At 39.7% G+C, this 123,992-nt stretch overlaps 6 protein-coding genes across 7 annotated transcripts; 2 read left to right on the plus strand and 4 right to left on the minus strand.

Annotated features, from left to right (window-relative positions):
• Positions 1-1,472: 1,472 nt before the first annotated feature.
• On the minus strand, positions 1,473-9,935 carry slc35g1 (solute carrier family 35 member G1). The gene is made up of 5 exons (XM_086303650.1): positions 9,490-9,935; positions 7,922-8,102; positions 6,432-6,566; positions 6,071-6,267; positions 1,473-4,668 (listed from the first exon to the last, which is right to left on the minus strand). The coding sequence occupies exons 1-5, from the start codon at positions 9,803-9,805 to the stop codon at positions 4,256-4,258; spliced, it is 1,242 nt and encodes a 413-aa protein (XP_086159776.1). The 5' UTR covers positions 9,806-9,935; the 3' UTR covers positions 1,473-4,255.
• A 705-nt stretch (positions 9,936-10,640) lies between these two features.
• On the minus strand, positions 10,641-26,554 carry lgi1b (leucine-rich, glioma inactivated 1b). Its single transcript, XM_086303649.1, has 10 exons — positions 25,804-26,554; positions 25,640-25,711; positions 23,226-23,297; positions 22,644-22,715; positions 17,322-17,393; positions 15,731-15,900; positions 15,478-15,642; positions 14,617-14,837; positions 13,360-13,606; positions 10,641-12,369 (listed from the first exon to the last, which is right to left on the minus strand). The coding sequence occupies exons 1-10, from the start codon at positions 26,052-26,054 to the stop codon at positions 12,020-12,022; spliced, it is 1,692 nt and encodes a 563-aa protein (XP_086159775.1). The 5' UTR covers positions 26,055-26,554; the 3' UTR covers positions 10,641-12,019.
• Positions 26,555-27,646: 1,092 nt separating this feature from the next.
• On the plus strand, positions 27,647-47,708 carry fra10ac1 (FRA10A associated CGG repeat 1). 2 transcript variants are annotated; one of them, XM_086303651.1, is made up of 14 exons: positions 27,647-27,783; positions 29,788-29,946; positions 30,066-30,158; positions 30,387-30,432; positions 30,603-30,679; positions 30,869-30,952; positions 31,099-31,183; positions 33,434-33,479; positions 41,849-41,962; positions 44,251-44,293; positions 44,713-44,846; positions 45,443-45,493; positions 46,440-46,524; positions 47,148-47,708. In XM_086303651.1, exons 2-14 carry the CDS (start codon positions 29,807-29,809, stop codon positions 47,188-47,190), a joined length of 1,041 nt encoding a protein of 346 aa, XP_086159777.1. In that variant the 5' UTR covers positions 27,647-27,783; positions 29,788-29,806; the 3' UTR covers positions 47,191-47,708. The 2 variants fall into 2 exon arrangements, with proteins under 2 accessions (XP_086159777.1, XP_086159778.1); XM_086303652.1 differs by having other exon boundaries at positions 29,788-29,867; positions 47,148-47,707.
• A 994-nt stretch (positions 47,709-48,702) lies between these two features.
• pde6c (phosphodiesterase 6C, cGMP-specific, cone, alpha prime) lies at positions 48,703-59,842 on the minus strand. Its single transcript, XM_086303653.1, has 22 exons — positions 59,145-59,842; positions 58,403-58,555; positions 57,461-57,550; positions 57,180-57,320; positions 57,011-57,085; positions 56,829-56,893; positions 55,888-55,954; positions 55,612-55,659; positions 55,370-55,519; positions 54,970-55,113; positions 54,585-54,650; positions 54,310-54,465; positions 53,701-53,808; positions 53,495-53,604; positions 53,326-53,413; positions 53,134-53,234; positions 52,893-53,000; positions 52,668-52,731; positions 52,284-52,358; positions 52,075-52,158; positions 50,859-51,012; positions 48,703-50,769 (listed from the first exon to the last, which is right to left on the minus strand). The coding sequence occupies exons 1-22, from the start codon at positions 59,610-59,612 to the stop codon at positions 50,726-50,728; spliced, it is 2,559 nt and encodes an 852-aa protein (XP_086159779.1). The 5' UTR covers positions 59,613-59,842; the 3' UTR covers positions 48,703-50,725.
• A 6,170-nt stretch (positions 59,843-66,012) lies between these two features.
• Positions 66,013-68,603, plus strand: rbp4 (retinol binding protein 4, plasma). The gene is made up of 6 exons (XM_086303656.1): positions 66,013-66,152; positions 66,435-66,537; positions 66,648-66,784; positions 66,896-67,002; positions 67,557-67,769; positions 68,022-68,603. The coding sequence occupies exons 2-6, from the start codon at positions 66,436-66,438 to the stop codon at positions 68,057-68,059; spliced, it is 597 nt and encodes a 198-aa protein (XP_086159782.1). The 5' UTR covers positions 66,013-66,152; position 66,435; the 3' UTR covers positions 68,060-68,603.
• Positions 68,604-68,853: 250 nt separating this feature from the next.
• On the minus strand, positions 68,854-79,545 carry cep55l (centrosomal protein 55 like). The gene is made up of 12 exons (XM_086303655.1): positions 79,414-79,545; positions 78,673-78,892; positions 78,444-78,551; positions 77,454-77,609; positions 73,897-73,950; positions 73,598-73,742; positions 73,084-73,229; positions 72,574-72,767; positions 72,165-72,288; positions 71,770-71,841; positions 71,325-71,450; positions 68,854-71,180 (listed from the first exon to the last, which is right to left on the minus strand). Exons 2-12 carry the CDS (start codon positions 78,859-78,861, stop codon positions 70,968-70,970), a joined length of 1,527 nt encoding a protein of 508 aa, XP_086159781.1. The 5' UTR covers positions 78,862-78,892; positions 79,414-79,545; the 3' UTR covers positions 68,854-70,967.
• Positions 79,546-123,992: the final 44,447 nt, after the last annotated feature.

The raw sequence follows: 123,992 nt of genomic DNA on the forward strand, positions 1-123,992 counted from the left end.
GAAGCAGATAAAGGAAAGACGCACCACTCTTTTCATATTTACATATGTTTCAGATATCTTAAAAAAAGAAAAGAAAAAGAAAACAGTTTTTATGCTTAACTGAAGCGACAGTCAGTACATACACATATCCCAGAGGGCACAGTCTCACTTTGCTGTGGAAAAGTCCTCCCATTTCTCACGGAGTTATCCAGGAAACCTTAGCACGTGGGCAAAAAAGCCTCTAGGCCTCGACAAACTCAGGCATGCTTTGAGTGTCATGACTGCCCGGAACAAACAGCGACAATTTTTATTTTTTTTTAAGCACTGTTTTTCCTGGATTCTGTTGCAGGCGCAGGGCTGCTCCATTCTTCCACAGGTGCTGGAACTTTGTAGATACATCTCATCTGCAGTGCTGGACCAGGTGTTTCGTGGAAGATGACTTTTGAAACATAGGTCTGAAGATACCATGTAGGGAGGAATGGATTATGTTACTGACTTGATGCCTGTGAGACACTAGAAAACACAAGTGAAATCGTACTCCACAACCATTGCTTTTCTTTTTAATCACTCTCTCACAATGTGAAGCCCGTACTATGCGCCTGTGGCACTTTTACTTTAACTGTTGTTTATTCACTGTAGAGTGGACTACTTTTATTCCTCATCCTCGTCTACCAATCCACAGTTTTAAAGTGGCACTACTGATGCGTTCAAGGGCACGTCCTTATTTTTGTGGATCCTGCCCTCTGCCGTCAGAACATAACCGTTACATATGCATGACCGTCTTGCTGTCCCGGTGATGTCATAATGAAGAGACTGATTGTAGCTGAAGCACAAACGCAACTAATAGAGTGGAAACGGAGCCATCTGCTGCTGTGATGAAACATATTTATCCAGATGCTGGATCTCTCCAGATATCTTGCTGGATGACACTGCCTCTTTGGGGCGTTTTTTGCCTTTAATTTGCCAATTTATTCTTTACCTCAAAAACAAAGAGCTACTCTGTTTTAGTTCAGCCTTTTCACACTTCACCTAGCTCGGTGCCTGGCTGAAGAATTACCCTGCAACTGTGCCTAAACCCAAGGCACAAGTCTTTGCTTTTTGCAAGATATGAATTCTACTGTGGTACCAATGCAACTCTGTTATTATGCATGGAAAAACACAGCCCTCACAACTGTGTGTTGTGTGATAAACAAAAGCCACAGTATGAACACACAAGTGTTCACTCAGCCAGGTGCTATTCTGAGCAGTACAGCTACCTGACTCAGTGGTTTGTTGAAAGCTTCTTTGCCCGTGGCCTGGTTTGTACCATTGTCGCCTATTGAGCCGTTAGTGGAGCATCATGGCTAACACCACGGGTGTTTGGACAATAGTTTAAGTAGAAACAAAACCTCTACACAGTTTGGGTGCATTCCGCAAACTTCTGTCATATTTAAATCATTTAATAAGAAGTGATGATCAAGTGCTTTATGAGAGAAAAGACAGGAGGCAGAGGGTAAGACTTATAAATTTAAATAAGATTTATTTTCAAGTTATAATATACTAAAAAGTTATTCATCACTGTGTGGAAATACATACATCTGAGCTTCTGTAAAACATTGCAGAAATAATAATAATAATAATAATAATAATAATAATAATAATAGTATAAAAACAGCTTCAGTAGGTTTTTAAGGCTTGTAGGTCCTGAGACTGTTCACCTTACCAGCTCATGAAAAACAACACATTGTGCTCACACTACCAGCATTCATGCCATTTAAACTAATAATAATAATAATAATAATAAATTCAATGTAAAACCAAAACACACTTAAGAAAATTAACTTGTGGACATTTGATGTGACCGTCACATGCATGAACAACTGACAAATGTCACAGTGCCTTTATTTTCTACTAGTTCCTTAAAAAAAAAACAAAAAAAAAACAGAGTGAGACAGCTAATATGTTTTTTTGAATCAGTAATTAATTTTGGCAATAAAACTGAGTTCTTCTTCTTTACATAATATCTCAGAGCACGGCTGGGATTTACTTCAACCACAGCAAATTCTGTAGATAAAATGCATTTTTATATTGCACACAAAGTTTGTTGCTTTAGTCTTCTACAGCTCACTGTGTCATGTCCTACAGGACCAACATGAGCCAGCTGGACTTCTTATACAACACAAGGAAATAGTTGTCGCATTGCATAGAAGCAACAGTGTGCACACTAACATTTACTGCATAAGTGGAATAATTATAGCAGGAACGGGTGTTGACTGTGCAAGTTGTGCTGCAGACACAGTTCTCCACAAGTTGAAAAAAAAAAAAATCCAGAAAGAGGAGAGTGTGAAAAACAGCAAAGACAGCACCGCAGGATATAGCGTAGCAGTCTAGCACCACTAATTGCTTTCCCTTTCCAGCTGTATTGGACCCAATTAAATTGTGTCAAATACGGGACTGCAGTTGCGAAAATGACCTCACTGGTCGTGCCACTGGGAAACTTGTTGTTAAATGTTAGAAATACCAAAATAATTTCTACCAGATACAAAACATAGAGACAGCTGTGCTGGAGAGCCAGATTTCTAGACATAAATCATACATCAGAGGCAGAAAAAACACTCTTTAAGCGTGAAAGAAAAAAACAAACTACTGCTTTTAGCAGAGAAGCTTTTATATTTGTGCTTTAAAATATTTAAAGTCTCTAGAACTTTTGCTGGAATTTTATAAATCAACTAAAAATCCCAAAACTGCTTTACCAGCTGAACGCCTCTGGACTGAAGATACAATGGATCCACTTATAATCACAGGGCGAGTGCAAACGTCCAGAATCTTAGATGCTAGTATTGAGTTGCTAAGGCTATCATTAAAATAAAACAAAGAAACGAAAAAGAAAAAACCCTACTAGGCCAAAACCAGAACATGTGCCTTTATATAGAAGACTGAGTCTAACTGTTTGCAGATATTCACCTGAGTAATGAGGGGTTGAGCACGGTTATATTAACAAAACTGCACTTCATTGTGCTGTTTTACCTCTCATTATTTAGCTTTACCTCCTTGAAATAAATGAGCAAGATTTCATTGTAAGACACTTGAAGCGATCTTTGTGCGCAGTTGTTTACCAGCTGATTTGCTGAATTATTGTGACAGCTTACTCACACTTGCTCTGCCCTCTGGCAGAGACAAAGCGCAAATGACATCCCACTTCGAGCATCACAGAAAATATATTTTTGAACTGATTATGCACTAATTGCCTGCTAAAATGGCACAAGGTGATGACAGGATCTGACTCTCGTGTTGATAAAGAAATCAGTGCAGCCTATCGCAGGGGTGGGGCTTAGTGTTTTAGCTACAAAATTCTCTTAGCACCCTAATTCTTATTCATTTTCATGTGTATTTGCACAGTTATCTGAGAGTATCTTAGGACATGCTACTGGTTACTGAGCCGCTCTATTAAGGAAAGCTTTCCTACATAAGGCACTTTAAATATTGCACAGTGCACAGCTAGAGGTTGGGCTGCAAAGTTGAAGACAGGGAACCTGGAGAAAAATGCACAGGGAGGACATACAAGTGGTCCACTGACTAGCACTAGGAGTGCTAACCAACATCACACCCTGCTGAGAAATCCCTGAGAAAATAGTACAGCATGACAGTGTTGGAATTTATTGTATTGTTTGTAGTGACTAACTGCATTAAAGTGCTTTTCTTGAGTTTGTGGTTTTTTTGTTGTCATTGTCGATGGCAGAGCGATCATAGTCGTAGTCTTAGCATGAACAGATTCAAACATTTTTCTTTTTTTTGAGTAAAATCATAATAAAAATCTAAATTTGCACACTTTTTAGTACAATATGGTTATGCCATCCTCTCTTTGGCTATTTTATTCAGGTTAAAGTAAAAGGGGAGTAAATGGGATGTCCTTCATTGTATTTATACTGTGTACATATACACACAAGTTCCAGGGATCAGCGTACAGTTTTTAGGAGAAGTCTTTTTTCTCGTTTCTTTAAAAAAACCTAAACCTGTTGATTAATTTAAAAAAAAGATACAAGCATTAAATTGCACAGGTTGACTCTTAGAATCAATGTGTATAGATGCACTGACTTCATTTCTGAATACATCACAAGCCAAAACAGCCCCATATTAGATTGGGTCTGATCTATTTCTGCTTCTAACTCTATAAAGAGCTTAAACTTCCACTCAGGTTTGCATATAAATAACAAGTAAAATAAGAAGTAAATTAAGACCATATGATGGTAAAGAGAAAAAAAAAAATCAATACTTAAACTGACGATACGTCTGCTCATCAGTTCCTACGGGAACTATTATACCACTTCCTTATTGCTACTCCACTGGTGCTCACCGCTATGCACAGCGCTCCGCCGAGGCTCCACCATGTTGGTGCGCGGCTAAAGAAAATGAACTGGTAGATGAACGCCAGCACCACCTCCACAGTTTTCATCAGGGCTACGGGTCCGGCCTTCTCAACCTGCAGAGCCTTTATGAGGAAGGTCTGGCCTGCGATACCCAGGATGGCGATCAACATCAGCAACCAGCGGTCGCGGCCACAGAATGGGATTTTCCATTCACCCAGGACGGATATGGTGATGATGCACTCGATTAACCCGATGACAGCATAGTACCACACGGAGACGTAGTAGTGGACACTCTTGCCCAGCTTGCGAAGAATAACAAATGTACACGCAGCTCCAATTGCTCCTATACATAAATTAACCATTGAGAGAGACACAGAATGAATCAATTAATCTGCAGGATAATAAGAATGAACAAATCCATAAGAACCACTTTAGACTTGAAGGACAGCTAAAGGGTATGTTCGGCTCTATTGCTTCAGAGCTACAAAGCTATTATTAAACTGATAGAATTACTTGAATTAATGAGGTTAAATGTTGTCCTAAACCCGTATGTTTCAGGTTCATCGTGTGACATTTTGGATCACATTATTACTTATTGTTATGTAGTATTAACATCTATGCATTTCTAATCATTCCTGCTGATTCAAAGATTTAAATTTCGAAATGAATGAGTCCATAAAAAGTTTGCCAAACTGTTAGTCAGTGAGAATCCAATATGGGTATCATGCTTTGAAACCTAATGGACCTCTTTTACAGAAACTAATAAGCTGCTACAAAAGAAAGGAGACAGCTTTGAGCCCAGCCACAATTGACTGGAAACAATTTATCACCCATGTTTAGCATTCAGTCGAGCAGCAACGTGCTGGCTCTTAAAAAACATACCATATAAAGCCAACATGGAAGTGCCAAAAATGGCAGTTCCTTGAGTGGCCACTTGAGGCGGACTCTAATAAAAGTCCATCCACACAGACCCCAGTGTAACTTCACTGGTATGAAAACAAACAATTTTCATCAACATGGCCAATTTTTCCCTTCACTTTCATGTTTAAATCACTTCAGGGTTTCTTTTCATGCATTATGCCACTAGAGCATAGGTGTCAAACTCTGGCCCGCGGGCCAAATTTGGCCCGCAGCCTAATTACATTTGGCCCGCGAAGCCATACCAAATTACTATTAGAGCTGGCCTACTGGTATTATACAGCTAATATATATATATATATATCGTTTAGTGTTAGGCTTTGCTTGTTCCATATTCAGTTTTTCAGCAAAACTTGTTCGAGTCCATAACAAAAGATTCATTCTTATATCTGGAGGAAGATTTTTCAATAAATATTAATGTTAGCCCGTGACTTTGTTCCAGTTTTGAATTTTGGCCCACTGTGTATTTGAGTTTGACACCCCTGCACTAGAGAGTGGCATAGGAGGCTCTTGTGTAATTTGGAAAACCTTTTCACTCTGCAACTGAGTGTCAGTAAACAGTAGATGGATAATCCTAAGGTCCAGATACATCTCTTAGGTCTTATGTCAAGTCTTTGCCAAAATGTTTCCTGTTTCATTAGGACGTGACTTTCAGATACTGTTCATCTTATCTACCACATATCCATTTGTCCTCCATTCATTTTGCACTCCACCCTCTCATCCAAATGTGGTTCAGTTCCCCTGGTTGCCATGGTCAACTTGACCATGAGAGCAAACAAAATCCTCAGCAAAATACTCAGTGTAAATGTTTGGATAAATCATATCACCTCCAAATGCAGCAAAAGTCCCCTTGATGTGGTTCGTGTAGTCGCCCTCAATGCCATGAACATTCTCGCCGAAGAGAAATGGCGGTCGGGCAATGAGGATGACTCCGGTGAGGGTAAAAACAGTGAAAACACAGTCCCAGATTGTACATTTCTCCTTCAGGAAGATCCAAGCCAAGAGGGAGGTAAAGACTGGATTACTGGAGGCAGGGTTCAATGAGAGAAAGAGTTAAAAAGGAAAAAAAAAAAAAAGCATGGAAAAAGTGTAAATGTAGCTGATGAATTCAAGGAGGATGCAATGCATCTGTAGTGTTAACATAATCTGAAGTGATCTGTAATAAATGAGCTTTGAAGCAGCTCTCACCTGAATGTGATAACGGTGGCATCTGCCAGCGGCATCAGCTGAACTGCATAGAAGAGCAGGATCATGGCATTGGAACCAAGGAAACCCCGAAGCATCAAAACTAAACGTTTATCTCTGGGACCAAGAAAACCTGTCCTGGAGGAGCACAGATATGAGGATGATGGATGAAGGGATGGCTGAATGGAAGGATGACTACAATGACTGATAGAGGAAGTAATAAACTGAAATTTCAGGGAGGGACAGATGGAGAAAATGCAAGTACCGTAGGGAGTTAAGGGATGACAAATTAGTGGATGGCTAAGGAAAATGATACATTTAGGTAATGTGGGAATGACAGTGATGGATGCATGAGTGGATGCTGCTGAAAACAGGGAAGAGAGACAGATCTGTAAATGATAAATCAAAGTTAAAATGTATGTGGAGGATGAACAGAAGGATGGGTGAGAAGGTTCAATGCCTTTTTTAAGTTATATTTCTCAGTATTAAAGGAATCAAGCCAAGCTAGTGGAATAAATTGACAGGGGGAAAAAAAGAATTCAATTTTATTTATACGCCTCCAAATAACAACAACAGTTGCCTCAAGGCACTATATATTGTAAGGTACCCTACAATAATACATACAGAGAAAAACCCAACAATCATATGACTCCCTATGAGCAAGCACTGTTCCTGTTAAAACTCCCTTTTAACAGGAAGAAACCTACGGCAGGACCAGGCAGTCATCTGCCGTGACTGGTTGGGGTGAGAGGAGGAAGACAGGACAAAAGATATGCTGTGGAAGAGAGCCAGAGATTAATAACAAGTATGGGCACAAGCTAGATTTACTCTTTCCCCAAAGGGAGGGAGCATTTAATCGTTTCTGTTTGTCTGTCTGTCTATTAGTAGTCTAGGGTCCACAGTTTTTAAGATATCAGTTTCAAATTTTCTCTGATGACAGACACCAATAACTGCTTGAGATTAATTCCCTTTGGCCAAAAATCGGGCCAAGGTTAAGGTAACACCAAATGTGAAAAAAATCTGTTTGATTATATTTTGTTTGCCTGTTGGCATATTAGTCTATGTATGTGTAAAAATTACACCTCAAGTGGTTTGTTTAATATACTTGACTATACTTAAGCTCTGATTATGAAATGGGGAGTTAATTTTAGGTGGCTATATAACTTGATGTGGGAGTATTATTCAAAACCCTTTCCCACACTGAATTTAAATGCACATTTTTCCATCAACAACAGTGAGGGGAATAAAACAAATCTCTAACAATATTTTGTAAACCTCATGTTTGGACCGTGAAGTCAGTAAATCTGGTTAAAGGCGATAAAATGACAGATAAATTACAGGTGAGGATATGCGCCATCTCTTTGACTGTATCCTATTATAATCTGCTCAAACCAAAAAGATTGTTGGTTTGAAAATGTACAAACAAATACTGGTCTTAATTATTTCATATAGTATACAGCGTGTGTAAATCTTAAACCAGCTATTGTGCTTACTTGTGATAGATGATTACTGGTGCGACAAACAGCATCTGAAAGAAGCATCGTATGGCACTGATCTCTATAGCATGAATTCCCTCTATAGTTTTCACCAAGAGGTTGATGATGGAGAAGAAAACTGTGGACAGGAAAGCATAGAACAAGCCAAGACCTGGGCATCTATTTGGTTTCTCTGGGCCTGTGGAAAAAGAGAAAAGAAGGCATTAGTTTAAGTAAGTCTTAAGACAAAAGAATGTAAGAGAAGGGCCATGAGAGGAAAATCACTTACATTTTTAATTATAAAAATGTATTATGTTGTTCTTAATACAGCACTCCATATTGGATGGCGAAGCGAGGAGCAGAATATGTTATTGAACCCCATGTGGCCTGGGTAATTCAGCTGCAAAGATCACAAACAAAAGATATGCCAAATTGTGGGCTGTGGTGTTTGCAAACCCTGACTGTGAAACAACTGATACGTGTGCAGGGATAGACTTTCAGCCCGAGGTTAAACAAGTATTTTTATTTGTACTCACCAGTCTGTTTGCTTTCCAAACTTTGTACCAATCCACAGGCGAGGAAGAAGATTGACAATGTTTAGTCACAGTAAAGCAGTACTGTAAGACTTGTTGTCATAGAATCATTTTATGTTAGGAATTTTCTTTGATTTTAACTACATAATAGTTTAATTACATACTTTAAGTCAACCTCTGTAGAAACTTAAGTGTACAGCTGGACCAGATGGGAGTTCAATTTTATACCCTGTGCTGTTCTACCCTAGCAATTATGCATCAAATACAAAAGTAACCAAAAAGTAATAAACTAAAACTGGTATGTAAAGGTCCTGAGGAAATGTCTTACTTCCTTGTCAATTTCTAATATAAACCCCCTTCTTCCTTGTACAGGATTATACCAGAGGGAAGACAGGACCAAGCCCTATACAAGTTAAACTAGTTTTAGAAAATTGACATCAGCAGCCATATGTATAAACCACCTCCTGTTTAAAAATAGGCACGTTTTTGGTTAGTTTTTTTTCTTTTGGAAAAGTGCACAGTCATGCATCCGTTTTATAGCACGATGGAAAATGTTAAGCTGGCTTATGAAACAACTGAGCCACCAGCTTCACCAGTCAACTAGGTTCACTACTGGGCAGAATCACTGTAAGGGGAACATTTTTCTTAATCATATTTTAAGTATAATTTGGTGTACAACTTTATTTAACATTACCGTTTTATTCTGAAATAAATAACATACAATGAAAATGGGCTGTTTTAACGGATGTTTTATTATCAAATACCCCCCCCCCCTCCCAAAAAAAAGATGTTATAAGTTTATATAAAAATTGCGCGTAATCCAATTTGACTGTATTACAGTGTATAGGCCAATAGCATACACGTGATATCGCCGCTATCACCGATACGTGACGTTGAACGATTGTATAACGTGGTGCTACGCAGGAAGTCACTGTTTGTGTATTAGTATATTATTTATTCACACGACGAAGTTTATCTGCAGGAGAAAGTCGTAAAAACGGGGGATGCTGACTACTTTATGCTAACTGTAAGTGCATGCGCGTGCGCTTCTACCTTCTGGGGATGGGGACTTGTTTCTGACGCAAAACGCCGGTGGGCACGACGTTTTCTCCTCGCCGCTGCTTTCCAGTGAATTTCCTCTTGCGCCCTCCAGTTGCTCATCATCATCATCTTCTTCTTCATCATACTCGCACGAAGCTCGGCCCTTGCTCCGCAGATGAATCCTCTCTGGTGCCCGGTCGTTTGTGCCGGGCTCTTGTCGGTCGTAGGCGCTGTTTTTGTCATGGCTGTCATCTTTGTAAAACGCCACCGTAACGTCGTCCTCTACGGATAAAGCCCGCTCGTGCGTGCAGTGGTTACAGTCTGCCATGCTAAGATGCGACGGCTGAGCGGTAGCATGCCTCAGTGAGAGTACCGCGCGACTTCCCCGGTGTCCTGAGTGACTGAGAAGACGAGGTTAATGAGTAATCTTATCTCAGGGGGCAGGTTGCTAACGACTGTGCGGTGTTCAGTTTAGCCACAGGGGGGCAGAAGTGGACTCAAACCAAGTCTCCTACCTAGGCAACTAAAATGTTCCTAAAAGTCCATGCCCATTTCATACACTTACATTTTTGATTAAAGAAGTTCTGCATACTGGTGAACTAACCATTACAGAAATATAGATTTTGTCATTTCCGATACTGTTATTGTAATGGCAGCTGTGGCATAAACCGTGCAATGGTTGGCGATCTCTCTCTCCACACAAGCAAAAGTTTACAAGTTCTATTTGTTTGTATGTCTGTATTTATTTTATTACTTGCATCCTCGAACAGAAAAATGAGTTTTAGTGTTTGTCATTCATTTCTGAATGTGAGCCTAGTTCACAATAATAATGAGATTTCAGGATTTTATTTATTTAGCTTGAATTAATTTTGACAATTTTTTTTTTTTTTTTTATCAAGAAACACATTTTACTCAGTAATAGATTGGTATCCTTGTGAAAACAGTAATGTTAAATCCTTTATTCCCACCACCATGTGGTGCCCCAATACAGTTTTCACCTCAGGACTGGATGCCACTGTGGTTAAAAAAAAAAAAAAAAAAAAAAAAAGGAACACTTTTTTATTATCAAGTGAAGAGAATCAGCTGAATACAAATCAAATCATAAAGACTAAATTCATTCAGTTTGTAAGTATAATTGAACAAAAAACAATACGAGAAGTTGCTTGCTGATTTAGTATTTTATTACCACTGTACATAAAATAAAATGCGAAAAGAAGGCAAAGGGACATGTAATATCCTCTATCCTTACTCAACTAGATAAAAGTGACACAAGTCTACAGCAGAAGTATCACGTTACACCAAATCTTATCACTATATCTACACCAAAAAAAGAAGCATCGAGTGTGGTCCCCTCTACATACAAAAGTAACATAATTTACACAATATTGTAAAAACGTAAACATTATTTTTTTGGCAAATTGTTCTCAGTGAAGTTTTTAATTGTCATCAAACTTCTTTTGTGTCAGAATAAGAGGCGCACATGAAAGCATAGGTAGTATGTGCGGCACAGTGGTTGGCTTTTCGTTGCAGAGTAAAGACAACAATGGCTTTGTCAACGGGGGAGAAAAGGGGTAAGGTTGCAGTGAAAGAGAAAGGGCTGGGTGACACAGTGGGATGCTTCTAGCGAGGCATTCATCAGAAATCAACGCCATGAGTGTGTTGCGCACACAGTCTTGTTCAACTGAGAGCAGAGAGGAAGCAGTTCTTTTTTTTTTAAACTCAGTTTCTCACAGTGTTTAGCAGATTTGTCGTTCCATTTATTGAAGTGAAATAATTACAAGCTGCCAACTAGCTGCCATGGAAAAGACACGGTTCTTAGCAAGTAGTCCAATTTTTACCTGCATTTGGTTGAAAGTAGTATTATTATGAAGCTCAGGTGTCAAATACTGACAAAATGCTTTATTGCTAAGTACAGCACTACATCTATAATCATAGATTTAAAGGTGAAAAGGGGGTTTTGTACATTTGTCAGATTGTCTGTTTTCTGTAAGGTATCTGTCAAGCCTGTCAGTTGAATGGCTCATGTGACAGGATGAATGAGACTAACCTACACAAGCAAATAAATCAAGTACTTAAACACAACACACCTATTAGTATTGTAGGTTAATGTCCCATAGTCTATAATGTATTTTCCATTATAGACCCCATTTCCAAAAACAAAAACAACAACAACAAAACATGAATGGTAATCAGCACTATCAAAATCCTATAGGAGAAACAAAACTGTATGTAGATTAATAGCAAACTCATGTGTGAATGTCTTCTGCCTTTGGAGTTGAATAATAGACAAAGAAGATCACTGACTTCACAACTTTAAATGGAAAATAAGGCATTTCCAAATATTAAGGGATTGAGATATAAATACAGGACTTGCAGACCACTGCAGCTGATCACAAAATATTTATAAGTTTAGCTACAAACTAATCTACCAGGATTTTGACAAATCTCTCTTTTTGTTTGAGCAAAGGTGGAAATTGTTGATTGATTAAAATGGGACTGACGAGAGCGACAATCTCGGGGAAAAGGCATTTAGACGATGGGCCTAATTGCTCAGATCGATCATGAGGTGCTCGTATATCTGAGTTTTTCCCTTGAAGCTGGATGCCAGTAGGAACACCCGGTCGTCAATGGAAACCAGAGAAAATCCCCGAGGCGCCTGGATATTCAGCTCCTGAGATGGGACAAACTGGCCCCTCTTGGTGTCCCATTGGTAGACCTGCGTCAGTGAGTAATCGCTGCCCAAGATGGCATACTGCCAGTTGCCGGTGGAGACGGGCTGGAACACCATAGAGCCACGGGAAGGAAATGTCTGGACCTCTTTGAACATGGCACCGTCCCAGCGCATCACCTTGGAGTCCCCGATGAATCTTGTCAAGCATATAAACAGATCACCTTTGAAAAGGACAAAGATTTCAAGAGGCCGTTTAGTTTAGACATTCAGCCACTAAATGCGGATCTGACACAGGAAAGCTCACAAAAAAAACAGATTATGTAATCCCAAATATAATTCATTGTTTGCTACAAATATTTATTCAGCTGTGGGAGACATTTCGAGCTACATTATTCATGCACATTCACTCATTTTATATTCACACATTGTGTGCTGTGATCTTGAGTCGTGTCTTCCCTGTCTGCTCACATAGCAGAGTTGGGCTGATCTCAGCCTTATGCACTGTTTTGGGAGAAAGAAGAAGTGGATGCAGATGTTACTCTGGGAATGGTGCTATTTGTTTTTGATGACAGATAAAGCTTTCTCTCAGTTTTTCTTTCAGCCCTAACTAGGCTAGCTGTTATGGCAAACCCATAATATTCTCATAATATTATGTATACACCCCAGATTGCCTGTTTAGAGAAGGCTGAGAGTGTCTCCTGGTAGGCAGAGCGCCTGGTGTACCACATTTCTCTCTGCTGGGAGGTCTAAGGTGAGGGAGAAACCATAAAGTTGGAATTGCAAATTAATTCCCTGTCATTTGTCTTTGGAGACCTGTGTCCAGTACGCATACGGAAGCTGTTGTAAACCTCGAAAGAAAACTGCTTTCCTTGAACTAACTTTTCCCTGACATCAGCTAATAGCCACTAATAGGTAACCTGTTAATATGAGAGAGAAACCCCCACCCCACACTATCATAATGTTTTACAGTCTGATTTGTGTGCAGGTTTTATGGCAGTGACATTGCCTCTTATCGCCTTCAAAATAAATGCCGACGATATGCAGCGGGAAAATAAAGAGTAATAAATCAAGTCTAAGAAAGTAGGTCATAAATGTTTTTATTAACCACACTTAAAAAAAAAGTTGAGTCCAATATTAAGCATGTGGTGCACTAAACTTAATGGATGCAACTAGAAGTTTGCACAGTGTCCTTTTGCTTGCATGGATCTCACCTTGAACTCGGAAGTGTTTGATGGAGAAGACGTCCTCCATGTCCGGTATGTCAGTCCTGCGGTCAAACTTTTTCTGGCTCCTGTTCCACTGGTACACGACAGGCCTCTGGGAGCTACTTGACAAAATCAGGTGGGGTTTGTTGGAGATCTCTAGATATTCTACATCTGTATCCCTGTACCAAGGGTGGAGTGACTGGTGGGAATAAAATCCATTGCCGTTCCATTTGTACACCGTTGTGGAGCCCGCCTACAGGAAGAACATGTACAAAACATCAGCTCAAGCCAACTACATTCAAAACCTGAACAAGCATTTTAATTAAGTACTCAATAGTGATTTACAGTTGAAAACAATTATAGCTCAACATGAAAAAAAATTAGGCAACAAACTTCAAATTTTGCATGAAGCCAAACACCAGAGTGTGGTGGTGTGTCTGTGCTTGTGTGCCTGAGTTGTCCCCAAGCATATGTGAGAGCATATGTGAACATTTGGCAATACAAGCTAATCAGCAGGAGCAGACACAGACCGACATGCTGCAGAGAAGGACGCCCGGGGAAGGACTGGCTGACGTGGTGGGAAGAGTAGATTAGATGATATTTATTCATACAGGGGCTGGATGCAGTAATAAGGACATGTCTACAGTATTGTTGTTGTTTTTAAGTCAAGTCAAAATTGATATCTGTTTGCACATTTTAACAACCCCAGCTGACCAAAGTACTGTACAAGTTATATAGAATATACAGTATATACAATGATGGCTAAATCAACAATAACTATGCACTAAAAATCAAATAAAAGAAGTAAATAACACTGTGTTTGCACACTAAAAGCCAGGATACTCTGCTCAACTAGATTTGAAAGCAAGCGAGAACAAATAGATTTTAAAAGGTGTTTTAAAATGATTGAGGGACGTGGCAGTTCTTAAGTAAAAAGGTAAGTTGTTCCAAAGATTAGGAGCCACCACTGAAAAGGCCCTAACGCCTCTGCTTTGAAGCCTGATTCTAGGAGAGTTCAAGAGCCGCTGGTTCAAAGCCCTCTGTGCTCCAGTAGGACTGTAGGGTTTCAAAAGTTCTGTTAAGTAAGGGAGTGCTAACCCACTGAGACTTTAAAAATCAAGTAATGCAATTTTAAATTGAACCCTGAAATAGATTCATTTAAAAAATAAACCGTCACTAGCGAAATGCAAATTTATGCCACCTGCCATGAAATACTTTGTTGATTTTGAGTGACAGTGAAAGAAAACAGAAAACAGGCCCAACCTTAGAGCTGTCAGCGATGACAAAGAAAGACTCTCCGTCGATCATGAAGGTCTCGATGTCGTTGGGTTTGCGAATTTTTAGGATGTCAATGTCCTGGATCTTGATGAACTTGCTGGCGGAGGTGTCATGCTTGTAAATGTGTGAGCCCCCAAACAACTGGGCCACAATGACAAAGAGGTGGTTCTCAATTAGCATGGGCTTGCAGACGACAGTTGAGGTGCCTAAAGAGTAAAAGAGAGAACAAAATACACATTCAGTACATGCACAGAACCCAAGCAACTGTTTGTACTAGAATGTAAGAACAATTAGGCTCACTAACCTTTTTTTCATCCAATAAAGAGTGTCTAACTACAAATACTACATGAAACCCGTAGTTCCTTTTTTCAAGTACATCTATCTAAACCTTATCAAAACCATTTAATGATGTAATGTGGTAACTCTGAGGTTAAAGTAAATCTCTGTGACTGATAAAAATATTAAGTGCATCACTGTTGGCAAAGATCTGACTGACACAAAGTAGTGCTAGGATCTGATATCTTTCTACATCCAGGCACTCCATTTATGCCTGGATGCAGAGGAAATTTTCTGCATTAGCGGGTATGCTGTGTCAAACATCTCTTATTATACTGCTGGCTTAAACGGGTAATTATTTTGAATGGGAACTAGTAATTACATCAATCAGATATATACTCAACTGCAGTCACCTGAAAAAAATGTATTGTGAAGTTCTACAGGGAAGCCAACTCTGACTGAGACCAATATAATCCATACAGGGTTTCTTATACATTTACATACTACACATTGAGGTCATTCCAGGTGAGAATATTTACACATTCTCGTACTGACTTGAGAAAAACTCACTTTCAATGGTGTCATATGTTCTGAAGGTCATCTCCACGTGATCCCATTCTAAGAAGCTGCATGTCCCAGCAAAAGGCTGGGCAAACACGACATACTGTTCATTACCAAGAGTGAAGGCATCCACCGAAATGGACTCAAACTTCAGTGACTGATAGGTGGCAAACTCTGAAAGGTGGGACATAACAATTAAATAGACATGAAAGAAAGATGCTGTAGATGCTGTGATACAAGGAGATGTGCAAGAGGAAGGTACCTGCTGCGATGCAGTCAAAAGAGTGAGGCAGCAGGTCGTTGATCTTCTTCCCCTGGTGAATGGGTGGGCCACTGCAGTAGATTTGGTCTAGAGTGGCATTGGTGTGGTGCATCCACTCCACCAACCACTTGAGCTTGCAGTCACAGATCAAATTGTTGCCTCGCAGATCCCTACATGAATGGATCACAAGTAAAATACAGTTCAATTTTCTTTATACAGTTTCCTCAAGGTGCTTTACATTGTAAGGTTAAGACCCTCCAATAACACAAACAAAACCCCAACAACCAGATGGGCTCAATCAGCAATCAGTGGGAAGGAAAACTCCACAGAACCAGAACCTGCCATGACAATCAAGTAAAACACTAACGTTACAACATGAAATCGTTAATATTTATTCTTTATTTCTTGCTTTCTTTATAAAACTTACAGGCCTCTTATTTCCAAGAACTGTTCAGTTTGCTAAACCACAGCACGTGTCCCATCTCCTGGGTAGTCTCTGCTTATCACACACTCTCAGTTTGAATAGCTATTAAGCTTGAATGTGGAGTCTAGTGAATCTAGAGACACAGGAATTAATCTAGCTGATTGTGTCAGTGTGACCTAAGCCAGTATCTAGTTCTTTTGTTGTGTAATTGACTTGCTGACCATTTACCCTGACATTGTAGCATCTTAACCCAGCCTTTCCTTTCTCTAGATTTCTCAACCGCAGTATGTAATAGCTTCCTCTATAATGATTTACTTTCTCAGACTATTCTCTCATTTTCCTTCTTGCACAGTTATTGTTTCTTTCTTTGAAAAGGAGGAGAAATACTAATATTGTTAGGTGACGGCTGTGTGCAGACAGGAATAGGACCCAAGGTGCAGACTCCGGAGACAGAACGTAAACCAAAACAGCTGTAATGCTGAACGCAAACATAACATAACTGGAACAAAACTCAAAATAAACTAACACCAGTGGATGGGCAAAATAAACGGTAGATCGCAACACGGACACAGAGAAACACAGGGCTTAAATACACAGAGGGAGCAATCAGGGAATGAGTAACAGGAGGGAAACACAGCTGGGGCAAATCAGAACTGACGAGACCAAAGAAGCGTAAACTGAACACACTGAGAAAAGACAGAGACCTTCAAAGTAAAACAGGAAACACATAACACAGACTCACATGCAGGCACTACAGAGGGAACAGAGACGTGGGACCAGGGCAGACACAAACACTGACTGAACACGGGGATATAGGAACTAAGGATACACATAGACGCAAACTAGACAAGGGGATACAGGTGATAGGGGAGACAGAGCAACTAAAGAAGACAGAGACATAAACCATAAGACAGAACTCAAAGAAACCAAAAACTAGAAAGTATAAATAATATAATAAACTCAAAAACCCTGAGTCAACGACCCAGGCATCCTAACAAATATAGATTTAGTAACTACTTATGTTTTTCAAACTGTGTGAAAAGGACTAAACATACAGCATATAAATAGTAATCAAACACAAATACAATGAACCCTTGATGACCATATTAGTAATAACTAAAGTGTATATTTGCATTGTGAGGATGGATTAAGGAAAAACAGACTCACACTTTGGTCAAAGCATCCATGCCCTTAAAAACATCTTTGGGCAGTGTCTCAAGGTTGTTGTAAGCCAGACTCCTAATCAGCAAAAAGGAAAAAAATAATAAACAAAGTGATTACATTAGATGTAGAGTGCAACTCTTCTGACATATCCATTTCCCTTAATGTATTTTTCATTGGTTGGTGGAACAGAATGACTTGAGAAACAGAATAAAACCAAGGACATTACAAACAAATAAACATGTCACAAAACCTGACTACTTCTAGATTCCTCTCATGACATGTAACAGGTGCTTGAAATGGAAGGCAGTAAAAAACACATAAACGAATTAAGATGCAATATGTTTACTTTACTATACTATTTGTCCCAGATGTGGGATTTTTCTTTTGATACAGCAGTTTGTTTGTTTTTTAAATGTAAAAATTTAAATTAAAAAAGAGCAATCACACCGATCTGTCCTTCACATACCTGAATTGTGCATTACTGTTCTGTGTATTTTGTTCTGTTAACACTGGTCACACTTGTGTTCAATTTATTTCAAATCTTCTAAAAATATACAGGAGTTCATTTAGCAAAGAAAAGAAAAAAAGTACTATACAAAATAAAACAAAATACATTTCAATATTGCTTCACCTGTTCTGATTCACTTACATATTAAAAAGGAATGGGAAGAAGTGCACACTTATTTAATCCCGCCTCCTCGCCATAAGTTATCAGTTAATATTTATTTAGCTTCCTTACTGATACAAACCGCAGTAATAACAATGAAAATATTTCTAATATAACGTATATGACACATACAGTACAAATGATCAGAGCATTATGTTTTTGTAGCTCTATAAGCCTCCACACAACAAAGCCAATACTTCCAGTTTTGAAAAGTTAATTATACAAATATAAAATCATATCTTTATAACTATCTTTGAACTGCTTTATGTTTGGCCAACTCCACACTCAAATTGTTCCACAGTTTCACTCCATGCATAGAAAAACAAAAACTTGTTGTTTTTTGTTCCTGGTATTACACAAACTCACAGCTTTCAAGAAGAAATCCATTAAATTACAGTATAGCTTCCTTGTCTCAAAAAACAAAAAGAAAAAACATGTGTTGAATGTCACCTGGTAGTTCTGAACTGCTTTTTTTTTTTTTGAAGAATAAAAAGAGAATCTAATGTACTTTTATAGTCATTGCCCCAGACCTCTGCACAACAGCTTATAGAATATGGAGTGATACAGTCTAATGCCTCCTTTGTCTTGTTCAGTATTGCAATGTTTCTTAATACTTTGGAATGAATATATCTTATCTGTGCTCTCTAATTAAGTATCTCATCTATTATTACCCCAAGAAATCTATTATATTGACTCTTTCAAAATGAACACCATTTATTTGAGTTTTTACATTTATACTTAATCTGCTCTTTCCAAAGAACAGTTTTATTAGGTAGTTTTATTCAAATGTAACAGTAATTTGTTTTTAATCATGCCCAAGCTTTAATTTAATTATTTCATTAGTTACCTCATCAAATAAATGCAGCAGATCCTCACCAGTGCAGAAAATGTTTATATCATCAGGAACAGTACCATTTTAACACTCTGGACACTTCACACATGTCATTGATAAATTAAAGAATCTAGGGCCCAAAACTGACCCCTGGGGTACACCACAGGCAATGTCCATGCATACAGAGCAACAACCATTTAATTTCACAAACTGCTTCCTGTCTCTTAAATAACTCCCAACCCAATTTAAAACTACCCCCCGACACTATAATGATACAGTTTTCTTACTAATATATCCCGATCTATTGTGTCAAATGCTTAAATCTATGAATTATCCAGCCACATATTGCTTTTTGTCTATAGAATTTGTGATGTATTCTATTGAATCTAATAGTGCCAGTGATGTTGATCTGCTTGATCTGAGCCCTCAGGCTCTCGGTGAGCAGTTTATGTTTATCTATATGTTTTTCCAGTCGATTGTTATACAGTTTTTCAAGATTTTCTAAGAATTGACATAGTAAAGAAACAGACCTGTAGTTTTTGAAATGGTGTTTGTTGTCAGATTTGTATAAAGGTTTATCTCTTGCTATTTTCATTCTGTCTGAAAATATACCAGTTTGAAATGATAAATTCCAAATTAAATCTTAAAATAGCCTTAAGAGCTTTCTTAACTACTGACTTATCAATATCATTAAAATCCAAGGATTTCTTATTTTTACATGTTTTAACCATTTCAAAAACAACAGCTACATGGACCATTGAATAATGATTTCTGTCTATCAAGGTATCCAGTTTTTCCTCTGTTATCCCAGGTTCAGTGATGGTGTAGACCTACGTTATACAACGCTGGTCAGTATTTCTCATATTCTTTTAATATTATTTTTATTTACTCATGTTTTCTATTATATTGCATTATTGGACAGTTTGTATTATACAGTAATGTAAATAATCTAAGGAATTCATCATACTTACTTGGCATCTTGTTTTTGATATATTTCACCTGTTTCTGTTTCATGAAATGGTTTTTAAAAGCATTTATTGATTCCTCTGTTCTGAATCGTGTGTACTTTTTTTCTGTCCATATTTTTAATCTTGTAATTCCTATCACAGACTGTAAAAACAGGAAGATGGTCACTGATGTCATTAATCAGAAGTGCGCTTACTGTCTTATTTTCAGTGTCATTTGTAAAAATGTTGTCTATGAGAGTGGCTCAATGTGATGTGATTCTAGTAGATCTGGTTACTTTAGGGACCAGGTTCATGCAGTACATTGTGTTAATAAAGTATATACGTGAATTCATAACCCTTCAGTTCAAAGTCCATTCCTTTATCCATGTTAATACAAGTTTCAGATATGGTAATGACACTGAATTGATGTAAAAACTGGTTTAGATAATCCTTGTTATTAATAAAATTTGTATATAGACTTCTACAGTTAAACTAGATAATTGACCATCTCACCCCAGCCCCCTGGTTGTACTGTTGATTTGTATAGTAGCAGCAGTTGTTATTGATAGAAGAGAAGAAGTTGCCTGGGTCTATTTCATATTCCAAGTTCTGTGTTAACTAAATGTTTTGACTTCAAGTTGATCATGTTCTGCACGTATGTATCTGACTGATGCAGTTGTTTTTTTCCCCCCAGATGTAGCCGAGTTGTTCCTTTCAGAGTATGTCATAAGTGAGTGTGTGGTTGTTTGTTACCTTGTATATAGTCTAGCTTCTCCGGTGCTGTCAAATGCAGGGTATTTTTTTGGCCAACAGTACAAAAAAACCTACAACAAAAACAAACCCTGGAGCTAGAGACTGAACTTCAAAACACACAGAGAGATGTGAATGAAATGAAATGTTGGCGTAATCCATGAACACTGCATTATTTATATGAAAGTTGGTTCTCCAAGGAAGAGAGACCTTTTAACTTTACAGTTTATGCAAGAATGCACTAAGCAAACACATGAGGTTAGAGCAGAGTGGAAAGGATTCCAATATAACTCCTTGCAGATGCCCTTTAATAATGTATTTACTGTGTGTGATGCTCTTAAAGTGTCCTCTGATACTGCATGTGGTATCAGCATTTGTTTACTTTTTTCTAGAAGGGAACCGAAAAAGGGCATCTTCACTGACATGCTATGGCACTTTCTGAGTCATGTTAGCAATATAAAAAAATCTTAGCTGACAGTTTTAGCGCTTCATATTTTATTGCATACATTGTTATTGGAAAATGATTTAATTCTAGAGCAGTGATCCCCTACTGGAGCTTGGATCTGACCTTCCCTTTGCAGTGAATTATCTTGCCTACAGGAAAACTCCATTTGTAAAGTTATAACTTTGACAAAAGCAATTAAACTCGTTACCTAGATAATTATTCTTATATAGACAAGGTTTTATTATGTTGCTTTTATCAGAATATCTGTTGGTCTACAGTACCACACCATGGATTTGTTAACTCTGGCCTGATTCAGGTATTACTGTTTTTGAAGAGGGCTGGTGGACAATGTATCCTCTGTTTGATTGGTTTAAGTTTATTCATGTGTCTGAGTTTCCCAATTGTTATTCCCTGTTGTATTTTTCTATTCATTTTTCTGATGTCTTGTCTTTAGTTTTACTTCCCCTCTTGTCTCACTGTTATTGATTGTCTTTCTTTTTCTTCCCCCAGCTGTTTGCACTCCCCTGATTACCTTCACGTGTATAAATAGTCCTGCCTTTCCACTCAGTCTTTGTTGCAGTATCTGTTTACCTTTCTTGCATGTTTGCTGCCTGTTTTGTAGAAGTTTGGTAAAACTTGATTCTTAATTCTTCATCCATAGCACATTGAAGTGGATTCACTTTCAGTGTAAATCTTTTTAAAAACCATTTGCTTGTGATTTCTTGTAGATCAAACTATTTTCTATACTTTGCTGATGTTGGGATAAATGTTTTAATCTCTCCTATTTGACTTTTATTCCTCTTCATAACAATATATAGTTTAAAAGATGGTGGTGATCATAAGGATGATGAAGGGATGACAAGGAAGACCAATATGCTAAAATCTTGTTTGCCCTGTGCTGCATGATGTTAAAGGGAAAACATGTTGGAGAGTCACAGAGTGATAGGTCACCCGGTTTAAGGTTACAGCACAGTTATATTTAACTTGACCGATAAGTCACTCGCGCTCTCACCTACCTTTAGTTCTGGCAGGCTTTGAGGTGACATTGTCACTGTGTTTAGAAAAAACACTGTTAAGAATGTGTTAGCATATTTCGTATAGTTTTGTTCTACAGGACAGAATAGTGGTTTTATAAATTGTCTAGGCAGATTTTGAGCAGTTGTATCCAATATTCACACTAATAGCTTCTTTTTTTGGTTTTAGAAAAATCAAACTTTGACAAAATCAAGTCTATTTTACTGTCTAAAATATATGAACAGCTTATCTGCAATGAAACATCCAGACCTGCCCTTCTGCAACCTGATCCAGCTGATATCTTCAGTCACCTTGAGAAATGATTACTGGCAGCAGCGCTTTTGCCTACCTTTTCATTCCAGACAGTGACAAAGTGAAACGGGGACAGAAAAGGCAAACTGATGGAGGGTATGTCAGGATACCTCGAAAAATAATGTTCAGTTACTTTTTACCTCAGATTACTCGAAAAGTGAAACAGACGTGTGAAAGGGACAATGCAGATGTTAATGTGAAGAAAGGAAAAAGCCACAAGTTCTAAGAAAATAGAAAGGAACAAACGAGAGATGGGACTATTCCCTGGACAGGGATTAAGGAGAAGATAAGTAAAGACTGGAGGAAGAAAGAGGATAACAAGAACTGAGTTAAAGTTTTTTCAAACCAAAATACTTACAGATGTACTAGAGCTTTCAGGCCCCGGAAAGCATATGGGGATATTTCAGCAATTTTGTTGTTTTCAATAAATCTGTGAATGAGAAGCAGAATGAATGAGAGTAAGTCATGAAATCCTACACACAATTAATACTGACATCTATTGTGGTCCTGTAAGAAGATGAGATGTTTACTGCAATCAGGCTATGGAGAGTTTTACATGATCGCTAAGGCTAGTAAAACACTGGGAAAACATGTCAAAGTAAATTATACTGTAAACACATTCAAAATGCAAACAAGTGTTTTCAGCCATTTAACTAGCTGTGGTTGTAGTTGGATGGAGCACCCAAACAGGGAACATTAGTGTAAACATGCTTATGGGTAAAGCCTCATCGTTCAGATAGATTTATATGCCATCATGTAACCAAGCATGCACTACAGTAAGGTTTTGAGTGCAATATTTCCGCACAGGTTCACATAGTGCTGTTATTAATCAGCATGTGCCTCATATTTGTTTAATACAAAAAATATGCAATTATGATACAGTGTTTCATACAACAGCACACAAATGTTTTCTGCACATGAATTAAAAACAGTTACTTACAGGTATTCAAGATGTGGTAAACCTTGAAATGCATCCTCATCAATCAGGTCAAATGAGTTTGCTGTGAACAATCTGTGAAGGAAAAACAAACCAAAAAAGACATAGATAGATAGATAGATAGATAGATAGATAGATAGATAGATAGATAGATAGATAGATAGATAGATAGATAGATAGATAGATAGATAGCTCTCATAAGAATAACATCAAAATTTGATATCACTTTTCTGCGTTCATACTTCAATAGATTTTTGACAACACCGCTGGCTGAAATGCAATAATATGACATTATATGAGATAATATTTCTCATAAAAAATGGCAAATATGACAGTCTTTTACAGACAGTTTCAAACACTCACTGTTGCACCTCTCTCCTGACCTCCTCCATACATGAATAGAGATGAATGAAACATTTCAAATTTAGATTCATCACTCTGTAACACAGATCGCTGCGGTTTTTCAGTTCATTTCTTGTGTAATTTGGCATACCTGAATCTTTTTCTGTTTCCCTATGAAATGCTCTTGACAGCCACCCTTCCATGACATTTCTGATGAGGCTTCAGTGAACAGTAGACGGATCAACTAAAGGGCCAGATGCATTTTTCAGGTTCTGTCAGGTCTTGGCACACTGTGCAGTGTGTCCTTTACAAAGTGTGTCCACAGGAAACAAATTATGCACCTTTGTGGCAGGCTAGTATAACAGTGCCTAAAAATGAAATTTAAAAGTAGCTCAACAACAAAAGAAACATTCCTCTGAAAAGGGTCAGGTAGAATGACTGGAATGAAAATGAGTGAAAAAGCAGCCAATCTCCAACGTAAACTTTTGAAAGGTCTTCGGAAAGCCTGGAAAACTGTTGATGAAGACCACTTTAAAAATTATAAAGATATTATATAGATAAAGTCTGGTTCTTTGGAAGCAAAATATAAAGGATGGAAGCGTTTAGACTAATGCAAATTGCCATATTTAAAGCAACTGTACATAGATTTTTCTTAACAGCTGGTTGTTTGTGTTTCACAACTTAACTGAGATGAACTCCAACAAGATATTGATTTGTGTGGGCTGTGCACAATAAGAAAAGGTCATGGATGTTTACGTAATGTCAATGGCAGTAAGTCTATTGCAAAAAGCAGAGAAATTGGATGGGGGACTGGGATACTGTAATAGACAACACTCATTCACCACTTCTACCCACTGTGTATGTGGTCAATGAATGACTCAGATTAAACAGAGAAACAACCACTCACTCCTACATATTTCTCATAAGAAATGGCAAAGAATCAAGATTCTTACCCCCCCCCCCCCCCCCCCCCCCCCAACTTGTTTTTGAGTCACTTTTTAAATAACTAACATAAGAATCGTGTCCATCGGCAACATATTGTACACCTCATCTCCACCAGATTATTAAAAATCTTAAAGGGTTTTCGTTTATTATTAAGCTGGCATTTGGTTACTGTACAGAGCGGCTCTTTTCTTTTAAATATTGAACAAAAGTACCATCAGTATTATTTATTATTATGTCAAGGTTGAAATATTACAATCCTAAGATGTTAAAGTCTTTAAAATGAGGAAGCCAGTTACCCTGACATTTGGCTAATGCAGACTACAAAACAGTGGCACTGATCAAGCATGCCTTAATGGAGGTTAAGATGCTTCAAGTCACCTTTGCAGGGAAAAATAACAGATGAGGCAGTCCACTTATTCACTCATCTTCAGTTACCTCTCTCCTAACAGTCACGAGCTCGGTCTTCAGATGCGTGATGCTACGTCCTCCTACGTTTGAGGCTCCGTGCACATTTAGCCTCGACTTCACCGTCATCTGAGAGAATGAAGGAACCGGTGCCAGGAAAGCTAAACTGACGCTTGACAGCATGTTATTATGTGCGGCGTAGAGTACAGTTAAGTCTGACCTTGCTGTTAATTTGTGGATTTGCAAGAACGCATTTGCTCAATAGACTCAAGTCCTGTCAAGATACTAAATAATGAAGGCCATTAATCAACAGCACTGTTAGGAGAAGGTGAACACTCATGTGCACGCCTGTTATTTGACTACAGATTAGGGCTGAATTCTTCAGGAGAATAAGAGAACATGCTCATTGTTTATCTCAGCCACCCTGTTTCTAAAGAAGATACGCACACACACACACTGTTCCTCTTGCTGTTAGTTGCTCTAGCCATGTGGTCTATTGCATAATCCAGACACCATTACAGAGAATTCCCCCTTTAAAGCTGAATCTAAGCCTGTGTGCAAGTTGCCTGTTAAGACACAACCTTACTTTTAAATCAAGGAAGCAGTGAGACAGACAGGCAGACATAAATTATAAATAGACAGATAAATAAATAGGCAGACAGATTGACAGATACATAAATTGATAGATACATAGATAAATAGATAGATTAAAAGCTATTACTCACAGCAGGTGTAGGGTAGGTGTGTGCGCAAAGCTTCCTCCAGTAATTTCATTAAATCCAGACTTGACAAAAGATCTGATTAAAAGGAGAAACAAATCAAAGTGGAAATATGACACAGAATGTATTAAGCTTTCTGACACTTCACCACTTCATGCAGCATCACTTACAGTGAAACGACGTCGGATGGGAAAGTGTGGGGCACAGATCGGACACTCTCACATAGGGCATTATCTTTTGTGCAGGTGCATCCGTGGGGGCATCTGGGCTGCCTCACTCTCCGTCCGTCAGCTAAAGCCAAGCTGACAACAACGACCCAAACCAAGAGCGTCCATCCTTTCCGTCTTCTCCATCCCCTCACTTCTCTGCTCGGGTATCCCATTCCTTCTGTCCCGAGCCGAGTACTTCCACTCACGAACATGCAACTTACAAGCAAAATCTGCGACGTGTAAAGCCAATCGGGAAATATTAACTTGACGCTTTCAGATTGTTTTCTCGTTTTGCTTTTAAAAGCCGAGGTCCTCTGTCTTGTTTGCTCTTAATGATAGAGCGCTCTGAGGCTGTCTTCTATGCTTCTAGCGTCTCAATAGGAAGGCACCAGTCCAGTGGATTTGTTCTGCAAGGGGCAGGATTACAAATGCGGGGCAGATGGGACATAATAGCAGAAAACATCTCAGATTTTTGTCGTGCCTAAGTAACAGGCAAGGGTAAAAATCTGGCTTTTTGGAGTTGTCCCGTAGCCTAAATGCTTTGCTAAAAGAAAAAAAAGAAAAAAAGAAGAAGAAGATGACCTTAGAGAGAGAAAGCGAGTGGAAGAAAGAAAGAAAGAGAGATGGAGGGGGGGAGAGGGGGAGAGAGGCCCCAAGGTGCGCTTTTTTTTTTTTTTTTTTTTATCAGCGGTGCCAGCTATTATTTATGCGCGCTTCAGAGCCGTGCATGGCTAATGGGGGAGCAGCTATTCATGAGGCGCTCTGTGCAAATGCACCTGCCCCACTCATTCAAATGCTGCCTCTTTTCTTTCCTTCTCTGGCATAATAATGACATTAAATGTGAAAATATACGGTTAAATATACATCAAAAAGACTACTCAATCAGATATTTGTGCATAAGAAATGGCTGGTAAAGTCTGATCTCCAGACTATCATTACACAGGGGGGAAAAATGTAGAGCAGTATTTTATATTATGTTCATTAAAATGAATGTCGTGGAATAGCATACACGGGGAAACATATCATAGGATTTCATGAATAAAATATTTTCAAATAAAAATTTCCATCCGTTTGGATTGCGTGGTTTTTAAACTCGTTTTAAATCCTTATTAAAACAGACTGTTTGCCTGACATGTATGCAAAAAGCCTTTTGTGTTGTTTATCCAACTGGATGAGTACGCCTATGTGTGTTTAAATAGCTAATAGGACGACATATTTTTTCAGTAATAAATGACGAGAGCTGTGCCGTTTCTTTCCTGGATGAGGTCCTTTGATGGGTTCGGCGGGTTACATGGGAAGTCAGGGAACACTGCATTTTTGTTCCCGGATTGACTCATAACCCCGAGTCCGAATTAAACTCAAAACATTCACACAGTACAATGCCCTCTTTATTTTCCGTCCACAATTCAAATACATCCTCCAGTGTCACTCAGCGGAAGTGAACGATATGAATCAATTGCCGGTTGATCCGTGTAACTGGGCCATTTGTTCTAAAATGAATGTCGATGCTCGATGTTGTACTGCACCCCCTTTCATCCCCAATAGATTATTCATCTCACCTGGTGACGCTGACTTGCCCCCTGATAAATGGCTAATTAGATAAATTGGGTGATGGACAAACTGATAAATTAGAAAAGAATTAGATGCCCGATTAAAGAAACTGTTATCAGCCAATTACACTTACACAGAATTAGACTTTAGAGCCTCGTTATTGACTACAAACCAATGTAAGCTTTAAAATCATAGAAAAAAAGGAAATGATAAATTATTCTTGGACTTATTTCTTGATTTTTCTCAGATTCTTCTAAATATAATTCGTGTAGGTCTGCGTCATCATACCGCGACTTACTTCCTACGTCATCACATGGCGATTACATTTTGTAAACAGTCAGCGGCAGTTCATAGGGAGGAAAAAAAGAAGCCATGGATGATCTTGTGAAGGTAAACTTTTATACATGCGATATAGTCGCGTCTCTTCTTTTGCAAACAAGGCTGTGAGGACGCGTTCGCGTAGTTGTTAGCAGCCAGTTATCCCCCTCACAGATACGTGTGTCGGTGCTGCCTACTAACGCCGTGTTGGTTCCTGACTGCTTCACTGGTCACAGTCAGGGATGAGCGGTGTCTGTGGCGCGTGACAGGTCCAAAGCGGTCAAAGCACGAGCTAAAGCGCGTGCCTGCGTGAAATTCACAGCAGTCAGAGTCGCCGTGCACCTGCTACAGTGTCATAGCTCGTTTCTGATGACGGGACCTCCAAAATATCTCACTTTATTCACTATTTCATCCATCATTGAGCACTTGCTCTGCCACACCGAGTGAGGGAAAGCTATAGTCTCTCGTTGTAACAGTTACTCCATTTGTCTTCTTTTAGCCAGACATTTGGTGACTTTGAGAGATAAATTACACAAAAACAAATTTTTTTACATCATTAAAATGTGATTTCCGATTTCTGGGTGTGTTCTATGGGTAATATCGTTGCTTATATTGATAAATAGGCTTCAGCCAAATAGATTTCTGAAGGGGTTACATATAACATAAAGAAATGACCTGTTTTGAAAGTATTTTTATGACTCTGCATTATTGTACCAACCTTTTGTTCAACATTATTATCAGTACAGACCGTTCTGGCCACTTTAAATGTCTCTATAGAGGTATTTTGTTATATTTGTTGCACTTTTATTGCTACACCCAAGGCAGGATCTTTCTTGACAAAGACATTTTTAATGTCAAGGAAACTTTTCACATGGATAAATAAAGGCTATATAAAATTTACATTTCCAAATATTGATTGCAGCTTCTACTTGTGACAGGAATGTGTTTTCTGGGTAGAAATGACTTTATATCATCGAGCTATGCAGACATGTTTGACAGATTACAGGCCAACCGGATATTATTTTTTTCAGCAGACAATCACTTTTGGGGCGAGACACTGGGTCAAATTCATCCCATATCCATTAAGATGGACTTTTAGATCAACCAGTCTGGGTTAAATAAATGAAGAGATGATTTTATGGAAGCTCGAAACATTCATGAGACATGAGAACTGTCTGTGTTCCCACTAAATTTGGAGGCCGGCACTTGTGGAATAAAATAGAATGGGATCATTCTAGTTTTTATGTTTTCATGTCTTAATTATATCGGACAATTATGTGATAATAGATGCTTTTCTCCAAAAAACAGTGTTGTGAATACCTAAAAACCTAACAATAAAATCTCTCTCCTACTCTCTGTTTATTCATGTCAGACAGGAAACTTGTAGACACTTATTATAAAGGAATGCTTGGCCTGAGACAAAATTGACCTGGATCAAACTATAAAGGCATAGAATATGTTCTAGTTAACTTAAACCTGACCTGTTATGCTTCCTGTTTTCTTTATTTTCTGTTATATTTATACCCTTACAGTATTAAACATGATTAATGTTTGAAAGAATGAGGTGAGACTGCTGCAGCCGAGTTTCTGTTTTATGTTTTTTCCCCCACCTTTGGGTCTCTATGGTGTGAAAGTGAGGAGCCATCTATAATATGGTTAATTTAAGCACATAGGAGCTCAGTCCACCTGCTGTTTGAACCCATTCTTTATCAACAATCAAAAGAAAGTTGACTTAAACTGATGGGGTCTGTTTTGTTTCAGACACAGAAAGCACTGATCAGAGGAAATATGCAAAAATGCCCTCCCTCATTCAGAAATGCATACTTTAATGGTTTTATATATATGTGTGTGTGTATATGTGTGCAGCAGATGTTAATACATAGTGTCATGTTTACTCTAAGATCAGTCATTACCCTATTTGTGTCACAAGTTGCAATACATGTCTCACAGTTAGGATGTACAGTACAAGTGTACGCATGCATTTTTTAACTAATATGCCTAATTTTGCCAGAAAGTGTGTGGATGATTCACAAATCATCAGATATGATTCACAAATCACTTCCTGTGTTTCCTCAGGTTCACGGGGGCGGCGGTTATGACTCTGACTTCAGTGATGAAGATGGACAGGGAGAGTCCTCACAGAGAGGCCTTAAAAGGTCAAATGAAGGCTACAGAATTATTTAGGCTCAATGATACTTTTTCGCTTTATTCACATTTGGCTCAACTGAACTCCTGGTACTGTATCTGTGCTGACCAAATGAGATGGGATTGTACAGATGATAATATGAATAAACACAAGTGTTTTTAATCCATTTTTTTCACAAGCTTTCTGCTATTATGTGTACCTTCTACAGGAAACATGAGGAGGAAATCTTACAGAAGCCGTTTCAGAAAGGTCGCCACTCTAAGGTGGCTCACCGCAGCTTGCACTCAAATGAAGTGGACAGGTATGGTGACTAATAGCAGATCGAAGAAGTGCTAATAGCTTTTAGCTGCTCGCATTTTACCTATGCACACTACAGTTAATGTCAATTCTTATGGGCCAATCTGATTAAATGCTCTCAGTGGATTGTTTTTTCTTTGCAAGCTATCACACATGATCTTGTTTTGTTTTTTTGTCTTTTTTTGATTAAAAATGCATCATTTATATTTATATATATTTTTGTTTTGTTTAGAGAAGAAGCCCGGAACAGACGAGCCCATCTGATATCCATGAACGCCGTATCCTTTCTCAATTTATCATTTCTTTCGGCTGTGAGTAGACGACGAAGAGGCTGATGAAACGTAACTTTTTAAGATATTAAAATGTGATGCGGTGGGAAATTTTAGGCTGTTTACAGTTGCAAAAGTTAACATTGAACAACAGAATGACCTTAAGCAGATGTCTCCAGTTTGAGCGGCACAAGAAGTTTGTCGGTGATTACATACTGTATTACGGGGGACAGATGGTTGACTTCAAGCGCTCAGTGTGAGTAATCTTACTCACAGTCAACTCTGGGGAACAGTCAGCTTCTGTCACTCCAGGCAAAATAATGGCAATATGTCTATACATCACTGCAATCCAGTTAATCATTTCATTAAAATTGATAGCTGCAGAAGTTGTTTTTCGGTTTATGCGCGCTCATAAACGTTGTCATTTTACATTTATTCCCCGTAGAGCCAAGGACAAAACAGATCTAGACGTGCTGCGTGAAAACCATCGTTTCCTCTGGAGGGATGAGGACGAGGAGGACATGACATGGTGATCAACTTAGTGGCATCAGTAATAATGAATTAGTTTTTTACCTGTTCAGTTCTCTTCCGAAAAGTCTATACGTTACATTAGAAGTTAGTTAATGATGTGTGTGCTGATTTTCTTAGTTGCTTGTGGGGTTTTTTCTGTGGCAGGGAGAAAGAATTGGCCAAAAAGTATTATGACAAGCTGTTTAAAGAATACTGCATAGCTGACCTCAGCAGATACAAGGAAAACAAGGTGAGAGGAATGGAAATATAATTGATTTCTTATTAATTTTTAAACAGTAATACAGCTTATGTAAAGCAGTTTCTGTATGATATGATAGCATTTTTGAATATTTGAAAGCATTTAAAAATTGTCATATAAAAAAAGGCAGTTTCACACAAGGTGCAGGAATTAAAACCTTAAATTACAGTTCAAATGAAGGTAGCACTTCATGATACCATGCTTAACCCCTGGGGGGTCTTGGGTCGATTTGTGGCTCTAGGTCCGATAGTGTATGCATTTTTCTAAGACCCCCCAGGGGTTAATAAATTATACATTTATAGTTAAATAAACTTTAGTATAAAGTTGATATAAAGTGAATGCTAATGTTAGCTAATCATGAGTAATATTCATGTTACTTATGTAGTTTTATTTATTGCATTATGTCAACGAATGGATTATAATTACAGTCTGACAACTTAAGCACACATGACATTTACTATACTGTAGTAAACTACATGTGTCAGTTATTACCAAAAGGTAATAACTCAAGTTTAACCCCCTATAGCATGTCTTAGTAACACACTTGGGCCATTGTTTTCCCCAAAATCTAACCAAGCAGCCAGTTAAAATCAAAGTAAACAGAAGGTAAAACAGGGAAAGGATCAGGACACATCTCCAGGTTCACAATGTTGTGACTGCTTGCACAGTTAGGTTCAGAATCTGTTGGAGAGACAGAGGCTTTCCTCTGAACGTCACAGCAGTTGCCTTTAAATCAAACACTCAAGATGTGATGGAAGTGCCGACTTCAGCTTTAATTCGGAGGCTTTTACACAAATGTTTTCATTTATTTTATGCAGAGTCTCTCATATTTGGAGGATCAAAATTAATTGGACAAACTGACATCATTTTAAATATAAATATTGTTTTTAATACTTGGACGAAACTCCTTTAGAGTCCATGACTGCCTGAAGCCTAGAACCCACTGATGTCACCAAATGCTGTTTCTATTCTTGAGATGCTCTCCCAGGATTTTACTGTAGCCTCCACGGTTTGCTGCTTGTTTGTGAGTCTCTCTGCGTTCAGCTTTATCTTCATTAAACTGAAAAACATGCTGCATTGAGTTGAGATCAGATGAAACTCTCAGGGTGCTTTTGCACCATACTTTGGGTCATTATCCATTTGTACTGTGAAGCACTGTCAAAGCCATCTTCTGTGGGTCTTTCAGGCTTTTTAGTGTTGCTGAGCTGTCCACTACTCCTAAACTTTCTACTGTCCCCCTGATAGGTTAATGTTATTTTTTGTCAATTAAAATAAGTCCACAGATCAGTCGCATCTCGATTGTTTGATTTCAAATCCACTCTGGTGGTATACGGAGTCAAAACTACAAAAATTATGAACCAATTTCTAAATCCTAGAAATCGATTTATCACTAACGCACCTACATGCGCTATAAGATAACATTACAGTGCCTGTAGATACCTCAGCAATCAGCGTTACAAGGACCTGCTCCAGTATTCCAAAAAAGATTACACTAATTATCCCTGCAGTGTTGCCATGTGTAAAGGTTAATATTACCTAAGTCTCACTAATCTCCATAATAGCGAGCCCATTTTAGCCTGAAGTTGGGGGTATGATGTGTTCTGGCGCTCTGCTCTGTCTCCAGTGATCGCTGAGCCTTTTTGGAGCGAGGCCAATGTTTAAAACTGATGAAAAGTGGCACACGTGTGGCCCAACTCAGTATCTCCTGCATTTGTGCTGATGAGTTTTCTGTGCACACATCTCTTTTACGCTTACACCTCCGACATGGCGCACAATACACAATACCTGGAATTATCTATGTTTATCGGAGGCACTGTAGGTAAATTGAAACATTTCAATTTAAAAAGTCCAAGCCGCTAAACACTAAAAGGTTGTGCACTTGATTTATTCACTAGTTATTCTAAAACGCCTACGAATAAAAATATAAAGGGCGAGTTGCAATACGTGGGGTCAAAAGGACACCACTTACTATAGATGTGTTTACATTAACAAGTTAATGTGCATGCACAGCATTTAATAATAAGAGTGCATGGGTGAATAAACACAAATATATGCAGTCCTTATATTCTCAGTTGTTTTTCTGATCCAACTGCCTTCGAAAACTAATAAGCATTAAAAGGTGGGAACAACACAGCTATGGCTTGCAAGCTATATGGATGGAAATGGATCTGATGCTTTAGTTGGTTTCGTGTATATGATTTTGCTCATTTATGCTCATTTAAAAAAATCTGTGCCCAACAGTTTGGATTTCGATGGCGGACAGAGAATGAAGTCGTCTCTGGAAAAGGTATGGCATACACCTGTTATATGCTTGCATGGTCCTGCTAATGTTGCTGTGTCGAGCACTTGCATTTGATTCGTAGTGAGAATAAGGAAGAGAATAAGCTGGAAAACAGCCTGGAGAGGTGGAGGTATGCTGCGGGGAGAGGAGGGATGCAAGTCAGTTGAAGCAACACAGAGTAGGTGTGTGTGTGTGTGTGTGTGTGTGTGAAAAGGGGACGGGTGCAACAGTCATGCTGCAAGGAGCAAAAGTAGTGAAGGTAGAATAAAATACCTGGGGTCAACCATCCAAAATAATGCAGAGCTCACAGGGTGGAGTGGGTGGAGACGAGTGTCAGGGGTGATTTGTGACAGAAGGAAGAACAAAAGGTAGAAAGAAGCCAAGCTGGAGATGCTTATATTTTTAAATGGGAGTGATCATGATGGACAAGATTAGAAATTAGGCACTTTATATTGTAAGGTAAAGACCCTACAATAATACAGTAATACGCAATATTAGCCTCCTAAGACCCGAACTCTTCCACGTCATGCATTTTTAATTTCTCTTTGGTATTTGGGCTGATTGGGGCCCGATGAGTGTAAAAACAAAGAATTACCAGATTATTATTTTTTTACCTTATTTTTGTTTTTAAGAAAAATAAGAGCCACATATGAGGATATTCATTTAAAATTTTGATAGAACAGTAGCAGTATAATGTCCTTGTAAGTGGATATCAGGCCCTTGTAGAGCAAAATTGAGTATTTTGGTCTAAATAACCCACATATGTAGGTCCTAGGAGGTTAATAATGAACCCCAGTAATCAGACTACCCCCTTTGAGCAAGGTGACGGTGGGACGGGAAAAACTCCCGCTTAACAGGAAGAAACCTCCAGCAGAACCAGGCTGAGGGAGGGGAAGCCATCTGCCACGACTGGTTGAGTGAGGGGAGGAAGACAGGAAAGGCAGCATGTAGGATATGCAGGGCGGTGGTGGTGATAGGGTGAAGGGAGGAAGATGATCTGCTGTGACGAGCCCTAAGGGGAGAAGTGATCTTAAATTGCAGTAAAAAGCATACTTGTTGAGCAAAGAGATCCGATTTAATCAAGAGGCTGGAACCGAATCCTTATTGCATAATATTCTATGTAATGCTGACATAAAGTCCGGATTCAGGGAGGTGTTGGAGATATTTTAATCACTATTTGTGACGTTTTTGCTTGCAGTGATGCTCTAAATTCACATTTTAGTGAACCTCAGTGAACCATAGTGAAGTGGGATTATAGCTTTCTCACCCACACCTCACATCCTTCTCCACTAGATGGAGACAGAGATAAAGACAATTCACACAGCAGTACATCAGCTATGATTGGTGCTTCCCTTCAGGAGTCTCTCCACATGTCAGGCTCTTTAAAAAAATCTGCCTGCTGCAATTTGGTTTGACTTTATGGCTCTCCAGAATGGCGTCATAAATCTTTAAACGATTTGACCTTTCATCTGAATTTTCTTTCCGTGTTTGCTTGTGGCTTCCCATCTTAAGCAGCCGCGGATTAATCTGTCCATTGATACCCAACACTGTAGCTTTCTGATAGCGCTGGACTAGCTTGATGGTTTGGCAGTGGTTCCATGATTACTGTTGCTATTATTGCTCAGGATTAGTACAACACCTCTCTGTCTACCGCTGCGTTTGTGTGACAGTGGTATTTATAAGTTTACCTGGAAGGACAATAGCTGCTGCTCAGCAAGGGAGCCTGCCTTGACAGCTCATTAATAAAGTGAGCTTCACACACATACACAATCTCATATACACACATACACATATGCAGAGTCATTTAACATTTAAATTATTATTATAATTATGTTTATACCAGTACAACCTCACAAACACACAAACAGCGTGTCTGGGAAAGCTGACTAAACCAATATGTTGTTCCGGATTAAGACAGTGTAATCTTGGACTCTGACAGTTCAAGCCATGTAGCAGTACTCTACAGGAAGTGGGATTAGATTAGGTCAGATGCACTGCACTTTAGCTGCCTCAGCTGTGATTTGTGGACATTAATAATTACTATAGACATGCTCCTTAAGTACTGTTTAGAGCATGGGACTCTAAACCCTCTCCAGTGAGATCAATACTAAATAAATTCTGTAAGTTGGGCCTGACGCCCCCGTTCAGACGTGAAGAATACACTGGTGCAAATCTTTGTCATGGATTGAGTGTAACATGAGTTTGATTTGATTTGTAAGCTGATATAGGGTGTCATCAATCACAGACACTTGAATCTTGGCAACAATCTGTTGGCGAGTCATCAACGTGAATGTTTTTGATTTATTGTTCAATTACCAGCAGTTCCACTTGGACTAAGTGTTGCTAGTCCGAGCTCGTGTAGTACTGCTTCCCGTCAATTAAACTGATCTTGTACCACCTCCGATGGCCACTTTTTACTTTTGCTCTGGCATGAATACCTTTTTTGGAAACCATCCCCTTATCATCGCTGCTTTCTGTGCACCTCAGATCATGCTGGTGGATAATGCTGACTAGTCTCCATCCAATAAGGTTGGATCACGAAGAACACTGACCTTTCTTTTCATTGCTATAGTGTTATATTGGATCAAGGAGTGCACAGTACCAAAAGGTTTCATTCTCTCTTCTTTTTGGGGGGGATCACAGGTTATCCTCCCACTGGAATCTTGCTGCCGATTTTTTTGAAGAATGAGATGTACTTCTAGTCCTTGCTGATAACTTTCTTTCTCTCATCTCAGTGCCTTTATACTTCTGAAAGTTCCACATGAATTCCTGTAGTTGAATATAACAGAAAGCTACAAATGTCTCATATTAACAGATCTTAAAGGTACTTTCTTGGTTTTCTTTTTTTTTTCTAAACAGAAGTTGTCATTTGTGTTTGGGAGAGTAGCATGAAAACTTCTAGAGTTATACTTGGTTGCATACAAGCGAGTATAACTGTGGACTGTGGCTTTCCATGGAGGGTACATGGACATGTATTCACCCTCTGCCTATGAGATAGATATGGATAGCATTGCAATAGTGACATATTCATATAAACAATGAGCAAAGTTTCAGAAAATGAGTCGAGACTGCTATGAACATCTTTTTTTTTTTTCGTGCTCTTGACTGCAAACACACAAGCATGAACCACTTGCTGTTCATTTTTAAATATGCGGGGCAGCCAATCAGAAGACAGTTACTTTAAAGTTCAAGAATAAAAACATAAACAAAATAGCTGAGGCTAGGTTGTTGTAGGTGGGCCTCCTGTCAGGGTACACACTGACACAGCAGGAGTTAGGTTTGACCCAGCTTCTGCTGCCTTGGAATAAATGCCACTGGTAGCCGAAATGTGAAGCCACTTTTAGCATTATACTACTGTCACACTTCAATGAGTGGTTGAAGACTGGCAAAACAAAATTAGGGCCAGGTCTGCGACTGCTTGCAATCACTGGCGTTAAAACCACATTAAGATGTTATTAGTTTGCAATTGATTGCATGCAACTGCTAACTTGACCCCAATCTGTTTATGATAATAGGGCAATGAACTGTGTTGTATTGCAAAAATCTGCTGTTTAGACACAGAAATTGATGTTTCTAACATTCAGAGTTTAGCCAGAAATTCCTCCACAAGTGTTATATAATATCAAATTAAAATTACTGCTGGGATCTGCTAAGTCAAGTCAACTACTGTAAAGCTGTTCTCACTGGCGCACATTGCCAATAATCAGCTGGGGTCAATCTGTGTGCGTTTGTAAATGAGATTATTTGCAAACCTTCACCAATCTGTCACAGAGAGTCACAATCAGTCGCAGTCAGTCTGCAACTGTTTTGAGACAAGTTGCCTCCCAACTGGCAACCTATGCAACTGTTTTGCGTTTGAAAGCTGTCGACCACACGCTGTGGGTGTTGCAGGCTCAAACTGTGGGCGACCAACTGATCACTGCAGCAACTTGCAGTGAAAAAATTCAGTGCAGTTACCAGGCAACCACAGATTGGTTGATTTAATTATTTTACGGTCGCAAAAAGGGTGCCATGACATGCTGGTTTAGTTGATATGATAATCAGTTTCCTTTTTTTGGCTTTTCATTGTTTGGTGTCACATTTTTACTTATTTCATTTTGCTCTGTCCTGGATTTTCTACTGTTTGCTTATCTAAACGTTTGATCCTGCCTCTGCTCCATCTACATTTATTTGTTGTTGTCAGGTTCATATAAAGCAACTACTCCACCCTTAAATGAGCAAATTCAAATAATGTTATATACTATCCTACATCCTGGTGGTTTCCTTTCAATTTAAATAAAACAAAAGTGACAAGCCAATTTAATTTAAGGGGTGAGATCGTTTCTGTTGCTTTAAATGATTCCTTCGGCTCGGCCTGTGTTCTAGGCAGGCTTTGCACGTAGTAAGTATATCCTGCTGGGCTCTCATTTGCCAGACAAAATACATCAGCTCCAGAGAAGTAACTGAGTGTATTTTAAGTGTGAGAAGTGGAAGCTCATTATCCGACAGTGCTCAAAGCTTTCAGAGTTTCCCAGTCTAACAGCGGCCAGTGTCACTGTCTCCATTCCTATTGTTTCAAAGTGTGAGTGTCAGAGTGTACCCTACAAATGTCAAAATTTGAATATTTCTCTGTGTTTTAAAGAGGGACACATAGATGTAACACAGATATTCTTGTGCAGATAGAGTATAGAATGCTTTCATAGTACTTTGTAATGCTATTTAGTCTGAGCAGTGAACTCAAAGTCATTGTGGAAGACAGACCCCATAAAAACAAAAAGCAGGCTAAACCTGATCAAGCATCAGAGGTGGGAGTGGGTGGTCAGAGAAGCATCCATCTGATTCCTAGTTACATTTCCAATATTTGAAAAGTCTGCCTGAGGGAACCATATATTTTCCACAGGCTGCACTTTTATTGAAGGCATTTTACTTTGGGAATAGGCAAGGTTAGAGTCCTGGTGAGTATCAAGATTTAGCTGAAAAACAACAGCGGATGCAGACACTCACAGTGACCACCTGAAGTCTGCATCCTCACAGGCTTTTCAGTCACTAAATGATCTGAAGGGTCATTTTGAGTTATTTAAGAGTACAGTACAGTCCATGTACCTTTGAACAGAGTCAGCTCACTGTGCAGCAGTAGAAGCTGTTGCATGTGACAAGCAGTTTTGTGATGATCGTGATATTAAACAAACAGGTCAGCATTATGGGAAACTTGCGTATTTGCTTTTGCTTACAGCCCTGACCCTAAGAAACAGGAGTTGACGTGTATCATCTCTCTGTCTGTTTGTCTTATGGCAATAAAGTCCGCCTGCCAGCATCTCTTCATCTCTATTCATCAGTCTGTTTGCTGCCTCTTAGGAGTAGCAGTCTAAGCAGCCTCTCTCTCTGTCTCTCTGCTAACATCCTCCAGCTCATCTGGGTGGGGGGGACACAAAGGTGTTCCCAAGCCAGCCGAGAGAGCATGTCCTAGGTGTGCCCTCGCCTAGGAGGCGTCCAAGATGCCAAACGACCTCGACTGGCTCCATTTAATAATGAGAAGTACCGGCTCTACTCCAAACCTTTGCCGAATGACTGAGCTCCTTACCTTATTTCTAAGGGAGAACTCAGCCACCCTTTAAAGCCAATTACTCGATCTCATTCTTTTGGTCACTACCCAGAGCTCGTAGCCATAGGTGAGGGTGTGAACATAGCTCAACCAGTAAATCGACAGCGTCGCTGTTTTCACCACGAGCGACTGCTACAGTGCCCGCATCACTGCTGGCACCACACCAGTCCGTCTGTCAATCTCCCGCTCCACCCTCCCCTCGCTTGGGAACAACTCCTCCGCTTGGGGCACCAATTCGTCCAGACCCAGAGTGGGCACTCCACCTTTATCTGGCGTCACACTTGGAGGTGCTAATTCTCATTCCCACTGTCCTCACAAGTGACCTCGAACCGTTCCGCTGCGAGTTTCACGCCACCTTCTCATGAAGCCAACATAGCCAGATAGTCCACAAAACACAGAGATGAGATCCTGAGCCCACAAACGCAGAGACGCTCCGCAACCTGGCTGCGCCTAGAAATTCTGTCCATAGAAAATCAAAATCCCTTCATCTTACTAATTAAAAAGTAAAAGAAAACAAACTACAAGCATTGGTATTTGTGATTTTAAGAAAAAGTTTTTATGGGATTGATGTGTTAGACTTTTAAGTGTGTTCAGTGACTTCGCTCAGCTGGATGCCTGCCAAGCCCTTATAAGAAGAGAAAAACTGTCCATGTTTGTGCTCGGTTGGTTGTGTCCTGTAAATAGTTTTTCATAATAGTGGTCTTTGGCCAGAGTCCTTTTCTGGCTGCAGGGGATTTTTAATGAATTATTTTTTTTATTTTTTACTGCAGCACCGCTAGTGACCACAGGGAAAAATGAACAGCAAGACTAAGGTGTGGTTCTGTGTGCAGCTCTGCTAATGTGTGTTTCCAGAAGTTCCACATGGTGCTAATCTAAGTTAATTGGCTCCCTTGTTGTAGCTTTACATGAAAGTGGATTGGATCTTTTTTGTCTAACCCAGCCGGTCTGATAGCAATCCCTTTGATAGAAGGGGGGAAAAACCCAGACAAATGTGTCATTTCGCATCATCATTAAGTTAGTGTTAATCGTGCACCCATCTGTCCTGTGGTAATTATCCGTCTTGATCTCGGGTCGCTGGCTGGTGGCATTATTAACCAATGACGTAGGAGGACCGGAGTTTCCTCTCCTAACTGGATTCATCGGCTTTTTTCTTTTTCTCTTTCATGTGGCACGTGAGGCTCACCTGATGTGTAAAAAAAAAATACCTGGCGCCTCTCAACAGTTGAAATCCTTCTTTTCTTTCACCAGAAAATCCGATATAGCTCGCATCCATCCGTCAGTTTTTTTTAAAAGCTTACCGCAGTTGGCTTTGGGTAAAAAGAAGCGGTGTGCCACCCCGGTCAGGCCACCACAGTTTTATCACTGTGTATAAAACTTGTTTTATAAAGCAGCAATTCTCTCTGCATCCCAGTTTTTTGTTTTAAACCAGTTTTCCAAATACAGTACCAGGGACTTGTTGTAAGGTTTCAAGTGTGAAATTTCTGGGCCCAGGGACTGAAAACTATCAGAAATACGTTGACAAACTACTTCCTGGCCTTGATTGTATTTAGTTTTTGACATTTATTTGTCAAAGAAATTGCCTGGAAACAGATTTATATTGGCTCCACTCTCCCAGGGTCACATTTGTGTATAGCTGGAGGGCTCCACACATTCGAACGCTCCATGTTGTAACCTTCGAATAAATCACATTCTTCTCTGTTTTACACTGAGCTGCTTCTCAAAGGGAGCAAGGGGAATCAGAATGATGTTCAAGGGCGCTTCTTTATTTTTAATATGCAAAGCAGAACCTTTTAGAGACTTTCTTTACACATGTTACGTCCGGCTTTAACAACAGATAAGAAAATCATTTTTTTCCATAGGCATCGTGATCGTCATTGAGGTCACAGGAACAGGATATGCTGACATTTTCGAGTAATATAAATACTTTTAGTGACATCCTGACGTTCTCTGTGACATCACCGAGGAGTTGATATTTGTGTTTTGACTGGAAATTGTTGGATTCTTTCACGGGTCTCTTTTGTAAGTACAGTGTCTTCCCCTGACACATAAACTCAAGTAAACCTCATTTGAACCGTAGCCAGAAGTGTCTTCTTCTAAGCTGACGTCACTGGATCTTAATCTCATACAGCACGTGAAGAGAGAGTCCGCCCTACGGCTCAAAGTGGCCCGAGTCCACGAGCCCTGCGTCATCTCACCTGAATGTTTACAGAGTCGCAATCCTTTCCAGGTGAGGGCAGGCATCACTTTCCTTTCACGGAGTTAGGAATTCGTGCCAAGACTGGATGGCTCTGACGCATTCGCTCCCTCTGCTGCAATCTGGAGGAACCCCGGAGACCAGATCAATGCCACCTTAAGCTCCTCTGGGGATAACAGGCAGCCTGTACAGTGGCTGGAGGGAGGCCTGAAGGGATGAGACGAGGGGAAGAAAGGGAGATGAGAAGGAGAAAGGGGATAAGGAGGAAGGGGTGTAGAGATAGACTGCGGTGGGTAAAAGTGAACAGCAGGGTTTGAAGGTTGTCTGACAGAATCTTTTTGGAGATTCTTAGTCTGTCACTACTAAAACACATCCTTCTTATTCTGTTCGCTTTTCTAGTGTAAAGGTTAGAATTTCACACGATAATTCACAAGTTGCCTGCAGTTTGTTCGAGCCCTCACTCAGTAATTATATCAATTAAAAATGCATTTCTTTGCTTCATGAATTGGTGTTAACAAGAGAGCTTACAGAAAAAAGCGGGCATGAGTGTAAACATGTGAAATATTCAGATTTGTACATGTGAGCTTCTTCACGTTCCAGGTCAGTTCCAGTGTGGAAACAAGCACTGCGAGAAGGAGGAAGGCCTCAAAAGCTGGGAGGTGAATTTTGCCTACGTTGAACACGGGGAGAAGAGAAACGCACTGGTCAAACTCAGTAAGGAAAAAAAGAAGAGAATTATCTCTTTATTTTATAGCCTCATTTTTTGGAAAAGGTGTGGCTGTGGCCCAGCAAATGGTCCCTATCTATGACCTTAGTCATAATGATCCCCCTTCAGGTTATTATACTGCTGAAAATAATTACTGTAGTTGGAGGAGTCAGTTAAGCAGGAAATGAAAGACTTTTAACAAGCTGGTCTTACAGGTCACGTCCAAGTTCTTTCTCCTCACAAGAAAAAATAAATCCCACTTTGTGCCAAATTAAAATTCATTCTTTAGACAGTCCCTATTGTTTAAACAGTAATGAAACGTGATTTGGCAACCCCAGTGCCTCAGCTTTACTGGAAAAATATGATCCATAAGGATGATGATGCATTGGTTCATGAGCAGAGTTATTAGGAATCTTTTTTTGTGTTTTGGGAGAAAAACATGAGCTCCACCGGGTTCTTTCGTGCTTTCTTCTCTGTAGTTTATACACAGATGATTCATTTTTATCAACAGCATTCCCTTTGTATTAGAGGTGGGAATCACCATACAACTCGCGATACGATATTATCACAATACTTAACGCATGATATGATATTATTGCGATTTTTTAAAAATATTTTGCGATATTTAAATTCTGCACATAAAGGTAAACTTTATCAATATTCATTTTATCTAATATCAAAGTCTCACACTCAGTCTTTCTCTCATTTCAGTCAGTTTTATTGTTGACAAACTGAACTGTTTGTATTACAGTCTAGTCCAACTTAACTGAATGCAACCATCTGGTACAATTATAGCTATTCTGAACTATGCAATATGAAAACTATGCAGCCCCTTCAGCAACTGAAGAATTTGAAAGTAAATAAAAAAAAAAAATAATTTTACATTAAATAAAAAAGTTTTAAACTTAATTAAAATTAAACATGTCTTAAATTAAAATAAGTAAACTGTCATGTTTATTGCTGCCCAAAAAAAAAGTTAAACACATTTGGACAGTGAAGGAATGTCAGGACTCTTGCTCAGAAAAAGGATCAACATGCTCTGAAGTCAACATGCTCTGACTCCAGAGCATGTTGACTTCAGAGAAAAAATTGTTTGTAACAAAATATCGATTTCTGCTGTCCCTGTATCGATACATTATTAGCAAACAAAATATCACGATACTACACAGTATCGATTTTTTTTCCCCCACCCCTACTTTGTATGTGCGCAATACTGTTATATACTGCTGAGCAAAAATCTTGAGCCACCGCTATTTTCTTTATATGTAGCGAGGAAAATGGGTCCATAGATCTATTAAAAATGTGCAAAAAAGAGAGAGTTTGTACAGTTCTAACAAGCTTGAAAGTCAATATTTGGTGTGACCACCTTTATTCTTCAACACAGCCTGAACTCTCTTATTCGGGCTTTCTTCTCTTTTCTTTAAGTAGTCTTCACGAATAGTTCCCAGGCTTCTTGAAGGACATTCAAGGCTCTTCTTCAGATGTTGGCTGCTTTTGTTCTGTTCTCTGTCCAGATCATCCCTTTCCTTTTGTCCAGTTTGATTGAATTTTTTTTTAAGGACACATTGCAAAACATGCTGGGATATGCCAAGGTTTAAGCTAATAGCTTCCAGCAAAAATATTACTACTTAATGACTCTTAACATTTTTTTATTAGATAGCGATGGTGGAGACAGAGGAGGGAAGACACGCAGCAAAGGGCCACAGGTCAGATTCGAACCCAGGCTCAAGTTACTGCGTCTTGAACGGTGTTAGCTTTGATCAAATTGTGTCATTTTTGCTTTTTTTCATCAATTCGACTAAGGAAATGACAATTAGTTATGTGTTTTTGCGACGGGATACATATTTAACAATTTTAAATCTGTCCTTTGATAAAGCTGTGTGTCATGTATAGGTACTAATATTGGTCCATCGGTTGGGTGAGGTGACTTTTCCCACATGGGAATTATTCAGAGTTCAGTGTTAAATTGCTTGAAAAAAAACAAACGTTCCTCTGGAAATGGAAGCTTCTTGGAAGCCAAATATAAAGAAATGAAGGGTGACTCAAGACTTTTGAAGACTCAGCACTGCATATGAATCAGGTTGAACATTTTCTAAGTGTACACCGGGGTGATGCTGCAGTTACTGTATCTTCTATAGAAGCATCATTTTCAACCACTAGTAGTTACAAAAAGTGTGAGCATTAACACAGAAGCACCCTGACACTGTCACTATAATAACAATCGCAGGAGTAACAGTGGATCTATTTTTAGAGCCGCTACAATAGATGTGAATATGTCGTGTTGTTTCTGTTCTAGGACTTTGCCCTGAATGTTCTTTCAAACTCAACTACCATCACAAGTAAGCCGACTTTCACTTCGCCTTTTTCATGAACATGTAGCTCTGTTTGCCCGTGAAGACTGATTTCTGAGAGTGCGCTCGTCTGCTAAAAGTAGGCCAGGTCACCATGGACAGTCAGCACGTGTTGTTTTGTTGCTTGCAGAGGTTTAGAATTCAAAACATGATTCATATCTCCTGTCTGACCTTACCAGAGTGTCATGATTTTATCACAGTTTTTTGAATCTGGAAGCAGCTGTGTGCATTATAGCGTCGCTTTAGCTGCTGAAGGATGGCTGGAAGTCTTGTATTAGATGTTTTCATTAAAGCCGCAGTTTACTCGTGTTTTGGATGTGCCATTCAACCCACACGAAGGGTTTCACGTAATAGCATTTGAAACAGTGACTTGGCTGACGGTTTGGTCAATTTGTGATTCTGTTCAGGAGGAAGGAGGTGAAAGCAAAAGCAAAGACTGAAATGCTCTTGGATCAGAACCAGAAGCCAGCGAAAGCAAAAGCAAAGAAGAAAAAGAGATCGTCGTCACATTCGAAGAAGCACAAACACAAGAAGCACCGAGGTAAAACTCCTCTGCTCTTCTTTCTGAATAAACGTTCCTTTAGAACAGTAATAGGGTGAAAAAAATACCCTTGGGAGCAACCTTGTTTGCATTATGTTCTTCGAAATTATGTAATACCAACTTTTCTTTTGTGTTTGACATTTAGTTTTTTTTGTTGTTGCCATAATTTCCATTTGATCTCATCTTATTTTATTACAAGAGCTCCAAGCTTTAAAACTGCTATTATTTGTTCTGTTTTTTCCTCTTTCACTAAATTGTTTGTGCAGCAAAAACATTCATAACTAAAAACATACAGTTTATCCTCCCCCACCACATTAAACTGGAAGTACTGCACCCATAGGTGGTGCTGTAGGAGTCAGGTTTATGTTTTTAGCAATTATGCAAAATGTGTTGCCAGCAGGGAAGTTGCATGCAGAGTGCCCTCTGGTGGACAGAATGTGCAATGTTAACGCTCATAACACAGTTGAAGGGTGTCTCTCCACTGTGGGGCCAACAGTGTGGCAAGTCATGCACATAGTATTTTTAAAGTGTTCATTAAGGTCAGCAAAGGCCGGTAGCTGTGACTCTGATCGTTGCCTCTCTGTGTTTCTCTATAGATCGCTCCACCTCTTCCAGCAGCTCAGAGGAATTGCAAAACTCGGATAAAGGTAATGTCACGATGGCCTGATGCACACAGACCCACAAACAGCATGAAGTGAGGTATGACTTTGCCCCCTTGTCCCTGTTCTGTTTGTTCAGCCAAGGTCTGGCTGGATAAATGTGTTGGTAGGTGGAGGTGTACACTCTGAGGTTATGTCACTGAGTTCCACATGCAGGTCCATACACAAAAACTCTTATGCTTTCTTTCTGCATCACACATGCTCAAAGCAATTGTATAAGGTTGGAGAAGATTAAATTTCCGACTCTGGTATTTACTGTAATGTATAAGCAGCACTTTCAAAGAGGGGGGGAGAGATTTTTAATATCAGGGAAGCACTTTGTGCCCTAGAAACTTTATATTAATGCCAGGGAAAATGAATGGAAAAATATGCTGCTTTGGCCCAGTATAGCATCACATAATTAGTGGCTTATGCTGATAACATATTTGTCTACTACAACCTGCCAAAACTTGTTTCTGAATAAATTTGTGAAGGAGGAAATAGGCCACGTTCTTGAAGAAGAACTATTTTGTTTCTGCAGGGTTTAGAGTTTACTTCCTAAACATTCACTGGTTGATCAGAGGCTATATGAGTGACAAATTAAAGGAAAACATCAACTCTTTATATTTATATTAATAAAGGGTTTCAGTGGGTGTGTTATGCGCATGATGGAGGTGATTTGGGTCAAAACACTCCACTCCTCTAACTGAGGTCTTTCTCTATTTAAAGACCTAAAGAGGTGATCGTGGCTCAAGAGTTTGGAGTTCGCCTTGTAATCGGAAGGTTGCCGGTTCGAGCCCCAGCTCAGACAGTCTCGGTCGTTGTGTCCTTGGGCAAGACACTTCACCCGTTGCCTACTGGTGGTCAGAGTGTCCAAAGGTGCAAAGGTTACCGGTTGACCCAGTTTTTCTTTGCTGTGAGTGCGACTGACTGCTCTCTGAAACTCTCCTACTAGACTCTGACGCTGGGGATGAGCCAGAGGACCAATCAGAAGGCGACCACTGGCGAGGACCTGCCCCTGCAGTGGAGGAAAAGTCGAGGTGAGGTTAACAGTTAGTGCTCGTTTTAAGCTTCCCGTTTGTCACAGTTACATGGGTTACTGCTGTCTATATAGCACTATGAGAGCTGCTTGCACACACTGCGTAAAGCTGCTCACAAAATCTTGAACACGTTTATGTCAACTTCCACCGAGCTTTGATAGGATAATGATGGTAATGCTTCTGAGCCATTTCACTGGCAGCAAATGGCTTATTACTCGAAATATTGGCTGTGCTAGTTTGGGTTTTATAATCCGTGTAATGAATATTTTTGATGTTATTATAAAATAACGTCAGGGAGAACATAAAGACCTGCCTCTTACAAATCTGACATTCGTATAGATTGGGTTCTACTTTCAGTCAAGAAAGCGATAGTGAGTAACTTAAGTGCATTTCAGGTCTGTTTGCTTTGTTTAAAAATGTTCAGTCTCTCTTGCTTCTGCCCCTCACTGTGTATTTGTTTGTGTTCTGGATCAGTGTTGTCAACATCATTTTATGCTGTATAGAGAACTGACACTGACCGAGTTATGCTGGGGTCCCCCCATAAGAAGCATCTAACAGTTTGTGTCAGTATCATGCATGACAGGAACTTACATTTCTGTGTTTTGCTTGTTGTGTCTCTTCAGGGAGGAAGAGTTTGATGAGTACTTTGAAGACATGTTTCTTTGAATCCGCTGGAATCAGTGGCTTCCCTGCTGCGACTACACTTCTGTGTCTTCTGAATACTTAAAGGTGTTCTGTTTGAGTCTTGACTGTATGTAGGTTTATTTCACTGCGAGTTCCATTACTGCCAATGAAATAAACATCGTGTTTACATGGCCTGTCCCTGTCACCTTCTCTTTATATCTGTTTTTGTTTTTAATGTTGCAAATTTTACCATTTTAATGTCCCTTTTTACGACCCAGCACATACAGGAAATGCTCTTTTTCTTTCCAGCCGTGGAGCTTGCCCCTTGCTTATGATGCATAACTTAATTAAGTCTTAATTCAATAACCTTGTCCCTAAGTCCCATTTGCAACTAAACCTGCATATATGATTGTTTTGTGAAGTGTTGCATAAGAGTCAAACCTTCTGCTCCTTAAAAAAAAAAAGGATTATCTTTAACTGCAGAGGGGAACTACATGTTGCTGGGGATTAAAGACCTTGGCTTAAATAAAGACAATTACCACATACTGCTCTGTCTGTGTCCTTTTTTACTTTCTGCTTTCTCGGGAGCACTCTTTCACTGTGTGATTCATGGCAATGTAAGCTAACAGGTAGTTAAGTACAGTCCACTGAGCAATAACAGCTTGTTTTGGAGTTTAGGCAGGATGCGATTCAGCCTGCAGCTACACTTGTACACCTTTTCAGCTGATCAATTGTGCTGTCAAAGTCCGTTTTCTTGGATATGTTGCTTATGTTTTTCCCTCGTGATTTAGAAGTTGAAAAGTAGCACCAATTTTTCGCTCTCATTGAAGAACCCAGAAAAAGTCCAGTCTGTATTCAAGTCCAAGTTTCCACAAAATAGATTCTCCTCAAACTAGATATTGGTTACTTGTGTCTTAACATCAGCTGAATCTCAGCCATCCGAGTTATGATAAGACACTAACTTTTTATTCCAGTAGAGGTGGACTGTGAAGAGAGTTGCACTCGCCGACCTCTAAACTCTCCGGGGATCGAAGGGTCGCGTTGGCGCAGAAGCGTGCGGCGAAATGATAAATTACTGCTCTGTGTTTCATGTCACATATTTCACATTGTCAGTGGAGGCCTCAGCAGCATCCTGTCCTCTCTATGCAACGCACACGCTGGATTGCACTGCTGCAGCCGCTTTTAATTGTGTTATTTTCCTACACTTCAATGTGCAATTTCCAGCTTTCTCCAGGCGGAATTTGCACACAGCAGGTCACAGGCACAACACTGAGCAGAAAAGTGAGATGGTACTGAATCGGGCAGGGATCACAACCAATCCACTGATCCTCTTTCCCCAATGGCTCATCCAGCTTTGGAGCCTCTAAGATCCCCCGGTGATATATGGCTTTCCGACGAGCACTGTCGCAGCTAAGCCCAGAGGATCTCAGGTTCACTCTCTGCCTGTGTTTAATTTTAATCGGCATAACTCAACTTGCGAAGAAGAGAGAAAACGTCGCCTCTGCACGTGCTGTCCTATTTTCAAGCCCAAAAAAGCGATGCTCTTTACTCTTTTGCATCCATAATATCCTTTATTTGCTTACACATATTACATCTCATGACTCATACAGAGGTCATTTCATACATCAAATGATAGAGCTCTAATGTCTGAAGTTAAAGTAGTCTGGAGACAGAACTGATGGTGTAAGATTTCATATAAAATGTGTGCAGCAAGATAAGATTATGAAATCACTGAAACATATCTCTCACATTTCGTAAATGTTTGTTTTCTTGCACAGTTTTGGATCCAGGGATTACAACGGCTCCTCGCTTCACCTCAAGCAGCAGACAAGGTAGTTTCCAGGTACTCCCAAAGCCCTTCTGATAGGATCAAGTGCCTCTGATTGATGCCACATTGATTAGAGGAGACATTGCGTAACAGGGAGATGAAAGCCACAGCCGCAGTGCTAACAAGAAAGTGCACTCTGCTTGCACTGTAAACTCTTACGTTTTCAGCCCAGATCGGTTCAATTTGGTTTTACGTGGGTGGCATAGATTTACACTGAGTTGAGCAGTTATTGCCTTATTTGTCTCACGGTTACATCAATGAAGAAAGAAGGAGACGACTTTGGCCTGTACCACCGTACAATCAATGATGCTCTAGCTGCATCTTCACAAAAACAAGTCTCTGCACATATATATGATAAGCCTTTTTTTTTTACCTCCTCAGTAAGACGGTTATTTAAAGCTGTGTGGATCGCAAACACTGGCAGGCAATCAAATCCTCTTACAGAAGAGGTAGATCTACTGCAACGCTCGCCTGCTTACAAGAAGCAAAAGTTGCCTTTACAACCTTCAATAAGTTTATACAATTTACATTTTACAATTCCTATGCCATAAACTATAAACATGTGAAATCATTCACATTTAAAAAGACTTTTAAATGGAATCGATAAGAAATTGTAAGTTCAATCTTAATACCCGTGTAGTAAAATTGTGTCTTTTCCCAGTTCAGCGCAGCTCAGAGGAATTCATCAAAGCTGACGATAAAGTTCAAAACACAGACTCGACGTCTGGATGTGATTCTAGTGATAATTTGTCCTCTTTCAAAGCTCCCCTCCATCCTCCTTCCAAGACAGTCCAAGTACAAAATACTCAAATAATCAAAAAAATATATAAGTATATATAGATATAGTTGCATATTAAAATACAAACACCTTCACACAGCTTCTTAGTGCCTTTTGAGGTAAGAGACATCGGTCTTTATTTCAAGACAGTGCGTTTCTCACTATTACATGCATTCCTTGCTTTTCACCACTAAAGCATTAACAGATCCCTCAGATTGCAGCTTTCCTACTCTTAATGTGAAGGAATTCATTTCACACATTCCCTTTAGCCCCTTTCCTCAGGTCCGTAGCCATGACGTTACATTACCCTCACTTTATCACGTCTGCCACTGTCAAAATAGCAGCAGCTAAGTGCGTTGTGCGACCTACAGTATCAAAATATACTGCGTGTTAACTGACTGCCAACAGGAGCGCTCTCTGAATTGTCTACTGCAGCACTGTACATGCTTTGGCATGTGTACACCCCACACGCTGCACCCTATCTGAACTACACATAACTAGTTTTTCCTTCCTGAATATTTAAGTTTATCCAGCCACACTTTTAAAACATGTCAGAAATATTTTTGGTTAACGCTAAGGAATTTTTGCGACAGTATGATTTTTCTTTAAAAATGTCCACAGCATTGTTCAGCAGGAAGGAGAAACGTATCTTTCAAAGTCGAACAGCTTCTCTTCCAGGTTTCACGGTGAAGTCTCTGACTCTTCCCTCCTTGAAGAAAAGGTTAGGTGGGTCTATTCCAAACTGCAGTGCAGACCAGACCTGGCAGGCTACACAGAACCAGACTAGACCATACAGGGCTGGACCGGACTACATGAATGAAACAGCGAATAACCAGAACTATAGCGGTGTAGGCGAGACCACACCGAGGAAAAAGCTTCGATGAGATGAGCTTTCAGACCAGGAAAGACTAGTGTTGTCTAGATTAGTCCTAAACAGACTGTTTCAGTTCAGATCCAAGCACTGGTGGAACTTAACAGATGGTGCACGTCTTTGATTTCCCTCCTTCGCCGCCACCTAAATATACAAAGAAGAAAAAAAGAAAAAAGAAAGATGAACTCTTCTGTCGAGCCAACAGATTAATGATCGCACAAAGATATTCTTACCTTTCTTGGCTTCCTCTTCTTCTAGTTTCTTCTTCTCATCCTCAATGGCCTTCATCTTCGTGTTGTATACTTCAGCCAGCTCGTTCCAGTGTGCCCTGTTATTGTTCAGGCCGTCAAACATAGGCTGGATCTCTTTGTGGAACCTTGAGAATTCCTGGGAAAAGAAAAACAAATGAAATGTAAGTATGTGTTACTTATGTTATATAATAACTGGAAGAATGCAGTTTTTTCCCCCCTCTTGCACTAATATGTTCTGCCTCTTACAGCACCGGCCTGCAAGGACAGCAGATTCATGGATGTAGCCTATGTGTTTATTCTAGTGTAAATACCATCTGGTGACAAATTAACAGCAACACTAATTACTTATACACGCTTTCCAGTGATGTAGAACTGGTGCCCAAACTTGAACCGAGAAAGAAATGGCTGGGCTTAAAGTCAGAACCAGAAAGCATGCTGGGTATTTGAAGGACGCCTGCTATAAATTTACTGATCAGGTACAGACAGAGTCCTTTGTTTCTTTGTGCCATGATTAGGAAAAATCCCAAAGGTGATCACTCAGAACATGCCTGTGTCTCTTCTCTGTGGACAAACAGACCCAAACCACACCAGCACGGTGTCCCCAAAGGTCCTGTAGTTTCTTTAAATTTCTTCACCTGTCGTGTAGCTGGCCTTCTGGGCTCAACTGGTAATCTCAATACATCCTGTTACACAACCTAAGATGGTTGATGCTGCTGTGCTGCTTTCTGTAAAGCTAATAATGACACTGCGTGTGAAATTGCCAGTTTGCAATCGGCACCAATGTTTTTGCTCCTGCGCTGTGCAGTGACGTTTTGGTGTATCGTTTTGGTGTTCAACTTTATCACCACAGAGTCCTCTCTGTTCTAATTATTATTTATGAAATATGGGAACACTTACACCTGGCTTTTCATCGAGCTGTTCAGGAGGGCTTGAAAATAAATATTATTGCCTTGGAAACACTATAAAGGCTCCGAGTAAAATTAATGACTGTGCTAAGTTATTTTTGTTTGGCTCTGCCTTTCTTAAAGGCCCCTCACAGTAGGATTACACAGTTGCAGTAGTATTAGCGCTTGTTTAAAAATACAGATAAACTACTGCAACATAGACCAGACTTCCTTTCTTGTCTGTTTCACTACCAGCCTCCACTAGTCATCTTTTGGCACGGCGGCACAGTGTAAAAAAAAAAAAAAGTTTTCACCTTGTACACAAATGAGCACACAAAGTCGATGAAACCACACTGCATCTTGGGGAGCTGTTCGGCACAGTTTCTGTCCATCATGGGCTGAGAGAGACAAGAGGAAGAGTTTTCAGGTGAAAGAGGGTCAAACAGTTGCTCTGTAATGCTAAAAAACAAACCAAAATGTGAACGGACAAGAAGAAAGCCACAGGAGGGGGTGCGGCTCTTACAATTGGTTGCTGGTCCAAAACACTTCTCTCCAAATCGCCCTGTTCCCAGAACTCAGCAGCCACCATCAGAGCCACCTGCAGACAAAACAGGGCGACAAACAGAACAAAGCGTGATGATGCAGGGAAATCAAAGGCACGCAGTGGCGGAAGTACAGCATGAGCGCGTCGAGTTATTTTCAGTACTCTTCAAACTACACATGGGATTTCACCGGCTCAGGTCAGGATGTCTTCTAGCAGCTATAAATATGGAACTTTTTTACTGATATCAAATAGAATAACACAAATAGCTTATTTCTTCCCGTATTAGTGAGAGTTTTTATTTTCTTGTGAACTTCACCTGATATTTTGAAATCAGGCCATGTCAGCGCTGCAAAGGTCACCCACCTTGCTCTGTACCTCCCAGGGCTTGGTGATGGCTGACAAGTCACAACCTGTCATCATCATGGCCCTGAAGGTGTGAGACAAACACACAGTCAGAGGGACAAAGAAAAAAAAACAGGACGTGCAACACGCTGATGATTTGCCGTGGCCTGCTGTCTCAGAAATCTCCTCATCTTTCTAAAATCAACTTGACAGACTTTTCTCAGCACTTTAAATCAGTTTACATACATGACGATTTCCTTCCTGATGGGGTTGTTGGAAACAAAAGCCGTGGCCTCTTTTTCGTCTGTCATTGGCTCCGTGGCATTCACGATGTTTTGGAACATGGTTCTCTTTCTGTGTGGAGAGAAACAGGTCACATCAACTGGGCTGCTTTTTTACAGCTTTTGCGATCACGTCTTCGACTAGCCGTTGTTTTACGTCTCGCATTAACTGTGGCTGCAAAACGGCCGATCTGCAGCAAACCTACTTGAAGTAAAGCGCCAGATCTGTGGCGATGATGCAGACGTCGAACAAGTGCTGCACATTCTCAAACTGACGCTTCTGGAGGTTGCAGAAGATGTTCAAGCTCTGCGGGAGATCATAAATAGTGATCAAACGCGTGTGTTTTTCCTTTTTAAATATCACAACTGAAATTACTGGACAAGAAAAAATGTCGTACCTCCTCCCCCATTAGAGTCTTGCTGTACTCCAAATGGTGTCTCTCCATGATGGAGGAGCCATGAAGTCTGGCCAGAGGAGATGAACTCCTACAGGGGGAAAAAAGAGACAGTTTAGACACTGGTCCATATATTGCCAAACACGATCATAAAAGAGTCGGTTTGACTTGCTTTGTCTGGTAGAGGTTGTTGGTTCCTCTGTGGTCGATATCATGGCAGAAAGCAGCGGCCACCATGGCAAAGGCATCGAGATCAGTGTAGTATTTCCTTAGCTTTCCTGTCTGTAGTAGAAGAAAGAGTCAAATAAGAGCTTAGAAAAGTTTAAAAGGCTTGTGCTTAATCTATGTAGCAAGAACTGGATGTTGTGCAGGCCTTACCTGCAGCAGGCAGAACATAGTGTGGCCTACGTTGAAACCGTGCCTCCAGTTGTGGTAGGTAATGGCACGATAACCCTTCCTCACGGTGTACATCCACCTGGTCAGTGTCTGAGGGGGAAAGGGAGGGTTCGGATTTAAAAACAAAGCAAAAAGGAGAGGAAATTGTATAGCTGGTGCACTTTCTTTTCATGCCTAAGGAAAGCAACTCTTGCCCTACAGCACTACAGAGAATCACTCATATTTGTAACTGCAGTACAGCATGGCACGCTTCGACAGTCTAATTAAGGATCGCATCCACTTCTTTGTTCCCAGTGAAACAGAGCCATGGCAGCTTGCCTGTTGCCAAAAAAGATTCACAGATGATGGCACGAACATTCTGTGTCCCCAAGGCTCGTCTCTTCTCTCATTATTAATAAAATAGCAGCAGTTTTAAGTTCCAAAGGATTTGGAACATGATGATCATCTTTATGTTTGCATCAGAACTTTGCTTCGGGAGCATTTAAGGACAAGAACGCCACGTCGAGAAATGATAAAAGAACTGGGAGAGCAGTTCGAGCGCGTCTTGTTTGAACAGGTTTATCAAAGCAAGCGTCTGATTATAGGACTCACTTCTGCGGGAACTTTAAACTTCTCGACGACTCCGAGTTCGAAGAACATGCGAATGCCGGCTTTGATGAGGTCGAACTCGGTCACGGGGAAGTCGCTGAAGGAGAACAGGTACAGATTCTCGCCGTTGACGTTGTCTGCCACCGGGATGTTTGCCCTCTGAACAGAAACACATGACATGCGTGGCTTATTCCCTGAAATGCTTACAGTGTCTTTCTTGTGGACCAACTTTATTTTGGTTCAAACTAAATGAAACGATTGACTGATGAGCAGCTCACCAACAGTTTGTACATCTCTTTCTGGTCGCAGTCTTCAGGATCAGCATCAAACTTCTCCTTGGTGTTCTGGTTGTAAACGAGAGAACAAGCATTTCAGCTGACATTTACATTGCATGTTATGTTATACTTTCAGAGATTTCAGACAAGTACTCCCAGAAGTACCCTTGTAAACTCTTGTCAAATCTTCTCTTGCCAAGTGGATATATCATCCATTAGACCTCCTATCAGTTCCCTAATAGCTGGTAATGTAGGACTGCTACTCAATAAGCTTTTCACAGTGCATTACCTTTTGACTACTTTAAATCCCTGCTTAAATTGCTTCTCGAACAAATGCGGAGAGGTCAGAGGTAAGTTTCGGGAAAGAAAAAGGCAAGGTGACGCTAACCAGAATGGACTGCAGCTCATCCGTGGTACATCTGGTCTGGTACATGAGCATCTCCTGGGCGATATCCTTCCTCCACTCCATACGGTTCAGCTTGTCATAGGTGTCACAGTTCAGCACTGACCAGCCGAGGAACTGTGTCAGGGCCTGGTGCAAACAACGAGATCAAGAAAGCATGAGAAAAAAGAAGCAGGATCTACTGAGCTGTGACCCCGCATAACCCTGATTTACATCAAACTCCTGTAAAAACACTTTCCCTCGTGTAATATATGCGTAGTAATACAGCCAACATGCAAATTCATGCAGTTTTCTGCTACAGAGAAGGAGTGCTAAAGATTTACATACAAACAACAACATGACATTGTGTGTGAGGGTCACAGCGAGGGTGAGAGAGGACGCCAACCTCAGTGATCTGTTCGTCATATTCATCGAACGGTTTGCCGTCTTTCCTGTTGAAGAACGTGGCGATGCCCACGATTTCTTCCTTCTTGTTGACGATGGGCAGCGACAGGACGTTTTTGATGACAAACCCCGTCTCGTCCACAGCCTCTTTCTGAAAGACACGGCGATGTGTTTTATACGTTTTATGTTTTCGTGTAATGTGCATTAACCATCCAAGCACAAAGAGAGGAAAAAGTCCCGCACCTGGAAAGTGAAGTAGTCGTCTGCAGCCACATTCATCATGTTGCAAATCTGCAAGCAGTCACAAAAAAATATTTTCACATGTATCAACAGTTTTAATCAATCTATCTTTGATTGTTGCATGTGGCCTTTAAAGTTTGCAGATTGTATTCCACATAAATGCACCGGTTATATGCACAACTGGTTTTTAATCAGACCGCATCAGTTGTTGTTGGGTACACAGGTTACTTTCATTCTTTGCTCGTTTTGGTAATTCAGCTAAAAAGAAAATGTACTTACAAAGCCATTCTCTGCCACATAGGTTGGTAGGCCGCTAACCAAAGCCCAGTGATCGGCTGGGGGACCACTGCAAAAAGAAGCACACGCAGCAAGGTGAATTTGAGTGAGACACATATTAAACAGTGGGCACTCTTTCAAAGCAGACTTACTCATATACACCTTCTTGTTAGTCTTCAAATAACATTCATCAGACACCCCCCCAGAATTACTTCTTATCTAAATAGAAGATTAATGTTGTGGGCAAGCGTGACTGCTTCATCTATTTTAAAATGTACTGACTACCTGCAATTTTGACCATTTTGTACATGGACTAGCTAGGACTTTTATTTTGAAAAATATAGCCTCTCAAATTTATAATGTTCTCAATTACAAGTCAAGGACACATACTCGCAAAAAAATTATTTGCTCCCATAAACATGAGGTAATAGTTTTGAGTAAAATGCAACTGAAATATAAAAATGAAATGTTTATTTCTTAAAATAATTCATTCTTGTGGTAAACTGACTCAAGTAAGTTTTATTTGACCAGATTCCAGTCGATTTAAAGTTGTAGTTTGCACTTATGTAACACAATTACCAGGACAATTCACATGTAATCAAATTGTTTATTAAAGTAATTGTACTCAATTTAATTAGTAGTTTGACTTGTTGTTAAATTACTAATTAAATTACAAATGAATATCATGATCCTAACGCACTGCTGTGCCAAGACGAGCTCTTTAAACTCTCTATAGGCTCCTCGTTAGTGACTTTATTTTTTTTTATTATTCATTTTGGGTAATGTAGTGATGCCAGAGCTGACAGGCGGGAAGGAGAAGAAGTGATAAAGAGCAGAAAATTACTTACTTAAAGTCAGCGGTTTTGGGAAGTGCACTTTGGCTTTTATGTTGTATATTGAAATGAAATGTTTGAGTGCATTTGTATGTAGCCGGTGTTGCTCACGGTATGACTTTGATTTCTTCTTTGCCTTCCAGGAGGTAGTCAATGATCTTGTAAAAGTTGACTTCCTGTACAAAAAGCAAATGATCTTGATGATGATCTTTGCAAAAAAAAAATGTAATTAGGTAAAAATGCCACATGGAAAAAGAGAGCTGATTTAATGAAGATATAAATGAAAGTCTTACCCTGCCGTCTGGTGTTTTGGGTCCTTTATAAGGTTCCACATCTCCAAGTTTCACCGGCCATTCATCATAAAATTCCTGGAGGAAAATAAAACCCAGGAAATGACTGCATCGGGTTATTTATGTGTGCAGCTACCTAACTGCATAACTGAATCAATTCTGCAAAACCAACCTTCTCTTTGGTCATGTCCAACAGACAGACTGAGTATCTTTCACACTGTAGATAGGTCCTTACGGTGTACAGTGCTTTGTGGAACTGTCTCTCAATGTCTGTCAACTCCTCAAATACTTTACTGGCTGACCAGAGCAGCACCTAAAGTCAGAAGTAAAAACGTGAATGCAGGAAAGCATGTGGGGGAAATGCTTGTTTTTGTTTTTTCTTTAAATACAGATTTTAAAGGAGACAGAATCATCAGTGATTTTAGACTGAACACACGGCACAGTTGGGTTTACCTGACTTCTCCTGGATTCCACATTCCACATGTAGGCTGTGTAGTGCTGCAGGGCGACGACTTGAGCAAAGTTCATGTACTTGTGGAAGAGCTAAGGACCAAATCAGATTAGACAGCAGGTTCAAAGCTGTGACACATGAGAACCTTTACTGCTACAGTGCAACTTCGCAACACGATTTTGCGTATAACGGTAACTGTGTAGGAATAATATGATACAAAGCAGGTGAAATCTCATTTCACTTTGATCCTAAGTGCGTGGGGTTTTTTTTTTCTTAAATGCTGGAAATTACTTTTGTATGGTGCAAGATTTTCATCTTAGGAGTTAAAGGCTTTGCCCTGCACATCATCAACCAATTCTCTCCTTCTGAAAATCATCACTGTTACCAGACACTATCGCCAGACTCCCAAGAGTCTGTAAAAAAACCACAATTTCCTTCTGACCCAGTTTAATCTTCCAGTAATTGTACCTCATTGTGAGCGTATGGCTTCAGAGGCAGTAGTGAATGGTCTCTGATGCAGACTACAGAGATAACAGAATCATATTTAAATCTTTATGCCTTACTTAAACGTTAGTGCTCGAAAGCAATCGCACCGAGTCACTCAGGTCTGATTGGCTCCCACTGACATAATTGAAGTGTTTTGCACCCCACTGGTAAGATGTAATTACGCCAATAACCTTTATTTAGCTGCACAGTTCAAACGGCTTGAGCGCAGTAAAAGAAGTAAAAGAAGAGCAACTATGCATGTGTTTAACACAATTACTGCCAAATAAGATGCAGTTTAGACGTTAAGACAAAGAGGGCGTAATAATCGTTTGATGACACTCTAATAACATTATGTAATGCCACACGCTGAAAGCCATTAGGGATAAACCCATATATATGTATGTATATATATATATATATATATATATATACACACACACTAAAGCTTGTATCCTTACCGCCTCATCTTCTGGAGTGAAATGCTCTGCTCCTATTTTGTTTAGCGCCATGACGACTCCAAGGCACTCTTTTTCAGCCATCAGAGGGAAGGTCATCATGCATTTGGTCTTGTATCCAGTCTGTTTGTCCACGAAGTCAGAGAAGTTTTTATTCTGAGGGGAGAGAAAAAGCAAATAACTTTCAGCACGTCTTATTAAACCAAACTATTTATTTGAAACTACAAAGGCCGTGAAATTTTCACATGTTCATCAACTACCAAAACCTTTCATTTTCAAACAAACAACTACATTACATTTTTATATAATTAGTAACTGTCTTCAGTTAGAAGATGAAAACAATCAGTGCTGCAGGCACATTTTTGCAGTAGATGCAGACACATGACAAATAATTCTGATATTTACCTGGTTTAGAAAAAACATGGCACGATGTGAAAAATATGTGAAAAATATATGTTTCCTCTCTGTTATTAGCTTATTTCGGTATTTACTATAGCAGGACCCTTATTAAATATAAATAATACAGGGAAGATGAATATAAATGTAGGAAATAGATACAAACTATGATATTGCCTCTTTTATATAGTAGCTGATTTCTGTATGAAAGCCTTTATTTAAAAAAAAGAAAAAAATATTTTATTTAGTCATTATTGTTATTATTTATTTATTTTTAACCTAGATTATTACTTTTTCTTTGAGTTTGTTTTGTTTATTTATTTTAGCACAAAACGTCACAACTCCTCACCTTTGACACATCAGGAACATTCTGCGTTTTTTTGGAGGTGGCGGTAAAACCGACAACACCGATCTCCAGAGGAAACACGATTTCGGTCTGCGGATCGACCAGGTTAGCCTCATACTTGGAGGTCGGAGTCACGTCAAAGAGGCTGGTGGCGAGCTCAAGTGTTCCGTTTCTGCCTCGACACATGTAGTAACTGAGCCTGTCAGCCTGTATGATGAGGGCCACTCTCTGCAGCACTTTGTGGATGGCCTGCTCCATGTTCTCCGGCTTCTGCAGCTCCTTGACGAGCTCGAAAATGATGGCGGATTCTAGCACGGCGTTAACATCCTTGAACGAAGCGGTGTCTTTGATGTCCACGTTGGCCGAAAAGGCGGCGGTGAGAGCTTCAGCGCGCAGCTTCTTATCAAAGTACTCTTTTGCAAACTGCGGGTTGTTTTCCAGATATTTTTCCACACTATCCTTGTCTGCCATTTTTTCTTTCTTTTTTATGCCACAGTCCCCCCCTTTTTTGTTTTTGTTTCTTTTAAAAAAGCATCACCTGCAGGGAAAAAAGTGCCAAGCTGGAGGGTAGGAGCTGTGCTGGGGCCTGCAGGGGTGGATGGATCAATAGTGTCCGTTTGAGCCTCTGTGCATCCTCCTCCGCGGTCCCCAAAGGGAGTAACGCATCTCGTGGCAACCGACAGACAGAGCAGGGCAGAGTGCGGCTAAGAGGCTGAAAGGATCAAAGTGGCGCTAATTAACGTGACGTCATGACATTAAACCTCCTGCTTTAAGCGTCCTTAGGCCGCAAATCCCAGCCTGATCATTTTATATTGGGCAATCCTTGCTATGTGAAGCTGGAGGGAGGAGAAACAGATTGTTGTCAGGTCAGATGTCAGACTGGGCATGGTGGAGAGGTAAAGAATAACAAAAGGGAGCTGTCACTGAAGAAACAGGGTGTCAGGCATTTTGGCGAGAAACTAAAGTCCACAGACCTTAGTTACCTTTAGGACAGGAACTAGCAACACAGGTGTTACCAATAATGCTAATTTATCCCCTGCGGTTCAATAGGACAGAAGCTTCATTAACGTCTTAGTAAGATGCTGTTACCTGTATTTATCTGATTCGGTTAAAAATAGCTGCCATGAAATTGGTTGATACTTGCATCCCTGCAGCTGTAGGGGGATTAAATAGCTGGCCAGCACCCCAACTAAAAATTTGCCCCCAAAATAAGTGTTTTTTTGCCCTAATATTCATTTCTAGCTGTATATAAGAGTCACATCAGTGAGGATCCATCGTCTAGTGGTTTACACATTCAGCAAACAGGTGAAAGGTTGCTGGTTTGATTCCAGCCTGAGACACAAATCCCCTGTGGGGTTGTGTCAGGAAGGGCATCCGGCGTCCAACTCTGCCAAAACAAAACATGCAGAGCTGCATGCTGTGGTGACCCCGTGTGACAGCGAGCAGCTGAAAGTAGCTTTCTACGAGATACACAGCAGTATTCTATCACTTCCTCCACCAACCTACAGGCAAGCCATTCCCAAATTCAGTTTTATTTATACGGCACCAAATTACTACAACCGTCTCACCTCAAGGTGCTTTGAGATATAGACCCTATGATGATACAGAGACAACAAAAAACAGTCAGATCAAGTCACATCAAGAGTGCTGTGGCCCACTCAAAAACCACAAACTCTCATGGGGCCCACTCAATCTTAAATCTTCACTCTAATCAAAATACAAGACAAAGTGATGTTTTACCTTGAAAATATTATTTAATAAGCATAAACAACACAGACTGTTGGCTATAAATTACTGGCTAGTGCTACCCAGTAGTAATGTTGATATCAATGCAACACCAAGCAAATGCAGAGCCAGTATTGCTGATATCAATACTGATAGTAAAACCTTTAACTTCAAAAGGCAGCTTGTGTAACTGTGTTATGATCTATTACATGAATCATCAGCAGTTCGCACATTTTGAACACATTTTAAATGACCATCAAATCAATGTGACTTTTACTTTCCACAACAATTAGTTAACACAACAAAACAGCTTTTTCGGTGCTTATTATATTTTGAAACTGTGTTTTTTGGGTTGGGAGTTTTTTGGTTTTGTCTCTTAAGCACTTTGGGTCATTTTTCATAGTGAGTGTTTGAGGTATATTATTGTAATTTCCAAATAAAATAATTAATTCAACACAACTCAGTGGCCTACATCCTGAAATAATAGGATAGAGACTGGTATCCTATTATATTGATTGATACTATTGTGCTAGTATCACTACTACCAATACCTGCATTGGTATTGATACTATCAATATTTAAATAGATCTGCCCAGCTATACTACCCAATGCATGAACCACTCACCACTGGGACACAAACTCCAATAAATCTAGGTCAGAGTAATGAGTAATATCAAAAACGAAACATCTCCAATTACCAGTTTTAATTCACTTTTTATATAAATAAATACATTTATGTAAATATGTAACGGTGCATACTGAGTAAGCAGTTTTGAACTAAATTTATGTTTTTCTGCAGTCCACCAGGAGCCCGGCCCACACTTTGGGAATCCCTGCTACAGGCTAATGTGCAGTCACTGTTAACTGTAGTTATGAATTAAATTGAGGGCTTTCCTAGCGAGCCAACCTTGCTTTAGGTTTGTCACTGTTGTGTTATTGTGGTTGCTGCTACAGTGGAGGAAGTAGTTTACTTAAATAGCATCAGTCTCTGGCAGCGATTGTGTCCCTGGCCATAATCGTCTATTTAAAGCTCACAGTGTGTGGGCAGCCTACCTGCGCTCTAATGAAACCTTCGTGGAGGCATCAGTGCTGGAACTGGAAATTGGTCAATTAGCTGAACTTGGATGGGTACAAAACAACCATGGCTGGCTATTATTAACCGAACGCCACTGTCTGGTTAGCTGCTGGCAGGTCTTTGAGAAAAGGAGTGTCCCATTTTTTTTTCTACTTATTTATTTATTTTTTTGTTTCTGCTGTAAGGATTAAGGAGACAAGCCTATCAAAAGTGAGAACTACAAAAGGTGTGTGTGTGGGCGTGCGGATTTAGCAGGGTTTGTGGAAATAAATTAGACTAGTCAATTTCACAGCGGGAGGAGGTGGTTGGCTTCTAGTGTGTGGAGGAGGAAGGACAGGCAGACAGAAAATCAGCTATCAGATGGGTATTTTCTTGGTTGTGTATTCATATGTGTTTTCTACAAATATATAAAAAAACATTTTTATTATATTTTGTGTGTTTTGAGTACTTTTCAGGATATGACACTATGGACAAAAGGACCAGTTATTTTGATCTCTCTGCAATTCCATTCATTCAGTAGTAGTTCAGTAGCTGAACATTTGATACCAACATAATTCAGGTCCTGTCGGAATGTATTTGCACATTTATTAGACGAAGCACTGTGAGATCAAACATGTCCAAACACAAATTTTCTAACCATTGCACTTTATCTGCCCACCAGCACGGACGGAAAGCAGCTAGCTAGTACAGGCCTCAGGTGCATAAGCATTATTAGGAATTGTTTCTTTCTGGATACAAAGACACCAAATTTGTCAGTCTAATATACTTTTTCTTTCAAATATGCCCTCATTTTATTCATTATCCTTTCTTTTATTTCCTTTTTTGTAAGATTTTTTCACCTTTGATTAATAAGCACACACTACTTAGGTGTTTGTTTGTTACTTTTACATGATCCATGCATACTAGCAAACAGAAGGAGATGTTTTTATGTGCAGTGCATGCTACTGTAACAAATCTTTTTGATCTTTCTGATAGTAGTAGGATATCAATGAGGAGGTAAAGTTGTGTTTAAAGGAGTCATTCTTCGTGACATGGCAGTATGCATTGCCAGCGGATTATCATTTAAGCACATTTTTATCTATTAAAGCCATCCGTCTTTTTAGTCAGTTCAGGTTTGCATCTTGGCTGGAGCCTATCCCAGATGTCATAGGGCGAAAGGTGGTGTACACCTTTGACAAGTTGCCCATCTATCATAAGGGCTAACACAGAGAGACAGAAAAGCACTCACACCTACAGCTAATTTATAATCACCAATTAACCCAACAGCATGTTTTGGACTGTGGGAGGAAGCTGGAGAACCTGGAGAGAACCCACACAGGTACAGAGAGAACACGCAAATGCCAAACAGAAAACCCACCTGGCAGCTCAATGGATTCACATCCAGGATCTTCTCAATGTTCTTCATCCATTGGTGCTAACCATGCCCTCTATTAAACATAAACCTATATTTAGAAAAGGATCGGCCATGGCAAATTATGCACACACCAGGCAGCTCAGCTGTCACACATGAAGTCACACTGTCAAAGTTAAATCAGTTTTGATTAACACCAGGTATCTTCAGGAGTCCTGAATTTGTCACAGCTTTTATTTTATTATTAGCTCATCTAGCCAAAGGACCCATGAGCTTGTGGAATCCATTGTGTGTCAAGAGAACGAAACAGTATTAGTTTGAATTTAATCAAAATTACATACAAGGATCTTATACAGAGTCTTCAGCCAAATTGTGCCCAAAGTCCAGGTCATATTGTTATTTTACAGACACATTTTCACTCCTCAGACTATTGGCTTGTATGTTTATATGTGTCTATGTGCTATCTCCATACAATCTGGGGCATGGTTAACATTAGATTCTTGATGTTAATAAAATGTGGATACCATAACTGCATATCGTGATCATGGAGTGTTTTTACTACCACTTCTAAAGACCCTAATGATATCACACATAGATGATATTCTTAATGTAACACTAACTATTACCTTTTGTTAATGTCCACATATGGTAACATTACCAATAACAAATAAATCATGAACAGAATTTGTAGCAAAATCAGAATGATTTTATAAATAATGCAGACAGCCGATTTGTGTTGATAATTATTCATTCACTGTTTGACATCATTGTGTTTTTGGACCTTAAGCTTCACAGATGTGAACTTGTTTTACCTTGGTTACACAATGTGTCCTCTCCCCCCAACCCCCACGTGCACTATCCTTTATATATCCCAAAAGGTTGATTATGTACATCTGGACGTAGCGTTTTCAGTGGGAGAAATGTTTCGTCACTCATCCGAGTGACTTCTTCAGTCTCTGTGCTCAGTATCCTTTATACGCTTACATAGGTTCAAGCTTCAAGGTTCTTTATTTGTCACATGCATAGTTATACAAGTATAACACACGCTCCTTGACATGTGCAAAAATGGGGGGTGGGGGTGGGGGTGGTAGAGGAAGAACATTATATATATAGTATATACATTAGGTGAATGTGCAGTAGTAGCAGCAAGCAGGTGAATTCTGTACATATGTAGAGGAATAGAATAATAACAGAAAAGACAGCAATTTAAAAAAAGATACTATAAAATAATTATGAATGCCAGTAATTGGAACATAAGAAAGTTGTAAGCATTTTGCTAAATAGGTCGATTAATGATTAAAAACCACTGCACTTAATGGATCCTTGTGAATGATTGATCTGTTTGGATAAGATGAGATGAGATTTGCAAATTGCACTCCTAATCATTTAATCGTGATCAAATCTGTACAATGTATATCCAATACATCTTGACATTGTCAGTCCTACATTTTGGCCCTTAAGGGCACAGGTAGGGGTGGAATTTGATTGGATTATGTTACAAGGGGACATACTACTCTACCCAAATTCAATCGGCGCGTGTTCAGTGCTTTTGCCCTCTTCAAAGCTCCAAAGTTCAGATGGGGACTGTGGATGTAGCCATGAGGTGTTTTACTCAAGTTCCAATTTTATACAGGGATTTTTACTAACTTACTTTTCCATGAGAAAAAAGAAACTCGCTCTTACTTCAAGCACTACATTCCTATTCACCAGCACACAATAAATGTTTAAGGCACAGACAAATCTGGCAGTGCAATGTATATAGCTTCTTGGCCAGCGTTCACAACTGTGAAATGTTACAGCACCTCTGGCCAAATTCCAGGAGCTATTATTTCTACTCAAGAGTGATTGCCCTGTTTTTCAGCTGGCCAGCTCTTTGGTTATGCAATCTGCAGATGTTTGGCTTCACTTTTGCTCTTCTTTATTCAGCTGAGCTCTCAGAAGACCGGTTTTACGATCTTAGTGAAAAACAACAGCATCGATGTATTTAAAAGAAAAAGCCCCAGCAGACGAAAAACAGACCTGTCTTAGAGAGTAGAGTAGGTATTTCTTTTTTATGCTAAAGTGTATTTTAACTGTGCAAACCTTTCAAAAAAACAAAATAATGCAAGCATGAAACATTTGGGAAACATTGTTCATGCCTGATGGCAATCGAGCACGATCCACTTTCTTCAGCACAAGAACCGATCGATAAGCTTCTTTTGTGTTCAGCTATGATCGACAGCATTAAGCGCTCTGGATTTCATTGACATGGATTAATCCCAAAGGTTAAAATACATAAAGATCAGCTTCCATATATGTTGTGCTAACAGTTCCTATCATTATTGACCTCCGTTTGAAACTTCAGACTTTGCTTTTAGAAAAGACGTAATCACCTTTCTTTCGCATTGATTATTTTCTGCCGAGCGTGGACTCTGAGCTCCAGTTACACAAACACGGAGCTGGAAGATGAAAACAACTGATGCAATAACACAGATGCTGGTCAAAGCGTGTTTTATGATTTCTTTGGCAAATACAGAAAGAACCCTCCCCCCTCAAAAAAAGATATACATGTAGATCCGATCTTTCTGGTTCTACCAGTCATTGCATTGATAAAAATAGGAATCCTTTAGCAATAAGTGAAAAAACAGATATTGTGGTGGAGATTGGGAGGGGTGGTCCACCAAATGTGCAGAACACATAAATCAATAGGAGTGGGGTCTGCGGTTATGTAAATGTTTGTCCAATGGAAGGCAAACTCGCTGTGGGGAAAGCAGGGGCGCTCTGGGTCTCCAGAAGTTATTATGTAATACTGGCCAGCTGTATTTAAGGCCAGTCCAGACTGAAAATCAGAGGATTTCTTTGGAGTCTTTGTGGTATCAAGGTACACACTCACATGGATTGTTTTTTGGGGGGTTTTGCTTTTACATTTTCAGTCAAATATTTAAAGATATATCATTTTTTCTGGTATTGGTTTTATTTTTTAAACACTATTGTAGCCCTGTGGAAGTACTTTTTGGAGTTTCATCACATTCTGCTCGTCTTGAGGACTTGCAGTGCAGTGTGCATGTCTGTATTTCTGTTGTTGTTCTCCATTATGCCTCCTTTTTTTCTCTAACTGTCTGTGGTCTGTGCCTTCTTTCTCTTCTTCTTTCCTCGGAGGTAGAATGCTTCGGTACGTTGTAGCCCTCTCTCTCCTGGCACTGTCCTGGGCACAGGACTGCCAGGTAGCCAACATCAACGTCATGCAGAATTTCGACAAAACTAGGGTGAGTTGAAAAATATTAACTACGTTGTTATTTAAAAAAAATGTTTTACATAATTTCTGAGTAGTACTATTCCACCGTGATTTTTCTTTAATGTGTTCTTCTACTCGTAGTATGCAGGGACATGGTATGCTGTAGGGAAGAAGGATCCAGAAGGCCTGTTCTTGCTTGATAACGTCATAGCCCAGATAAATATTGAAGAAGATGGCAAAATGACTGCCACCGCCCAAGGCAGAGTCATCATCCTCAAGTAGGCTCTGTTCTGTGGAGGCTTTTGCTTTGAACGTGTGCAATTTGCAATATGAGATTTTTTTTGTCTCGCATTTTTTGTAATGACTTATTCTCTCTGTTTGACCTCTAGCAACTGGGAGATGTGTGCCCACATGTTTGCCACATTCGAGGAGACTGCTGACCCTGCAAAGTTTAAGATGAAGTATTGGGGAGCTGCATCCTACTTGCAGACAGGAAGTAAGTTATGAAGTGAAAAGCACCTTTAACTTTCATGTTGAATCAAATTTGTCTTTGTTCAGACTTTAAAAAGAAATCCTTTCAACAATGAACGACCAGACACTGTAATTGTTACTTGATAGTCACCACCAAGGGGGTTTTGACCTTAAGCCAACTGATAATATAACATAATTATCAACTGCTGCACTTAATTCGTGACCCCGGACACTGGAAAATGAATAGTGTTTTGTTGAGTTCAATTTTAACGTCAGGGGGTATGACTATGTATTTACTGTGTTATTAAAGAAAAAGGAGGTTAAGTAATAATTTTAGACACGGGATGCAATCACTAAAACATCAGTATCCACCACTGGATCAAACAGCTGTATTATTAATATTACTTTAATGTTTTTTTAAGTGAAAAAATATACATATATATATATATATTTTTTTTCTGTTATTTTGGCTTCATACTTTCTTTGTTGTTTTTTGTTTTTCTCAGTATGTAAGTTGAAAATTTGTAAATGAATGGTTTTGCAAAAGTAACCTCTCCTCCACACTCTCCGTGCTCTTAGATGATGACCACTGGGTTATTGACACTGACTATGACAACTACGCAGTCCACTACTCCTGCAGACTAGTGGACGCTGATGGCACTTGCCTAGATGGGTACTCCTTCATATTCTCTCGTCACTCAACTGGCCTAAGGCCAGAAGACCAGCCAGTTGTCCTCCAGAAGAAGACAGACCTCTGTCTGTTGGGTAAATACAGACGGGTTGCACACACCGGTGAGTTGACTATGCTTTGATTCTTTGATCTGTGGCTTTTATCAGTCCGTCATTCAATAGGGTAAAAGACCAAGTGAATAATTGATTAAATTAAAAGGTGAAAATTCTTGTGGTCAGTGTCTGCCCGGCCTATATTGCCAATATTTTCAGAAATATAGGAAAATAAAATGCTCAGTACTAACGCATGCAGGAGATAAAGATGTTTAAGCTACCATATAGTTAATAATGCTACTTATCTCCCTTGTGTTGCAGGCTTCTGTGAGAGTGGCACATCTCTTGACCCACAGTGACACTTTGCTGATCTTGGATTGAATCCCACTGCTTAGTCACCTCTTCTGTCTCCATCTCTATTATAAAAAAGCAGCACATTCTTCTTTAAAAATGAACCAAAATTGAACTATGAACAGCCACATTTATATAGCTGCAATCTCAAATTAAAAGGAAAGATGGTTGTTATTGTTCTCTTCCTATATTCCCTCATGAGTACCATTAAAACAAACAAACAATCAGAATGACAGAATTATGCAATCAGCCAATCAGCTCTCTCTCAATGTGACAAACAATTATCTGTTAACCTGGATTTTTAGCAGTACTGCAGCTCTGGGTAAGAACCACTATGTTTATTATAAAGAAAACACTGGTTCAGTGTTCTAATGAATGCACAGTATCTTGTAGTCCTCGAGGAGATAGTTTTTTAACTATACATACACAGATACACATTAGCTCATGTGCTATATATTTATAGGGTCATAAAAGAGCAGTTAAGTTGTTTCTTCTTCATATGACGTTTGCTTCTTGATCCAGTTTTTGAAATAAAACATTCATACCACTGTGGCTCACTTCATTCTTTATTGCCCTTTAAATATTTATCTACGTTCCTGGATCACAAATAATGAATTCGTGTCGTTGCTTTTGGATTCTGTCAGACAAAACACATCAAAAGTACAGCCAAGTAGAATTTTTTGCTTTTTTAAATCTTTTATAATTGCGCTACAAGAAAACAAAGCAAAAGGGGAAAAACACAATGGTACAAATTAAGCTTCTAGCTATGGCTTCTTATATGTTTGTTAAGCAACTAGCATGGAAAAGTGGGAAAATATATTTATAATTTACACATACTGCACATTCTGATCAGTGGTGAACATCAGTTTATTTAATATGATTTTTGTGGAAAACAAGAAAATGATGCTACCATCTTTTTTTTTTTTTTTTTTTGTAAATGGGTACGAATTGCTAAATTAGTAAGCATGGGGTGTGAACTTCTTTATGCTTCTGCAAGTGAAGTTGCCATAAAAAGAAATAACACAAGAATCCCTGCTTTAGCCGATAAGCTTTGTGAACACTGTACATGCAAATTAGCAACATGCTAGCTGACATTTGCATAGGTTAAAGTTTGCCTGGAAAACAACTGATCTTGTTGTATAGATTGATATGAACCCCTCCAAAATATCAACAACTAAATAAAAGAAAGAAAAACTAAACAGGGGAAGATGTGCTGGGAAGAGATTTACATCTTTATTGCACATTTTTTGTACAGTACAGTACAGATCATGGCAAAACTACTTTGGTGTACATGATTGAAATAAATCAGGTTTAAAACAAAAAAACAAAAACAAAAAACAGGTAAACTTATTGATAAAAGTTGGACTCTTGGATCTTCTATGAGAGCTAGCCCAAATAAAAACAACCACATATAAGATGCACAGCAGTATTCGTTTCATGTCAACTGGTCACACTGCCAAGGCTGCGAGAATAGACACCTTAACCCCTTTTTCCCCCCTACCGGGAGGACCTTTGGTAATCCCTGCCTTAAATAGTTTAGTACAAGGAATTAACTCATGCAATCTAATTCCAGCTTTAAATGGCCGCAGGCTTGAAAAGTCAAGGTGGAGATGGAAGTGAGCTTCACTTGAACAGGAAAGAATACAGGGACAACCACCCACATGTGACTAGATAAGCTCCCGACTGCTGTACATTTTAAGTCTGGTTCAGTTCAGGCAAATAAAAACTTGGTCATGGTTTGGGATACTTTACACAGCTGTTTACACGTTAAACAGAGAAATGCTTTAGCAATTGCACAAACATCACTGACATAACCGAAAACACATGGCTAATTAGGTAACATAACACTTTCGCATAAAGCCAGGCAAAAAGAAACACGACTACTGCTGCCGATGATGATGGAGGGAAAAGAAGAGGAGTTTAGAAAGTGTGTGTTTAGCCGTTTCATCAGTGGAGTATATTAGACAGGCTTGTAAACTTTTATGCAAAATAACATAAACAATAGTCCCTCGATAGAAAGAAGGCCATTACAAAAGCAAAACATTGTCTGGTGATACACACTGAAGCAAAATAAAACTAAATCACTGAAAAGAGACAGTAGTTCACCAATTAAAAACAAAAACAAGAATAAATACTGTGATATACACACACACACACACACACACACACATTTACACACCAAAACAACACTGATTCACCAAGAGTTTAACAAACAGCAAAATCTAAACAGAGACCCCAGATGTAACTATATGGATGGAGTATTAAAGTTTTGTTTTTTTTTTTTTTTTTTTTAAAAACTGTAAATAAGAAGATGTTTGGTGATTTTCTAATGGCAAAAAGAGCTGAAGTACATGTTCGAGCGATTTGCATGTTAAGAGTATCCTGCAAATCCCTTCTATTTAAAAAAAAAAAAACGTATCTACACAAGCATTCAAGTATCGCACCTGTTTGGATATTGAATGAGAAAAAAAAAAAAAAAACAGTAAAAAAGCCAAAATACTGTTATAAAATAAATTTAAAAATCATTTTTTAATGGACACCGTAGACCCCATCATTCTTGGAAAATAATGCACAATATGTCCCATGATTTCTTACATAAATGAATATTTTATACATTTATGTTAAATGATCATTAAGGCGGTATTTCTAACTTTGCGATAAAAGAACAGGATCGAATGCAAGTGGTCTCCAGTGACTTCAAGAAATATCTTATACTCTGTTATCAGTGCTATGTTTGTAGAGTCAGTGTCTAAAACTGCCTGTTCATTGTTTTATTTTACCTAGATTCAAAAACACAAATTTCCTGAATGAATCAGAAATCTTGTAGAGTGATCTTGTGTTTGTTTTTACCCCTTTGAGTAAGCGGAGGTCCGGACATGCACACTGAGAATCACTCATCTATGCTGATGTGTTAGCTTACGCAAAGCAGTAATCGATGTGAGTCAGCAGCTCCCTGTGACGACTGGTGGGATAAGGGGCCCGACACTTTGGGCACTCCAGGAAACTCTCGTCCAGGAGGTTGGTGACTTTAGATGGGGATGTAGGGCCAAGAGGGTTTTCAATAGTGAGACGCTCAAACTCGAGGCTATTATACGAGCTGGGCTCTGAAAAGCGAGCATTTGGCTGCTTCTGAAACACAAAACATGACAATACATTCATTTAGCAGAAGCCCTGGTGCTTTAATTGGATACAAAAATGGGACTGAAGTCTTGCATGCCAGTGTTCAACAAGAGCCATCACATTTCTTCCCCATTATTAAAGTCTAACACTTACAGCAGATTCCAGCTTTGCAATCTGATCACGGGCCTTGCGAAGTTCCTTCAGCACCTTATGTAACTGGTGCTGCATGCTCTGACGATCAATTTTTTCATTCTCAAAGTCCTTGGCAGAGAGTTGGATCTTAGGAGGGGCAGAAATAAACAGGAAGTAGAGACAAGTGGGAACGGTTTGGATTGCAACTCTTAAAAAACACAGCTCAAAACTGTTACAACTCCACATCACATACTACCCAGAAGGGCCGTGCTGACAGAATTTCCACTCATAAGTGGGTGGTGAACATTAAGGTTGTGCAATCAGTAATTACTGATCTCAGTTTTTTTGACTTCTCACAGTTCCTAGTGATTATATATTTGTTTTAATAAATCCAGCCACTCAATTACAAAACAAAGACTTCTATTAATAGGAACAATTTGGGTAACATATAAACACAGAGTGTTACCTGTTGCTCCAGTGCTGCAATTCTTCTCTGCTCTTCCTTCTGGCTCAGGACGGACTTCTGCAGCATATTTACCTGTGAAGCACATGATCAAGGCAAGGCAAACACACTTGTATAGCACCATTAAAGAGTAACACACATGCTATCATTCAGTTCTTTTCTTTTCAGATAACCCTGGAGCTGTATTTTATTTAAATATGCTGGTACATCTATTGTGCTCTTGCACTTTACTTATTAAATATAATTGCTAATGGATGAGGTCTTTCCATTTTATATGCAACCCTATAAATGCAGACTTTTTTATGCATTACAAATGTTTTGAAAGAAAAACTTTGATAAATAAGTAAATATTACTGAATACTGACTAAAGGATACAAATCACTGAATGGGAATCTCACCTGCAACAGAAGCTCAGCAGATCTCTTCTTCTCCTCCTCCAATCTGATATCCATAGTCTCCAGTTCCACCCTCATTCTGTCTGCACGCTCAGACGACACCTTTCTCTCCTCACAGACTGCATGTCTGGATGAATGGTTTATTTATTCCATAAAAGTATCAACAATATTCATATTTGTAGTACTTAGCAGCAGTTAAAGCCATTAACAGTCACTATGTGTGGATTCTTAAGGGCTCTTCAGTGTCACCCCTCTGTATTCAAGAACCTGGGCTTGTAAAGTACTTTGCATAAGTTGCAAAGCCAGTTGGAATCCATAAATAAACCAACCAACTGTTTATTCAAAGGAAGTGTCCCATTTAACTTTTAGTTTGGCCACATCCGCTTTAGTTAGGTGCTAGGACTTTCTTTACCTGTTGCTAAGTCGCTCTGCCTGAAGATCCATCTTGGCCTCCTCCAGCTCTTTGCACTTGTCTTTGTACTTCCTCAGTAAGGACGACAGCTCGCTGCACTTGTCGTCGTACTTCTTCTGCAGTGCCAACATCTCCTCCTGAACCCTGGTGACCTGCTCCCGCTGAGAGTGCAGCTCAGCCTGAGCTTTCAAGGCCTACCAGGTGCGGACAAGCCAAATTGTAGGATATTTTATATATTTCGCCTTCTTCATTCTTTAAAGGAACGCTTTAGCTCAATTACAAAGACATCTGAATTCAAGAAATGCTTAGTGAAACTAGCCCAGTTGCTTTCTTTTAAATAGATGTGAATTTCAGTGAATTTGCACATTGTTTGATAGAGACTGAAAGTATTATCAGCATGAGCAGCACAAGCCACAACATGGAGAATATATAAAGAAAGGGGAGCAAGCTGGCAAAGTTGTTAATCAAAATGAGTAAATGGTGATTACATGAAATCTGTTTGGCATTTACCTGCTCCCGATGGACACCGAGCTCCTGTCTGGCTCTGGTAACCTGCTCTTTTTGGCTCTCCAGGTCTTTCTGCATCCCAGACACCAAGTGGTCATATTGGCTTTTCAGCTGAGATTCCTTTTCTGGATCTGCCAAGTTGGCAGGAGCTGAGACAAGAAGTGTTAGTAAGCAAATGAAGAAACATTATTTGCAGTGAAAATGTTAGGATTATCTTTGTGAAAGCTGTATGGAAAGCTCAATCCTGACCGCTACTGGATTTGAACACATTTTTATTCTGACATTATTACCCATTAAATCATTTTCTAATTCAAAGCCTGTTGCTGCATTTTATTTAACTTAAAAAACAAAAAGTACATTCATTTTCCTGGCTTGCCCCTTTCACTTTCCATGCCACATGTGTCTCAAAAAAGCTGCTTGTTAGGCCAAAAGAAAGTTTTCCATTTACTGTATGATTGTTGTGAATAATAAAGGAATAGTGAGCAAAGCCAATTCAGTTCCCCCCCACACTTCCTACCCTCTGGACTGGCCTCTTGTTTGGTTTGTTGCTCCTTTGCCTGAGCCAGCTGCTGCTCCAGCTCTAAAGTACGGGCCAGGACAGACTGCACATAGGCCTCTCTCTGCTGGTCGTACACCAGCCACTGCTGGTTCTTCTCCAGAGCCTGGTAGGGAGAGAGGCACAGCCTACAATGACAAACTGCATCCTATACACGATATGTGAACTTTTCAGCTGCTCAAATTCATGAGCACATCATTCGGTAGCAGGATATACATGATACGGTTACAAATAGGTGAACATCATCTTGCTGGACTCACATCTTTCAGTTGATCTTGTATCATTACGAGGTTTGCAGCAGGTGCCTGTCCATTCTGAAAAGAGAAAACGTCTTTAGGTTCACTCGAGTTGGCATCAACACTTACATCTGATCTAGCCATCATAAAAATGTTAATACTTTCATTCAGAAAAGATTGGGTTTCATTTGTATTAGCAAATCCTAATGATAAAAGGTCTATCCAATATGCATCCGAGCTGTGGAGCTGCTGTCTGCACCTGTGCTTTCCTTTTACTATAATTGTTCTGGACATAGCAGAGTCTTAAAGCTGATTTTTTTTTTTAAAAAAGGGGGCTCAATTCAAGGCAGCCAAAGCTCTCGGAAAACAAAGAGACCCTGTCATTCCTCCAGCAATACAAGAACCAAATCACGTGATGATTGTAGCTTGTTTGTCTGTCCATTTGCCAGGAGATCGCACAAAAACCGAAGACAATGAAACTTGGTGGAGAATTGCAGCGTGCAAAGGGAAAACAGAAGGAGGCACTCTCAGAGCATCCTCTGGTTTTATAGTACTGCAGGTCAGCTGAGTTGTATGTGCTGCATTTGTGTTATTCAGTTTATCCAGCTTCAAGGGCAAATACTCACACACTAAAAACTTCAGGTTATACAAGGTTGAGACAACAAAGGTGTAGCGGGTTTAGGTTTTTCCATCTTCTAAATGAGAATGAAAAGAAAAACACTATCGATAGTTATCAGCACAAGCACTGGTTTTAATAGACTATGAGAGACGAGGCTATCAAATCTGGTGCAAATTCTATTCATCGCTAGAGACACAGTCATCTCCCAATTCTGTCACCCTAACTCTGATGCCTACATGGCCGATCCCACCAGCAGATCCTATAAAACCTTCACAGAGATGTTGGAGTTTGCATCTAAATGATCATCTCTGTGCTAAAGCTCTGCGAGGAACGTGATGGATTTGAATGTGCAGCCCATAAACTATGCCCACTAACAACTTTTCCAAATTCAAGAAGAAGAGAAATAGGTGGCGTGGTCAGATTATATGTAGTAATTTAAAACCTGCTAAACGAAGTGGAGAGTATTGCTGTAAAAAAAACAAAAACAAAAACATAACCTTGAAGATATTAAGACATAAGATTTAAAAAAAAAAAATACAAAAAAAACCAAAAAAAAAAACCCCATAAAGCTCTGCATGAAAAGACTACAAAGGCAACAAGTACCAACTACTCCTCCCATATATCAAGTAACTCAAGTATTGCACTGTAATGCTTTCCAGCCTTGGACTCAAGTTAGACTTGAAACAGTATAAAAACAATCTAAGAGCATTTACATTCAACCAGCATTACAACTCTTCTTGCGACCTTCATGAGTAATAAAAAAAGGAAAAAAGAAGAAGAAAGAAATAAGAAATCTCTGGGCTTCTTGTAAAAAAAGAAACAGAAAACTACTTTTGATTTTGAGTAATATTTGACCCACAATGGAGAGCAAGGAGATAAAAAAAATAAATTTTGTGATAGTGCTGTTTTGTACATCACTGAATAATGTTTTCTGTGTGTGTGTGTGTGTGTGTGTGTGTGTGTGTGTGTGTAACGGATTATGATTAAAACGGCAGGAGTTTGATAAAATATACTGCGGGTGAACTCCATTTAAAACACAGGCTGAATTGATTTTTACATTTGTAGTACTATGAGCAGGGCTTCAGCACCCCCATCTCTAGAAAGGTACTTTTGTCCATAAAGGGAGGTATGACATGACTGAGTCTTCCTCAAGTCCCTACTTGTGATTTTTGCCACCAAAGCCTCTTCAGAAGCCAAGAGGAATCCTGATGGGCAGCAGGACCAGCTGCACTCAAAGCATCAAAGGGCTACATTTAAGAGCCTACAGTGACAAGGGAAGTGGCACCTGCAGACCCACTGAAGGCTCTCACACTGCTGAATATGAATCATTTGATGCTTTAGTCAAAGTGCTATTTGAACAAAGATGCTATTTTGTCTTTCATGACACTATTGTAACGGCTGTGATGCTACCAGGGGTGTTAATAGTTGGCAAAGAAGACAAAGGGAAAAACATTTTCATTATAAGCAACGTGTAATGTGAGACTTTCATTAAAACAAATTATTAAATCTGCTGCAGCTAATGTCAGATGATGAAGAATATAATTGGAGGTCACACAGTGCCACCTAATGGACAAATAAACAGCTGCACTTGGATTTTCAAACAAACTTCATCTCATGAAGTAGTTATTGAAGAAAAATAAATAAATAAAAGAAGAGAAAAAGCTCCTGGTGAAATGTGAGGGAAAAAAATGAAAATGAAAGTCTAAGGTGCATCAACCTCAGATCAAAACAAAAGCCTTATCATGAGCAAATATTACACATATTTTACTTTTAGTCAGCCTCCAGTTTTGTAACACAAGTCAAGCAACAGCTAAAGCTGAATTTAATTTGACCAGATTGTTACAAAACAAAAGAAATAGCTCTACTGCATCAGCACTATAGATACAGAAGAAGGGAAAAAAATAAATCAGAGGAGGATATTAGAATGGGAGGCAGAGGACAGAAAGCTGTTGCAGGATTTAATCCGAGACCAGGGGGAAAATTTGCTGTCAGAGGAAGGGATATAACTACTCAAGCAACTCTGTTCCTTTGCGATTTCTGCCAAAAAGAGGGCGCAACTTTTTCCTCAAGTTTTTCTCTTTTTCTTCACACTCAAATAAAATGATTTGTGCTAGCCCAGGCGTACTCATAAATGCAGTCACGGTAAAAAAGAAAGTGCATGTTGGGTTTTACAAATTAAGACAATTAAAAAAAAAAGTCAGGTTCTTTTCAAGTTCTACATTTTTAAAAAGCCTCAGATAAAAAAAAACAAGATGTGATTTACACCGTGTATTTTTTTAACAAAAAGGAAGCCAAACTGTAGAAACACTGTGTGGGAAAAACTGAATAGAACTTGCGATTGAGTAGCTTGTAAAACCACATTTAACAGCAAAAGATTGAAGTAATTGCTTTCTGCATAACTTTATCAGTCTCTTACATCATTGTATCTGAACTTTATGTGATTTCAACACACTGATTCCTTTCTTTCTTAGCTATTCTGTTGCAGATTTGGGACTATTGTTCTTCTGCGTAAGCCAATTTAGGCCAAGCTTTAACTGTCAGACAGATGGTCAATTCGATCACTGCAAAGCGCCCAGATTCTGTGACTACAAAACAAGCCCAAATCATCACTCCTCTATCACCATGCTTGACAGCTGATATGAGGAGTTGGTGCTGATACGTTTGGTTTTCACCAAATGTGGCGCTGTGCATTTGATCTTGTCCCTCCAAAGTCTTGTTATTTGCTCAGATCTAATTTTGCAAAACTAAATTGTGGTTTTTTTTAACAGCTTCTCTGAGCATTGCAAAGACTTACCTTAGGGGACAGTGGTATGCACTTATCAGTGTAATAAAACGAATACCACTGTAGTAATAGATATAAAAAACAACTAGAGTAGAGTACAGATTAGTAAGGCAACTGGCCGTTTGTAAAATGAGACACTGACCCTGGCTAATAAAATCAGAGGTTATAATATCAACCTACCGCCACCTGAGTTTCCAGAGTCTGACATCGGGCAGAAACAGTGACCAGCTTGTTTTTCAGATTCTCCGTCTCTTGTGACAAACTCTGGAACAACGTGTCTCTCTGCTCTGCTTCTTTCCTCCGCTGCTCCAGCTGGGCTTGCAGCGACGCCACCACCTGAAATGCACACAAAACAACACGAAGCAAACAACAACTTGACTAGCCTCCAAAACAACCTGTAGCCAAAACAACACAATTCTCTTCAAGCAGGGATGGTTTGTGTTTTCCAGGCAATTATCCCCTTCACACAACTAACATAGCACAGCTGGCTGATCCACACAGCAGCTCCAATTTCTTTCTTTCTTTTATTGGTGCATTTCTTAATGAAGGTTAACAACCGCAAGGCAAATGTGATTAATGTCTGGGTTACATAAAATATTGATATTCTATTTGTCAGAGTGTGTCATTTCCATGTTTCCAGCTAGCCCAAATTAAACTCCAACAAAACTTCAAAAATAGACAAGAGCAAAGTCTACAGCATAGCAGTAACTTGTTTTGAATGTTAATCCACGCAAAAAGACCCACTGCAGACAGATAGCTTATGAGTCAAGTGAACAGCTCATAACACCATGTGTTAGTATGCCGTTTCTGTTAGTCGTCAAAACTTCACTTTGCTGAGCTGCTGTCAAGATGAGATAGAAGCCATTTCCCCCCAACTGTTTTTGTGGCAGCTTACTGGAATTCTAGTACAGTTTTTTTCCTCTCTCTTTTTGACAGTTGTCTGCTGCTAGCAATACATATGCCACCAATACAATGCCACGAATGCAACATATCTTGAAAAGTCGAGTACTTTCAAAGATACAGCTGCAAGTCTATCTTGTCACTCTGAGCAGAAAAGTGTCCAACTATCTGACCACGTTCACAGAGGACTTCTTGATGGATAGAGCTATAAGAGTCGACTGTATATGTGATTTTTAACTGTGTATTTCTGTAGAGAGGTGTTGTGTGTACCTCTCCTCCTTTAGCTGACAGCTGCTGTCTCAGAGTTTCCAGCTCCTGCTCTTTCACCAGCAACTGCTGGTTGTTCCTCTCTCTCAAGGTCTCAAGGGAAAGAATCCTCTGAAACAACCAATATTATACACACACACACACACACACACACACATATATATATATATAAAAAACAAGGAAGTGCTACAGGTGCTTAATGTTACTGAGAAAGCCAAGATTTCCTTTTTACCTCCAGCAGCTTGCTTTTGTCCGCATCAGGCGGTTTGATGTGCCGTTTGGCCAGGTCATCAATCTTTTTTCTCAGGTGAACATTTTCTTTCTTGACTTTTTCCAGCTCTGCCTCAGCCTTGGAGCCAGAGCTGCTGGATTTGAAACCCAACTTGGCAACTATGGTCTCTTTGGCACTTTTAGATGTCATGGCTGCTTCTGTTGTTACTAAGTGCAGTGCTCTGGGAAGAAAAGTAAAGTGACTGTGCTGGTGTTGAATCCACCAGAAGGTACGCAGTTTAATTTCAATCAAAGAATTTCGTGCAAGCACTCCAAGTGAAGAGCAGCTCAAAACACACCCTCAGCTAAGAACACAGCGAAATGAAAAACAGAGACAGAAGTGGAACTGACTATTAATAATACATTTTACAAAAGCAAGTTGAGTCAAAATCGACACACCCGTCGTGCTTTCAATGAACATCAAAATTTCCTACATTTTTTTTTTCCAAATTTCATTTATTGAAATAGGTTTAATTCCTCACATTTACCTTACATAGTGCCAGGAAAAGAAAATCCTTTCATGCTAATTAAACATGAGAAAAATAAAATAAAAACATGACAGCTCTACCAATTCTCGTGCGCATGTCAATGGTAGCTAGCAAACACAAATTAACGTAATATTATTTTTTCTGTCGTACATGTAGTGTTGAAAACAAACGCTATAGGCATGCACACACAACCAAAGAAAATATTTAATACTTACAAAGAGAACACGGAGACGGAAGTTATCCACTAAATATCGTCTGTTTTGTGGCGAGACCGTTTTAAAACGACACTTTCGTTTCCTGAAGTTTGAATTGGAGCGCGCTGACGTCACACCCGTGACGTGCGCCGCGGTGCGCATGCTTATGTAGCCTTGGATATCCCGGATAGTGAAGTGTTGGGCGGTTCAACGGGGGGCAAAATAATCTCTGTAAAGGTAATTTGAAACGCTATTTATTTAATGTCATGCATTTACATACTAGAACCCTCAGAAGTCTAACCAGTTTGGAAGTAGAGTCATAGTTTATTTATTTAGCTTTTTAGCCAACGGCTCCTCGTTTCGTTAGCCCGGGCTGTCTGCTGCACTTTATCAAACGAACAGACAGATTAGCGCTAGTTTGGCTTGTTGAACCTGCATGTCAGAAACAACAGGCTCTTGCCTTTACAATATACGAAATATTTAAAGGCCATTTTATTGAAAGCTCCGAGACTTATGATTTCTCAGTGGTTGATACTGAAGTAACATTGGAAATCTATTCGGATCAGATACTGTATATGAACAGTTATCTGAATACATCTTTTTTAAAACCTCCACTTCAATGGGTTTGAAATAAATGAGATTTAATTGACAATGAGGAATTTCAGCTTTAGGCCATTTAGCATTTCGGATTTAAAAACACTTTCCACTGGGTTCAACTAATGTTGTGGTGTGCAATAAAGAGCCATTTTTAAATTTCATCCATCCATCCATTCGCTTCCGCTTATCCTTTTCAGGGTCGCGGGGGGCGCTGGAGCCTATCCCAGCTGTCATAGGGCGAGAGGCAGGGTACACCCTGGATAGGTCGCCAGTCTGTCGCAGGGCTAACACATAGGGACAGACAACCATTCACACTCACATTCACTCCTAGTGACAATTTTGGATTATCCAATTAACCTATCCCCACAAGCTGCATGTCTTTGGACGGTGGGAGGAAGCCGGAGTACCCGGAGAGAACCCACGCAAACACGGGGAGAACATGCAAACTCCACACAGAAAGACCCCGGCCTGATGGTGGAATTGAACTCAGGACCTTCTTGCTGTGCGGCAACAATGCTAACCACCGTGCCACCGTGCTGCTTTTTTAAATTTATTATTATTATTATTGTTATTACTATTATTATTTTGCCTAATAACCATCAGTTAATCTGTGATTAATTTCATTCACAAGGCCTAGTTTGAGGGAATCCATCCATCTTTTTCTGGTTATCCAATTCAGGGTTCCAGGGGGGCTGCAGCCTACACCCGCTGTCATGGGGTGAAAACAGACCTTGGGCAAGTTTTTCTATCGCAGGGATAACACATAGAGAACTAACTTAGAATCACTATTTAACCTAACATGCATGTCTTTAGACTTGGGGAGGAGTACCTGAGCAGAACCCATGCAAGCACAGGCAGAACATGCACTAGTAGATTCAAACGCTGGACCCTCTTGCTGTCAGGCGATGGTGCTAACCACCACTGCACAATCATGCTTAGCAGCTTAAAGAAATTTTGTGTGCAATTATTCTTGGTCTCAAACTGAGCAAGCTTTCTAATCTTAGTGCATCTTGAAGCATTGCCCTCAGCTTTACACTCCTGAAGCCATCTTGATTGTAGACTTGAGCAGTCATAACTCCTGGCGAGCATTAGACTGGCTAGATATGGTGAAGGCTTTTTCTTTTCCTTACCACAAAAATAATTCCGCAACTATGTATTTCAGGGTTATTTCTGTGCTCTTCAAGGCCTTTGTGGTGCTACTGTTCATTTTATATTTTTATTTTTTAACTGTAATGATGCTCTTTAACGTCACTCGGGGCCACATACTGAAAGATCCCGTGAGCAGCTACTAAATGCAAATTCAGCACTTGGAAGTCAACTCCTGACTTTTTGTTTCCTTAATCTATTTAGGAAATGGCAAAGAATCCCCGGACATCTGACCACGACTGTCTTTTGAGATTGTAAAAATCAGGGGAAAGTGTCTGTATTTTCCAAATAGATAACCCATTATTCAGACCCTGGTCACATTTTGATTGCCTCATTTCAAGCCCATTGTTGTTGTGTACAGAGGTTGTGTACAGAAAAAAATATGCCACTGTATATTTTTTTCTTTTTAAATAACCTTGTTTTAAACAGCAGCGAAAAACAGCACTCAATATTTCAGCTCATGCCTTCATCAGAGTAAACAAACGTAATGAGGAGTCGGTAAACATGAAATAATCAGCCTTGTCACTCATATCAAGCACCGATTCTTGCAGTCAGTTTCGCACACATGCTTTCTGATTCTTGCTGCATTTCATGTAAGATCAGAAGATTCTGTGAGAATCTGGCAAAATGTGTCCAATAAATTTCCACTATCTCTAAACTCTGTAACTCTTTAACACATATTTCATCAAGCCGATATGTGCACACCGATCACGAGCAAAAATCGGTTTATAAATGCGAATGTAATTATTAAGTCATCCAAAAAGACTTTGCTTTTCCAAAGTAATGCACCCAGATTGCCAATTTGCATTTGGGAATTTATTGTCAGCCAGGAAATAAATGTGTGTCTCTGTTCCAGAAAATGTGAAGTTGGGCTCGTTTTCTCTGCACTTTCTGTTCTGGGATCTAAAGTTTTACTTTTTGCCTTGTTTTGTTCTCCCACATACACGATCTACAACCACAGGGGTCTTTAAGCATATAAATAACTCTACTAGTAGGGCAAGTAATGCACTTCCAAACAAAAAACAGTCCTGAATTGAATCTTTTTTATTCTTTATGCTCAAAATGTTTCTTCAGTGGGCTATTGTGGAAATGCGTCGGATCTTTTCAAACAAGATAAATCTAAAAAGCCCTTCAAGGTTTTCTTTGAATTTATTTGAAGTAAAGGGCAAATTCTTCAAAATTCAATATGGATTTGATCGAACAAAGGTGAAAACTTAAATACGCAGAGTATTTGTGCAAGTAAATACACAGCAATGGTTTTATTTGATATACTGCTAGCAGCCAATAAGGCTTCACTCTAAAAACAGTCAAATCATTTTACTAAGATAAGACCTTGTTGGACACTTGACCTTGCATCCTAACCAAAAACACAATTTTTATTAATCTGGAAAAAATGGTGAAGAGGCAGCTAGGTTTTAAATTCCTTACAAGAAAACAGCTTGAAATCAATAGAGCTTTCTTATCAGTGGTCAAGTGTAGCTAGTGGTGGACAATTGTGAAGTCTACTGTTTATTTTCAACACAGCATGGATTTCATATGTGAGCACAAGTTGAACCAAAGTTGCACAACGTTAACTTTGACTTCATACAAGTGAACAGAAAATGTCTTCAGAAACAGATTATTGCGTTAATTCAGGCAAGCCACAAAACCCACCTCAGCACACAGTCAGTGCTGTCTACAGCTGCCCACACTGGAAGTGAATTGCTCATCATGCATTGCTTTGAGGCTGACAGCTGGTTGATTTCTGACATTTTGGGCTTTGGTTAGGAAGGTGACACTCTGACGTACTTACTACCGGGTCATATGTCAATTATACTTTATATTTTATACTTTTACTACATTTACTATGGTTTTTATGTTACTATGCTGCTTCTTGTTTTATTGCTGCTGGCCTCTGTGAGCTACCAAACAAATTTTGTTGTATAACTACAATTAGGGCTGTTCGATATAACGATATATATCGGATGACAATATAAAAACGTCTATCGTTTCATTTTAGGCTATCATTTGTTTCATGGTGTCCCAAAATAAACTGTTTACGGCAATATTTTTTCATCGTTTTGATGGTCACTGTAGTGGCTCTATTAATTTCTTAAAGTTCTCTCTTTCTCTTATATTTTATATAACCACACTACAGACGGACAAGCGCCTGTTTTTATATGGTAACAGCATCGCGTGTCCGCTTGTTTCTGTTCCACATAAACCTTTCACAATAAAGCTCAAGATCCTGTTGAGACTTTTCAAAATAAACTGAATCACGTGAAAGAGCAGATTATTATGAGAAGTAAAAAAGAGCTGCCAGGTGCTAAAAAATAAACCTTAGACTCAAACGTTAGAACAGGCTTTTCCCCGCAGCACGCTGTGTAATGAATGCTCACAAAGAAAACAGCGGCCTTTACAACTTATGTCTAAAAATGTATCGTTTCATGCATCGGTTAAAACACTCGACTCCAGCTACATGACGCGCAGCTGGAAACACTTCCCGCAAGACGAGCTGCCCGAGATTCACAGAATTTACAGAAAATGTTACCTTTTTGTGATTTATATCGTTATCGATGATAGAATTCTTATATCGGAATATGAGATTTTGGTCATATCGCACAGCCCTAACTACAATGACAATAAAGTTCCTTATCTTATCTTATAATTAAAGGTATTCTTTACTCCCACTGGTAATCCCTTCAGTTGCTTGTCAATCTATCATAGATCCTAACCACATCTGGTTGCCAGCGGGTATTTTACTCATGGTTGGCTCTCTTCCACAGTGTGTTTTTTATCCTGTCTTCCTCACATTCAGCTGATCACAGGAGATGGCTGCTCCTCCCTGAGCCTGGTGCTACTGAGGGAGGAGCAGCCATCCTCCCTACTGGTAGTTCTTCCTTTCAACTGTCACCAAGTGCTTGCTTAAAAGTGGTTGTTTAATTTTGGGGATTTCTCTCTATTATTGTAGGGTCTTTACTGTACAATACTGTATGTTGTTGTAATTTGGCACTATATTAAAAAAATTGAATTGAATTAAAGTTCATTCACTTGATCTGGTTTCCAGTTGCCACATTTCTGCAAATCACTTTCAGTTTGTATATAGCTTAATGGGTGATTTTCACATTGGGAACGATATTTAGGTGTCCTTAGTCCGCTTGCAGTTGCTGTTTTAAGGTTCAAGCCGCATTGTAACCTACACCTCCATTGCTGTTCCTCTTTTCTTTTGTCGGAATCTATTTTTTTCTACTCTGGGGTCTTGCTGCTATTTTTCCTACCTTAGCCTTTGAGAAAGGCAGTAGGTCCCAGTCTAGACCCATGCTGTCAGATATACTCTATTGGTCCTGATTGAAACATTTTAGACTGTTGTTTCTGTTCTCTCTACTTTATTTGATTGATAGTATTGATGGGTATCCTGTGTTCTGCATGATGTAAACTTCTAGTAGATAACTATTCATAGCTGTAATTATGGTGTTTGTTTTCAAGTGGTTTCTTACCATTTATTGTTATAGGAAAATTGGTGAAATAAGTTTTTTTTCAATTATAAAATGTCTTTTAATTAGTTGGCTGCTTTCTCTTTCAGCTTATGTGGATAAGCATGAGGCCTTCTCACACCAGTAATTGCATTCATCGTCCCAAGATACAGTCAAAACAAGGTGTCTATAGTTCTGGTCCTTGGAGATAAGCAGAGAGATGGAGAATTGCAAAAGTACCAATCAGTATGGAGCTCCAAAGGTCTGGAGCTAGATCTGCCATGCCAAAGCCAGAAAACTCTTCCCTGCAGGTTTACTCAGCCAGTTAATTAAAGACAACAGTAAGACAACAGAATGGCAAGAAACATGTCTCCACATTAGGGAATCTGTAAAAGGACTTTCCGGATGGAGTTAAACATGTCGGTTCATTTTCAACATCTGTTCCTTGACTGATTAGCAGAACTGTCTGTCCCCAAGTTTCCTCATCACAGCCAGGGAGGAACTCGGCTCGTGGATCAGTCCCCTGGTGAGCCATGTCTGCATCATCAGCAGAGTGCACGCACTTCTACCATTTTGCAGCAGAACTCCTGCTGCTCTGCATCACTGACTGGCCTTGCTCCTATCGCCTGGAGCTGGGTTTCTGACCTGAGCGAGGTACACTTCTACACACAGCCTTTCAGCGGAAGAGATTTTGTGCCCACAAAGAGCCATAATGCGTGAGCCAAATCATCCTGATTAGATCAGATCAGATGAAACAAATGAAATTGGCCTGAAGGAAGTAAATAGTGAGAATTTTGCACGATCTCCTGTGTTCCTATTCTATATTTTGCTCCTGTACTGAAAACACAAAGGGGTGGAAGAGCTTAAATTTTACATTTTTTCCTGTGAGCATTATTCAAGTTAGGTAGTCTGGGTAGGATGTCCCCAAGTCTTGTGGCTCTGTAAAGTTACATAATAAAAAAACCCCATCTTCAGACACCCTTAGTTCTGAAATATTACAAAGAAAAACGCCAAACCATATGTGCATAATAAAAATATTTAGCATAAACTTTGGATTCAAACCTGCAGTACTTCTGCAAAGTGAATTTCTTCATCGCCCGATTTGGTGTAAATGACCAAGAAAAGATTGAGATGGTAAACACTGAGCCGTTGTACCGGAAATAAAAACTTAACTGACACCATTGACTGTGACATCAGCTCAGCTGTGAAAGACTATGACAAATATAAATTTTACAGAGGAATCCACCTACAGATCAGCAGGCTGCCTGTCCAGGCTGAAAATGAAAACCGCGACGCATTCCGCCGCAGATGAATTCTAGTAAATCACTGACATTTCCTGTCTGCACGACAGAGCATTTTTAATGTCTATCACTTTGTTTGTCTATTAATTGCTTGAAATATGTGTTTCTTTCTCTGACAGTGCACCACCTTTATAGTTATTTCTTGGCTCCTGACAAGAAATAATTTGCTGGCTTCTTGCTTACTGCAAGAAGAAAGAAGATAACAGTGATTTTTAGCTGAATTCTTGTGCACCAAAGCGAAAAGGTCCTGAAAGTCTTTTTTTTTTCTTTAAAGCAGCTTATTACTGTGACTGATGGCGTCCTGCATCAAGATGTATTTTTTTCATAACCTGTGATTCTGTGCTTTTCTCATGAGTTTGTCTTGGACAGGGCTCAGATGATGAAAAACAATGACATGCAGTTCTTGTGCATCAATCAGGAATTTAGCAGCATTTAGTGACAGCTGTGAGCTTTTTGCCTGTCAAACATATTTAGATTTTTGTTTATATTTAGCATTGTAGAAAATCTGAAAGGCAATTTTAGGAGCTACATTAGTTATGTGAGTACAGGTGAGGAGTTGAGGACCTAATAGGAGTACAAGGCAAGAAAAATTTCAACAAAAATACAAAAAGCTCCAAAAAGGGAAAAGTAAATGTACTTGTGCTCACAGTATATAGCACCTTTTGTATTCTGTGCACTCAAAGAGCTTTTTACTACAAGCTACATTCACACAGTGCTTTATCCTATGCCTTTAAGCACTTTTTTAAATGTCACACGCACAGTCACTCTGATGGGTGCCATTATGGGTTCACTATTTTGCCCAAGAACACTTCAGCATCCAAAGTGGAAGAGCCAGGGATTGCACCACAGATGATTGGTGGAGAACCCACTCTACCTCTGAAACCACATCCAAACAGAAAACCAAAAGCCATCAGAACATTACTCAACAATACAAACTTTAAGATAAAACTTGTGGGTTTGACAGTAAAATACTGGCAGCGGGCTCTCCAGCACTTTACTTTTAAATTGTACAGTGACCAGACTGTAATTTATGTACTTTTTTTAAAAAACTGCTGCTAAAATAAATATAGTGACAAAAGGTTTGATATTCTTTTCAGCACATCACGTTATTTTAGTACAACCATAAACTATGTACACAAATGGCAAAATGTTGATCCATACCGAAAGCTTACCTTATGTATCAGTGCCAAAAGCTCCTCAGTGTTCACTAATGATTGCATTAGCAACAATCAAGCTAACCTTAACCTTGCTAGCAGATGATAAGCAGTGATATATGTTTAACGTTGCTTTTAATGCCAAATTTAAAGTTTCTAAACATAAAGACTAAAAAATTTAAACTTACAACCACTAGAAAACCTTTCACTCACTGCTGAAAATTCTCAGGACTGTTAGAAACCCATTATGCATTTGTAAATTTAAAATTTGTATTATAGGCTCTATATTAACTAAACTGCCACAAGCTCCCAGAATGCATTGTTATTTACAGCATATGACAGTGTGGAGGTAAGCATCAACGACACAGAGCTCTCAGTTCCCACTCCTTTATTCGTCTCCAACATCAACTGCGCATATCGCGCCATAAAACACAGGAACACACTTCCTATACACTGGGTGTGAGTGGAGCCCTCTAGTGGTCCACCACACATGCCCCCCCCCCCCCCCCCCCGAACACCTAGCAGAACTAGTCCAGGACCCGGGGCTTAAGCAAACGGCCGGAATGGCTGAACTGGGGGGGTGGGGAACTGACAGAGGGCAACCCAGCCCGGGAGCGAGGCTGGCACTGGCGGTCAGAAAAAGCTACAGACGACTCGGACTCCGTTGATTTTGGGTCGCTCCTGGGAGAAAAAACAGAATCCATCAGCCCGGTGGCAGGTGGGCGGCCGCGGCGAGGGGCCTGGGCCGGGACCACCTGATCCTCTTGCATAACATGTGCAGGCTTAAGTCTGTCAACAGAGACAACTTCCTGCCGACCGCCAAAGTCCAAAATGAAATGTTTGTTGCCTGGTTTAAGAACCCTGTATGGCCCGTCATATGGTGGACGCAGCAGAGTCCTATGGGCATCGTGCCTGACGAAAACGAAATGAGCAGAGTCCAACGAACTCGGAACAAAAGTGTCAGGCAGGCAGTGGTGCACAGGACCAGGAACAGGAAATGAGTCTCTTGGGGGGCGAAAAGGCAACAAAGAGGTATCGAAACATGGGGGAGGGCTCTCAGGTAAGAATTCCCCGGGGACCCGGAGAGGCTGGCTGAGGACCAGTTCAGCCGGGAAAACCCCGAGGTCTTCTTTAACCGCGCTACGCAATCCCAGCAAAACCCACGGAAGACGGTCGACCCAGTCGCCACTTGTTAAGGAAGCACGGAGCGCTGCCTTAAGTGACCGGTGAAACCGTTCGCACATCCCATTAGCTTGCGGGTGGTATGCTGTGGTGCGGTGGACCTTGACTTCCAGGCCGTCAGCCATAGCAGACCAAAGCTCGGAAACAAACTGGGGGCCCCTGTCCGAGGTAATGTCAGCAGGGGGGCCGAAACGTGAAACCCACGTTGACAAAAATGCCCTGGCCACCGTCGCCGCTGCCGTGGACGCCAGGGGTACCGCCTCCGGCCACCTGGTTGTGCGGTCCACCACAGTCAAAAGGTGCGTGAAACCCTGTGACTGCGGCAAGGGACCAACCAGGTCCACATGAACATGATCGAAACGCCTACCCGGGACACGGAAAGGTTCGAGGGGTGCCTGTGTGTGGCGGTGGATTTTCGAGCGTTGGCATGGGATACAAACTGCCGCCCATTCTTTCACCAGCTTGTGAAGGCCCGGCCAAACAAACCTGGCGCTGACCAGCTTGACCGAGGCCCGGACGCCGGGATGAGAGAGGGCATGCACCGAGTCAAAAACACGACGACGCCACAAAAGGGGAACCACCGGGCGGGGGCGGCCGGTGGAAACGTCGCAAAGAAGGTGTGGACCGCCGTCCCACACCGGGGTGTCCTCCAGCACGAGGCCCGTTTTTGTTGACTGAAGGGCAAGGACGTCCGGGTCAGCACGTTGCTCGGCGGCCATGGCAGCGTAGTCGATGCCGACATACACCGGAGAAACCAACACACGTGAGAGACAGTCAGCGACGTGATTGGACTTACCAGCCACATGCTGAATGTCTGTGGTAAACTCTGAAATGGCCGCCAACTGGCGCTGCTGGCGTGCGCTCCATGGGTCAGAGACCTTGGACATCGCAAACGTCAAAGGTTTGTGGTCAATGTACGCAGTAAAGTTGCGACCCTCGAGGAAAAAACGAAAATGTCGTGTCGCGAGATGCAGGGCCAGCAACTCCCTGTCAAAAACACTGTACTTGCGTTCAGCATCCCGGAGCGTACGACTGAAAAAGGCAAGCGGTTGCCAGAGACCTGAAACCCGCTGTTCCAACACCCCACCCACTGCCACGTCAGAGGCGTCGGTGAGGGCATAGCGCCGAAGAAGCAGCTCTTTGAGGGCGGCGTAGTTCCCTTGGGCGGGTGGGTCCCGGAGAAGCGCCATCGCGCGACGGGTGGCCAGCGGGTCGAGCGAGGCCACCACATGGTGATACTTCGTGTCGTCAGCCGAGATGCCGCGAAGGGCGAACTGAGCCTCCACGTGTACAAACCATGATGGGGGGTCATGGAGCCAAAAGTCCGGCAGTTTCAGCGCCACAGCGAACGTAGCTGCAACAGGAGGCGGAGGTCCGGCGGCCGCTGATGCATCCATAGCGGAGTCTGCGTTATCTACGGCCTGTTGCATGCTCGAGTCAGGGGTCACCAATGTGGAGGTAAGCATCAACGACACAGAGCTCTCAGTTCTCACTCCTTCTTTATTCGTCTCCAACATCAACTGCGCATATCGCTCCACAAAACACAGGAACACACTTCCTATACACTGGGTGTGAGTGGAGCCCTCTAGTGGTCCACCACAACAGTACTTTTGAAAGACAGCCTGCTTACTGTAAAATCACGTTAGAATTCATACAGCAATTTGTTACAGTACAGATGGCATAACAAAGGCAATACATGATTAGGAAATAGGAAGGGAATGAGACACAGGCGTATACAATTGATAGGAATAAAAAGAATAAGGGAGGAGAGGGCAGCAAAACTAACACAGGACATGAAAGAAAACTAACCTTTAAAGTTAAACAGGCCATCAAGTAGCTAAATCATGAATGCAACAAGACAAAGACAGGCAAAAAAGAAGCACTAAGGAGACCAGTACTGCTACTAAAAAACACAAAAAAACCCCAAGATGATGCAAAAACTAAAACTCATTACTGAAATACAGATGAAACGTACACACACAATAAAGGCTAAATAGAACTGAGACTTATAATATCCTAAAACAACAAATTAAGAGAGAGCGAGCAGAGATTCAAATCAACCAATCGGATGATGAAATTCAGATGCATCGTATGTCATCACTCTGTCACTTTGAGTCAGTTAAGCAGTAGTCGGTAACCATGGTGATGGCTTTCTGTGTGGCTGACTGTAACCAGCTGTCATAAGTTCTCTGAAATGGGCTTGGCACTTCTCTTGCAAAACAGCTTATCCAAACTGTAACTCAACTCGACCTAGTTTAATAACCCAGAGTACCCTAAGAAGTTGATCAGTGTTTTTCCGTTTTTTGTGGGGGTCCTTCGTGTTAAAATTGTGTGTCATGGGTTGCGGTCTCTAAGAATCCTCGATCGAATTATAAATGATCTCTACGGGTAGTTAAATAGCACTCCTCTAATTCAAATGCCTACAAATCACAAATGTAAGTCTGTCAACTTCGAAAAAAAGACATTGTTTGGAAGAAAATGAATTTTCCTTCCATTTGGTGCTAAAAATTAAGCCTGCAGAGTAGAAACTGTGGGCTCAGCAGCAGGTCAGAGAGGGAAAAAAAAAGAAAATAGATATTCTGCTTCTCCAGCTCTGTTGGTTAATTTGTGCGTAGTATCAGGTGCAGTTTTAAATCTGAAAAAATCAATTGGAACTACTTCGATTTCAGTTCTTAATTTATGAGGCAAATAAGCAGAAACGGATGGATAATGCATCCACACAACCAGGAAAATATAACCAATCAGAATAGAAGTCAAAACATTTAAGATTGAACTCATAATACTTGTATCAACATAAGGTCTGCTAATAAGGACAATACAAAACAGTGACACATTTACTATGGCAATTACACATACAACAATTAATTAAACATTCCAGTGATATTAAGAGTTTATTACTGTATAAGTGAGAAGCGCTTACTTGCATACTGTGTATTATTTATGTTCAGCCAGTTATTAAAAGTCTTTCAGAGCTCAAGTTGTAATTATATATTATGTGGGGTGATGACTTGCAACGAATAAATTAATAATTGTTTGTCATTATCGTCGCTTTTGCTTCCTTTATTGTTATTTAAGTCCAGCTTTCACGCCCTTCATCGCTCTCCCATCACTCCTTCTTCCATCATCACCCTCTGCAGCCTTCTCTCTCCCTGCCTTTCATTACTTTGGCTCTCTTACACTTCATCTCTCTCTCCCATCATGCCTGAAAGACTTACGAAAAAAATACGTCTGGCTAATCACCAAAATGCACACAGGGCAACATCTATTAAAAATGCAACTTTAACTGACGCAGTTTTCATATCATCTAACTCTTCACCAGTCCTTAGAAGGGCTGGTGGCCGCCCCAGCTGACACTGGACACAAGGCAGAGTACACCCAGGACAAGATGCCCATCAAGTCATCATCCTCGCATTCATACAGACTTCTGATTTGAAGCCACTAACTTCACCTAACATGCATGTCACATAATGTATGAACTCCTGCAGAAATAAACGCCCACTACAGCGGGGAAAGCACTCCACAGTTTAGTGCCCCAGGTTCAGGTTCACACCCAGGTAACGGTACTACCCACTGTACTGCTGTTAAATAAAATACATGAATTTAAATGTAATTTCTCAGCGAATGTGAGCGACATTTGTTTATCCTTCTCAAAGAAGCACATTCATCCACACCTCCTTATATACGGTGTCCTTGTGAACTCACAGTTCCTGTTTGAAACCTTCCCAGTCTAATGATTAAATTATTGCTCTTCACCCTCCACAAAACCAGCCACAGCCATGCATGTTATGACACTGTGCACACTAACAAGCCAGGCTGAAGGAAAGCAGAGTGAGGAGAAAGAAGCTGGAAAGATTGAGATGTGACTCAGGCCATGAGTTTGCAATCAATTAGGGGCCTAATAGATATTCCCCAGGCCTCTATGTTTCAAGGAGAAAAAGGAAACTTATTTTCAATACCCTGACAGCTTGATTAAATGTTCCACCCAATGACATTAGAAAAGGACCGGGATGGATATTTTTGTGTTGCTGTAAAATAAGCAGCCATTATCACACCAATGTAATAATAATGTTCCACAGAAATGCTCATTACAAAGCATAATTAATGAACAACCAAATCCTGCCAAGCCCAACTCCAATGGATTCCAGGCTTGATTTCCCCATGCTGTTCCATGTGGGCAAATTTAACTGAGATAAGGCTAATGAACTGCTCTGCTTTCTGCTAGAGAAAAACGAAGCTCACGCTGTTTGAGACTTCTTTTTACACTTTCGACAGCCAGAGAATAAATTAAAGGAAGTTATATTGTGTCTGGTTTGCTTTTTTCCCCACCCGACTGTAGATGAACCAAGTCCAAGTCTGACTCGTCAAGGACCAAATCTCAAATATTCCCTTCAAAATGTTAAAGAGAAAGTGTAGAATATAGTCTTGAAGGGGAAAATTAAGAACACACTTAGATATTATGAGGCCTGAAATTTAGAGTCAAAATGATACTTAAATTTTATTTTTTAATTTAATACAGAATGTTTCATTTTATAATATTAACCTATCAGTTTGAATAAGTCTGTGGAGGCGATTTCAGAATACTTTTTCCTTTATTAATGAAAGCATGCGCTCAAGCTGCATCTTCTGCAAAGGTCTGTGCAAAAGCTTTCCCTGCACGATGTGAGAATTTTCTAAAGGGCTTTGCGTGGTGTCAGGAATACTTGACTTGCTCCGATTTTAAGTGGCACACAAAATTATCAGCAAGGTTTAGGTCAGGTCACTGCGACTGCTACTTCTCCTCCGAGATAGCTACAAGGCAGACTTCTTGAGTTCTTTAGTACTAGTCTCGACAGTGTAGACAGAATTGTTTTCACCTTTTGAGTTTGTGTGTGATGATATCAAACTATGATGAGGACCCGGGAGGTTTGAAGTACTTTGGCAGGTGTCTTTTTCTCTCGCTGTCTGTCTCGCTGTTTCTCAACACAACAGTGCCACAAATATACAGTCATGAAACTTTAAGTTATGGTGGGTAAGATCAAAAGCAAGACAGTTCAAAAATTTGTATAGTCTGAGCCATGTGTACTGAGCACTCCTCTAATAATTTAGTAATGACAGTTGAGTACTCCAAAGATGGCAAGTTTTGGTGTTCATCTTCTAATGCTGTGATTACTTTGGGCTGCCCGATTGTTTCTTTGGATGGAACTTTTCCAGTCCTAGAGGGACCCGTAATGCTAGCTTTCAGTCTAGCCCTCATTTGACTGTGACCAAGCCCCATATGACATTCTGACACTTTTACTTAATTCTGATGCCACATTATCTGGGTAAACTGAGGACAGGTCATATTAAAAGTAAGTAAATAATGGCTACAAGTGGATGGGAAGTGCCCTCAAGAAGCCTGTCATTTTAAATTTTTGTGTTTTTAGCGCGATAATTAATCTATTAAAGTTGGCTGAACTAAGAGTTTATAAGATCTTCGTGTCTCTACCCTTATTTTCTGTACGGAATGGCTATAAGAGTGCCGATTGACATCTGTATTATGCGATAAGCCATAAGTGTGGGAGTTTAAGGAAACATACATTGAATCATATTTAATAGTAGAACCTTTGCCTATCTATATTTTACATGATGCCTCTGTCTATATGATGTCTTGATCTTATGAAACACATTCATCACGTTATTACTAAACATTTATATCTATCCCCAAGGCACCATTTTTCTTCTTCTTAGCAGCATGAAAATGAGCTTGACCCTTCTATAGCTAGATTGCTCATCATTAACAGTATGCAGTGTATTACCATTGTGCTGTATATCCTGAATAACAGCCATGCAATTTACTGCACTCAGGTTCTATTTAAAGGACTGAGAGTCCAGGTTTGAGAGTCCAACTGAGTTGTATAACTGTAATTTATAGGAGGCAGGGTTGGAGGGTCAGCTGCCAAACAGCACTGCATTAATGAGATTTGATCAAACCCCCAGCACAGACGGTAAGCACGCACTGACATTAAAAAGTTAATGTTATTTGAGTAGTTTTCAGCAGCCTTCTTTTCCCCTGACTCTGCACGTAGTAAGGTCCACAGCTATGCACTGAGCTGTACACACATCTAATAAAGGTTGAAGACATGGAGCAGGGCTTTGAAGTCTTTATTTGAAACAGTTGTCAAACTGTAAAAGCAAGAGAAAAAACTGGCGATGGAGAGATTCAAAGAAAAAGAGATAGTTCTGATAAAGTAGGATTTGCAAAAGTAGCTATTAACTGCCACGGAAACACAATAGGGTAATTAACTACACGGGTTAAAAAGAGTAATTATCAATTAACCCAACATTAATGTAACAGCTACTTACTGTATTCACAAAACAATAGTGACATACAGGTAGTTGCTGGCTTGCTTAGCGGTAAATTGATAAAAAACATGGCTAATCAGCAATCACATAACACCTCAGGTATACCAAAAAGAGTGCCTCTAAAGACTATTCTAGTAAGGGCATTCAGGGTTGGAGTGTAGATGATTTGCTGCTTAATATTTCATTGAGATTCCCTGCCTCTGCTGTCTGAGTTCATGAAGGTTTAGCTTTTAACAGGAGATTAAAAATTAAATGAATGAGCAAGTAAAATACTACACTTAAATATTAGGCAAATCTTTAAAAGGCTAGAATTACTGGTTATGTGATCGAAACAGAGAAAGGTTAAAAAGAAAGGTGAAAGAAACTATGCTATTTAAGCTAGCTAAAATAGTTAGCATTTGAAGGCTAGCTACAAATGCTGAAAAACAGTTTGAATAACTGGTAGACCTAAGAAAGGGTGAAAGGGATGTTAATGTTTGTATTTTGGAATTTATTAGAGTTGTGGAAACAAGTAGTTTACGTGAAGTTCATTTACAATAGCAGAATCCCCCCCATTTTGCTACTGTGTATACCTATGCCTAACAAGATTTAACTTCTGCTGCTTTCAACATAATTATAGTCAATTTGTTTGTCTTTTATGTTATCCAAATTGCTTCTTTCTGTAATTGTTGTCAAGGGTTTTAATTTGATGTGCTACGCTTCACCCCATCTATCAACACTAAATGAGATATGGCAAAATTAAAGGTTAATACAATAATTTAGGTAATGTAGTCTAGCAGATATTTAACTCAACTTTGGCCAGAAATTTTATCTAAACACTAACTTTTCATTTGAACAAATGTCCACTTCATATTAAATAACATTTATCTTAAAGTCAGTTCAAACGAACATATCTGGATTAGGTTAAGTAGGACTGTGTGGGTACACTGGACAAAAAGATGGAAAACTTGGTTTGCAGTGGTGACTGTTTTATGTAGGAGTAAAGCAAGATTGTTTTAAAATCTAAATCTGCCCCATCCAGCATTGCCCATAAATTAATCAGAACCTACTTCCTCTATTGTTTATTCCATTGTTCTTGAGAATTTTAAATGAGCTGTAAACATGAAACTGAAAAACAAGCGAGCTGTGCGTGATCGATAGTACGATCAGCAGCCAGCGGAGAGCGGTTTACACTATCACAACTGGCTCACACATTACTGAGAAATCTTAGTAGGTATAGCCCACTACACTCACTGAAACCGAATGAAGTTAAATACCTTGAAAGATGACAAAAGACCAAAGATCAAATATTAAGGAAACACGTTTTGCTTCAGAGATTATTCATGAGATTTTCCTTCTGCTCCACATTTGTTCTGACGCTTCTCTTTGTCTGAGGTGATTCAACCTAAGTCTAAGTTGAATTAAGGACATTCATTTCTTTTTCATTTCCCTTTTTCCTTCTTAATAAAAATGTACCTTGAAATCATTGTTTTACCTGTTTGAGAATTCATGCTAGATAATCTTTTCTTTTGAATGGTGATCTGGCAACTCTCGGTGGTGGAGATTTTTTTTCTATTAAGAGGATGAAAGATTATTGTACGATTCTTGCAACAGTGAAAAGAGACCTTAGGCAGCCGGCGTTATTAGTGTGAAAAGTGAACCTTGTCTACCTCAGTGTGTCTTGACTAGTCAGTCTCAACCACAATCAGTGAGCTCTCTAAGCCCTTTCTTTCACCAATCCTCCGTAACTCTAGTTGATTTGGCTGTAATCGTAATGACCGTGAAGAAAGTACTAGGTTTGCATGTACTAAGAAAGGCACAAATCACAGTGATGATGCATATGCAGAATTGTGCCCAATTACCAACACCTCTCATGCAAATGTGGTTGTTGCAATTTTGATGCTCTCTGAGGCTGGATTGTGCACGAAACACCTCATTAAATGGAAGAACAAAGAAGGATAATCATGGAAGGCCTGAAAACACCCAAAGAATGTTTAGTTCATTATGTCACTGCTGGTCATTTTAATATATTATATTGCTGATTGCTGATGTTTTTTCCTACATTTTTGTCCACATCATCTTTTTGTACCCTCCAAATGCAGGTACTCACATATACCATTAAATTGCTGTAATTAGAAGTTAAAGCTCAACTTTAATGCTGTGTTAGATGCTAGAATATTCCTTTTGGAGCTATAGTGGTGTTTCATAATTACAAGTAAAGTAAGGAACATTTATATATGTTCCATAAAAAAAACCCCAAACTGTATTTATCTCAGATGATCTGCAGCCTTTTTAAGCTTCACTTTAGTACCTCTAATCTGATTTAACCTATGGCACACACAGTAAGTTACATAGTGTCACATCATCTCACTATTATTGAAATCAGTATGCAGTTTTAAGTTCATCTCTGTTTATCAGACCAGCTGAATGTGTAATGGCTTTAAGTCTTTATATAGTTGAAGTGAAGTTTCCTTTGGCGATTTGTGTGCAAACTTGAAAATTGACAAGCTGCCATGAATAGACAGCTGCAGAGCTCCTTAACTACAGCAACATAAATATATGCTAGATTTTCTTCAGGCAAGGGCCAATAAAATCTACTGAGAAGGATTTCTGCAAATGTACAGATCTGATGTCTAAAGCTGCAACAAGTTGCTCACTTTTTGATGAGACTCGGATGAGCTGCTTAATGTTGTAATACCAGCACATGGTCTAACGTTAATACAGTCTAGCTTGTCAGTCCTGCAGCTAGTCTAAAGTGATTCAGCATAGACAGAACACTCAATGATTATTAATGAGGGGAAAAATATATATATATTCCTCTCTTTCTGCTCCTCATTCACTCCCTGTTTGTCTCGTCAGTGCATTTGAAATGTCTGAAGCAAAGTGTGTCCATAGTGACACACTTTGAATGTCAAATATTACTGCGCGCTGATGAAATGTTTACAGCCTTGCTGTCAACTTCATGTATGTGCAATAGCCAAATGGTTACATAAACATGTAAAACAATTTATGATGCATAACCAGACTGGGTAGTATATCAATTTTTTAAACATAGCATTTCAAATGGGGTTTTATGTTCTTATATAAGTAACCTAAGACCACAACTTAAGAAGGCATATGCAGACAGAGCAAATACAAATTAGGAAAACATCTTCATATCAACATATTACATGCCAGAAGTGTTCACAACATCAGCAAGGTCGGCATGTTTGACAATGAAATTTCATTGGATGCAAAAACGGATAAATCCATTTGGGCTTGTTATTCAATGCTTTATGATTCCTTAGGTTGTCGGTTTGTTAATGGTGCTAAGAATATGTATGTTTTTTTTTAATTTAACATATCTTATGTGTGCATCCACAGTGGACTGGTAAACATACAGGGAGTACAGAATTATTAGGCAAATGAGTATTCTGTCCACATCATCCTCTTCATGCATGTTGTCTTACTCCAAGCTGTATAGGCTCGAAAGCCTACTACCAATTAAGCATATTAGGTGATGTGCATCTCTGTAATGAGAAGGGGTGTGGTCTAATGACATCAACACCCTATATCAGGTGTGCATAATTATTAGGCAACGTCCTTTCCTTTGGCAAAATGGGTCAAAAGAAGGACTTAACAGGCTCAGAAAAGTCAAAAATAGTGAGATATCTTGCAGAGGGATGCAGCAGTCTCAAAATTGCAAAGCTTCTGAAGCGTGATCATTGAACAATCAAGCGTTTCATTCAAAATAGTCAACAGGGTCGCAAGAAGCGTGTGGAAAAACCAAGGCGCAAAATAACTGCCCATGAACTGAGAAAAGTCAAGCGTGCAGCTGCCAAGATGCCACTTGCCACCAGTTTGGCCATATTTCAGAGCTGCAACATCACTGGAGTGCCCAAAAGCACAAGGTGTGCAATACTCAGAGACATGGCCAAGGTAAGAAAGGCTGAAAGACGACTACCACTGAACAAGACACACAAGCTGAAACGTCAAGACTGGGCCAAGAAATATCTCAAGACTGATTTTTCTAAGGTTTTATGGACTGATGAAATGAGAGTGAGTCTTGATGGGCCAGATGGATGGGCCCGTGGCTGGATTGGTAAAGGGCAGAGAGCTCCAGTCCGACTCAGATGCCAGCAAGGTGGAGGTGGAGTACTGGTTTTGGTTGGTATCATCAAAGATGAGCTTGTGGGGCCTTTTCGGGTTGAGGATGGAGTCAAGCTCAACTCCCAGTCCTACTGCCAGTTTCTGGAAGACACCTTCTTCAAGCAGTGGTACAGGAAGAAGTCTGCATCCTTCAAGTAAAACATGATTTTCATGCAGGACAATGCTCCATCACACGCGTCCAAGTACTCCACAGCGTGGCTGGCAAGAAAGGGTATAAAAGAAGAAAAACTAATGACATGGCCACCTTGTTCACCTGATCTGAACCCCATTGAGAACCTGTGGTCCATCATCAAATGTGAGATTTACAAGGAGGGAAAACAGTACACCTCTCTGAACAGTGTCTGGGAGGCTGTGGTTGCTGCTGCACGCAATGTTGATGGTGAACAGATCAAAACACTGACAGAATCCATGGATGGCAGGCTTTTGAGTGTCCTTGCAAAGAAAGGTGGCTATATTGGTCGCTGATTTGTTTTTGTTTTGTTTTTGAATGTCAGAAATGTATATTTGTGAATGTGGAGATGTTATATTGGTTTCACTGGTAAAAATAAATAATTGAAATGGGTATATATTTGTTTTTTGTTAAGTTGCCTAATAATTATGCACAGTAATAGTCACCTGCACACACAGATATCCCCCTAAAATAGCTAAAACTAAAAACAAACTAAAAACTACTTCCAAAAACATTCAGCTTTGATATTAATGAGTTTTTTGAGTTCATTGAGAACACTTGCCTAATAATTCTGCACTCCCTGTATATGACAACTTTCAGCATTTAATTGTATGTCATAAAATGAAGATTTGAATTGGCAGCCTAAAAATACACAAAAAGCAAAGGTTAGGATTACAGCAGACAAATGTGTTAATTATCAGTAGTAGCAGCTGCTCCTTTATGCACAAGGGGTTGCAATAGTTGGTAGCTCCTCGTGTTCGATTTGAGTTTTTAGCATGACCTCTTGCTTGCCAAGCGAATACAGGGAGTGCAGAATTATTAGGCAAGTTGTATTTTTGAGGAATAATTTTATTATTGAACAACAACCATGTTCTCAATGAACCCATCATGTTTTTCTTGAAGGATGCAGACTTCTTCCTGTACCACTGCTTGAAGAAGGTGTCTTCCAGAAACTGGCAGTAGGACTGGGAGTTGAGCTTGACTCCATCCTCAACCCGAAAAGGCCCCACAAGCTCATCTTTGATGATACCAGCCCAAACCAGTACTCCACCTCCACCTTGCTGGCGTCTGAGTCGGACTGGAGCTCTCTGCCCTTTACCAATCCAGCCACGGGCCCATCCATCTGGCCCATTAAGACTCACTCTCATTTCATCAGTCCATAAAACCTTAGAAAAACCAGTCTTGAGATATTTCTTGGCCCAGTCTTGACGTTTCAGCTTGTGTGTCTTGTTCAGTGGTGGTCGTCTTTCAGCCTTTCTTACCTTGGCCATGTCTCTGAGTATTGCACACCTTGTGCTTTTGGGCACTCCAGTGATGTTGCAGCTCTGAAATATGGCCAAACTGGTGGCAAGTGGCATCTTGGCAGCTGCACGCTTGACTTTTCTCAGTTCATGGGCAGTTATTTTGCGCCTCGGTTTTTCCACACGCTTCTTGTGACCCTGTTGACTATTTTGAATGAAACGCTTGATTGTTCGATGATCACGCTTCAGAAGCTTTGCAATTTTGAGACTGCTGCATCCCTCTGCAAGATATCTCACTATTTTTGACTTTTCTGAGCCTGTTAAGTCCTTCTTTTGACCCATTTTGCCAAAGGAAAGGACGTTGCCTAATAATTATGCACACCTGATATAGGGTGTTGATGTCATTAGACCACACCCCTTCTCATTACAGAGATGCACATCACCTAATATGCTTAACTGGTAGTAGGCTTTCGAGCCTATACAGCTTGGAGTAAGACAACATGCATGAAGAGGATGATGTGGACAAAATACTCATTTGCCTAATAATTCTGCACTCCCTGTATTGTGTGTTGGAGGACATAAAGTTGTGAATTTTCACGACACATTTCTTTTTGTAGCCATTTTAGTGTATTTTAAATAAAATTTGAATTGTGTTTTAAAATAAAAAATACTTTGAAATCAACAGATAGCAAGCTCGATCAGTCTGTCTTTCTTAATAACTACATAATATTAAACTTTTCATCATAACTTCTTTTCCCTATATTTACTACTAATTTGCAATTTTCTCCTTTAGTTTCATCAAAAAATGTTGCTGTTTCTGCTCGACTCAACTCTTGAATGATATTTGGTGTTAGTTTTGAGGCAGCTTCCATATTGATTAATTGCCATTTAAATTGTTTCATTTACCTGATTGGTCAGATCACATTGCTGTGAGATTTTTGATGAGATTTAATTGATTACATACCTGATTTGCCATGACAAGTAAGAAGATGAGTTATGGGGGAGCACACACAAAGCCAAAGAAGTAATACTGTACCTAATCACCTGCTATATCGCTACAGTTTTGGTTCGTTTCTGATACTCTCTAATCACTTGCTACATCTTCTATTTAAACTGCACAATCCTCTTTCCAGGGTTTTTATAATCCGGTTATATGGAGAATGACTCGGCAAGCTTTAAAATTCTCCTGTGGGTTAAATGTCTAATTTTACTACACACAATACACATCCCACATTTTGAGAAATACCCAACACATTTAGCAGAACAAGTGAAACACTTTGAACCTCCCGAAAAGGCAAACTGGTGTGTTAAGGAGTTGTTACTTGGCAGAGGATTGCTTGAGAGTCTTACATTCTCCCACAGAACATGCTGTTAACTTGTGCCTAACTACACAATGTGCCAATGTTATCTCTTATCCAGTAAAAAGCAGCATTAAATCCTCTGCAAAATGAGGTGTTTTCATCATTAACGCTTCTCCTGGCAAGGTCTACATGCACCTCCCTTCACTGGTGGCCTATTCTTCAGCAGTGTGACTTTTCCCTTCCTTCTACATCAATTTCAAATTCTCGACACTTAACCTTGTCAGGATGGAAAAGATTACCAGAAAGATACCACCACTGAGTTGCCAAGGGCAGCTCTGCTGTGGGTACAAATGTGATATTTTTGCAATTGTTGGACCTGATCTCATCCAGTAAATTTATTAATATCTGTTGTCTGTTATCATAAACCTCATTTGAAATGAGGATGGAATAAAGCAGTGAAAGAACGGAGGTGACTTGCATCATAATAATTGAATTGAAACCCCAAAGATTCTACTAATCTCCAAATGTCCTCTTTACTGAGAACAGTTTGTACCAAAAAAACCCTTTATATTGAATTAAAACTAGTTTTTAATATAAATTTTATGTTTTTTTCCCTCTTTTATTTACCAACCCGAGACTCAGATTTGCTGTCAGACACTAAAAGAATAAAGATTTACATGGGTACTGCTTAATGAATCACCCCAAATATGTGATTGTCTTTTTGTCCAAACTGTCATCACACAAACAACTCACTCAATGGCCACTTTGATTACCTTGCTTCTACATGGTCGGACACCTTTTATCTTCAGAATTGCTTTAATTCTTCATGGCATTGAGTCAACAAGGTGCTGGAAACATTCCTCAGAGATTTTGCTCACAGTTACTGCAGATTTGTGAGCTGCACATTCATGACGCAAATATCCCATTCCACCAAATCACAGGGGTGCTCTACTGGATTCAGATCTTGGAGGCTTGGAGGCTAAGTGAGGGCAGTGAACTAGTGAACTAATTGTGATGTTCAAAAAACCAGTTTGAGATACTGTGAGCTTTGTGACATCTGTGTTATCCTGCTGGAAGAAGGCAGAAGGTGGATACACAGTGTTTATACAGGAATGGGCATGGTCAGCAACAATACTCAGATAGGCTGTGGTATTTAAATGGAATTCAAGGGCTCAGAGTGTGCCAAAAAAATATCCCCACACTGTTACATCACCAGCAGTCTGAAGCCTTAATGCAAAGCAGGATGGATCCATGATCTCATGTTGTTTATGTCAGATTCTAACAGCACGATGCAGGTGTCACAGCAGAAATTGAGACACACCAGACCAGCCAGTGTTTTTCCAATCGTCTGTTGTCCAATTTTGATGAACCAGTGTAAACTGTTGCATCGATTTCTGACTCTTAGCTGACAGGAGTAACATGTGGTGTGGTCTCCTGCTGCCATAGCTCACTGCTGCAATTTGCATATTTTCTCTCTTTTGGACCATTCTGTAAACCCTAGAGTTGATCGTCCAGGAAAGTTTCTGAAAGACTCAGACAAGCCATCTGACATCTACAGTCATGCCATGTAAGTCCCTTAATTACCTTCCCCCCCGATCTGATTCTTACTTTGAACTTAAGCAGAGCATTTTGACTGTTTTGTCTTCATACCTAAAGGTACTGAGTTGCTGCCATGTGATTGGCTAATCAGATTTGTACTAACAAGCAGTTTAACAGGTGTACCTATTAAAGTGGGCAGCAAGTCTATAGTGCTTGTTTTTTTTAAATAAAAAAAATCTTTTAATATACTCCTTTACATTACAACATCCAAATTCACTGTTATGACTTTTAAATTTGGATAATCTTTTAAAAAAGCTTAACATAAGGATCTTAAATGTATCTAAAATAAGTGTGTTTTTATTGGGCTGCTGAACCAACATGAGAAATTCAGATATTTTCGAATGAATTTCCTTGACTATTGACTTTAGCCATCTCACCAAAAGGGAACCTTAAGAAGATTACTAACAAGGATAATTAGCATTGCCTGTAAGTGGTTTTATTTTTATAATGAAATTCTTTTTGGCTCATCAGTTAGCTTTACACTAATAAGGTGACGCAGAACAAAATAGTAGATTGTTTATGAATGGCCACATGAATTGTGTTTTACTTGGTGAAGGCATCATAGGGGAAATTACCCTGGAGCATAGCATAGACAGCTACGCTTTGCCAACGTTAAATTTATACAGGACTGAAGAATCTTATATCAAGCACCTATTATTACTTTTTCCACGCAGAGCTCTCTTTATTTGTTTTAAATTGACAAGAAGTGACATGACATGTGTCATGTCAATCTCATTTTTCTCTACAACTTTATAAAACAACTCGCTTCTTGTTGTTTTACCGCAGAGAGGGACTATCGCAGTGAAGCTATTAGTACCCACATGTTGTCACTGCCATGCGGGAAACCACACTTTTCACCTGCAGTGAACTCCGAATGGAGGCAGACGTGCCAGCTCTTTCATATGAGGGATTCTCGCGACCAGCTTCTCTCATCCCGTCGCCCCTGTTGCCCCAGATTTCTGCTCTGGCTTGGCAGGCGTTTTCCAAAACCTGCAGAAAATTCTCTGTGAAAAATGACCAGCAAGAAGAAATTAAAGAGAAAAAGAAATCACAGGAAAGAGGTGCGAAAACTGCCTGAGGGGAGCAGAATCATTTGACTTGAAGATTTAGCTGACCAGAGATTTAGCAAGCAAAGCACACCTGAATTGTGAAGAAAGCACAGAAAGTTCTCTCTCTGCATATGGACCACCCAGCCCCTCTCTATCCTTCTCTTACGCTTTATGTTGAATGTCTTTATCATCGGGCTCATTGGGAATGAATCCGATGAGCCTGTTTAAAAGATCACTGAACCAACAGAGAGGAAACACACTGCGTAGACTCAAACTGTTAAACGTCTACAGTGCAGTGTGCATCGGTACTGATTCCCCTCCACAGTAGCCGCAGCACTCCCTCCCACTAAAGTCAGAGCCCAGCAGAGTTCCTTTGCTGCCCTTCAAGACATTTTACTTTCCACGATCCTTCCACAGGTGACTTTCCTCATATCAGCCCCCAGCTGACTTGACAGGAAGCAGACAATGTCATTAAAAACACACTGCATCTGCCGAGGGGGTGGGGGGGAGGAATGTTAAGTGTCCTGAGATCTGCCACTTAATGTGACAAGGGCATTTCAACACACGGCACAGAAAAGGGGACTTCAGCCTAAATGATGCTGCACCGTAGGCCATGCTGTGAGCTTTACCTCTAAATGTTCTTCAATTATCTTTTTTTCTCTCTCACAAGTTCTGTATTCAGGGAGATAAATTAAAAACACAGTTTAAATAACCTTGTAATTTTTAGGCCACTGCGTCACTGCTAAATCGTGGCCTACATGGTTAATACTACAAAGAATACTACATTTTTTTACTTTCTTTTGGCATATATTAATTTTTTCCCATTATCTCTAATGACAACATGTAGTAGTGTATTAAACAACTCATTTGCACAGCTCAGGACATGAATTTTGATCATTTCCAGCATCCCAACCTCTGCACCAGGACCAGGAATAACACAGTTGTTATTATCAGTCAAGTTAACCTTCCCTGTCACCTCCTCAGCTGCTTCTTTTCGGGCCGCTGTGCTGAAATCCAGGCACAACTAATGTCAGCATTTGCATCTGATGAACACATTATCTCACTGGCACAACCGTTTCCCCAATTTAGAGTAATCCCACAAATGTAATCAATAAATAAATAAGCCAACCTTAAAGTTATTCTACATACATACATATTCTACATTCAAACTGTTAAATCATTGAATTTTAAATGGATCCACTGGCCTGCTGTTTGTAAGCCTATAAATACACCCTTACAATAAATACTTACTTGCTTTGCTAAGTTACTAAGTAGTCTGGCTCTGCCTCAAGGCAACACATTTCTCTGTCATTATTGAGGTTTTCAGGTAATCTGGAGGGTATCGTGAGACGAAGTACTTCTGGCACTAACCATCAATAAAACTTTACATTAAACAAGCAAAGTATAACATGTTGATTCATGAGCTTTAGTGGATTTAATAAAGAGCCACACCAGCTGTTTCCCCCTGTTCCCAGACTTTATACTAAAGATAAGCTACAGTAATCTGTGGCTGGCTGTAGCTTTATAATGGCCACATATGAAAGAGGCTATATTAATCCTCTCATCTGACTCACTCACATGTATAATGTTCAAATGTTTTTTTTCTAGAGTAGAACGAATTTACTTTTGAAAAGTTAATATTTTCCTGGAAACACATTGAACTTGTCTGTCTGTCTGTCTGTCTGTCTGTATGTAGTAAAGATTTTTCTTTACTGTAGTTAGCAATTGCATTTTTATCCAGGTCTATTTGTTTTGTAGGTATACTGCTGACCTTTTATTTGATTTTACATCTTTATTAATTCTGCTTGTGCCTATCGTGAAAGAAAGACTGCATGTACGATGTTGACATTTGGCATTTAGTATCTGAATGCAATTCTTTTCGCAACCATACAATTTGAAGCTTAGCTCTAGAGGAATACCAATACCATTTCCCCTCCAGGTCTGATGAGAGTACCTCATACTTCCTTCTGTGGATCTACTGATGCTGAATACTGATCTGAGTGTATATATATTAGTCATGCTGCCATCATGCGTGAGTGAATTTACTGAATGTGAATGCTAGTATGTATATTTAGCATGTAGGGTCTCAAGCTGTCGCTCCCAGTGAGCAACCTTCCTTAAAGTTACCTTTGATTAAGGATTTAAATAATCCTAATCCTGGCCCAACAAATGACTTAAATTACAATTATGCAAATAGGAATGTATACACAAATGTTTTGTGATTTTCTTTCTTTCTTTTTTTTTGTTAGTCACTCTGTCCACATTCATATTGATAAGAAGCTCCTCAGCTGTTTTGGATTTTCTGCTTTCTAGACGCTTCCACCATGTGGCCTTGCTGATATCTTGAATTCTAGCCATGCACGGAGGATAAATCAAGGTCACACTCACATCACATGGAATTTTCTGTGTGTGCAAAAGCATGTGGCCATTAAGTACAAGGCACTATCAAGTGAATCCTAGTGTGGCCATTTCTTTGATAGTCAGTGTCCAGATGTATACATGAATGCAGTGCTCAGAGGTCCTGCTGGTATGCAGCAGTAAGATAGCCAAAGAAGATCGCCTATCAAAATGAAAGCATGAAGAATTTTCTAATTGTATTCACAAAATCAAAATAATAAAATATGAAGGGTGTAGTATGTTAATTCTTGCAATTCATTATTATCAGGATGTCCAAAAAACTCGCTGAAAAGCCTTCAGCTAATCCAAAATGCTGCAGCAAGAGTCCTGACAAGGACTAGCAAGAGAAAGCATATTTCTCCTGTTTTGGCTTCTCTTCATTGGCTTCCTGTTAAATCCAGAATTGAATTCAAAGGTCTTAAATAATCAGGCCACATCTTATCTTATTGACCTTGTAGTACCATATCACCCTATTAGAGCACTTCGCTCTTACTCTGCAGGCCTACTTGTTGTTCCTAGAGTATTTAAACGTAGAATGGGAGGCAGAGCCTTCAGTTTTCAGGACCCTCATCTGTGGAACCAGCTTCCAGTTTGGATTCGGGAGACAGACACTATCTCTACTTTTAAGATTAGGCTTAAAACTTTCCTTTTTGCTAAAGCAAATAGTTAGGGCTGGACCAGGTGACCCTGAATCCTCCCTTAGTTATGCTGCAATAGACGTAGGCTGCCGGGTACCGGCGACTTTTGTTGTGATTTGGCGCTATATAAATAAAATTGAATTGAATTGAATTGAATTGATGATTTCGCTTAGCATTAGCATTCTACAAACCCACTTGTCTCTCAATTGTTCCCGAATCAGGATTAACCACTCCAACTAAGTGAAATATGACATTGGTAGTCATTTTGCATACTACCCAAGCTTTGATGCCCTCCTCATCTGTGTCACTGCGGGGCAGGAATTGAGTTTCCTCTGGAAGATAGACACATGCTGCTCCCTGTCATGTTTGTCAACAACCCCTACTGATACTGCAATGATGGGATATTGCCAATCTTGGGGAGACTTCTTCGAAAAAGGATTTTATGACTGAATAAAAAGATCATCCTACATATATGTGAGCATTAACTAAATCGGTCAATGAGTGGAATATATCTTCATAGGTTAAGCTGAAAGGTGTTTTAACATTACAAAATTATTTGACTAGGCCAACAGTAAACCTGGTGTGGTCATCTGCTGCTTCAAACTTCAATGTGTTGTGTATTCAGAGATGCTCTTCTGCATATCTGGTTATTTGAGTTACTTTTGGCTTTCCTGTTTGGCCATTCCTTGTTGACCTCAAATGTCAGCAATCCAGTTTCTGCTATATTTTCTCTTTTTTGGACCAAAATGCATTAAGTTGCTGTAATGTGATTGGCTGATTAGGTATTTGCAGTAACGCGCAGTTGAAAAGGTATGCATAACAAAATAGCCAGTGAATGTATAAACCCAACAGGGACCACATGATTAGTTCAATGGACAGAAATTTTTTAGTCCGTAAACAGACTTCAAAGGCAACAAAAGGCCTCTTTTGAATTTACTTTGTCCAAAAAATAAAGTGTGGATCTTACTATTGTGCAATGCTGCTGCATCATCAGTTTAGTCAGAGTAAAAAAAAAAACGTCCTGCTTCTAATTATTGAATGATATGAATAATCTACACAGAGAGATGTAATTCTGTAATAAAAGCGCCGTGCAAGTGATTATGCGAGAAAAAGAAGCTTTGTTCTGTATTGCGATCTGAGCATCTCAGTGTGAGTTCGGGAGAAAAGTTGGACTAAATCAATTTTATGTTTGTTAGAGGACAGCTTATTAATCGAGAAAGCTCATGTAAGCCATTCACATCTAATGCCTCGCTAATTCCCAACATTTGTTATCATGTGACCTTCTTGTTTCTGTCTCAGCTAAATCAGCTAAATCATCACCATGACAAATGATTACCCTGATAGTTTTTTTTTTCTTCCAATTTCATTTGAGCATCAGTGCAACTAGAGAGAACCTTATGTTCCTGGAAACGGTTTGTTTTGAATAAATGACAGACTGCGTTTATGAACTGCGCTGGAGTTGTTACAGAGTGGTTGGAGTGGATTGAGGGCCTACAAAGTGCATGATCTCCAACAGAGATTTTTATTGAAAATCCTGCTTGCGGTAAGGCAACAAATTATTTTCAAACAGAATATAATGCTGCTGCGATTAGGCTTCCTTTAAACCACGCCGCCTTTTGTTTTGCAAATTGTGATCAAGTACCCTTGTTCACTAAAGGAGATAATATATGGCTAAAGATTAAGTATAAATGATTTTCTGTTCTGTAAATATTGAGGGAATACAAAGAATATTTCAGATCTTCTGCATACTGCAATTAAATCTTGCATAAGGAGAGAACTGTAAATGTGATATAGAAATGCAAACACATGTGTACCCTCAGTATTGCCATTAAATAGAATAAATGCGCTTTCCTGCAACATCTGCTTTAAAACATTAATTTGTTTGGTAACTTATGACTTCTGGATAAACATAACATTAGTTCTTGAGAAAACTTTTTTTTGTAGCAGCAAATAACTCGTAACACATCGGCTACAATAAACTCTGTAGTGCTATCAGTCGAATGTTTTTGTCATTGCTTTGTCAGATTTTCCTGTACTTCACTGAGATATCCAGCAACAAAACATGAGTGGAGTTCACTGAAAGGATCAGAGGCATCTACTGACCCATAAGGGTGCTGTTCAGCATAACCATGAAGGAAGAGGCTCTGAGGGTCTGCTGGCACAGCGGCGCTGACAAACTTCCGATTGCACTGGTGACAGAATTTATCATTCTTCAGCAGAAAAATTGGATCCCATCTGAGATGACTGTTGAGGAGATGACAAACATGCTGGTTGAGCAGAGCAAATGCACTCAGAGAAGTGCAGCTCAGGGAGTTTGAACTTAGAGGAGGCTGATGATGCTGATGCTATGTCCCTTTCCATGCTAACGTGAGAGGTCAACGAGAGCACTGCCATGACAGACAGTGACTCCAAACCACAAAAGTTGCTCAGCTCACCCAAAGTGAACTCCCCGTGTTTACAGCATAATAAGCTCAGAGGTGTGCAGCAGCAGGTGTCTAGATAAATACACTAACACGGAATTATGCAGCAAAGAAAAAAATAATAAATAAATCTAAATATGTCTTATATTTAGATTCCTGAAAGTAGCCACCGTTTGCTTTGTTGTCAGCTCTGACTTCTCTCAATGAGCTTCATGATGTAGTCACCTGAAATGGTTTTCACTTCACAGGTGTGCCTTGTCAGGGTTCATTTGTGGAATTTCTTGCCTTCTTAATGGGGTTTAGACCATCAGTTATGTTGTGCAGAAGTCAGGTTGGTACACAGCTGACAGCCCTATTTGACAACTATTAGAATTCGAATTATGGCAAAAACCAATCAGCTAAGTAAAGAGAAACGACAGTCCATCATTACTTTAAGAACTGAAGGTCAGTCGGTCCGGAAAATTGCTAAAACTTTGAATGTGTCCCAAAGTGCAGTCGCAGAAACCATCAAGTGCTACAGTGGAACTGGCTCACGTGAGGACTGCCCTAGGAAAGGAAGCCCAAGAGTCACCTCTGCTGCTGCTGAGGATACATTAATCCGAGTCACCAGCCTCAAAAATCGCAAGTTAACAGCACCGTAGATTACATCCATTAGGTTTAATATGATGTCAGCTCACTTTTAGTACAACTTCAACCCTTCCAAAAAAGTTTTCCAAAACATTTATAAGTATGTTCATGGGTTATGCATAGTGCCGACATGGGACAGTTTACAAATTTGTTGTACTATTGTATAAGGTATGACTGTGCAATAACAATAAAGACGTATCTTATCTTATCTTACCTTAGACCATTATTCCAGAAGAGCATTTGTGAGATCAGACACTGATGTTAGATGAGAAGGCCCAACTCACAGTCTTCACTCTGTTTTATCGGGTTGAAGTCCGGACTCTGTGTAGGCCAGTGAATTTCTTCCACATCAGACTAGCTAATCTGTCTTTATGACCCTTGCTTTGTGCACTGGTGTGAAGTCATGTTGGAACAGGAAAGGGTCATCCCCAAACTGTTCCCACAAAGTTGGGGGTACAAAATTGTCCAAAATGTTTTGGTATGCAATGATTGACTCGCTTTCACTTTGTTATAATACCAGTAATAGTTTACTGTGGGATGTTTAGCAGTGATGAATTTAAATGACTGGACACCGTCACCTATCACGGTACCAGGTGGGAATTCACTGTTCTCCTGAGGGTGACCCATTCATTCACAATGTTTGCAGAAGCAGTTTGCATGCCCAGTTGCTTGATTTACAACTGCTTGATGTACAACTGTGGCCATGGAAGCAATTAGAACACTCGAATTCAATGATTTGGATATGTGAGTGAAAACTTTTGGAAATATAGTCTATGTAGTGATAAGTGATATCTGTGACAGGATCCTGTTCTTTTACACTATGGAGTGCATGACATGATATGGGTCCTATTCCCTTTTAGGCATGGGACACTGCAAATCAATAAAAAGTTGTATGGAATGATCACCTTTATCCTGAATGTTTCAGTCCTCACTGGACTGGTCTCTTCCAGGAGAAAAATGATCCCATTCAGACCATTAAACAGCTTTTTAAATATGAACCAAACATTATGCTCACAGTAACCAGATCTCAGCAAAATACTTGACAGCACTTTGTTTACCACAGGCATCTAAACATCAAATGAAGGAATATCTTTTGGAAGAATGGTTTTCCATCCTGACAGTAGCGCTCCAAAAACTTGGAGAATCCTCACCAGGTGGCATTAAATCTGTCGGTGCAGTTGGTGTTACTCTCGCTTTGTCACAGTTCTTCTTACACTGGTGATGCAAATGCAGAGTGAGTGCCTTATTACACATTTTATAAACACCTTAAGGGGTGTAAACACGGGAGGATATAAGCAACAGTGTGGCGTTCAGAGAACATAAAATATTAATGCAGTTTAACAATATGCAGCTAAGACAGGTGACTGTTAGCAATATGAAGCGGGCAGGTACCGGGTGAACAAATCTAATTATAATCTAGCGTCAAACTGTCAGCAACAAGGAGACGGGCTCCAAGGAAATCTCTTCATATCTGAAAGGAGCTTTTTTCACATAAACAGTAAATAAATACTGCAATGTGCCTTACTACTATGATTTCTCATTCTCCTATTATTTAAAACTTGGAATACACCATAAAAATGTATATTAAAAAAAATAAATATATAACTAAAAATCCAAAGAGGCTGGTCTAATAAGTTCCCAGTAAATAGCAACATGAATGATTATTTCAATAGGGAGAGATCACTTGGAAGAATTAAAGATCATTTACTGAGATAGATAAATGAATGTATTTTGCAATTAGATGACCCATGATCATCCCAGCAGTGATAGGATTTAGGGCAGGATCCCCAGGAGTCTAGAAATTGGTGGTGGTGAAGACGAAGACTGAGGCTTGGAAGGAGCTCTGACGGAGGTGTGAGGTGGAGAATGACATGTGGGAAAGCAGTAGTCAAGTAAAGCAACTTATTGAACTCATGCATTAGCTTCATTTTATTATATTATTTTGTTTGAAGTTTGGGGAACAGATCAGCATTCAAACTGTAAAGGAGGCCTAAAAGTCACAAATCTTAAGCTATGTTTTGTACTTGCAGATCTTCTCTATAGATGACACCAGGGAAGAAGGTAACATGGGAGCCAAGTAATTAAAGCCTTCGTCTCCCTGAATGATTGAATAGGAATAATTCTGTTATAAATAGCACATTAAAACTATCAGCTCATATTTCACACCTGCAGTGTTACAACTGTTGACAAATCGTGCATGTATAAAGTAACTTGTCTGAACTTGTGCATTTTAAAGGAGCCTCTTCTAACACTGGTGGCTTCTTGCACAGTGTCATGCAGCAATGACAGTAAATTGAAAAAGCTGTCAAGCTGTCAAGCTGTCATATCAGCCTTTCAGTACGAACAATACTTTTTAATGTAGCGGGGTGACGACTATTTTTAGAACTTGTCTTATATTTGTAGCTCTCGCTCCGTAAAAAGGTACCACTTCCTAAATTCAGAAAGCACATAGCAGACAACTGCTTAAATAAACATGAACAAGGGAAGCCAGCGGCACAAAAGGAGGGAGCAAAGAAAGGGGAGACGCACTCGAGCTCACATAGGTGCAGCTGCATGTGTATTCCAACTTGTGCACCACAAGGGATGACAATGAAAAATCCAAACACAGATTCAGCATTTAAAATATATTAAAAAGAGACCAGAGATAAGGAAAAAAATATCACTACATGTCTAGAAAATAGAACCAGATTTGACTGACGGAAACAGACTGCAATGCATACAACATTTTGAGGAATATCCTTGAAGTTATAAATAAAAACCAAAACGTTCAAGTTTGCTGTATAATGCACCTTAAAACTGCAAGCTGTGCGGCTGGGGGTGTCAGGATTATGCTTGTAATATGCATTATCAACCATCCAAAATGGTGTGACTTGTGCTGCTGGGTTAATGGGTGGTGTGTCATTGCAAAGTAAAGAAAGTCTCCATGGGAGACAATGCTTCAGCTTGTATTGCATTGTGCCATCTGGGTTATGTCTGATTGCACTCAGTTCATGCACTGTGACATCCCCCGTTCCCTCTCCTGGACTGATTGATTCGCTGTGGCAGTGGCTGTGTAAGTCTTAAAAAAAGTTAGCTCAGGTAGTACACACCACAGGTTCTCAGTTTGGCTCTTGCTTTATTTATGAAGGTGACTTCAGTTCCTATATCATCATAAAATCATACTGATTTCCTGTCTTCTTCTTATTGGGTCTCACTCTATTTGCATGGCACGTCTGTATTTTACGGCTACAGTTAAGAACTTGTAGATTTGAAGAGCCTGCACTTGATGCGATCTTGTAAAAAGTGAGTGGCTCAAGCTGTAATTTCCCTTGCATACAAACAGTAATTGGTTCTATGTGTTACAGTGTAAGATTGCTCACAAAAGCCTTCCATCATACATCCATTGTGACATGTGGAGTCCAGGGAATGCAGCGGGGCTTTTACAGCCATCTAGAGTGTGTGTCCAGCACTTAAGCACACGGTCATCTGATTTGTGCTTTCCCTCTCCGCTGGTAGTGATCCTACTGTACCCTTCATTTTCAGCACTCATTATTATCTGCTCTGAAGCAGCAACATCTGTCATATTGATCCTTCTTAAAGCAAATGAGCCAAAGGCTTATCTAGTCGAACTCTGTCAAGATTTGATGAGTAGGAGGTTGTTATGTTGACACATTAGTAAAAATGGAAAGAAGAGAAAAACTGCAGTTTTCAAACACACACACACACACACACACACACACACACACACACACACACACACACACACACACACACATATGTATATATATATATATATACATATGTGTGTGTGTGTGTGTGTGTGTGTGTGTGTGTGTGTGCGTGCGTGTGTGTGTGTGTGTTAAAATTGTGGATGATTAAGGACGCCACTGCTTTAAGTGACAAGGAGGGCACTGACAGATGGCTACACCGCTATCTGTCTCCAAGATGCTTCAAAACGCAGTGGCTACATCCATCGTTTTTCTATGACTCCCACACCACCAAGCAAAAAAGGGAAAAATATGCTAAATAAATTCTTTTTTCTTTGCTCACACTTTTTCCTCTTTTTAATTCCACGAACTGGCAGTGAGATAATCCCTCTTCAGACTACTCTAGACCTTTGTCTAACATACACTAAGCATCATGAGTGTAATTGACCACCTAACCACATAAAATCCATTTTCGGCTCAGTTCATATTTTTGTAAAAGTGCTTGAAAATGTGGTCATCACTGCTGAACTCAGTGCATCTTTTTTTTTCCCCCTGCAGCAAATACAAAACCTATTTCAAAAGCAGATACAATGTGAAAATGTCCTAATGCAATAATGATGTAGCTCTTCAAAAATGATTTATTTCTTCATGATAATAACTGTTAATGAGTATTTGGAGTATATATACAGTATGTCTGCTGTGGTCACCAAAATAACATTTTCCCTTTTATTAATTAGCTTCTGGGTCTAAATTAATAAGGAAAAACACATTAAAATAGTCTGTGTAATCACTTGTGAGATTAACAAAGTCTGATAATACTCCTGATTGTAGACTGACATTAAACCAACACAGCTCCAGTTTGTACAATTTTCATGTAAATTTAACATTTAGTAACACCTTCAAACATTTGTTATTTAAATGAAACCCCAAAACTCCTGGTTAACATTTGATATTGCATATTAAGTATATTGGTTGCTGATAACTCTGAGTCTCAGAGTCTATGGGACAGATCAGCAGGTGAAGCCAAACCTACACTACTGCTTATCACACTGTTTTGATTCTAACACTGAGACTCACCCATGTCAGCGGTGTTCCTGCAAATGCAGGCTGTATAGCAGATAAGCGTGATGGAAAACTCGAACATCAGCTGCGAGCAGAAGAGTATGGAGTGAAGAGAAAAGAGTGATGGGCTGCAGATGTAAACTGAGGGGAAACAGATTACCCTCGGCTATGGACTACTGGGGAAAACTGGCTGAAGTTAAGCAGCATGAGTGGGCAGGTTGCAGAGGTTAGGTCGCATACTGATGATTGGAAATAGAGACTTATGCTCAGTATGCAGCAGTTTAGACAACAGCAAGACTTGACAACCTGACAAGAAGTGCCAAGAGATTCTGCCTTAAATAGACTCGAGCAATTAGGAGCAGCTGCTGAGTAATGAGGACAATACAGGGCGGGTGAGGTTGTGAAAATCCAGATAAACTCAGGTGCTATCATGATGTGTGAGGACTAGATGGCAGCATGATTAGAAATAAAGTTTGTCTTATAAGGACTCCTGTATGATGGACCCAAAGCAGACAGCTAGCTTAGCAGAAAAGCTGGAAATCATAGACTGTATTTAAAAGATGGCTGTAACAACTGTGACATCACCTAGTGGTTGCTGAAGATTTGACCTTTTTTTTTTTATAACTAAAGGTGACATATAAGAGGTAGATGTGACCAATAAATCAAGCTAGTTTGACTCTAATAGGGATTATAGTTCACAACATAACCATTTTGTTCTATTCATTAAAACCGGCACTTATTCATTAAGTATTTTCTCACATAATATATTAAGGGTCATTTACTCGTGGCCTTCTTTTTGCAAACAGTGGCAAACAGATGGGTACCGGTATCGGTTCTGACATAAACGGTAGTAACCAGACCGAAAAGCAGCGCACATTTCGGTGCTTTTTTTCGGTGCTTTTTTTTCCTGAGATGTCGTACACTTTGGATTCTAGCCAATCATTTTACCTTTCCAAGGATAGTAGGCGGGCCTAGGTACGTACGTTCTTTTAGAGCAGAGCTACAGATTAAAAATGCCCAAGGCGAAGCGGTCAAAGTCTGGCTGTACTTCACAGCAAAAGATGCAAACTCAGCAGCCTGCAACAAGTGCTTTAAGGTGATACTGTGATACTGTGCAAAGGAGGTAACACCTCAAATCTGATGAAACACCTGGCGACGTATAGCATTTTGTTAAAAGCCGAGAAATGCGCCGTATTTGATAGCTTGCTGCGAGACCTCACACCGAGCACATCTACTGCGGGTGTGGTGCCTGTTATCAAACCTGGAGTTAGCAATATCCCCCAAAAACCTGAAGAGTACAGTCCTGGACCCTAGCCCTGCCAGTGTAGCAGAAATGATGACGGATGATGATGGCAGCAGCAGCCGTTCTTCTCTGCGTGAGTAGCTTAATGTTGTTCGTGTGTAAGCTAACCACGTTATTAAATTAATGCATGTAAGGTGAACTAGCAAACATGATCATAGCTACATGCGGCTGTCTTCTTGTTTGATGGCAGATACTCCCTTCACCCTGGCCAAAAATGCTAAAATGACCAAAGAAAAAGTGGAAAACAGCTGAACATGAGAGGTTTTTGGACCGATTTTGTGTTCTCCATTCTTTATGCACCGGTTTGAGCACCGTTTAAGCACCGGCACCGTTTCAAAAGTACCGGTTTGGTACTGGTATCGGATAAAACCTAAACGATACCCATCCCTAGTGGTCACACTCTGCTGGCTGCTAAAAGCAAAGGTGGATTAAAGCACTTTTGCACTGACATCACTTTTCAGCTTGCTAATTTTTACCTTTTTAAAAGAACAAAAAAAAAAGTATGTCTGAAACTGAAGTGCAAAAGTAACAAGCCATGTCTCATTATTTCTTGACTGGAAGCAATATGGTCCTGAGGTCCTTTTTGTCAATGTTTTGCAAAGCTTGCAATGTAACTGGAGGAGCTACATCCGCTTGCTGTTGGTTGCAGCTTCGTAATTACTAGACAAAATTGACACTGGTATTAGTCTTTTTCTTTAAAAAACAAGGATATTTCTCAGAAATCCATGCTTATGTTATAAATTGGTTATTAAAAAAAGACTGTAAATGCTGAAACAGTAGAGATGCACTGTGAAGATTGATACTGAATTTAACATTGAGCCTGATTGCATCAATTAACACAAACTGCCTCCACCATGAAACAGTTGCTAGAAATCACTGAATGTAGAAATACAGAATTTGACAGAAATATTTCCACGCTTTCTCTCTCTCTGATCATATGACATCACTCCACTTTGAACTCAGCAGTTCTGAAGTCTGCATCTTGACAGCCTGTGCATAGGGAACATCCTGATTATAGCACAGCCCCAACCAGAGTCCGAGGTCAGGACCACAATCTGTCTTGCAGGCTGACTTCAGAGTCTCTCAGGATCAGAGGGATGCAGCTTGTGGATGCCCCATCAATGACAGCAACCCTAAGGGTTTCTTTGTATGTGATGGGGGTGGGATACATGAAGTGTCCCTGTCATTCCTGCACATCAGAAGTATAATAGCGTATTAAAGAGTCTTCTGAAGAGTAATTTTTCTGGGAAAATTCCCCTGTGGCAAGCATATGTAGTCTAAACTCCTGTATTAAGTCTGGGCATACATCTCCCAGCAAAGGTTTGGACTTACATTTGAATGAAAAGCACATTTGTTTTCATCTAAACTGATCAAACATCTTGAAAATAATAAGTCATAAAATAATAGAGTTCTTAATGTTTTTACTAGAACGTCTTTGTAGTTGTATAGGGGTCCATTTTCAGCACAAAAATACTCCCAACAATGATGCCTTGTTACTTATTGCAGCTTTATCACGTTAAAATGCTAACTAAGCACACTAACAGGAGTAAAAACAGTTTCTTACAAAGTATAGCTAATACCTTTTATTTGTGTTTGAAGGATTGAGGGCTGTTTCATGCACAAAGGTTCCCAAATATTTCACATGAGAATGTGAACTGCTCCCTTTCCTTTTCCAGCAAAATATCTGGTTTTATTCAAAACAGCTGCTAGATGACAACCTGCGAGGCATTTGTTTCTCTGACTAGAGACTCTGATGTATTTGTCCTCTTGCTCAGTTGTGCAACTCTGGTTAGAGCCAAGTTGTGCTGTTCTGTGAAGGGCACAATACAAACCATTATATGGAAGCTTCACTTTTTTTTGGCAATTTACTCCCTGCGGAGTAGCCTGCATTTTAAGAATACTGTGATGGGCTTTGTGATGGGAGATGATAGTTCCCAAATTTATTGCTTATTTAATCAGCAGAACAATTTTCAGCTGCGCTAACATAATTGGAAAATGTTTTTCTAATGATCAATCAGCCTTTTAACAATGATAAACTTGCATTAGGTACCACAATGTTCCACTGGAACGCAGGAGTTGATTGCTGAAAATGGGCCTCTGCACTGCGTAGGTATTCCATTAAAAAAAAAAAGCTCTATGATTAATGATTCCTTTAATCATGAATTGTCATTTCCAATACTTGTGATTACTTTCAGATTATATTAGATATAAACAAATATTTTCCTTTACAAACACAAGTGTATTTCAAAGTGACCCAAAACCTTTGAGCGCTTTGTGCTTAATTTTAGTTAAAAAAAGAAAGTATTTATAATTCATTTCCCTAAACAGTACCTGTCTTTGTAAAGGTAACAAAATATAACAGTGACAACACTAAAACAACATCTTAAAGTACCACACTGGCTACATATATGGAGCTAATTGGGAAAAGAGCTTTGTGGGTATTGATCCAACCTCTTGTTAATAGCGTGGCCATGTAGGGATGAAACACACTACTCTGTCTGTCAGCCTCTTTTTTTCACCTTTGTTATTTCTCCTTTGCCAAGAGAATATTTTACACTGGTGGGGGTAGCATACAGTCATTTGAAAAATAATTCAGTAGCTTGTAGAAACACCAATAACTTGCAGCAGTCGTTCTCTGTATGACTTTATTAGTCTCTCACATCATTGTACATACCACCACTCTTAGCAGTTCGTATGAGGTTTTTGTGCTGATAGCCTCCATTTGTTTTTTGCAAAGTAGTGATGTGCATTTTGGCCACACACATCTCCACTTTGGTCTTGTCTGTCGAAAAGTCATTGTTCTAGAACTCCAGTGGTTTGTTCTTATGCAACTTTGCAAACCAAGGCTGTGCTGCGTGTTCCTTTTAGAGAGAAGAGGCTTTCTCCCGGCAATCCTTCCAAACATGTCATACTTACTCAGTCTTTTTGTAGTTGTACTTTCGTGAACTTTAACATTTAACATGCTAACTGACGCCTGAAGAAACTTAGATGTAGCTCTTGGGGTTGTTGCAGTTTCTCCAAGCATTGCACAACCCCAAGAGCTTGCGGTGTATGGGGACATCCACTCCTAGGAAGATTGTGGGATTGTGCTAACACACAACTGAATGCTCCTGACTAGCAAACTGAGAAAGCTTCTACTTTTATAAAAGTGCTAACACTTGCTGATGATTAATTAATGAAGATGTGTTTGATTAGCAGAACTTGGTTAATGCTTTGACTCTGATTCTTATGGAACCAGTAGGGGTCCATAGAGTCTTGTGAAAACTTGACTTCAGACCCACTTTCCACCTCTTTGGTCCACCTGTGTTATCTAAATTACTACCTTGAACCTTTTTTATTCCTATTTTTGAAAGGTACCTTGTACTTATTATGTTGTCTGGCTTTGCAGCTAACAGCAACAGCACACTGCAGGCTAACATGCTTGGGAGCACCCTGTTTTGTCTTAGATGTAATATGAACATGGACCTACCCTAGGCCTGTGGCCTGATGAATCACTAAGGATGCAACAACTTTATCCACAAGTATTTACCTTGAGAACTGATTGACATACATGCTGCCTGGTATGTCACTTGATGATGTATGTGCCCGTAGGAGCGTCATGATTGAAAACCAGCCCAAAAACGCTGCACATTACTCAAGATATACATTTTTTGAGGACCCATTTTTTTACCCCTTTAAAAGCAGGAAATTTAAACCGTCAACTTCAAGGAAGCAGCAGCGTCCAACCAAATGAACCAAATGAACAGTGTGTTTTCGGATGTCTTAATTAGTTCTCCGCCATCCATATGTTTGGGCTGGTCATTAAGCGAGTGTAGTGTCAAACTTTGTCTGAAAAATAGTACATGATCTGACAATGGTGTGCCTAATGATCTGAGCGTGCTTTAAGATGTATAATGTTTTTGCACTGTGGTTTTTAGAAACCTCCACAAAATAAGCCTGCTGTTTTTGTTCACTATGGAGCTCATCACTCACACTCTCCCTCTTTATATTACTAGTGCATGAATGCCATTTTTAGGAAGAAGTGTAATGCTGCAGTGGCATTATTAAAACTCCTGTCTTGACTTTTGGTTTGAGCAAGTGAAGCAAATGATCACATACATTTTACTTTATGGTTTCACACTGAAAGAATAACAGAAGTTTTGCCATCAGTGTAAGAAATTTTGTGGGGAAAAAAAATTGCTTAATAATTCCGACCCGCAATGTCAGGACAGCAGTGTAGCGAGGGGGAGCAAATGGACTATTGTTGCTAACATAACAATAGCACTGCCCCATTGATAAACTCCCAGCATTTTAGCAGCTGCATTGTTCTGATAATCCCTCTACATTTAAATGGAAGACTACACAAGATATTATACTGCAAGAATGCCTTACGGATAAAAAACAAAAAAACAAGCCCTTGTCTGAAATCACATGGATAATTGACCAAGCTGGGATATCACAGTGACATGGTAGCAGGACAGCTAGATTACCGTTTAATAAGGAGAAAAAAAATCAGCTGTCAAAAACCATAATTGTTAAATGCCAAGTCTTGTCAGCTCCTCAGACTGAAAGAGAAAGGTCTTCTCTCCGCTCGCCATTTTGAGCCATTGTTCAACAATCATGCAGCGATGCCACCTCTTATGTTAATAGCAGCGGACACAAAGACAAGATTGGCTGGGTTTTGTCACGCTGTCTTATCTTGACTCTCTTTTTCCACCTATAATTCTAAAATGTAATACTCTGGCATTGTTTATATGTGCAGCATTTACCCATCTTCAACAACTTGTATTAATTATACTATGAGTATAAAACATTCTTGAAAATGACAACTGGGGCTGAACAATTAAGCAAATGCCAAAGTGGCAATAATTACTATTCTGGGAATGACCACTTGATCCTGGGATCAATAAGTATCAAAAATGGGATCAAAGAACACTTTTATTACATTTAGATTAATTTTTTCGCTTTTTAAAAAATGTAATTCACCTGTTTTGATTGTACTTATTAAGCAATGCATTGCAGCTGTAGCAAGTAGTCATCTGCTCAACATCACCAATGAATCTGAGTCAGAGCTGCACTTTGTTTTTGGTGGTACTGACTTTTTAAGCATTTTTTCATGCAGTCATCAGGCTAATAGGATGGCTTGCTCTGGGTGAGTGAATTTTTTAGCATTATTAGCACTAATTAGCTCTTCATCTGTGATTCATCTGTATCAATAAGCCGAACTCAATTCTGTTCAGTGTTAATTTTATCTCTTTATAAGCTTATTGGTGTGGCGCTCCAGAACATCCCAGTTCCCTGGTGAAAACTAATTGCCCACTCCTGATCAATAGACTCCTTTCTCTCTCCTCACTCGTTTATTAGCTCTGAAGCCCATTGTCCAACCGTAGACAGTATGAAAGATAGATATAGCTAGCATGACATCACCCACTGGTTACTGAAGTCCCGCTGAGATGACCATTTTCACCATCGCCATCTTACAAAATAGCCATTTGTATTGAAAACATGTGTGCCATAGCTAAGCGCTATCGTGAAGCTAAACATAGCTCCCCTGCCACCTTGCATTTGATTGGTCTTGAACATAACTCTTCCTGCCATATGGGGCAGTTTATCTAAACTGCTGTCTCAGATGATGCATTGCAGTTCATCGCTCAGCACAATGACACCTGCTTGTCTGAATGATTATTTTTACTGTTAAATGTATTTTATGAACAAGCTAATATGACAGCCTTAAAAATACAAAATGATGTTTATGGTAAAACTTCAGTTATAAACTCTCTACTCTGTTGTAATATTTATAATTGTTATATTGTTTAGAGGATGATTACGAAGGAGAATTTGATTCTTTTAAACAAATAATGAACAGATTGCAGTATATAAACATTAGCAACATTAGCATGTTTGTTGGCATTGCTAAATAAACTGTCAAAGTATCCAAGTTTTGTGTTTGTGCTACATATTACCTTTGGGTAGTCAACACTAGACTCGTGACTGTCATTAGCCAGTGCGCTTTCTTAGCACAGTGACCCTCCATACTGAACCATTGTTTCACCAAGATTTATAAAACAGACATTTTTCTTTGTCCAATATTACCCAAAATGAGTGATTGAGTCCATTAACTCAGAAAAAAAAATGTTTGCAGAGGTCAAGGCAGAAAGCTGTTCTCCCATCGAACTTCTATATGTCCAGAAATCTTTTGCCACAGCTTTTCTCTTCTGGTAGTCTTCAGATAGAATGCAAGTGTAAGCCAGTTCCACATTGGCTTTATTTATGCTAATAGTTATCATCTTGATTGATCAACCAAGCATTGTGACATGTAAAAGGAGGGAACCACGTGTAACCGGAGGTAGATTGGCTCGTCTACTAATCAAAAGGTCAGCAGTTCAATCCCCAGCTGCTCTAGTCTACATGCCAAAATATACTTGGGCAAGATCCTGAACACTGAGTTCGCATTCGTCAGAGTGTGAATGTGAAGGTTAGTTTAAAAGCATTTAAGCACAGTGTGACCAGGAGATATTTTATTTTGTATTCTTATGATCACAGTTATAATCAGAAGTATCAATCATTAATCATTTACCATTGTTGAACCAGTTGACAGAATAATCTTTGAACCACATCTATGTTAACATTAATCTACACAGATTATCAGTACTTTAATCAGTCTATTGTTGTTCTGGACTATTCATGTTATTTGCTTAAAGCTGTTTCACAGTTCTGTAACCGCTCAGAAGCCTGTGGGTCCTGCTGGACCCTGCCTTAGTTCTATGTTCAGTTCTGCACGTACACAGGCCTTTAAAGTACATGCACGCTCTTATATAACACATGAATGTGTACACACACACTTAGTAAGAATAGGAGGGTCGTCTGAGGACAGTTTTCTGATAGATATACTTTCACAAAAGGCACGAATGTAATACACACTTGTTTTGTCCATATTAGGTAAACTCTCTGAACAGGCCCAAACTGTTATCATTTCCAGTAAGGTCTGACTGTGTGACGTCATCATGAATAATATAAAAGATATGGAGAGCCGCCGCCCGGCGGAGATCTGTGGCTGTACGCTTGTCTTCCCATGCTTCTGTCTTAGAAGTGTGTAATAAAATCACTATTTTTGTCACCTACACAGACTCGGCTGTTTTTCCTTCTTACCCAAACTGAACCAGACGTAACAACTTGGTGCCGAAACTCCGGTTGGGGGAGAAGGGAGCTTGCAGCTATCGTGTGGGTGACAAACAGGGGCGAAGGCCAGCAGCCTATCTGAGTGACGCCAGGCGACATAAGAAAGGTGAGTGCCACCTGTTGATTTTTATCCAAAGGCGCTATATTGGAAGTTGAAACTAAATTTAATTAAATAATATTCACTCAGTCTGGGTTTCTGGTGTTTGTCCATAGTGATTTTTTTTGGGTAATTTGTGTTTAAAGTTTGGGGAACATTTGACTGATAAAATTTATTGCTGTTCATTGTGGGAGCGAATTTTAAGAGGTTTAAGAGGTTATATGAGGTTAAAATAACACGGTTTAAGGTGTGTGGAAACCGATGTGGGTGGCTGGATGCCAGCAGTCACCTGGGTAGTGTAGGGGATTTGATCCAATCGATTAGCAGAGACGCGGTCTTGGGCTTCAGATAAATGAAACTGGTTGGCAGGGGTCCAACAGTGAGGCTTTTAAAACAAGTAAATTCGTTTAGGACTGGGGACGGGGATCCCCTAAGAATGCAGTTTTGTTCAGCGCCGTGGCGGCGACTCCTAATCGCGGACGCGCGTTTAGGCTTTTGCCCGGATTTGGCCTTCCGTGGGGATTCGGACTCCCTAAACAGGCTAGGCATTCAATGGTTGATTGCCTTACTGC

The sequence above is a fragment of the Aulonocara sp. 'chitande type north' Nkhata Bay genome, linkage group LG8 (genome assembly GCF_057382095.1).
Source record: "Aulonocara sp. 'chitande type north' Nkhata Bay isolate Kocher_YH1m ecotype deep benthic linkage group LG8, A_spYH_male_GT1.1, whole genome shotgun sequence".
In the NCBI taxonomy this organism is placed as follows: Eukaryota; Metazoa; Chordata; class Actinopteri; order Cichliformes; family Cichlidae; genus Aulonocara; species Aulonocara sp. 'chitande type north' Nkhata Bay.

What these genes read in the sequence shown, in the direction of transcription:
- rbp4 (XM_086303656.1), top strand. Translation starts at nt 66,436, where the DNA reads ATGCTTCGGTACGTTGTAGCCCTCTCTCTCCTGGCACTGTCCTGGGCA. An exon ending in AGAATTTCGACAAAACTAGG is followed by an intron (nt 66,538 to 66,647) that starts GTGAGTTGAAAA and finishes TTCTACTCGTAG; the next exon opens with TATGCAGGGACATGGTATGC. An exon ending in GGCAGAGTCATCATCCTCAA is followed by an intron (nt 66,785 to 66,895) that starts GTAGGCTCTGTT and finishes TTTGACCTCTAG; the next exon opens with CAACTGGGAGATGTGTGCCC.
- fra10ac1 (XM_086303651.1), top strand. Translation starts at nt 29,807, where the DNA reads ATGACTCTGACTTCAGTGATGAAGATGGACAGGGAGAGTCCTCACAGA. An exon ending in ATCTGATATCCATGAACGCC is followed by an intron (nt 30,433 to 30,602) that starts GTATCCTTTCTC and finishes AGATGTCTCCAG; the next exon opens with TTTGAGCGGCACAAGAAGTT. An exon ending in GCAGATACAAGGAAAACAAG is followed by an intron (nt 31,184 to 33,433) that starts GTGAGAGGAATG and finishes TGTGCCCAACAG; the next exon opens with TTTGGATTTCGATGGCGGAC.
- cep55l (XM_086303655.1), bottom strand. Translation starts at nt 78,861, where the DNA reads ATGACATCTAAAAGTGCCAAAGAGACCATAGTTGCCAAGTTGGGTTTC. An exon ending in ACAAAAGCAAGCTGCTGGAG is followed by an intron (nt 78,552 to 78,672) that starts GTAAAAAGGAAA and finishes TGGTTGTTTCAG; the next exon opens with AGGATTCTTTCCCTTGAGAC. An exon ending in ACAAGAGGCCAGTCCAGAGG is followed by an intron (nt 73,230 to 73,597) that starts GTAGGAAGTGTG and finishes TTCTTGTCTCAG; the next exon opens with CTCCTGCCAACTTGGCAGAT.
- pde6c (XM_086303653.1), bottom strand. Translation starts at nt 59,612, where the DNA reads ATGGCAGACAAGGATAGTGTGGAAAAATATCTGGAAAACAACCCGCAG. An exon ending in ACGACTACTTCACTTTCCAG is followed by an intron (nt 55,520 to 55,611) that starts GTGCGGGACTTT and finishes CGTGTCTTTCAG; the next exon opens with AAAGAGGCTGTGGACGAGAC. An exon ending in ATGAGCTGCAGTCCATTCTG is followed by an intron (nt 54,651 to 54,969) that starts GTTAGCGTCACC and finishes GTTTACAACCAG; the next exon opens with AACACCAAGGAGAAGTTTGA.
- slc35g1 (XM_086303650.1), bottom strand. Translation starts at nt 9,805, where the DNA reads ATGGCAGACTGTAACCACTGCACGCACGAGCGGGCTTTATCCGTAGAG. An exon ending in CCAGTAATCATCTATCACAA is followed by an intron (nt 6,567 to 7,921) that starts GTAAGCACAATA and finishes GTGCTCCTCCAG; the next exon opens with GACAGGTTTTCTTGGTCCCA. An exon ending in GCCACCGTTATCACATTCAG is followed by an intron (nt 6,268 to 6,431) that starts GTGAGAGCTGCT and finishes CCCTGCCTCCAG; the next exon opens with TAATCCAGTCTTTACCTCCC.
- lgi1b (XM_086303649.1), bottom strand. Translation starts at nt 26,054, where the DNA reads ATGTTCGTGAGTGGAAGTACTCGGCTCGGGACAGAAGGAATGGGATAC. An exon ending in ATGGATGCTTTGACCAAAGT is followed by an intron (nt 15,901 to 17,321) that starts GTGAGTCTGTTT and finishes CCATTCATGTAG; the next exon opens with GGATCTGCGAGGCAACAATT. An exon ending in AACATATGACACCATTGAAA is followed by an intron (nt 14,838 to 15,477) that starts GTGAGTTTTTCT and finishes TTTACTCTTTAG; the next exon opens with GCACCTCAACTGTCGTCTGC.